This window comes from Serinus canaria, chromosome Z (genome assembly GCF_022539315.1).
Source record: "Serinus canaria isolate serCan28SL12 chromosome Z, serCan2020, whole genome shotgun sequence".
Lineage (NCBI taxonomy): Eukaryota > Metazoa > Chordata > Aves > Passeriformes > Fringillidae > Serinus > Serinus canaria.
In genome coordinates this window covers 29112549-29223875 of record NC_066343.1, presented here as the reverse complement: position 1 = coordinate 29223875, position 111327 = coordinate 29112549, and the positions used below count along the sequence as shown (strand labels likewise).

At 40.5% G+C, this 111327-nt stretch overlaps 1 protein-coding gene and 1 pseudogene across 1 annotated transcript; both read left to right on the top strand.

Annotated features, from left to right (window-relative positions):
- The first annotated feature begins 4230 nt into the window (after nt 1–4230).
- LOC103821208 (Golgi to ER traffic protein 4 homolog) lies at nt 4231–5857 on the top strand (annotated as a pseudogene).
- Nucleotides 5858–16634: 10777 nt separating this feature from the next.
- DGKQ (diacylglycerol kinase theta) lies at nt 16635–105704 on the top strand. Its single transcript, XM_030237475.2, is given in 25 exon segments — nt 16635–16908; nt 40859–40938; nt 50106–50205; nt 54817–54902; nt 55614–55739; nt 57211–57364; nt 61838–61906; nt 69348–69448; nt 70919–71142; nt 71966–72056; nt 74154–74208; nt 75366–75427; nt 75689–75716; nt 75719–75838; nt 76689–76727; nt 78413–78469; nt 78472–78527; nt 86131–86282; nt 87642–87790; nt 88365–88546; nt 90014–90114; nt 93617–93763; nt 94877–94988; nt 96882–97034; nt 98172–105704. Coding segments are annotated over 25 exon segments (2829 nt in total). The 5' UTR covers nt 16635–16694; the 3' UTR covers nt 98343–105704.
- The last annotated feature ends 5623 nt before the right edge of the window (nt 105705–111327 follow it).

The following is a 111327-nucleotide window of genomic DNA, read 5'->3' as shown; positions in this document are numbered from 1 at the left end:
ACCTGAAGAAAACTTAGGCTAAGAGCAAACTGGGCTACTTGCTGGCTTTGCTGCAGAGGAGCAAGTCTCAGGTAAGTGAAAATGGAAGCGCTTAGCTCAACTTGTAAAAAAGGATGAAACATAGAAAATGCCCATGATGTCTCACCTGGATGTTTGTGGGCTGGATTCTGCACACTGACCTGTGCTGACAGATCCTCCTGCCTACAAACACTGTCCAGCTGGAACTGTCAGACCAGAAGAAATCAATGGGAAGGACCCTAAGATCTAGCAAACAAGATACACTGAGTAGGATTTTTTTTTTCTTAACTTAATATGGAAACCCTGGCTGTGACATACCTGCTACCGATGTCACTGGAACAATTGAGACTTCTAGGGACCATCTGTAGTTAAATCTGCTATTCTCTGACCTAATACCTCTAAATAGCCTGTAATCTACAACATACAGTACTTTTAAGTTATTGCTCAAAATCACTTCCAGGTTGGCCTGCTTTCTTTTCAGCATAAATACCACATGGAATAATTTACTTGCACTAACTCCTTCTTTTAGAATTGTATTGGTTTTTAGAACATATGATTTGCTTTACTAGATGGTTAACATTGGACTGGACATTAATTCATAATATTGTTTTCAAACCTTTGACCAGAGTGGTTCCTAAGACTGAGTTTGGCAGAACACAGTTATGTTTGTAGTTTGGCTTTTGGCTCATGAAGGTGGAAGCCAGTGTTTCTACATAACACCACAAAACAGTAAAGGGTCTGAAAAGCCAGAGAATTTCTAAAAACTCTTAGAGCTTTAGATGTTTCATTATTTTATATAAGTTTTTATTTTTGTATATGTTTAATTAATAGTAATAAAGACATTTCAAATATGTTCCTCTTTGTGGGATTAAGTCCTGTAATGCTTCTCTGGGTCACTTCCTTTAAAAAGAAATTTGAAAATTTTAATTTGGTTGTTGTTGTTGCTGTTTCTAACAGAAGAGACTTCCAAGGCCCATGTATATCTCTAAGTTTTGAATCACGAATAAAATCCTCCATACCTAGATACCAAAGCAATTGCTGCAAAATCTGCTTGACCTAAAATCCCTTGGACAAAAAGCAAAGACTAGTGAAAACAGCAGGTCAGCAACAGAAATGGGAAATCCTTACAGCAGCTCTGACTTTTCCCAGTGAATATCTGCAAGGTTTGTACTTTCTGTTCTGTGGGGAGGGAAGGCCCCTGAGGTGGATAGTAGAAAGGAAAATTCTGCATCCCAGAAAGAGAGGCAGAACTGCTTCAGCCTCTACTGGTTCTTTGTAAGGACACAGAGACTATCATGGGATTGGAGCACAGGCTGTTCATTCAAGGGTTTATGGTAATGCTGTCTGAATGTTATTGCTGGTGTTTCCAGCATTTGAGTATTTTTCTCACTGGGGCTCAGTTTACAATAATGTGTCTTATTTAGCACATGCCTAAAAATTTGTGGGTTTACCTTTCTCCCAAGACTGCCAGGAGGTTAGAACTATATTAGATCTATTGTTTGTAGAAAGATGTTTACTGAAATGGGTTCTTTGGTTTAGGATCAGATTGCAAGGACATCCAACAGTTTTCTTGGGCAATCATGGATTGTGCTAAATCAGGATTAAAGCAAATTATTTTCTGTTCTTGCAGTGAAAATTGATGCCAATAGGAATAACAATGCCGTTCATGTTGCAGTCATGTACATCTTAGAGTGCTTTCAGGTTTTTCATGAAATTATTTCACAGTAGACAAGGAACTATGTGTCAGTCCTTTGTTCTTTCTGTGTTACTGAAATCCATTTCCAAGAACCTTGGTCTAATATCAGATTCCTTCTGGTGTGTTCTTTGAGGTTATTCACCAACATCCTGGAAGTCCAGGAAGCACATCATATCTGTTCAATTGCTGACTTCACTATTGTGTCTCTCTACATATTTCGCTCTTTCTTGTCCTATCAAGAAGTTAGAAATGATTTGAATTTGAAATGATTGCTTTCAGCTTGTTACAGTCAATAAAGCCTCAACATACAGCAGTAGACTTCAGTGTTGTAGCAATCTTCCATGCAAGCTCAGCTGATCACTGAGGCTGCAGCAATCACAGGATTGCTGCAATCACAGGATTGCTGCAATCAGTCTCAAACTGGGCTAGGATAGGTCTGACAGGGAGGCAATAAACTTGAGCTGGCAGCCTAGAGGACCCAGAGCTTTAGAGATGTCAGCAAAAAGAAGTGTCTGCATGTGTCCTGCTTTTACTGGCTCTCTGTGGCATAATGAAAAAGCTTGATGAGGTTTGCTCTGGAGTGCCATGTCCCCATAAGTAGCACCTTACAGTATATAATGTAACATATTATGTTCCACAAAACATATGAATTTATATATTCAAGTGAGTTCAACACTCAGTAAAAGTGTTCCTGACTCTGGGAAGCCATCTGTTAAGGAACTGAAGAGATAGTAGCTTGCAGGTTATGGCCTACAGCTTGTCTTGAGCACAGGAAAATGTTTGGTGGCTCATGAAGGAGTTCATAGTGAGATTTCATTGTTAGTCATGACTGTTCTAAGTTGCTCAAATTGCCAGTGTGCAACACGAGTACAAGTCTGAAAATAGAGATTTTTGACAGCTCCCAGAAGACCTCTCAGAAATACCACAGCAGATTCTAGTTATTGAATTAAGTGAGGGCCTACTGCATCTCCCTCTTTAATTAGATGATTGTATATCCTCCAAAGGAAATTCTGTGGTTGGCATATTTTAATAAATATGTTATAATTTGTTTCTGATCTTAGCCCTGGTTTACTTAACTGTCTTTCTTTAAATGAGTCTTCAGAAAATTGCAGTTACGTTTATTGAACTTAGTTTTCAGCAGCAAAACAAAGAATAAAGTTCTGCCATCTACTGGTTAAATGGGGTTTAGCGGAGGCTTGTTGTCACTCTGAGAGGGCATTGACTTGGGAGTTCAGATTCTCCTCTTAGTCCCAAGTAGAAACTCACTCAAGTGTATTGTCAAGGAATAATACTGTTTGCTTGCAGAATAAAAGCATTTATTCGACTGTGCCATAGGGACAGAAGAAAAGGCACTTGAGGATGGGACCATGTACCCAAAATTAAAGAATAAATTGTCTGAGACAAGTAAAATTTTTCACTGCCATCACTGCACCTTCAGCACCAGACTATGTAATGCTTTTGAGAATTTCTTCCAAAGCAGATAATCTATGATCAGCCTATAGTTACTGTATGGAACATGAGAGAGAAAAACTATTTGCACCATTGAAGTGGAAGGATTGTTCTTGTCCCTTTCAAGAGTAATGATATAACTTGCAGTAAATGCAGAAGTCTTTGCTGACCACCAGTGTCTTTCCCTGCATATCTGGAATGATGTAGAGGACTTTAACCCAGACTAGATTCCTGTGAATGTTCATTTGAAAACAACTCATATTCAAAATGTTATTTAAACCTTTGGTGTATAGGCAATGTACAACACCCTTGCACACACTAAGCCTGGACTTGTGCTATTCATAGTTTGTGTTGCAGTAGCATTAACACTACCTTACTGAGCTCAGGACTCTGACAGAATATGTTACTTATCTGATAGAGCAGGATGAAGTAGGACTAAACTAATGCACTTCAACACTCCAGCGCTTAGATTTCCATTATGTCAGTGGTCTGCGGTAGAAATCTGTTGCAGTAGACTTCTTGTTAGGGGTAGAAATGAGCCAAGACACAGACTCTCATTTAACAATGTGAAAAGGGTCCTAGTTTATTCTTTAGAGCTTAGCCATCCTGACTGACTACAGCAAGCTCCTACTTTTGATTTCTCTGGCAGACTCTGTCTGCTGGCCATTTCCTGCTGGAAAATGACTCCAAGTAATTCCTTGCTGCCTCTGACCGCAGGTTTTTACCTAGCTCAACTATGACTGCAGACCAGTCTCTAACTCCATCAGACCCAGACTGACCTCACAGCAGATCTTTTACAGCAGCAACTCTCTTCCTGGTTTTGTTCTCCTTTGTCCCTCTGGCTCAGTTCCCTCTTCCTCAGGGCTCCTCGACCTGCTCAAGGTCTTCTTCCTCAAGACTCTCCCTGACTAGCCAACCCAACCCTTTAATCACACTTATCTTTATTAGTCACAGCTGCAACCCATTAAGGGCAAGGCTGTTCTTCTTCTTTGGTAATTAGAACAAATGGGACTTTTCAGGGGCAAGGTCACCTATATTTCCCCCTTTTCTTTTAATTAAAAAAACATGTTTAAATAGACATATTTATATATTCTGTTTAGGATTAACAATTATACAAATATTTAAATACAATACATGTGTTTTGCTAGCATATAAAACTACTCCATTTCTAGTTCTTGGGTTGGTTTACCTCTCTTTAGTCAGCTTGGTATCTCAGCTCTCTGTGGGTCACCGTACTGATGATTCTGTCTTTCAGAGCTCTGCTGCTGCTTTAGCCACACCGCCCCCTCGGGTTGGAGCGGTGAAAGAGCCAGGGTGGCCAGGACTGGCAGGGTGCTCATCAGTGGGCCAGGCATCTGCGCACCCAGCAGCAGTCAGGGCAACATGGCACTGCCCCAGGATCCTGCTGGACTGCAGCTGTACCTCTTTTTACAGTAGAAATCTAGACTTCTGCAGCTCTTCTCCCAGCTGTGTTACTTCTTGCAGCTCTTTTTCAGCCGTGTCTCTCCGTGACTCCAGGCCATGTTCCTTCCCATGACTCAAAGGCCATGTTCTTCCACAGCTCCTGGCTGTCTTATCCTGGGCAATTCTCAGGCTGCCTTATCTCTGCCTTCCTTCTTATCATGTCTTCTCACTATCACGTCAGGCCATCACCAGATGTACTGGATGCTCTTCTTCAGGTATATGTCACAAGGAAAACATGCAGAAGCAAAATAACTAATGTATTCGGGGGTTTACTGTTCTTCAGTCATAACCAGCAAAACAGTGCTACTGATCAGTCCAAGCTGGTTTTGGAGTCTTTGGAGAAGTCAGATGCAAAAGTAGCAGAAGACCTTTTAGAAAATTTGGATAAATTGTTTAGTTTAATGGAACCGAATTCTCCTGAAAGGGTGGCTTTCATATCCAGAGCACTAAAATGGTCCAGTGCTGGATCAGGAACACTTGGACATCCAAAACTACACCCATTACTAGCTATTACCTTGTAGAAAGAGCAAAACTGTAGTGAATCTTGGTATCACTTGCACTCAATAGATGGTCAGGGCTGTGTTAATATGCTGGTGGAATACTCCTTGTCCTGCAGATACCGCAGTGAGATGGATATATTTGTAGCTCAGGCAATACTACAATTTCTCTGCTTAAAAAATGAGACCAGCGCATCAGTTGTTTCTACAACATACACACAGAAACAGCCTTCAATACAGAAGGGTCAACTCTTTCTGCATCCACTGCTAAACTTCATCTGGTTTCTGTTGTTGGCAGTTCATGGAGAAAAACTTACAGTACAAACAGTGTTGTGTGAACAGTAGCACCCTTCGCTGAAAAGAGACCCCCTGTATAATGAGTACCTAGATAGAATAGGACAGCTTTTCTTTGGAGTTCTGCCCAAGCAGACCTCATCCTATAGGGGATTGCTAGGAAATCTTTTAAACAGTCAGATGGGAACTGGGGAAGATAATGACACAGAAGATCAGGTCAGGAAGACAGCAGTCCTATTGAGCTCGACTGAATGTTGTTGTCATTGGGTGCTGTGTATCTGTATCTGTGAATCTGACGATTCGATGACACTGAAGACACTTTTGGAATTTGAATCTTGTTTCTTGGCTCCTAAAAGGGCTCTTCTGGTCATTTAGAAATGATTGCTGGAATGTTCATACTGTCAGTCTATATTATTTATGGGGGGGGGGGGGGGGAAGAAAGAAAGAAGCCAACAAAAAGTAGCCAAACAAACTAATCGGAGGGGTTGTAATGGATTTCTAATCCAGCGGCTGGGACTGATTAAACAGTCTGTAGTTTCTGATGCAGTATTTCCTTTTGCACAGTCTTTTAATAAAGAATAAACATCAGGTTCATCCTTCACAGCCTACCCAATACCACCTCTGTTCTGAGAAAGCCTCCTTGCCTTCTGCCCTCTTCCAAAGAAGATCTTGAAAGGCAGGGGGAGCAATTGAATAATTGATTTGCAATGCTGGTGCCAAAAGCTCTGTGAGACAAGCCAAGCAGCATAATTTGAGATGCACATCCAAGAGACATTGATACAAGAACTTACTTCCACTGCCATGAGTAACATACACACCCTTCACACTGCATGCTCCTCTACCTCCCCAAGGCTCTTCCAACCTACCCCTTTTATCACACTTACCTTTATTAGTCACAGAAACGACCCATTAAGGGCAAAGCTGTTTCATTTACAACTGTGACTTACACTAAGATTATAAGTGACAGAGGCGAGGTCACTTATAATCCCTTCTTCTACAGCTACAGCAATCTGCATGATTCATGGCTATTCTGTCTGTAACCAGCCTGTAGGTGGGTCCCTGGATTTGGGATGAGCTTTCAGCTTCTTTCCAGGCCCATCACAACTTTGGTGCTGGAGGTGCTGGTGCCTGTTCCCATATTGGAAAGCGCAGGTGCAGTGGTAGGCCCATTTTTAAGCTGGATGCTCATTGCTTTTGGCCCATGGGGAATTTAAAAACATTAATTCTGCAATAATAAGGGTCATTGCCACTTTTCCTTCCCTGGCTGACCCTTTGGAATGTCACACTGTTGCCCAAGCTATCAGCTGCCCTGCACACCTTGAAAATTTCTATCAATGACTCCCTGTTGGTCTTGTTTGGTTATGTCACAGAGAACACAAGCAAGTTTTAAATTGTTTTACTTGCAGCATGTATTGGAAAATTCACATTCTTTCTGAAATCTTGAACTAAGTCATACATTGTGAAGTTTCATCTGATAAAGCAAGTCAACAGTCCTCCTGGGAGAAAGTGGGGAACTGCTTTAATACCAAACTTGGATCTAACTGTAAGGTTGCCCCTGCTCTGAGCTACAGTCCTCTCCTATTCCACATTATTCAATGAAATAAACATCTACAAAACTAGTGCTTGCAGCAGCCTTCTCATGAATTATCTTTCCATTAATTAACCATGGACTGCACCCAACAGAATCCATTTTAGTTAGAAACTGTTAGAGAACAGAAGAAAGAAAAGTAGTGGTAACCAGGGATAGCAAATGGGGACTTGGCACGTAACACACCACTTTATTTTTTACAGATAGAGATATACTGCTGCCTCTCCTTCTGTTTTCCTTATTGTGGAACACAGCAGTTTCAAGCCAGTGCTTTCCTGATCAGGGGGCATTTACCCCTGTTCAGCTGTACCTGAGAAGAGCAGTGATGCACTGGTGAGGGGCAGCTGGCTTTAGCACAGCACTCCCATTACAGGGACACCAAAGGTGCACAGAAGAACTGATGAAGACTGTGCTGGAGCCAGCACGATAGCATGCCCCTTAGCACCAGTCCAGATGCTGCTCCAAGAGAACACAGAGGGCCCAGCAGGTGTAGGGTTATATGGAGTGCCAGGTGTCTCGTCCCAGGGTGATATTGAGGAGGTTGAGGTCTGGCTGAGGTGCCGGGCTGAGGTACAGAGCTGCCTGGTGCAGAAGCTATGGGAGAAGGCAGCAGACCACATAGCAAGCACCAGGGAGGATGAGCAGGAAGGCAACAGGATCCCTCCAAGGAGGTGCCTGTGCAGAAAAAAGTGCTGGAGCCCTCTGCAGCAATGATAGGTGCAGGACTCTGGCTGAGTGAACAGCACTTTGGTTCAAGCATCAGAGCCAGTCAGCCCTGCTGTGCACACCCAGAGAACTGTGCCAGGCCATTGACTTCTCAGGAACCAAGGAGTCTACACCGCAACTTATCAGGGCCTAACAGAACCATCCTGAGCAGGACTAGCCAAAACTAAAACTGCTGTGGCTGTACTCCTGCACCAAGGCAGGTTAACCAACATTACACTATACACATCTGTAGCCCCACCCTTGAGGCCATTGTGTTCTCCTGTACAGCAGTGGGCTGTATTTGTTTAACCACACTACTATTTAATTATCACTCAATAATTGTTTAATTATAATTTTATAATTATTTAAGCATCCACAAAACCCTTTAACTCCACAGTGATGTCTTATTCAAAGAATTTATCTTCAATAGCTGCTTAAGAGTTGAGAAAGCTAAAAGGTAATGCTGGACTCTATAGTAGATTTGGACTAGCAAGGTGGGAAAGTTGAGACTCCCTAGGTGGAAATGTTGGGAGCTTGTGACTCCTGGCAACAGGAGAATGACTCCTTTTGGTCATGTAGGTATGAACTGAAGGCACTCAGGTGCAATACTCTGACAAAAAATAAACAGAAACAAGCTTGGGAAAGACATCTGAGCCCCTCACAAGACAGAGCAAGTCATGGTGGCTGGAGACTTGACTTTTGCTGATCTCTCTGTCTCAGAAGGCTTGCTGCTTGTCAGGTCCTTTGATCTGGGGTGCTTTTGTCAAGTCCTCAGACCACAACCTTCTGTCATCCGTGTGGGCACCAGTGACACAGCCAAAAGAGAATCTCATGCGTGAGCACATCACTCTGGAGTCCAGCATACACAGTATTTCTTTACATTCTTGCTGCTGAGGGAGTAGATCTATCCTGTAGGCCAAATGGTACTGTCAGGCATAGAAATAAATAACGCTAAATATTTACACATATGCACATACATTAAAAAAGGGTGTTTTATATATGGGTTTCTGATACATTATTAGAGTGTAGAATTAGAAATTGCAATGTGGTTTTAACAACAAGACTTGGACATTTTATTTTCAGAGTGCACAACTCTTACTAAACTTTAACAGCAATCTATTATTCCATATGCGGGTGTTCTGCATATTTTGCATGTCAGAATGCAATAAGGTACTCTATTCAATAAGAGTTGCTTTCATGTTCCCTAGGTCCAGAGACAAAACATGACAAAAGAAGTTAAACTGGCAATCCTTTACAATAAAAAAATAAATCAAACCCTAGCTGGTTTTTTTGTTGATTGGTTGGTGTTTTTCTCCCAGAGAAGTGATTCATTAACTCTGAGCAAATCTTTTATGTACTCTGTCAGAAAGTTTTTTGTTCTAAAACTCAAGAGCTGGAAATAAGCTACTAAATATTAAAATTAGTGTATTTGAAGCACAGACAACTTGCCTGTCATATCATCACATTTGCTAGCTGGCTGGGCCTTAAATTTCAACCTTTTGACTTTGCTATGTTGTTACAGTTTTCTTTACTTTCAGCTCTGATATGGTTTATTATTTACTAAGTCTCAGTTTTGTTAGCAGAAGTAGGGAAACTCCTGAGATAAAAAGAAGTGTAAATGCTAAAATAATATATGAGTTCTACACTTATGTCTGCTTGTGATAAATGTATCTACCTTTTCATCAAATACTTACTACTGCTGACTATAATGATTTTAGTGAATAAAGACGTTTTTCTTGATGGGATCTCCATAGAGTTTTTTTTCCCCCAGGAGATGGATGAATTTGTATTGAAGGATTTCTTCTAAATCTCTGTACCTATGTGAAAGTATGCATATATTTGATATATAAACATTAATATGTAATTTTGTTTAGATTATGCAGTCTAATGTGATCCTTATTATAACCTTTATTTAAAAAGGTATGGTTAATCTGGCAATCAAAAAGTTGAAAGACATACCATATCTTACTGTGTAACTTGGAACTGATCCAGAACTTTGCTGGCTTTCCATAGCAGGGCTTTTGCTTTTCTTATTCAGGGACTGTTGGTGCTTTTAACTAAAGCACTTGATTTATTTCTAGTGTGATTAAAACAGGTTTTTTTTTAAGACTTTTTCTCAGGAAGGAAGTAACTGTAGAGCTATTATGAAGGAAAAAAAAAAAAACAAACCTAAATATGGGCTAGGTACTACCCCTTTTTTTCCCTTTTTTTTTCTTTTTTTTTTTTTTTTTTTTTTTTGTAGTGTAGGTATAAGAAATTGAATTTCTCTTTCATTTTCCATTGCAAGACTAAGAATGCATAAACCTGATCTAATAATTTTATTGTCTCTTCAGCTGGGAGATTTTGGGAAAAAAAGAAAGGTATCCTATATTTAAATGAACATCAGGAATTACCTTGATTCAGATAGTACCAAATTGGAGAGGTGAAAAAACTGCAAATCTGAAACCTCTCTTGCTTAGGAAGGTGATACTTCATGAGCAACTTCCTTTCATGAGCCAAAACAGCATTATCCCTCAATTTCCAAATATTGATGCGCTGGTTTAAACCAAATAAAACCAACCCCCCTGTAGCTCTTCTTCCCTGCTGGCTGCCAACAGGAGGGCACACTCAAAGCTTTAAATTCTTGGTTCTTAGAAGCCACAATTTATTTTAAACTTTCCTTTTCAACCTCCACATATGGTTTGTGTCATTCCTCTCTTCCAATTACTTCCAGTAATGAAGGGAATTCAGAAAACAAAAGTCAACAATATAGAAGATTTCAGTAATCTAGAAACACTTTTGCTTATGGCTCTGTAGGATAGGTACCATTGGATTTCACACTTACACAAATCACCAACAGATAAAGAACACATTTTATAGAAACAGAAACTTAGCAAGCTTCTCCAGCATTTGGGAAGCTAATGACTCCCACTCCTGTCATGTGAGTGACAAATGATGAAATTTGGATGGATGAAATTGTTTGTATCTCTCTGAGAAACCAGGAAATGGGAAGGTCAGGACAGACCACTAAAAAACAGCACAGCTCTATCTGTTTTTCATCCACTACTTCCATATTTACACAGTCTTATAAAATCCTCTGGCTCTCACCTGGACCTGTCATGATTATTTTCAGTTTTTTTTGAAGCTTGCTTACAAATAAATTGCTTCATGAAAGAATTGAGTAACTGAATTTCATCATACAGTGTCAAGAGAGGTCTGGTATAATGAACTGTGTTCCTTAAAGTATAAAAACATGATGTGATATTGACACTACATCAAACTTATTTAATCTTGTGCATAAATCTGGGATGATGTACCAGAACTTTCACTTCTCAGTTGTAGCAAAGGCTTTCTATCTGTAACAATATGTTTTCTCTCTAGATAGAAAGAGTACAAGAAGGTTACAAAAGGTTCAGAAGATCCAAGGTGCAATGTTTGCTCCATTTACTGAATACACCTCTACCAAGCCAAGAAACTTGTAAAAATGACAAGTTTTCTGTACTGCCTGCCCAGGAGTTACATAACTTGAGTTTAATGAAGTTATAGAATCCAAAGTGCTACAAAATATTTATCAGGATGTAAAAAGAAGTAAATTTTCTTTTTAGAGGCCTTACATTTTCTTTCTACATCTTGTCTTAATAATTCTTCTCAAAACAAAGATAATGGATGTTCAAATTATTTTATTTGTTTTTATCTGTGAGGCACTTTATTTAAAAAAATATGAAGGTATACCTAAGAAGTGTTAGTTTTATCCTGTTTGTTTCATCTTTCAGTTACCATCCTGTCAAGCAACAACTCCTGAATGAGGAGAAAAACACTTCTACTGAGTTATCACATTTGTGAATGTGACAGTTTCAGTAATAATTCTTTACCTCACTTTTCTACTGTCTAGGGCAGCAGGTGTGCTACACAAGTGAAATGCAAAGGATGGCTAGCCTTCCACTGCTGTCAAACTCCATGGCTGTTGGCAGCAAATGTTTTGGCAGACTTAGCTGAAGACAGCATTGGATGGCTTAGGCTGTTTTGACTAGTTACACGGATTGCTCAGAGATCAGATGAGAAGTTAAAGCCCAGAAAGTTTAGTCCTTGCCCCTGTGTTACAGCTTAAAAGTATTTATCTGGAAAGTCAGTTGTTAAAAAATAGCCAAAATCTCACACTTCCTTTATATCTAAACCATAAAAACTACCATTCTCCAGTCTTCTATCAAAGAAATCTTGTAATTACCTGCCCGGATAAGTGATTCAGTAGTGTATGTTAATTGAATTCCTTTTCACCTTTTTATAAAAAGATTAATTGATTACTTCCTCAGGCTTTTGAAACAGTTAAATTGTGGTATGATTATAAGGTAGTTTCCCAGATTGTGGGAAAGACTTGTTCACATAAGTTTCAGCTTTCCAAATCTTGTGCCTCTGACTCTTAAGAGGGGAAGAGCAATTAGATCAATACAGAAGAAACACATTAAAAGAGGACAGGGTAGGTTAAAAAGAAAGGCAGGACAGGTCAATGGAACTTCACTTAACCCGCTTCTCTGCTTGACTGCTTTTAGGGTAAAGAGGTATCTCCTCAAATCTAGCCTAAACTCCTAGTCTGAAGCACTCCCATTTGTCTCTTGTCCTTACAGTGTGCAGTCCTGTAAAGAATCTTGGTCCTTCCTAAATAAAACCTCTGTATCAGTACTACTGGGGTGTTATAAGATCTCCCAGTAACTGTCTGTTCTTCAGGCAGAGGCCTGCTCCCTCACCCTTCTCTGCACAGGCTAAGTGCACCAACCCCTAACCACCCTTGTGGTTCTCCACTAAACTTGCTCCAGCAGTTTGTCCTGCTCTTCCTCTGTGGAGGTCAAAACTGAATGCAATAGTCTAATATTGTAGTGCTGGGGAGACAGTAATAATCCCTTCTCTCAGCTGACTAGCTGTGCTCCTGGACAGCACAGGATGCTGTTGATCCTGGTTGTTGGCCAGTGTGCACAGCTGGCTCATTGACAACCGAGACACCCAGGGCCTTTTCTGCAGTGCTACCCTATTACAGCGGGTTTTCTGAGGTCTTAGGATGAGGGAAGAGACGACAACGTTGACTCCATGCATCAGAAGGCTTTGATTTATTATGATATGATATATAAGATATAGAAACTATACTAAAAGAGTAAAGAGAAAGGTTTCACTACGAAGGCTAAGCTAAGAATAGAAAAGAATGTGTAAACTGAAGTCTTCTCAGCCCGAGACAGGCCGAACAGGTGAATTGTGATAGGCTCTTAATTGGAAACAGTCCGACGGGGCCAATCACAGATTTTTCCGTGGCATTCCACAGCAGCAGAAAAGAATTGTTTAGTTTGTTCTGAGGCTTCTCAGCTCCCAGGAAAGGAAAAATCCTAAGTAAAGGATTTTTCATAAAATATGTTGGCAACACTACCCTGCAGCCTGTCTGCTCATTTGGAGGTCAAAGAAGATGTGTCCTCTGATATACAATGATGGTAACAATGATTGAGAGGAAAGCTGAGGTACTCAACAACTTCTGTCATTGCAGTCTTCAGTGGTAACCCCTCTTCCACTTCTCTTGAGTGGACAAACAGCAGGATGGGGACTGTAGGAGCAAAGTCTCTCCCACTCTAAGTAAAAATCAGGTACGTGGTCTGAAAAACTTAAAAGTCTATGGGAGCCAATGAGATGCATCCCAGAGTCCTGAGGCAACCAGCTGATGCAGTTGCCAAACCACTCTCCATGACATTTGAAAAGTTGTGGCTGTCAGGTGAAGTCCCAGGTGACTGGAAAAGGGAAAACATTGTACTCATCTTTAAAAATGGTAGAAAGGAGCACCCCTGGAACAACTGACCTGTGAGTGTCACCTCTGTGCCTGGGAAGATCATGGAGCAGATCCTGCTGGAAGCTGTGCTAAGGCACATGGAGGACAGGGAAGTAATTTGGGACAGCCAGGCCTTCTGTGATGGAGTGACTGCAGGCCTTCTGTGATGGAGTGACTCCACTTGTGGACAAGGGAAGGGCAGCAGATGTAATTTATCAGGACTTTGACATGGTCCTCCACAACATCCTTACCTCTAAAATGGAGAGAGATGGATTTGATTGGTAAACTGTTACATGGATAAGAAACCGGTGGCATCCAGAGAGTAGTGGTCAACAAATCTGAGTTTCAGTGGAGAGGTGGAGAGCAGCCCTGTGAGAAGGACTTGGGGATGCTGCTGGGTGAGAGGCTGGACATGACCCAGCCATGGGCACTCCCAGCCCAGAGAGCCAAACGTGTCCTGGGCTGCATCCAAAGCAGCGTGGGCAGCAGGGGAGGGAGGGGATTCTGCCCCTCTGCTCTGCTCTGGTCAGAGCCCACCTGGAACCCTGCATCCAGCTCTGGGGTCCCAGCGCAGGGAGGACATGGACCTGTCAGACTGAGTCCAGAGGAGGGACACCAAGATTAGAGGAAGGGAGCATCTCTCCCAGAAGGAAAGGCAGAGAGAATTGGGATTGTCCAGCTGGAGAAGAGAAGGCACCTAAATGTAAACTTCCAGTACCACAGAGGAGCTTACAAGAGAGCTCTAGGGACTTTAAGAATAAATAAAGGTGTGTTTTGGCAGAAAGAGGAAATGGCTTCAAACTGAAAGAGGGTAGGTTTAAATTGGATATTATGAAAAAATTATATTCTGTGAGAGTAATGAGGCACTGGAAAAAGTCACCCAGAGATGCTGGGGCTGCCCCAGCTCTGGTTGTGTTCAGGGTCAGGCTGAATGGGACTTTGAGCAAATTGGCCTAATGAAAGGTGTCCCTGCACACAGCAGAAGAGTTAGATGATCATTAAGGTTACTTCCAACCCAAACCAACCCTTTGATTTTATGGTAGGATTAATTTCTCCAGTCTGTTCAGGTCCCTGTAGATGGCAGTGTAATGACTGCTCCCTCAGCTTGGTGCCATGTGTGAACTTTACAACCCTTGACAATACTGCTCTCTGTCACCTTCTCATGATCTTGCTGAACATGGTCAACGCCCAGGGCGCAGGAGAGACCCCTGTAACACTCCTTCCATTATGGGCCTCCAGGCAGAGTTCAAGTATGACCCATTAATCCCTACCTTCTGAGTTCAACCATCCAACCAGATTTTTACCCATCTAGTTGTCCACCCATGTGGACCCATAACATTCCACTTTGGATACAAGAATATTGTGGGAGACAAGTCATAAACCTTGCTGAAGTTAAGGTTACACTAGTGTCCTCTCCTACACAGATCTACACATTTGTCATGGAAAGCAATCAAGTAGGTTGATTGCTTTTGGTTAGCAATCAAGCAATCAACGGGCACCACTGACCATTGTCAAATCCAATATTGGTTGTTCCTCTCTTTCCCCATGAGCCCAGAAATGTGTTCCAAGAGGCCTTGTGTTATGATTTTTAAGCAGATTGAGGCAAGGCTGAGTTTGTGGAAGACAGGAGCTATAATTATGTGCTTTGTCTGATTTGTTGCCTTCAGCAGGCACACGTCTTCAAACACAGGGGTTTCACACTCCTTCCCTCCTCCCTTTCCTCCTGTGTATCTGGGGCTTCATACAGCTCTGTGATTTAGATGTTTTCTAAATCATGTTTGTAGAAGTAATTAGAAGTATTTCAAAGCTTATGTATGCAACTACTCACTCTCCCACCATAAAAAGTCATATTATGCTTTCTTTGATCTCTTAATTATTTATACTGTTTCTCCTTGAGAAGGTCAAATCCTTCTGATCACAACTACTTTTATATTCACAACACAGAAAAGTAAGTAAGAGTAGTAGAAACTAGAAGATGCTAACAAATTTTAGAACTTCACTGTTGGTCTACAGGACAAAGATTTATTACAGAAGAGGTTTATTACATCAGCTTATTACACCCTTCACCAAAATACAGATAAATCAGAGCCAGGAACAAAAATTTTCATTACCCTTTGTTGTCTCTCATTGCTTAATGGAGGTACCTGGATGCTGTTTTGAACAACTCAGTGGAGATTCTCAGCACAAAGCTGAGATCAAGACAAGTTGAGATGCAGACAGCATACATCTGTATACGCAAAATCCAAAGTGATAGCCTCCTTTCCTTGTCCCAACCTACTCCATCCATAATAGGTTACCCAACCTATAATAAGTCAAAGAAACAGAGGCATTCCAGAGACTAGCATCATAGAAACATCCAGGTGTGTAAACATTTTCCAAACCTGCAACAAGAAGGTTAAGTGAACTAAGGACAGAAAAGCTCTTTGTTATCGAGGAGGGAGATTTGGCAGAACCCCTTATCTTTTCTCATGAAGTCAGAGATGTTGAGTGTAGAAGGCAAAACCTACGGCAAATCATTTTTTTCTGCCAATGCATCATCACAAATCTTCTTGAGGCAGAGCTTTGTGTGCTCTAAAATGGCGAAAAGGTGGCAAAACCTTCCAGATTAATGTCGTGGCAAAACACTGGAGGTCTTACCTCTGAGTCCAGAGAAGGGCCACGAAGATGGCAAAGGGGCTGGAGAACAAGTCTTCCAAGGAGCGGCCGAGGGAGCTGTGGCTGCTCGGCCGGAGAAAAGGAGGCTCGGGAGTGACATTATCAGTCTCTACAACTCCCTGAGAGGAGCTTGTAGCCAGGTGGGGGTCGGCCTCCTCCTAGGCAGCTAGAGACAGCAGAGAGAACCTATTCTCTAACTGCACCAGGGCACGTTTAGGACGGACGCTCGGCGGAGTTTATCCACAGGACGAGCGGTCAGGGCTGCCCAGGGAGGTGCTGGAGGACAGACCGGGCCGGGCCGGGCCGGGCCGGGCTGCCCGGGGAGGGGCTGGGGAACAGGCCGGGCCGGGCTGGGCTGCCCGGGAACGTGCTGGAGGACAGGCCGGACGCGGCGCGGGGGGCGCGGCCGGCAGGGGGCAGCGCGCACCGCCCGCCGGCTCTGCCGGGGCGCCGCCCCCGCCCGCCCCCGCCGCCGCCCCGGGGCGGAAGCGCGGGCGGGCGGGCGAGCGGCGGCCGGCGCGGAGCGCGCGGAGCGGGCGCCCGGCGGGAATGGCGGACGGGGCGCGCTCGCTGCGCGGCAGCGGCGGCGGCAGCGGCGGAGGCAGCCCGGCCTCCAGCCCGGTGCTGGGCGGGCGGGGCCGCGCCGCGGCGGGGGGCAGTAGCCCGCCGGGCCACGCGTTCCGCAGGGTGACCCTGACCAAGCCCACCTTCTGCCACTACTGCACCGACTTCATCTGGGGGCTGGCCGGCTACCAGTGCGAGGGTAAGGCGCTGCCGGGGCGGCCGGGACCTGCCGGGGACGCGTCCGAGGCGAGGCGGGGGGGAGGAAAAATTGCCTAAACCCGGTGCTGATAAAAACTCGATTCATAATTAGTATCAACAAGCTATAGTACTGGTATCTAATTTTAAAATCTAGTGCAAAACCACAGTACTAAAACGCAGTATTGAAATACAGTAATAAAAATAGTGCATTCCATCGCGAAAAGAAGTGTCTAATGGTAGTAATCAAAATTCTAGCAAAAGTCTAATAATAACAGTCGTGAATTGCAAAAATCAAGTCTGAAAGCTACAGTAGTAGCTGAAAATTCTGTTCTTGTTTTAAACTATATGAAATAATACTAATAATACTAATAATACTAATAATACTAATAATTCCTAACAAAAATATTGTAAAATCAGAGATGTTTCACTGCTCACTCCTGTGTGGTGACAGCGGTGATCCAGCAGTGCCCCATCCCGTCCTGGGGTAGACACACTGTGAGCCACCAAGCACCCCAGGAAGTTCACAGTGGATCCATCTCAGGGACACGCTTACCTGCTGAAATCCCATGACTGATCCCATGGAGAATCTGAGACCTGTGTGGAGTTTGAACCTTTTAAACCTTAGCTGACACCAGGAAGGGGAGAAGGAATTTCTAGGTTTCCTTGCTGGACTATGCGGCAGCCGAGGTTCTTGGAACGGATAAAAATTATAATTTGTTCTGATGCAGCAAAATCCAGTGGTGTCATAGCAAAAAGACTGGATCTCTGTGTCCCTCTTTAAAGGAAAACAAACACACCACTACCAAAACAAAAAACCCAAACAAAACAGCACAAAACATGATGTCTTCATAAGCATATGCAGTCCAGCTGGCTTGGGTTGCAGCTCCCAGGCCAGGTCCAAAGAGTCAGGTTGTACAAGAGCCTCATTGTTTGGGTGGGTGTCAAACAAGGCTATAGGTGTAGAACAAGAACCCTGCAGTTCTTGAAATAGTTCCTGCCTTTTGTCATTGCCAGGGGTAAAGAGAGTGCTGGATTAAGTTGGGTGGAAGTCATGTTCCTGTGTGGTGCAAAGCAAGTCTTGCAAGGATGGTTTTATATTTGCTTAAAAGTTTTCTGAGAGAAGTGTTGTTTTGTCTGTGTAGCATAAGATCATTGCTTATCCTAAGCAAAAAAGCTCCAAGCTCACATGGTAATTTCTTTCATTGTGAAAATGCACAAAGCCAGTCTTCTCTTCCATCACTGACTTTAAAAATGGCAATTTTTTTTGAGTCGTAAAACTGGGCATTCAGGTGCCAGTTTGTTAGAGCTGAATATCACCTATTAGCATTTTGGTAATGCTAATAGGTGATGCTAGCAAAATGTGAAAGGACCAGAATGTCTCACTTTTTTTTTTTAATCCATTCCCATATAACATACTTAAAGGTGGTGTATTCCTGCAAGTTGCATTTAGGATTTTTTCCTAGTTTTCCACTGCAGTTCGCGTTCTGGAACTTTTCTTCCCCTTTGGCTTTTCCAGCGGAATTCTGGATAAGCATCTTTAGCACCACTATCTAATGACCATGTGCTGATGGAACACTTCCAAGCTGCATGGTTAAAATATCTCTTCTAAAACTACATCTGAAAACTCCACCCAAACAAGTCACCTCTATGAGAGATAATAAAAGAAAGGGAAAATATTCTCTGTTTTCATTAGCTCTAACATTCTCTGCTCAGAGTGTGTAGGAAAACCCTGTAATGCCACCTGGCACATCAGTGTCTCCACTGGGTGAAGAATAAGAATTAGGGTGTTTTTGTTTACTTGGTTTTTTTTGTTTGTTTTTCATCCTTTCATCTGTTTTCAACCAGCTTTGCTTAGAGTCCTGTTTGTCTTTCCAGCAACTTGCTCTTAAACAACAAATCTCAAAACCACCTGATGGATTCTTTGCTCATGTGTCTGCTGTTGTCAGATTCCAAGTTATTTAATAAATGCTAGTGATTTCTTAAACTATTAAATGGAATTTTAAAAATTCCATTTAATTGTTACCTTCTTGTCACATTTACTTTAACTAAAGTAGTTTGATCACTGCACTTTAGAAAGTGATAGAAGGAGTGCCAGGCTGTTAAAACAAAAAAGTAACCCACCCAGCTATTAGTGAAGGAAATGTTTGCTGTAAACTTGAAAAACATGGTAGATGATTGCTACCTCCTTTTTCTTCTCTGAGGAGAGTCTAGGTTTGCAGGTGTAATTGCAGCTGTCTTTGGACTCAGTTTGATGAACCACCTACAGGCTTCAACATGAAGCCATTGAGCAGCCTTTTTCTAAGTGGATTTGCAGTGGTTGCTCTTCCAGATCTGTAGGTTCAGATGTTCAGTCTCCTGATGCTGTTTGTGTTGACATTCCCTGAAGCTGGTTGTTACCAAAACAGAAAGCTTCCAGTCTTTGAAGGGAACTAAGCATGGTGTGACTCCTCCAGTTATTGTAAAGAAAGAAAAATAAATAAAAAATAACCTCTTATCTGTCATTAGTTTGAGTAGCTGTTCGGCCTAAATCACCTGGATTTGTGTTTTAATTGTGATTAACTTTAAACCGTTGGAGAATGGCATCTTCTATGTGTGAATGATAAAGTTTGTGGGGTTTTTCTGGCACGTGCCCATGTGGCTTACATAGCTGTGTAACAAAAGTGCAAGAAAAGAGAATGAATTCTCAAAACATCCTCATAGTAGAGGCCAAGATAGTCTTTAGGTTTTCTTTGTGAATTCCAAAAAGTATATGGAAGAGATGCTCTGATGCTCTCCATAAAAGGCATAAAGTGTCCTGGATCTATTCTGATTGTTTAAAAGTAAGATACTGTTTCCTACTCCAGTATGGGGGCCAGACCACTGTCACCAGCACTTTGTATGGGATTGAAGGTACTCCAGGGGATAATTGTAGCTCTCTTGCTTAGATTGGCAAGATATTTTTACAAGTGGATTTTACAGGGAATGCAATACTCTTCCTATATGGAATAGGTGTCCAGTTGGGTCTGAAGATGTCACTGTATTAAGCTTCTGTGCACATATTTATGTAATATCAGTCAACCAGACTTGCATCTGTGGTTTATTCACATGTCCTCCCCACCTTGACAAATCTGTTTTCTGTAAATCTTTTGTAAAGAACTGTTTTTCTTACGACTTTGCTATTTGTAGCTGTGACTTCCTTTGATGTGAAGCTTGAGTTGTAGCATGGAAAACTGCTCTCTTATATTGCTCTTACTTTCCTAATCATGACCATTTCAAATTTGAGTGGATTTAAAGTTCGTCAGGCTTGCCAAAGAAGAGGCAGTGTAAATGACAGGTTTTGTACATGTGTGTACGCATCTTAAAAATGAAAGATACTAGATATATGAGGTCTGTGTAAGAATTGTAAAGAGAGCACTTACTGGTAGTTCACAGAAGGACCAATTTCATACACTGAAAGGTAGCTAGCAGATATTTTTTACTGGAGTTTGGGATTAGTTTCAGCTGCCAATAAATACATTTCTTTTCACAGTGCTTTTATTTTATGTAAAACACTTCAAGAAAAAAAATGAGTTGGATGAATTGTGTATCTGTACATTTTTGGGGGCTACAAATATTTCCAGTTCTATAAAACTTAATAATGTAAAGTCAGTTTGGTTTACTTTGGCCAAGGATAAATGTAGGGGATTTAAGTAATAAGCAAGTTTGATTGAAAATTTACAATTGTTGAACTTTTTTAGGTTTTTTATATCTATGTATTTCATTAGAATATTTATGGGAAGCTGCAGTCATGGACATCTGGATATGTATTTGAGCAAATAGGGCACCTGTCTCGATATGAAGGCTCTAAATCAAATAATATTTTGGGGAAACAACACCTTTATTTTCTGGTTTTGTTTTTGGGGGAGGAGTTGATGGTATTTGAGGGGTGGGGAGGGGTGGGTTATTTTTTTTAGGCTTCTAAGCAGCCTAACTTATTCCAAGATGTATAAAGCTTTGTTTCTCTTAATCTGATTTAGATGTTAGCTGACAACACCACAGTTTTTCCAGAATAAAATGTAAACGATGGATCTGAGTTATATTTATGACATAAATCTCAGATTTGGCAAGACAGCCAGAAAGCTGCTGTGATTTATATGGGCATGTCCCAGATAAAGACAAGTCATGTTGTTCCTTGTTGATTTAGGAGAGCTTGGAGATGTTCAGATAGCATTTGCAGCAGTCTTCGGATGCATATTTTGGACAAATTTTGGATGCAGTCTATTAAATTTAAAGGCTGTTCTAAGAAAATAGAGTCAGATAGGGAAGGTGTGTTAAAGCTGGGAGTTTGTTGAGATATGGAAGTAGTAGCAGGGAATAAGGGGACAAGGGGCAGTCTCCTTGGACTCTCATCCTTTTTGGCTCTGTTGTTGAGATAGGCACATGAAACATCCTTGACCCTGCAGTTTTTATTCAGATCTGTTTTGAAGGAAGTGAGTGATATATGAGATTCCCCCAAGAGTCTTAATGCTTGCAGTTCAAAAGGAAAAACATATTCTTCCTTCTTGTGATGAGCTTCACCTGCTTTTAGTGCATTACCACAATACAATTTCACTTCTATCCTCCAATCAGTTTGCATTTTCAAGACTTTGCTGCCTTTATTCTTCAGTGGTTTTCTTGCCAGTGGTGGGGCCGTTCTGTGCAACAACATGTTTGGTGCTGAGATATTTGAATCATTGTGATTTTGCTGCATTTGAAACTTAAACATAGCAAACAAAGACAGTCAAAAAAGGAAAAAAAAAACCCACACACCCCCAAAAAATTCCACAAAATAAAAGCTTACACAGAAACTTGGCTCAGTTCAGCTGATACACATGTTGAGAAAAATGTTTGGAGCATTGACTGACACATTGAAAAATGCAATTTACTGGTCTGTGTTTGAAGGATAATCCATTTTATACTGAAGAGAATTCATGCTTTTCCCTGCCTCCTTCTGAGGGTGCCTCAGAGGAAAATATCACTGTCACCATCAGTGATGCAGAGAAAAGGACAGGGTGCTTTGTGAGAATGCACACAGCTTTTGTAGCTGGAAGCTATAGTTTGTGTTGATAGCATTAGCTCAGATTTCAGTCCAGAAACTCAATTAGGTAGTAAATAACTTACTGCAGAAAGTGCTAAAGCCTGTAATCCAATACCAAGCCTTGCACAGCACTTTCATATATCATCTCTCTTACTGCTTCAGTCTGACTCGCTGAGCAGTGACAAAAGCACTAAGGAAGGTGCTCATCAGCCCATCACGGTGTGAAGTGGCTGTGGCTGGTGCTCTGCAGGTTCTCTTTCTAGATGACCATTTATCAAATATACCTTGGACATAGTATGTTCAGGTGTTTCTTTGAGGGTAGTACCTTGGGCTCCTTTAATCTTGCAGAAAAATTTTCAGTCTTTCTCTGGCAAGTTTCCCACAGACCATAGCTCTTGAAGTCCTGTGCTAAAGGTCTAAAAATTGCTTTTCATCACAGACGCTGCCATGTGCCATGGGCATTAATTACCTAGTTGTAATTGTAACTCAAGGTAGGGCTTCCTAAGTTTACTGCAGGGGGAATGGCATGCAAGGTGATTAGTTTTCATTCTCCTGTGGTCAGTTTGTAACAAATGTTTCTGTGGATTCCACCCACCAGCACCACACGCTCAGAGTTATAAATCCGAGAATAATACGTTTTGCTTTTTTTTTTTTTTTTTTTTGGCAGGGGGGTTTCCCCCTTGGCATGATGCCTTTGCTGCTCTGTTTTCTTTTTTTTTTTTATTACATGCTGTTTATAACCTGTCCATAATATTGCTTTGCTTCTTAATATCCGTAGAAAGGTGCATCTCTTCCTGATTTTGGAGCACCTTCTCAGGTGGCAGCTCTGAATTTTCATCGAACTACGCTGTCCCTGGATGACCTTTACTTTTTGGTTATGTCACTTGTTTGTTCCAGAGGTGTTTCTAACTCTGCATTTCATTAGCTCAAACTGACTTCCTTCTGGGCTACTTGTTGCTCAATTAAATCCATCCTGACCTGGCTCTTGAAAGTACCTTTGGTGAAACTGCTTTTGCAACACTTACAGAAAACAGGTGACTAAGTTACTTGAATGTGTTTTATTTGACTCCAGTGGGGAAAGAGCAGATTGTGTGTAGAGTATGTACGTGTTTCTGAAGGATTAAACAATGCTTGCTGATCAGTTCCTGTTCTTTTTGCATTTATTCCCCCCTCCAGCCTTATTATTTAATGGAAACTTTCAGTTTGTGAGAAGCCTGTTAGGAAACACTCCTCAGTGGAGAGCAAAACCTAACATGTGTATATCACAGTGTGATAAGGAACATGTTGGAAGCAAACGTCTTTTTTTTTTTTCCCCTAAGTGTGCCACAGTATTCTTCCTTATTGTTGCCTACTGTCATCTCACTTGTGGAAGTTTGTTATTCAGTAGAGTACAGTCAACCCCTCATTTCACTTCCTGTTCTTATTTAAGCATTTTTATTTGCTTGGCTCTAGAAGAATGGGGGTGGGGCTGTGTGTATATTCATGCATATATATTCACATATATTTATGTGACTTTGTTGCTTTCTTTCCTGTTTAAGATTGAACATCAGTGGTTTATTACCGGTGAATTATTACCAGTCAATATTACCATTATTTGGAAATATGTTTAGTATTATTAATGTGATGCACTGGTATCACTCACCTGCTTGGCTTCTTTTCAAATACCAGCTGTATGATATAATTGTCACGGCCCTTACTATTGTAAAAATATAATTATTTAAGATCTAAAACAACTAATGGAATGAACAGTGCTGTATTTGACGACAATTTAATTTGTGCCTGAATGTTTTCCATACACAGTACTGCTAGAGACATTCTGAATATTTAGCTAAACAGATTTTCTTGTAAGAAATTATTTAATAATTTGAACTTTAGGGGTTGAAATTGGGAGCATTGTGTTTTTCTGCAGGCTAGTATTAGGTTATGGTGGCTAGGAAATACGACATCCAGTTTAAGTGCAAGAATGCATTGAAAAAGAATCTCAGTTCCTCATTGCTTTTTTTTCTGCTTGGCAGCTTGTGTCACTTTTTAGTGTCTTGGTTTGTCATGCTATAATTCAGGAAATTAGTCTTTCCTTTTTATACAATACTTTCTCTGCAGAATGTGAAAATAATAACTGGTACACCTTGTTAACCAGTGAACATAAGAAATAATCCACTAACCAGGTCCTTAAGTGGTTCAAGCAAAAATACTTCCTCAGTCCTGAAACCATTATGTGGTTAGGATCTTTGCCTGGGACCATCATAAATACAAGGAAATTGGTAAGATTCCCCTAAGCATGAAAATGGCATGAAAGGAGGCTTTAAACATAAAATGAAAAAACTGTTTGCATTTGAGACTGTGAATGCTTTATTTTAGAATAAAAAAGTTTTTTTGTGAGATGACAGTTTTTCTTCAGAATCTAGTTAGGATGGCAAAGTGTAAATCATCACACATACAAATTTGCATGGGAAACTGATTAGGACTAACAATCCTGGAATGTATCTGCTAGAAAAAGAATCCCTTAGAATTAAAAAACAAATATGTGGGCTGAGCAACAACCTAGGAGAAACTGCTTTTTCACATTTGCCCTCTTCTCAAAACAGTATTGATAGAGAGTACTGGAAAAGCTGATTTAAAAATTTTTGGTTATTCACAAATATTCACATAATTTAAAACTCTCAAGACACTTTTGCAGGTTGTTGCCCAGATTTTGGGTGGATGCTGTTGGATATCCCAGTGCCATAGTACAGTGGAGCAGTTGTGCCTGGCAGGTGTGCATGTGAGCTGTGAGCAGAGTGTCTGCCCTCACTGCTGACAGTTGTCTGTGGCAGCAATAGCAGCCCTTCCAAAAAGCAGTCACGATCCCTTTGTCCTAGAAAATGGATTTCAATTGCAATTATGTTTGATGCTCCAGCTCTCTGCCCAGATGCTGGGCAGACTTAATTCTGTTAACAGAAGATGCCAAGTGAGAAAATGAACACGTGATCCAAGATGAGGTGTGAAAGAAGAGAAATAACCTTAAACAAGAAGAACTTAAAAGAGTCCTCTTTCAATTTCTGTGCAGAAATCAAGTAAAGACTTACAGGCTTGTATTTTCTCTTGTGAAGAAGTTAACTAACAGCAGCTGGGACTTTCAGGCCTTGGTTGCCAAACCCCTTTTTAAAAAATAGGCTGAAGTAGAAGGTAAAAATACTAGTGTGTTAAAAATGCTCTTCAAAACAGCCAAATATCATTGTGTCCATTTTAGTTTTGACCTCTGCTATTCTGTTCCTGTTATATTTCTTTCCAGAATAGCTCCTGTTTGGAAAATGCAGAAAGATTACTTGACAATTACAAATTATTGTATTTTTCATTCAAGCACTTTTTCTTCAGGTGAACCAAATAAATTATTTAAAATAAATCTATAAGATAATGGAGATATATTACATTTTTTTGGTTTTGCTTTCTTCCTTTTAATTTTGCTCAGTGTAACTGTTTCCTAAACATACTGTCCTGGGAAACTTTAAGAACCTTTCAATGTGTGTTGATAATTCATATGCATAAATTAATAGCTGATTATGCTACATCGTAAATTAAGATCGAGTACTACAAGAACTTTCTCTGTCTGATCAATTGAGAAGACCACACCAAACAACACTAAAATAAAATGAATATATGAGCCTCGATATAATTTGGTCCCTCTTTGGGAAAGATTTATGTCTTTTCAGGAAGAGACTTTGCGTTTTAGTGTTTATGAACAGAATTATTTTATTTTGGAAATTCTGGTGTATTCATCAGTGGTATGTATAATTTGTACTGCAGGCTTATGTTGTCCATATAGATGTAAACACTCATCTTCTATGAATTTTGTATGATCTTAGATACATGCTGTTGCTTTAATTCAGGAGAAATATAGTCCTTGATCTCATCAGTGACTCAGGCCTAAGTGCTAGAACTAAAATGCTCACACTTTCCTAAAAGGAATCTTTCTAAAATACTTGAGTGAATAAAATGAAGAATCAAGATTTTAAAAAAAATCATGAGGATCAGCACTTTCAGTTTGCCTTTTTGAAACACTGCCTTGTGAGCATTTTGTTTTCCTTATTCACCACTGTGTGAATCATTTGCCTTTAGTTTCCTGACCATGTCAACAGCTTTGTAGTAACCACACTGGACAAAATACCGAATGTACTTACCAGTTGGCACAGGATTTTGTTTCTTTGCTTTCTGCATTTCCCCCCTCTATTCCTTCCAGGTCTGAGTGTTTTTTACTCAAATCCTATTGTTTTATACACTTCTGAGTGTGATGCAACTTGGAAATGAAGCCCAATAGGAATGACAAGTAAAGGTTGCCATGGCAACTCTGGGGTATCTTGGTTTTTTCCCTTGTTTTGTGTTGCTGGGAAGTATTGAGATGCCTTAGATAATCCAGAGATTACCCAAATTAAGTGTGGAAGAACATCTATTATGGGTTTATGTAGAATAATAATAGGACCTACATTTTAAATGTACCAAACTTTCCTTGAAAAATTGTAACTGTGGAGGCTTGTGGGTGCTACTGCAACTAAGCTTAGCAGTGATTTTTCTTCTAGTATCTTCAGGATTTTTTAAATTATATTTTTATGTTCTGTGTTCAGTTTTAAGAGGCAGAAGAGGCATTGCAAACCTCCTGTCTGCTGGTTATACCACTGAGTGGAAAAGACTGTATTTATGTGAAATGCTGCCTGGCTCTCCTTGATCCAATCAACATCTTATGTGTGTTTTGGAGGGAATTCTCAGTTTCCCCCACTGCTAAGAGCGTAGAGCTAACTCACTGAGCTCCTGTGTGCATGGGATACACGTGGGGTTGACTCAGTGTGTCACTGGTGACATGCCCCCAGGTGCAGAACTGGTGTGTATTACAGCTGGCCTGTAGCCTGTAGTGTTGAGAATGTCTCCAAGTCTTTGGGTATTGTGAGAGTGTCCAGGCAACTGTGTCAATATCACATTGAAGCTTATGAAGTCCTACAACTTATGAAGTCCTGCTGTGCATTAAGTTCAGCTGAGATCCACCCTGTTTATTTCAGTGTAACTCAATTTCGTCTTTTTTGATGTTGGAGATGTGCTACTGTTATTTTCCTTTGTGTGTGAAGGCATTTTGGTGTAGCTATGTCTAGCGTAGCAGAAGTGTTAACAGGACTGTTTTTCATAGGAGATGTCTGTGTTGTTGTTGAGGAGGATGACACTGACGTGGGTGTGTGGATTTATTTGTGCTGTGCTGGGTAACGAGTGATAGTGGTGCAGGAGGCCACATATGTGAGGGCTGGAACCTTGCAATGTTCTTGCAGGCTGCCTAGGCATGATCACCTCATGAAGTCAGCAAGTCTAAGGGCAAGGTGCTGCAAATGGCTAGGGGCAATCTCAGACACAAGTACAGACCGGGAGAAAAAGTCATTTGACAGCAGCCCTGAGGTGAAGGACTTGAAGTTGTGATGGATGAAAAGCTGAACTTGAGCTGGCAATACCAGAATCAAGCACATCCTGGGCTTCATCCAAAGCAGTGTTGCCAGCAGGTCAAGGTAGGTGATTCTGTTCCTTTACTCTGCCCCTGTCAGACTCCACCTGGAACACCACATCCAGCTTGGGATCCTCAGCACAAGAAAGACATGGACCTCTTAAAATGTGTCCAGAGGAAGGTCATGAAGATGATTGGAAGGATGGAGTACCTCTGCAACAAAGACAGACTGAGAGCTGGGGTTGTTCAGCCTGGAGAACAGAAGGCTTTCAGTAGCTTCAGAGGAGGTTATAAAAAGGAGGAAGAGGGCCTTTATATGGGCAGATAGTGACAGGAAAAGAGATAATGATTTTAAACTGAAATAGAGCATCTTTACATTAGATATTAGGAAGAATTTCCTTGCCCATAGGCTGGAACATGTGGCCCAGAGAAACTGTGAATGCCTCATTCCTGAAGATATTCAAGGCCAGGTTCAATGGTCTGATGAGCAACCTGGTGTGGTGAAAGGCAAGATGAGTTGAAACTACATGATCTTCAAGGTCCCCTTCAGCAGTAACTATTCTGTGATTCTGTGATGAAGTTTTTGTTGCAAGGATGCTTGCAGTAAATGTCAAATTGTTTTAGGGCATTTTCCTTTAAATTGAGGGCTGGATCAGTCTTCCTTGTAATTTTTGTTGCGCTGTTCTGAAAGCTGTAGCTCTTTGTTTTGACCAGTAGCTGTAAGTCAGCTGGACAGTGCTGATAAACAATTGACAAAGTTTCTCTTTGTAAGGCATCACCCTGAAAACAGTGACTTGGCAAAGCTGTTGCCGACAGCAGCTGCAGGGAGGTAAGCATTTATGACACTGGTGTGCATGCCCTGCAGTAGGTGGTTCTGTGGTCCAGCTGGATCTTCCTTGTTCTTCTGGTTTTAACCATTTCATGTTTCTCTGCCCCTCCTGTCCGATGTCGTTTACACATGCTGCCAAGCTGGCCCATCTCTGCTCCAGCCACTGGGGTTCATTTGGTTGCATGGGCAATCTGCCCCAAAAGATATAAGAGGCACCAGCTTAGGACAGAACCAGGAGAAATTTCTGATTGCTGAATGGTCTTCAAGAGTCTTTTAGTGGTATCTGATACTTGATTTTCTTATTGCCATGGCATCTTGCTGAAACCATGAGTTGGTTGTTACTGGAGGACCTTCTTCTTTGAAGGTTGTTAGCCTTTCACTGCGTGTTCAGGGAGTGTGATGAGAGGTTTTTCTGTCAGCCTTCAAACCAGCTTGACTCTTTCTAGCTGTGTAAAGGCTGCAGTCTGGAAAACCTGGGGAAAAGCCACAACTGTGTTACATGGTCTTGCAGCTGGCTTGTGTGGGCAGCCTTCATCCTTCTGCCTGTACAAAATAGCTGCTTGAGTGCTTAAATGTTTGCCCTCAGACAGATTTCTGTGGTTCAGAGACAATTTCTTTTTGGGCTCCTGTCTTCAGCATCCCTGAAGACTGCTGATAGCCGTTGTGGTTGGGAGCCTGCTGGGAGAAGAGTCACAGCCAATGGTCTGTTGCTGTTACATTGCTGGTGGCAAAAACTGTGTCCCTCCAGGCTCCCTGTACAGCTTCACATTGTTAGTGGGAGGCCTCTTCCTCTGAAGGATCTCTTTTTTTTTTTTTTCTTTTTTTTTTTTTTCCTTTAGAATTGTCAGGAGATGAGTTGCTGAACTCTCTCCCCTGATGCTGTAGCCCTCTTGGAGATTTTTTGTTTTCCATCAGTGGACCAGCACCTTGTCCCATGGCACTGTCCTATCTTTGGCCTAATCTTCAAGAAAAGAGAAGGTCTTAGTGCTTTCTGAATGTGTATGCAAGTTTGAGACTAGCCATCTTTCATCTCCCTGAAGAAGACAACACTCTTGATATTGGGGACCTGTTCAGTAACTAAAACTGCATGTCTCTGAAATTCTGTGTTCACCCTCATTTCACTGGTGGTAAGTCTGATCCAGCTGTCTTTTAAGAGGAAAAAAAGTAAAGTCTATGCAGAGCTCACCTTTCTCATAAAATATCACAGAATAGCTTGGACTGGAAGTGCCCTTAAGGATTATCTAGCACAACACCCCGCTCCCACACATCCCACGCAATAAGCAGGGACATTCTCAACTAGATCAGGGACATTCTCAACTAGATTGCTGAAAGCCCTCTTCAACTTGACCTTGAATGTTCCCAGAGATGAGGTATCTACCAGCTCTCTGGACAAGCTGTGCCAGTGTTTTACCACCCCTATTGTCATGGTTTAAGAGGAAATGAAGTTTTTTGTGATGGTGTGGGCAAGCCAATCGGTGTTCAGATTTAATATTGGCACTGGTTTGTCCACTGAGGGCATGGATATGCCTCTGAGAACACAGGGGTTAAAAGCTGTGATCTCCCAGGGGAACTTCCTCTTGGAGTTCGGCTTGGGACTGAGCAGACCCTCAATCTTCCCTGCCCTGCCCGGCCCGAGCTGGGCGGAGGCGGGGGGGGAGAGGAGCCATGTGGCCAGAGGGAGGTAGGCCAGGCCTGGGCCGAAGGGTGGAGGAGAACATTGCAAGGGCTTTGGGCAGCCATCCTCCATTCCCCCCCCCCTGGAGAGAGGGAGAGAGAGACAGAGCCGGCACCTGTGATAGCGCGGCCGGCGTGAAGGAGAAGGGGGGGGTGCCCAGCAGGGCAGCCAGGCGTGGGAGTTCATGAAGCAAACCGGCAGAGCCTGGGACTTTTAACCCTTCTGGGGAGGATGGAAACCTTGCAAATGCTGATTCCTCCTGAAGTTGATGAGATTGAGAGGATGTTGAGAAGAATCCTAGGTGGGAGGAGATGATGGAGTGGCCTTTGGCTGGACTTTTCTTGTGTAGCCACAGCAGAACCACTGGTGTTTCTGTGACACAGAGACTGCATTCTAGGGGGAGGCGATGGCTCAGAGCCAGGAGAGTGCAGTGATGTGGAGGTGTATGAACAGAGACGACGGGTGAGGAGGGTGGTGGTGGTGCCCTCCGTCTTCGAAGAAGAGGAAGAGGAAGATGATCTCTGTTCAAGAGACCCCTCGGCCCCAGGGGGTGAAATTTGGGGGGGACAGGTGTCCCAAAAGGAGAGGGACTGTGCTCTTTTTGGAACTGGACAAAGTATCCTTAAAGGGAAAAACCCTAGAAGCAGCTCTGGTCCACATGCAGTGTGAGAGCACTGGACATGGAAGGAAGAAGTCACATGGAAGGAAGATGGCAAAATGTTCTCCGGGCAGTGCCACATGTGACATGAAAACACGAGAAGTTTTGACTGTTTCCTGGGGAAGTCTGTGGTGCAAGAGGGACTTCTCTCTTCTCGAGGAATTGATAACTGATTATCTAAAGGGTGGATTTGATGGTAATGGAATTGGAAATCTAGGTGGGGGAGGAGGAAGATATTTGGAAGGTTTTCATCTTGGGTTCTATGTGTTTTGTGTGTTTTTCTTAGTGTTTTCTTTTGTAGTTTTAGGTTAATAAAGTTTTTTTTTTCTTTCAACCTCAAGTTGGAGCCTGCTCTGCTCTGTCTCTGATCACATCTCACAGTGGGTGCCAGGGAAAGAGGTGATCTCGTGGGGGCACTGGCATTGCGCCAGGCTCAAACGATGACACCTATCATACCAAATTTCTTCCTTACACCCAGTTCAAATCTACCCTCTTCGAGTTTAAAAGTATTACGTCTTGTTCTATTGCGATGGGCCCTACTATCTTTCTTATATGCCCCATTTAAGTATTAAAAAGCAGCACTAAGGGTCTCCCTGGAGCCTTCACTTTCCAGGCTGAACAATCCCAAGCTTCTCAGCCTCTCACAGGAGAGGTGTTCCAGCCATTTGACATTTTCTGTGGCCCTTCTTTTAGACCTGTTCAAATGTAGCCATTCTTTCCTGTGCTCAGGCTCTCACAGAGCTGGATGCAGTGTTCCAGGCTGGGTCTCATGAGAGCAGAGTAGAAGTTAAGAATCACCTCCTTTCTCAGTTTCTTGTCCACCAACATTCCCAAGTTCTTCTCAGCAGCGCTGCTCTCTTTCTGTTCACAGCTCAGCCTGTATTCAGTTGGCCATACTGTACAGACTGGAAAGAGAGTGGACTGCAAGCATCCTACCTGGAGTGGATAGACCCCTCTTCTGTATATTGATATAGCTAGAAGGATGTCTTGATTTTCTGATGGCTGTGGACTTAGAAAAGCCTCTTGACCCAATGGAGATGGCTGCTTTTGATACTGTGGTATAACTTCTTTGTGCAGTTTTCTCCTTGAAATGCGAAGCCTTGGGGACTGAGCACACAGTGTAGGTGCCTTTGTCTCCAGCTGTTGGTGCTCTGGCTTTTCCTGCTTAGCAGGATCTGAGAAACCTGCTCTGGGTATTGTCAGGAGATGGGAGGATGGAGAGAGTTCTGTTTTGGCAGGTGAGGTTCCTTTAGTTCATTTGTCAGCACTCGTTTTACAGTACCAGGAGGACGGAGGAGCAAGATACCGTGTTGTAGGCTTCAGGGATGAGAGAGTGAGAAGTGCTTATGTAGCCCAGGTGCTTTGTGAGGTTACTACAATACAAGCAAACCTACTATAACCAAATGATTGACAGTTCAAGCGTATCATCATCTTATCTGTTTTCTTAATAAGTAGCTTGTCTTATTTTCACTTGTCTTGTAACTTTGTTATTTTCTACCAGCATATTTGAAATACAAATAAATAGGAATTCAGATGTGCTGCCTTGAAATTATAGAGGTCAGATGCTACAAAAACATTTCTTTGGAGTATCTGTACCTCTAAAGAAAAGGTTTTCTCATGCATATAATTCTGGGAATATAAAGTGCAAGGCAATTCACATTGTGTGGAGGCAAGCTACATTTTTATCAGACAGGGTATATACTGGCATCTCCATTTAAAGCAGAAGCATGTACGACTGGTTAGCTGACAAGACCAGAGAATCTCTGAGAGAGAGAAGAGCTGTCGAATGCAAGTGATCCATAATGATACTCAGCAGATCTCTGAAAAACCTTAACAAGGTTTTTATTTTTTTTGGATTTTCTGAAGAAGAGTATTTACAGTGTAGTGTCAAGCACACTGTAAGTAAAGCCTGAAGTTGCTCGCCACAGTGAGAAAGGAGGTTCTTTTTAATGCTTGACTTCTTAAAGATTTCAGAGATTTTTCTATTCCTCTCTCACCATTGTTTGAAATGTTTTGGGAAGACCAAAGTTTCTATGACAGCTTTCCTGGTGACATTTAGCAAGCATTGCACAACAGAATTCTAAGCTTAAACTAGGCTATGTTTTTGTCTGAGAGAGCACACCAATATTGCATACGGGTCTTTGCATGTTTCTGCTGAATTGGGAAATAAGCTGGTGAAGTCCATGTGCTGCATCCAGCATTCCTTTCAGTGAATAGTCACAGTATTCAGGCTGGCCTGTGGTCACAGTTCTAAATGAAAAGCTAAATGCGTCTATGTTGGCAAGCTGCTACAATGGAAAAGTAGCTCAAAGCTGTGTAACAAATGTAAAAGTTGAGTCCCACAAACTTCCAGTAAAATGAAATTGTTGCTTTTAAGTTACTCCTGAAAATAGTGACTGCTCCACCAGCTTGAGTGATCCTGTCTGGATAAGCAGTCTGGTGTTTTTGATATAATTTAAGAACACTGTGATAGAAAAAATAGAAGTATTTTTCTCCAGTCTGTGACTAATTACCCCGTGGGCATTTTCTGAAAGCTATTGTCTTTTAACTGTCAATGGATCTCTTCAGTGAACGCAAAGGCAGTCCTGATGAACAAAACAAGCCTGCTTGCACACCAAGGACAACTTCAGAAGGGAGTGATAAAACCCCTGGAGGAGAGAGGTGGATTAAACCTGTATTTTGGCTTCTGTTATGTCAGGCACATGCTATGGAAGAGCAGGCAGAGCAGAGGAAATAACCTACTTAGTTTTGACCAAAATAAAACTTTGTTTTGAAAGAGTTAGATTGACTTAGGCTGAATTGTCTTGGTGCTGATATGCCCTTCAAGTCCCACTGATTCATTGTTTGGAAAGTAGAGACTGTTATTGTTGCCTTGCATAACAGCTTTGAAGCTCTGGTTTACTCCCTGGCTTCACTAGATTTCTTGTTTGTTTTCCTCTGTCTGTCTGCAGGCAGTTGTCCTTCCTCCTTCCGTCCTCTAAGCATGCTGCAGTAGCTGTGCCTCCTGCAGTGGCCATCTTTGCCTTGGTGTGCATGGGACTCTTTTATTAACTAATTGGAGCAAGCTGATTCTTCCGTGTTCAGCACTACTGCACCCATCTTCCTTCCCCAAGCACTCGTCAACAGCTTCTTTGCATAAGCCAGTGCTGCAATTTCATGACCTACGCATCCTGGCAGAACCAAGGTGGAAGTTATGGCATCTCTGAGAATCATGACAAACAAATTGGGAATTTTGGGAGCCCTTTCAGGTTTTGGAGTTAAGCAGTTTGGTTTGCTGACCCACCAGAAAGCAGAGAACTCTACTGTGTTTCAGAGCAACCCTGGGGATATTGGCTGGACTGAACAACTATTTACATCTCCTTCCTTAATAAGAGGGACAGAAAAAGAACATCTTGTTTTCTCATATTCTAGCAGTGATTGACAGTGCTCTTAAAAAAAGCTTTTTCAGTTGCTGAGCACTATCTTGTTTTGTTTGAGGTTTTGTTTTTTCAGTGAGGGGAGGGGTGAGAATAACTACTGTAAAGGCTCTAGTGAATTCAAATACTTTCTCTTATTCTGGATTGTTGAATGCCTTATATGAGTTGGTGACTTATGGAACAAAGATTTGAAATAATTGCATCTGTTTAAGAGAAATATTTATATGGCTAGAAGTACTGATGACTGTCTGTTCAAAGCAGACAGTCATCAGTAATGTATGAACATTACCAGAAAACCTGGTAATGTTTTACCCTTAATTCATTATTTCATTTTGATAAAAACAAGATATATGCTACATGGTCAAATTTATAATCTGGTGTATTGAGGTGAAGTTAAAAATCTTTGACTTTGATAAATTGTTATGCTTTAGCAAACTGAAAGTATGGTGCTGATTTACAGCATGTGTGAATCTGACCCTAACTCTACAGACTGTGTAGTCAGATGTAGCTGTAGTGCACTCTTAACAGTAATGCCCTCTTTACTGGAGCTACTGAAAATGAAAATTACTGGAAGTATTGAAAAGAAATTTAGTGGTCTCTGCTGGAATGAATTACCCCTCTGGAGTAAATGGTAAGAGCCATTATTCTCTCTGTAGGTACCTGTTGCATTTAAAACATAGCCATGCTTACTGTGAAAGCACAAGGCTTGAAACTTCACTGCACATCCTTCTGCCCTCAGGAAACTGCTGCCAAACATCATTTGTTGCAGAGGTTGCTGCTCTGTTGCACCAGGCGAGTGGTAAGGTAAAAAATGCCTATGCTGTCACCTTTCCAAGAGGTCCATTGAATCCAAACAGTTTTCTGGGAAACAAAAACTAAATCCTGCTCTTGGTGCTTGTCACCCTGGAGTTTGCAGCCATGACACTGTTGGATTTTGGAGCCATCTGCTATCAGTGCAGGCTCTGGCCAAAGCTGCTACTACAAGGCACATGTCCTTTTGCCACCTGTGGGAAGCTAGACTTCTCGTGTACACCTTCTGGACTTCTTGTGTACCCTTTTGTGGCAATCAGAGCTTGGGCCAGTTGTGGCTTGCTGCAGTCTCATGACAGTTAAGTCTGGAAATGTGTCGTGGGGAGTGTTAAGAGGCATGGACCTGTCTTTTCAGAGAATTATCATTCTTTGATTGGTAGAAAACGTTGCTTCCTACAGCTGCTGGGGCTTGTTCAGATGAAAAAAGAAGGATGTGACTACAGATGAGTTTCATTTGATGTGTGAAATACAATAAAGGGCTGAAGGTTGTCATATGGAAAAGGAGAACAGAGATTCTTGGGATGTGGAATTTTACTTGTGAGTACAGAGACACACTTCAGAGTAGGAGTGAAGTTACACTTTAGATATGTGATGAGGACTTTGTCCATGTTTCTCCATCTGTTGCTTCAACTGTTTTTGTTTAAAATAACATTTTTAAGATTGTTTATTTAGATAGAGATAATCTATAACTCTTTTAGACACCTGTTGTTGAAAAAACCCAAATTGTTCAACATTTCATCTGATAGAAACTTCATTTTATTTAATCCTATAAAATTTTCGTATGCTTAGGAAGATATAAACAATATTCCCCTGGCCACCCAAGTCTAGTGCCAGAGCCAGCTGGTAACCATAACCACAGCCTTTTCTTAGCCTTGCTTTTCTGAGCATCTTAGTAGAAGACAGATATAAACAAAGATATTGTGCATGGAAGGCTCCCACTGGAACTGAAAGTTGGCATTCACAGTGTGTGAAATGCTAAAATAAAAACACGCTGACTGCGTGCGTGGGTCTGGGTGTCAGGTAAAAGCGATAGAGGGAAGCAATGAGCTCAGTCAAGGCTGCACATGGATTTGTGGCAGTGTGGGGGATTGTGCTACACAACTCTTCCATTAGCAGTCCACAACCTCCTCTACAAAGGCCAGTAGTGAGATGAGTGCTCGCGCTGACACCAGCTGCTGAGGATTACAGAAGTATATTTCAGTCTAATTTTATTGCTTGGGGTAGTTGAATGCAAAGTGGTGGGAGGAAAAGTTCTCTTACAAGCTGCTGAGTCTTAAGTCAGCTTTTACAGATAGGCAGGAAAGGATCTTCGAGTTGTAATGGTGCATCCAGGGAAATATGTGCCCCTTGTGTAATTGTCAAAGAAAGGCAACTTGAATGCTAGACGTTATTAGGAAAGTACTGGGCAGGAGTGGCAGAAAAGCCACCTCTGTGCCACAGCATAAAGTCAGCTTGCTGGTTCTGTCTGTGCAATGGCTGGGCTGCTGCTGAGTCTGTAGGTGTCTGATGCAGCATTAGATCTTGAACATGACGTTTTCCTTTCTCTATTTTATTTTAGTCCCCTTGTAATTCTTTCGTGTAATCTATGTACATTTATAGGACTTTTTGTAGAGGACTGTAGAGATTTTCCATTTATGTAATACTCCTACATATATCAAGCCATTCGTTCTAGTAAACTGTCCAAGGCAGGGACTTCTTCCAAGTCTTACATTTAACAAGATGCCTTAGAGAATTAGTGCACTTAATTTAGTTGTATTTATATTCACATTAATAAGCTGTGTATGTTCTTTAATGCATTGCACTTAAATTTTTCCAGAAATGAAAAATTTATTGTCAAAAAAAATTGAAAAAAATTATCATCCCTGTAGAACAATTTGATAATTCTACTTATAAAAATGTTTAGCAAATGCAAAGTTTGATTTCAGTGTTAAAAATAAAAGAAAAAATTAAATAAAAACCTAATATGCTAAAATACAAATAAATTTGTTTGAAAAACATGAGAACTGAATTATGGTGAGTATTTTCCCAAAGAGGGAACAAAACTAGTTTTTAACACCTTCTAGACTTTTCCTCAGGACTGAGTGGTCTTTTCAAAAGGGGGAGAAGTTTATGTGTTATATCTGATATTTCATGAGCAGTTCTCACCCAGAATTCTCACCATATTCATAGGACACCAATACATAGCTGGAGTCCATACAGGGCATCATTCACTGTTTGCTTTTTCCTAGCTTTGGATACTGCTTTGAAGTCTGTCTTGAGAAGAGAGAGAAAAATGCTTATGTGGAAAAAGTGTGACATACTGGAGGGTATAAATAGCCATCCTTCTAAGAAGTCTTACACAGCTCATGAGTTACAGTGATTCCCAGCTTTTATGTCCTGCCTTGCTGAGGAGGACTGGAGAGAGATGTTTTCTGTTTCTTTTCAAGTGTATGTTGGAAAGGTGCTGGCTGTATGTTCCGTGAGTTGCAGTATATACACATGGCCTTTATCTTTATTGAAACACCAAGTCAAACAGAATGTGGTAGGAAAAGTGGCCCAGGAGGTGATGGCTTATGGGCAGACCCTGCTGTAAAACCAGATCTTGCGCTCCATGTGATTCCCAATGGCCAGATGGCTTCCTTGCTGAGCATTGGTGAAACCTGATTTTTCACAAGAAGGAAGTAATTTATAATTGAATAGCAGAAAGGCCTCAAGGTAAACTTGTCAAATATGGCTGGTGCAGCATGCCTGATTAGATGCTCATAAAGCCCCCTAAACATTTAAGTAAATGTTTATACAGTGTTTGAAAGCTGCAATTGAATGGCTTTCTTTTGACTTGGCCCATGGATGTGTCTGCTTGTAGCTCATCACTGAGTTTGTGTGGATTAAGAAATCTTCATCCATTAAAAAGATCCACCTGTTCTCTTCCTTTAAGTGCTTTTTCCTCAAAATTTTGCATTTTATCTACTGAAACTTCACATACAGTGTCTTCTGGCTTGTTTTTCCTAATGAAAGGTCACCCTTTAAAACCCACAAAACCTCTCCTCGCTGTCAGAACTTAAGACTTAATTAAGCCTCTCTGGGACTATTGATATCAATGTAGAATTCTGCCAACTCCCCTCCCCACCTCACCCTCCCACCCAGTATTGTTAATGCTTCAGTTTGCTGCCATTTCGGGTTTATTTCTTTCTGTGTGGAATGTGCAAAATTAAAACAAATTGGTGACTTGTAGGAGTAATTTCACCCTCTGAAGAATGTGACAAATTGAGGAGGAGTTGTATGTGTAGCTCCTGAAAAGCGTGTGAAAATCTTTCACTGAGAATGTTACCTTCTATGTTTGGGCACTGCTTATCTCCTGCTGTTTGTCTCCTGATATTCCTTACTTTGATTATTTGCAAATGCTTCAATTTTCTGGCTGACATTTTAGGAAACTAATTATTTTCTGTGTTGTTTTCTTCTGTATGCAATTTAAACCTTTATACACCTACCTATTTTGCTCCTTGTCTGAAGCATTCATTCACTGTTTGGTTTTACTGAATCTCTGAAGTTGCTGACTTAGTATGCTTTTCTGTGTCATGAGATGTTTCCTTATCTGAACCATATATTACTGTCTTTATGCAGGACCATGGTTTGCTGGATTTGTCAGTGCAAAGAGAAAATTGTGGTACTGTGTACTGACTTGGGTTGTCTAAATAAGTAGAGAACACCTCAAGGTCCGTGGGAGGACCATCTCTTCCAGGAGCTGGTTGCCTGAATTCCCTGAGGTGTTTGGATAGGGCTCAGTTGACTTGTGCATTGAATTTGTGTGCACGTAAATCTAATAGCCACTTAAAGGGGGTGGTCTTGCAGATTTCAGATGCCTGCTGCATCTTGGAGATCAGAAAATTCCTGTGATCCATCTGCACCACCATGCTCTCTGCTTTCCTTTCTAGCCAATCTGCTTCTGATCTAGAAAAATGAGGGGAAACAATGTCATTTCACTGAATTTCATTAGTCACTGCTGATTCCTCTTTGACTAGCTCTTAAATCTTTATTAAATTCTTGACATCTGCCTGTTTATATTTGAAGCTTCATATACTGCTTTTCATGGGTCAGAGCCATGAGAACCTTTGTCATGACGCTTCTGCCTTCAGAGGGCATTTCCTCTCACCTAACCAGGTCAGATAAACTTTGGGCACCACTCTGAGACAGTGACATGGTCACCTGAACAAATAGCTAAGTGAGGCAGATGTCTTCAGGGTATGAGTGACAAATTTCAGACTGTAGGTGGTAATGGGCAGGTCATCTTTGACCCTTTTCTCCTGTAGCTTCTACAGACCTGCTCTCACCACAAGCCAGGTGACCTTCCTAAGAGCATCAGTAAAAATACTGCTGACACCTAAGGAAGGAGCAAGTTAATTATGTTTTCATTATATTACCACTATGTCCATGTTGAGAAAACATATGTCAGTGATGAGGATTCACCAGTTCTCTGTATGGACTCATACTTGTTTTCTGGAGCAGGAGATGCATCTTTCCTCTGCCTGGATAATGACTTTGTTTCCTTTGGTTTCCTCTGCACTTGTGGGCTGTTTGCTCCTCCCCACCATAGAGATCACCTCCAAATCTGTTAAGCAACTGCATTTGCAGCTGCAATAATCCACTTCATCATCCTTTCTTGGACTGTTTCCTTCTCTGATCTGCTGCCCTATTTGATTGGAAACAGCCATAAACCTTAGAGATGCGCATAACACTTCATGGCAACCAGGAGAAGATTTGGTTCTGCTCCTTCCCACTTTGTTTCATCAGTGCAGTAATCATTCCAGGTTCAACCATGGATGATGAATAACACATTTGAACACAGTAGTGACTTGCAGTGCTTCTTTTTCTGATTTGTAGATTAACGGAAAAAAAAAAAGTGCTTACTGCTCTTATTAAGATGGGTGCCAAGAGGAAAGGTGTCATCCTTTTTGTGCCACCAGAAGGAAAATTTACTTAGTGTAGGCTGGCAATAAGCTGTTTAGAAAAGTGGACCTGGATTTTAATGCTTCATTTGGCCTGGAAGGAGAAATATGCCATCATAAGTCAATGAGCTGGAGAAAGAGGAGGAGAGGAAATTGACTGCTTTTAGTGGCACTAGTGCATACCGCCAGTGGCAATGGTGGACTGCAGATGGGAGGTTTGAAGCTTTTGGGGTGTTGTCAGATACTTGGGAAACTTAGGAAGCAGTACACAGTGCTTAGGAAAAAAAGCAGGGAGGGGAAAACCCCCTGTGTACAGCATCAGTTGCTGCTGGCAAGTGATCTTCTGCCCTGGCACTGGGAGAGGTCTGAGCTTCCACTCAAGAGCGTGTCTGCACAAGGCTTCACGCTTGAACTGGTGCAAAGTAATTCTGAAAGAAAGAGGACTCTAAATCCATAGCTGCATGGCCTATTAGTTCCTAATTAATCAGAGGTGGTGGGGATGAAATAAAGAATCCCTTGTTTTCTTCACACAGCTTAATGTAACGCAAATTCATGGTAAGAAGCTGTGAAAAATATCCCCTCCATGAGAAATAATATTTTAAAACATTGTCATACTTGAAAGCATGCTTTGTGGAGCTTGGATGGAATTGTAAACCTTCATTACTCTTGACTTTCAAAGCTGCCTATAATTGGCAACCTTCATCTATACTCAGTTTGTAACAATACTTTGTTTTCTCACATTTATGTCACATATTAGCTTGTAGAATAATTCACTTGCAAACCTGTCCTTCTGCTTTGCCTACATCAAAGAGCTGTTTTGGACTGTTTAAACTTTTTTTGAAATTTAAGAACTCATTTTGATGCTCATGAAGAGAGAGAGTGTGGAGGGCATGACTTGCATTAGGCTTGTACTGTTCTGGGATAAGCTGTCCTTCCTTTTCCATTGCCAGCATCTTAGTAGCAAAACAACTTGGAGCTCATGCACTGCTCAGGATGTAACAGTTGTGTTTGTTCTCAAACCAAGGGGATAGCAAATGTGTTTAAAAAGATGTATTCCTAATTGTATTTGATCCATTTTTGGTTTTGTTTGATTGTGTTTCTTAAAGTCTTTTGGTAAAGGGTTGCTCATGGTTCTTATTTTATTTCCACAGTTTGCAATTTCATGTCTCATGAAAAGTGCCTCAAGAATGTCAAGATACCATGCTCATGTATTGCTCCCAGCCTTGTAAGGGTGAGTAAAGAGACACTGGCTTGTCTCCTTCTTAGGATAATACCACACATTTATCACTAATGAACATGGTGCTGTATTAGCAGTGGTTCTTTTCATATCATAATGCAAAAATTGTATTAGTCATCACTGAAGCTTTTATAGCTGCTCACAGGCAAAGCTACACTTCCTTTGAGAAGTCTACTATGAGCAACTGTAGATACTCTGTCTTTGAAGACCAGTTATTTGCATTCTTTAAATGTTACTAGATGTTCTTACTGTGTGTCATTACCTGGAAGTTTCACAATAAAGCACTTGCTTTCAGATGGCTTGTGACCTTCTCCCACAATACATCATGTGTAAGAGATTGATTCAAAGGGTGGGGAACATGAATTAACTTTACAGAATATAAGAGGATGCGACTAAGGTACTAAGAAGCTAAACTTAAGAAAAAACAAAGTGTGTTATCCACTTGGGAAAGGATGACAGAAGAGGAACAGAAGGGGAGAAGAACATGAAAAATTTTCTAGAGAAGTAGTAAAACGCTACAAATACCTTAAGGAAGCCACAGGCAAAAGTCAATTGAGACATGGCTGTAAAATCAGTCATATTATTACAGACCTTGCTGACTCAAAGCACATTTATGGGAGTCCATTGCGTAGACCTGTGAAGGGGAGCCGATTCCCTTCTTTGTGTTATAAAACATTTTTCCAGTTCCTTTTTGTTGTGGAGGCCTGTGTAGGGGCTGTGGAAGTTTGAAAACAATATGCAATTTGAGTTACAGGGATTGGATAAAGAGAAATTATCCATTTGTTTTTCTTCAATATGCTTTGTCTAGGTGATAAAGCTGCTAGGCTGTGCTAATGCAAAGCTTTGCTTTTTCTCTTTTTTGCTTTTCCTCTTTCCTTACATACCTTTCATCTTGAGAGGTGTCAAAAAGGTGTCTGATACATAGAAATTTGCCAGTGAAACAGCAAAAAATACTGCTGTAAGTCTTAGAACCCATGGTAAAGGGGCATGTAGGTAGTGAGAAGTGCTTTTACTAAGAATCAACATCTTCTGCTGTTTCAGTATGTTGGCAATCAGTCATTATAGCCAAAAGAACAGTGAATCAGATGATACAGGTAGCTACAAGGGCCTTTAGGGGGATGGCAAAAATACAACTGGAAAATAATAATTTAATTCAGAGTGTGGGCGTTGTAAACATTTATGACTGCTTCTTTTGTGGACTTACTCTAAATTTAATTCATTGTTCAAAATAGTGTGTGTTCCTTTGCTTTTATATGGTAAAAGTCCTCAATTTAAACTTACTAATGTTGCCATTTGCATCAGTTGTAGACGTCAGTGTAATTTTTTCTCTCTTGTCAGTCCCTGTAATCTCTCTGCCCCAGAATTTTTATCTTGTGATTTATCTGTAAACAATAAACACAAATTGTACTGCACAGCGAGGATAGTTATTTGAAACTGTTTGCAGTTCAGCATTGCTGTGTTTAGCTCAAAGAGTCTTCTGTGTTTTCTGTGTGAGCTGTAATGATTTTATTTTGAAAACTCTGGATTGTACTGTTCATTCTGGACAGTCATGTCCTCCTTGACGTGGTCATCCAAGTTGCATTAATCCTGATCAGCTGTAGAAGTGAAGGCTGCCATATGGAAGACGTCGTTTTGCATGCAGGCTCTGTCAAAGCAAATACCAGACTTGGCATTTGCGTAAAAAATATAACAGAGCGAAAAACAAATGACAGCCATTTATACAATTTGTGGAAAGTTTATTTTCTTAGTCTCTCCTTTCAGATTATTTATTTATTAAAAGATCTGACGTAGCAGGGAACACTGGTGGGATTTTTTTCTGATAATTCTTTCAGCTATGTCAATATTCAGTGTATTACAGAAACGAGGCTATTTTTCACTTGCCTGGATTTCATCTAGAGAAGATGGCAATTGTTAAAGCTCATCAGAATGTGTGTCATTTGATACTAAGTCAACCCATCAGAGAATAATTTTTCAGCAGATGTTTGATGGAAACTTTTATTCCTGACAGTAGGGTTTCCTTCCCAGGGTCAAGTAAAGGCCCACAGAGTCACGAGCATGCCACAACTGCATCCAGCCAGATCATTCTTAAGGCTGACCTATGATTTTTTTTCTCTATTGTAAATCATTATCACCTGTATTTAGTATTCCAGAGTGGATCCAGGTCATGATGTTTCTAAACAAGCCTTCATGGGTTAGTCTTCTGAAAAGTTTGCTGGGCATATGATTTGTTCCAATGGCGAGGTCTCAGCAACTTTTTCAAATTCAAACTCTCTCTTTCCTATATTCCCATAAGTATTTACCTACTTTGCAGTATACGATAAAAAAAAAAGGGGGGGGGGGAAGAAAGAGAGGACGAAAAATAATCCACACTGAAACACCAACACAAAACAAAATAACAGTAAAAACAAAACATTTTTGGGGGTGAAATGTGAAGTTTTGTTTTCCCCTGCCAGGTTGGAATTGAAGCTGTATTACAGCTTCTTAGAAGTGTGTGTGTATTTTCTATGTAACTGTTCTTGGAAAACAAATTGAAACGAAACCACATGAAGAATGGTTTAGTCATGTTCAGCATTTGCTATGCTTATTTTTCCTTGTTGGTGTGTTGTTGTGTTGCTGTAATGGTTTCTCAACATTTCCATTTTAAGAAGGTTTTGAAGTCTGCTCACGAGACTTTGTTGTGTGCTGTTATTCTTAAAGCCAGGTTGTCTAGGATGGAAAAACGCTAGTCTAGGTTATCAGCTTCTGAATCTTTGTGTGCTAAAAATAAAACTTTCCTTTGTAAGGAAAGCTGCTGCATTCATGGGCTGGGGTGAGGAATGGGAAGGCTGTGGTGCTTGCAGGGGTCTCTGCTCTTGTAATTGTGTGCTGACCTGAGTTTCTCCCTCTGGATGCTGGGTTCAGCTGTGTGCAGCATGGTTATTCAGGTCAGCAACAATGGCCTGAAAGTAGAAGATTTTTCTGGGGGGCCCATAGCAATGGGGTGAGGGGTAATGGTAAACTAAAAGGGAATGCATTCTGACTAGATTTAAGGAAAACATTTTTACAGTAAGGATGGTGAAATACTGTCACATGTTGCTCAGAGAGGTGGTAGATGCCCCATCCCTGGATGTCTTCAAGACCAGGTTGGACAGGGCTCTGAGCAACCTGATCTAGTTGAAGGTGTCCCTGCTGACTGCATGGAAATTTGGACTAGGTGACCTTTAAAGGTTTCCTTCCAACTCAAGCTGTTCTGTGACTGTGGTTTTACCTGGGCCCTTGATGGGTAGCCGCCTTCTGTCAAGAGGGTCTCTCTCCAGCACTTGACCCCTGCTTGTGTTGCTTCAGCAAGGCAGTTGCTTGGAGACAGTCACATGGCATGATTTAGAATCCAAATGAGGGTTAAAACTGCTTGCTGGCAATCTTAGCACTGCACCAAGGTTTTTTCCCTTTTCTCCCTGAAGGGGAGCCTCAGAGCTTAAGGGAAGGAAGGGCTAGCTTCTCCTAGTTTGTAAACTCAGGAGAGTTTATTATGCACTCTTGAAACTTGATTTGAACTCCCAGATGAGCTCTGCAGCTGTATCAGTGACTCTTCAGTTTCAGAAGCATTATGGGATGGCGCTGAGTTTGTTTTAATTCTTAATCTTTGTCTTGATAAGAGGACATGGACATTGATTTCCTCTGTAGCAGTAAAAGCAAGGAGTGACTTTTGCATGTTATTTTTCCTTTACAGTGCAAAAAATACTAGGCCAAGCAACTCTTAAGTGCAATGGAAAGCTTTTACACAAGTCTTGCTTTTGAGTAGAAGTATCATATCATTCTGGTTTGAAATAGCATGGGATTCATTCTCCATTGCAAAGGGTCCTTGAGACCTTGGAGTGTATAAGGCCAAATGTCCTGTCACAGACATCTGCAGGATGAAGAAAAATAATCCTGGATATAGTGAGATAGCATATAGATGTGTGCATCATTCCCTTGCATTAGCCTCAATTTAAATTTTGATAATTAAGTATTTGATTTTGTCTCTCTGTCCTATTATGTGTTGAGACACCATTTAACTTTGTATTCTTACCTCATTTCAGAGCTAACATATGGAATGCATGCTTACATTGCCTTTAAACACCAACCAATAAATCAAGTGCTCAGAGCAAGAATGTCAGTATGAGCACAAGTGAAGCATAGTTGATAGGCATTGTCCCTGAAATGCCAAAGCAATAGAGGACATTCCAGAGCACAGAGTGTATTCAAGATGCAGAAATATTTTGCTACTAAATAAGAGGTTTCAAACAAATCCAAGTGCTATTTTTGATTACTGAGTAATAAGGAAGTAATTGAAAAGATGTCAATAAGGGCAAAAGCTGAATCACAAAGTTGTTCTCTTCTCTCAGAGAGGGTATAGTCTAGGCCTGGACAGAACAGTCATGGGGTGGAGTGAGGTGTGTTCACCATATCTGCCTTCCTAGAGCAAAGGTTTACAGTGTTGGAGTGAACCTTAGAAACTTTAGATAAGGAAGTGCTTCTACACTTAAACATCAGTACATGTTTTTGTTTCAGAAACACCATTTTAATTTTTATCAGGAAATTTTTTTTGGCCTTTGTTGAGAGCAGTGGATGAGAATGACTCCGTGTGACTGCCCTCATGAGTGTCTGATGAAGATGATTGCTTCCAAGCTGCTTGTGCTTTTCCTTAAAATGCAACAGTGTTTTTGGACTGCAAGCTGGTGATCTTAAGTTAAATTCCTTTTACTCAACCCTTGGAGGCTGTTGTTGAGAGTTTTAGAATCCTTCTTTCTGTTTACCCTTTCCTTCTTGGAAGCTGTTCAGCCCCACACTACCTTAGGTCCTGCCACCCTGGTTTCTTAATCTCTCTGGTATTTTTTACAAAGTCATGCCAAGTGCAAGTCACCGTGATGTGATGGAGAATAAGATGTATTGGCAAAATAATATCTAGACATAGGCCTACAAAAAGTTTTTAGTAGGTAGTTCCTTTTTAAGACTGCCTAAGACAGCAGCTGCCACACTGGCATTTGATATATCTGTATTTCTCTCATTGCCCTTTGTGCCTGGAAGTCTTTGCCTCATGGTTCAAGATGAAGCTTTCTTCTGCCTGAGCTGGGAGAAAAGAAGCTGCTGCAGGGGGGAAAACGGACTTTCCTGGAGCTGTATTTTCTCCCCAGCTGCTGAGGCATCCTGAAGCCTGGCCTGGCTTTATACAGAAATCAGAGGGTCTGGAGGGTAGCTGGGCCACTCTGTACGAAGTGACCCCACCTTAGTGGAAGAGTACTTGAATTCATGACATGCTGTTGGTCACATGCTTGATGTCCTGTGACATTTCAGGATGAGGAACAATTTTAAAAGGCGCTATCAAAAGAAAGCAATTTTATCCTTTGTTTTTTTTTTCCAAAGTGTGTATTTTAAAAGCAGTTTTTTCCTGTTTTTTTTTTGTTAATGCAGAACTGCTGTGCACATGCACAGATTGCACTGAAGGGGTTAGAATCTTAGGTTTCTGTAGGATCAAATTTTATTACAGGCTGATAGGAACATTTGCAGATATGTATTACATTCTCTAATGCTTTGCATTCCTTAACAGATGGCAGGAAATAGAACAGGAACTAGGAGTATCTTGTCCCTGAGTGCAGAGTCAATCTGGAGATCATACTGGAGTGTTACCATTATACTTTCTGTTGATATGCGTCTGATAAATATTGTAAGGGCACTTAGATGTCATTTAATGTTATTACTAGAAGAAATTTTCTGTGTTTTTCTGTGGAAATCGATTTTTGTGGTTTTCATAAGGTAATTTAAGTAGATGGAATGGAAAAGCAGTTTTAAACTCTCATGAATTATTAACATTTTCTCTGTAGGCCACCTTATGCGTCTGTACTTGCTGTACTTATGGAGGTGGATTATAACTAGGTAACAACATGTAATGTTCTGTATTCTTTCATGGTGTCTTACTGGCTTTTCTAGTCTGAGTTTCAAATATTTTATATATATTAAGTACTTGGAAATTGTTCAGCAACCAAAATGCATTGGGAGGTTGGGAGAAACATTATGTAATTGATGCATTTGTTATGTTGTACTGACTCTTTTACCTTTTCTTTGTTTCCATCTTACTCCCATCCCATTTTCCATCAAGCTCTACATTGCTTTTATACCTGTCATCTTCCAAAGCATGTTGGAAAGCTACTCATGATAAACAAAGTTTCTTTGGCATGACTTGTAAGAAAGAAATTAAAGAAACTTTTTTCCACTTTCTTTTCCCCTTCTTCACCCTGCCTTAACATTTCAATCAGCAAGTTGTTCCCTTTTGTGTGACAGTGACTTGAGTCTTCAGACAATTGTCACCATGGTCTGAATGGCTGAAGAATTTAGGCTTGGTCTCCTTACCTTGAATGTTCTAGATAGGTACAGTCAGACCCTGAATAAGTTTGCCTTCTGCCAAAGTTCCTTTCTCACAATTTTTCCCAAAATAAACACTGTTTTTCACCTGTTCTTTATTTTAGTAAGACCTCTCTGTGACAATACTGAACAGCCTGAATTTCTAAGCTAAGCTTAAGATAAAATAGCCAGACTCATGGCCAGAAAAAGAGTCCCCTGTGTTTCAAACCTGCATTGTTGAGGGGCTTGGATGCTCATGCTGGGTGTCCAGAGCAGTTTGTTCACACTTCAGAGCTAAGGGAGATCTCCCCTGTGTCTGATTTCAGGGGGAATTCTTCTCCCTTGGGTGGCTGCATGGTGCTTGAGGCTGTGGCAGGGGCAGGGCACTTAAAGATGACAGCTGGAACCTGAAGACAGGTTGGGATGTGCAGAAAAGCCTGCCTGAAGAAAACCCACCAAGGCTTTTCTGTACTCCTCGCAGTTGCAGTGTCTGGGTCAGGTTGTGCTCGCATAGCCATTCCTTACCAACTTCCTGCACATGAATGCATTGTGTAGGATGACATTTGTGCAAGTGGCCTTCTCCCAGCAAGCTTTTTTTCCTTTGGAGCAGCTAGAGTGAGCTGCAGCTCTGTCAATTTACCTCCACAATTACTGAGCTCAGGTAACTTGCATGTCACTGTCCAGAGAGATTCGTTTATTCCTTCTCTTGAAGAAGTAGCAGGGTGGGCAGGGATTATGGACCTTAAACTTAATCTGGGATAGTTTGATTAAAGCTTCTTAGGCTTTCTAGGATAATTTACCCCACCAAGGATACATATTCTTTTTGTAAACATACATTGTGTGGCTTGAATATTCTGATTTAAAAAAAAATATGTAAGCCAGCTATGAACTTTATGTCAGAGATGGAGGGCTGCAGAGAATGAAATTTCAGTTTGGGATGGAAGGAGTAGGGTATGGACCCAAAAAGAATGGTTTGTTTGTATTTTTTAACTCCCAACTTGTACATCAAGTTAAAACTTGGTGCTTTCAGAGGCAATGCTGTTGTATATCCTATTGGAGATACGGATATGGAGTCTTTTTTGTAGGCTGGCTGTCTGCCCAGTTTGGTGGGGAGCATGAGATCTGAATGGGCAGTTTCCTTGTCAGTCAGGGACCAAGGATTCCTCATGGTCTGCTAGGGCAATGAGCTGGTGACTCTGTTCCACTGGTCAGCTGCTGTGCACTATTCTGTTAATGTTTAGTAATGCAAATTTCATTCCTGTCTTTGTCCTCTTTTATCTCCCAAAGCTTAATTCTGAGGAGCACTGAAGAGCCACATGCTTTGCAGTTTGGGGGTTACTGATTTTTCTTGATTAAACTTCCGGCATTGTTCTTTTCTCCTCGTGTTGCATCTGGCAAAACTTTATCTCACTTCTTTCATTGTTCATGCTTGAATTACAGGATTGTTTGATGTAACTGTTCCCATACTTTCTGGGACAGAAAATTCTTGTGGTAATTCGATGCTTATAACTGGAAGCAACTCCTTGGGTCATCAAATTCTGTATTCACAGTAGGTGTCAGATTTGCTGCTAGCAGTTCTCAGGAAAACCTCAATATAGAAGGAGAAAATTTCAAATCCTGATGAATAATTGAAGGATGTTTTAGCAGTATATCTGAGAGGAAAAGCTGCTATCTGTGACTACATGTATCTGAAGTCTTTCTTTCCAAAGTTTTACTGCGAATGATTAATTTCATTTGAGACCTAAATAATAATTTGTCAGCTTTTACCAGAAATACAACCACAAGGTAAACTTGATGTGTAAAACTTCATTGTAGCAAGAAGGGCATGTGAAATGCATAATAGTAAATACCTAAATCACAGCAAAATTTTGTGGAACTCATTTGGATCCCAGGACTTTAAAAATGCAGTTTTGTTCTTTCCTTCTAATGTGAATGTCACTTTAGCAGAGCTGTGCATCTTGTAGGAAGAGTAGTCTCCAGAAAAGGTATGAAGCTTAAGTTTCTTCTTCTTTACTTTGCTTCATCTGTTGTTCCTTTGGTACTATCACTTCCCATCTTCATTATTAATCAAGAATTAATAATTAATAAAATCAATTAAGCAAGAAAAAAACAATTTAAGGTAAGTGAATAATAAGAAACACATTTGCCGAAACTGTTGGTAGAGCCATTTTCTCTTGCAAGGGAAAATCGTAGTCTATAATTTTCAACCTACAGTCAAGAGGAAATTCAGTCTGGATGTACTTCAGAAGCTGGATACGTTCAGGCTTTGAAGCTTTGGATAAGGCAGGGGGAGACCAGCCAATCCCTTTGGTCAACCAGTGGCTGGGCTGTATTCGGAGAGGGAGTGAAAGGCCTATGGAGAGCCCTGAACTGTGGCAGCACTGAGATATTAAAAGTTGTCTTGTGCATGTCTTTAGGGTATTTTGTTCACCTGTGTGGTAATTACTCTTTAATGGTCCTTGATTCAATTAAGAATGCTTAGAAGAACAGCTGCGATTACAGGTATATCCCAAAGGAAGCCTTTGGATTCATGTTGTTGTGAATCATCAAAAAGCCAATCAGCTTAAAAATGTAGACAAAACATATTAATTCCCAAGAATTAAAAAATTACTTTTAAGTATTTAACATGTATTTCTAAGTATGATTATTTTTTAAAGGAAGTTTCTGTCTCTTTATTTTTGTGCTTAGTGAAGTTGCCGTTGTATATACTGCCCTGTTGTTGCAAGATAAAGCAGCTTCTGTGAATTTTAACTGACACTTTGGAAGTTGAAATTGATGATGTCTTATGCATTCTTTGCTGGCAGGTTCCAGTTGCGCACTGTTTTGGACCTCCAGGACTTTACAAAAGAAAGTTTTGCGCTGTGTGCAGGAAGTCCCTGGAGTCACCTGCCTTTCGATGTGAAGGTAACTCAAACCCTACTTGTACAGCCATCTGTGTGCCACCCAGTAAACTACAGTCTCCTTACACTGCATACCTCGAGTGCTTGAGAAATTTTTTGTTTGTTTACTATCCATTCATTGGTCGTGGGAAGGTGTGCTCCAAACTAAGGAATAATAAATCAACCACCTTCCATAAACTGCAAATTTTGTCAAACCTGTACGCTTTTTTCATCTTTCCGCCAATTTGAACAAGCCTGTGGAGGTGTGCAATGAATCTCTGCCTGAGATGGGCAAAGAATGAGGAGCTAATATGGTGAAAGACTTGTCCTGTTGCAGTAATTTATTTCTGTTTCCACTGGAAACTTTTGATACTGAGAATCATCGCGTATTCGTATTTCTAGAAAAGAATGTAGAATTTCCTGTGTTACTAGTCTCAGATATCTGTTACTTGTAATGAGGATGAGGTACCTTCAATGGAAAGATATTTGAAAATATTATTTGTCAAAATAGTACTGCTCTGAACGTTCTGACATGGATTCCCTGAAAAAACAGTAATTAAAGAAATCACCCAAATACCAGATTTTTTATTCTAAATACATGTTGGCATGAGTACATGACTGATGATTTTGATGTAGGACAGCTCTTCAATTCTCCCTTGTCTTAAATGTCTGTTAGTTGTTCAGCTGAGTTGTGAGGTTAAATAGAATTTACTGTTTAATAGGAATATTACCTCTGAACTGTTTAAAAAAAGCTTAATGAATGAAAAATCAATTCTTCAGGGAGTTGAGTTGCTTCCAAAATCACTGTTTTGCTAAAGATCATGTCTTATTTAATATGATTTTTCTATGTGTATATGTAGGGGAAGCAATCCTCTTTGATCACGGCATTTAGACTTAGAATGGCACAGTATTTCTGTTTCTGCTTTTGTCTGTTGAGTTGCATAATGGAGCCAAACTGTTCTTCTGACTACTGGGAATATGTCACATAGTATAGTCACCATGTGACCAGGGTGGTTTGGTAGGATGTTCTGTGAGCTACAGATAGCACAGGGAATTTTCTAGTGATCTTAGTAAGACTCAGAACTTGTGTGCCATAAGATAAACATAGAAATTTGAAAAGAAAGTAGTTGTCACTAGTTATACCCTCTTAACTATTGCAAATAGCTTTAGTTTAGTGATCCAATTTAGTTAAAGCTTTCTAAACTTTGCTTTCACGTTCTTACTCTATTAATTCTACTGCATTCTCATTGTATCCATTTGTTGTGGTTTGCCCCAAACAGCTGCCAAGCACCACACACAGCCACTCACTGCCTGCCCCACCAGTGGGATCATGGAGAGAATTGGAAGACAGTATGATATGGAAAGCAAAACCCACACACACAAGCTGAGAAAAATCAAGAAGTCATTCCCAGCTTCCCATGGGCGGGCAGGTGTTTTGCATCTCCAGGACAGCAGGGCCCCCTCACATCTCACAGTGACAAATGCCATCACTCAAAATGTTCCCTCATTCCTCCTTCTTGTGCCCAGCTTTAAATACTGAGCAGGATGTCAGATGGTCTGGAATGTCCTTGGGCGAGTTTAGGTCACCTGCCCTGGCTGTGTCTCCTCTCCTCCCATCTTCTTCTCCAGCATGGCAGTACAAAAAGCAGAAAAGGCCTTGGCTCTGTGTAAGCCCTGCTCAAGAATAACTAAAACATCTCTATATTATCAACCCTGTGTCAGCACAAACCCAAAACACAGCCCCATTCTAGCCTCTGTGAAGAAAATTAACTCTACCCCAGCCAAATCCAGCACACAAGTGCAAAGGAATATTTTTTTCAGATGTTTCTCTTTAAGTGCTTGTAAACATGAAGCTCATGAAATCACATGTTGTAGTTAGATATTACAGATGCACAGAATTTTTTTAATGGTGCATTTAAAGTTCTGAATTGTTTTCCTCATGGAAAACAAAATGGATTTTACAGTTTTACTTTTCTGTGTGGTGGCTTGTTCGGTGCCCTTTTTCTGAATACCAGTGAGTCTACAATTTGTTTCTCTACTAATTTTTTAAAATATATCTTAAAAAGGGAAGCTGAAGTTCAAAAAATGCACAAGATTCTTCCTTTATTCTTTTAAAATGCTTGTGGAATCTGTTTTAGAACTCTACAGTTTTAAGCTATTGAACTTTTAAATTCAATGGAGATATTGAACTTTCTTCCTTTTTTTTTTTTTGTTTGTCTCTAATGACTTAGCTTAATACTGCAAATCTAGTCTTGTTTATGATGTTAATGTCTAATACTAAAACTAAGAACTTTTCCTGGACTGTTTACCATAATTAAGATAAAAACGAGGGTTAAGATAGAGTTACCTTCTCTAAACAAATGATTGACATCATTAAATGTAATGATGTACTTGTAATGATGTACTTGTAAAATAATCACTTTTTTCAAGTGATTTTAATCACTTGATTTGCACTGTTTATATATTAAAATGGAATAAACTTTCTTGAAAGGAAATAAAAGATTTCACCCACATAAATCTTATGGGTGCACAGCAGGGGACCTGTTCTCAGAAATGAGCATGCATGTGTATTAATCCACAGTGAAATAAATATGTACATGTCATTGGTAAAAATGACAGTAGATTGACTCCAGATTCTGGTGACAGTTACTGATTGCTTTGGATACTATTTTTGCTACCAGATTTCACTGGTGTCAGTTGAACCCCAACTCATGATGGTGAGAGTTGTTGTTCCTTTTATTTCCAGGAAGAAGGGATGGAGTAATCCAAAATTTTTTTTTTTTTGGTGCTGAATTCTTTACAAAAGTTCTTTAATAATAATTAAGCAGGAGCAGCAGATTTACTGGAGAAAGATGCAGTTAACATTTTAAAGTCTCTTCTCTCAAGTTTATCTATCTGAAAATAATCAGGATGGGTTTTTTGGCAGTCATAAAGAACTTTCATAGCTAGCTTGAATAGAACATTGTAATTCTGTTGTGTGTTAAAGAATAATGCAGATTAAGGAATGGCTGAAAAAGATGAAATTTTTTTTTGTAGGACCTCTGATTTAGTCTTTACATTCAAAAACATCCTCTTTCCTACACCAGGATAGTCACCTTAAGGGATTAACTCCCTGGGACACTCCCACCATTTATGTGAACGTATTTCTTACCAATCCTGGGCTACAGTTGGTGCTAGAAGCAGCAGATGTGAATTAAACAAAGAGTAAAACCCCCTCTGTGTTCTTACAAAGTATAGCAAAGGGCAGTGCATGCCTGTATTGGCAGAATTAACAATAAAACCCCCAATGCTTTTCTAAGTTCCTTGAAGCTGCAGCGTTGTCTATGGACACTTTGAACATTAGCAAGAGTATGTCTCCAAGCATCTAGTTTGCCTGGTTAGTTGAACTGGCAAAAATGGAAAATATTCCTGTTACATCTGTGAACAGCGTGAAATGTGAGTTGAGGAGGGACTGTGGCACAGCTCACAGAGAAGTTCTTGAGTGCAGTGAAGACACTGAGCATGGGGAGCTGTGTGTGTTTGTGGTTGACTTAGTCATGAGTCTGCTTCAGCATGATGGGATATTATGTCTTCTCTGGTGTTAGAATAAACAATGCTAATTCTGCTCTGAACGGCCTAAAGAGATTTGAAATTGGGTCTTATTCCTAATGTAAATGAATAGCACTGTTTTTAAGATACTTTCAGATAGTGTGCTAATGTGTGCAGTTGTTACCTTCCAATCTGCAGGTTACAGTTCTCATATTTTTGTGATATGCTTGGAGAAATAACGTGTTTGACTGGAACCGAAAGGTATTTGAAAAATTTGACGCTTGTCTCTTGCTTTCATTTACTTGATGAAAAGTCAGATGCCTTCCCAGAGTATTTACAAAGCAGCTGCAGGAGGATCTTTTTTATCCATCTCTGTCTCTGAGGCCCACAGAGAACCCTGCTAACTCCTGCAATGATGAAGCTAGGTATTGAGATCTGTTAGTTATTGTTTTGGGAATTTTTTTTTTGTAAATCATAACTTTGTAGCATAACTGCAGATTCTTTTCTTTCACATCTGGTATTTCAAGTCAGCTTTAAATAATGAAGGCGTTTTAAAACCAAAACTTGCCTAAACATTTGCAGGGTTCACTCAAACTTACTCCACCTACAAGTACCTACAGTATTTTGGAAGGCAATGTTAACCTTACTTAGGAGGGTGCTCTGAAAAAATTATTTTCTTTTTTTGACACTGAAATAGTGATTTACCTTATATATGATGATTGAATCAAAGCAGCCTTCAGGCACAGGTATGTTGGAGTAGGTAGCAGTTCCTGTGAAGCTACAAGAGAAAGCCAAGCAGTTGTACACATTGAACTTCCTGTAATTGGAGGAAATATGTCAAGTGCTGCTTATGAGGAAAATTAGCCCAGCCTTTCTTTTATATTTGCTGCATCTTTTTAACATGAATGAGGTGGAGGAACACACAAAACAATGCTGGTGAACTTCTTCATTGTCTGCTGTCTATTGCTGAATGTAAAGAGCATGGAGGAGGAAAAGTAACGTGAGAAAAGGGTAGTGGAGGAGTATTGAAGGGAGGGTATAAGGAGATGCAGGAAAACTCTGGGGGTTCCAGCCTAAAGAAGTTTTTGTTTTGTTTTTGTGCTTTTAGTTTGTGAGCTACACGTGCACACAGACTGTATCCTATTTGCTTGCAGTGACTGCCGGCAGTGTCACCAGGATGGGCACCTGGACCATGTAAGTGCAGATGCCTCTGCAGAGGAACGTGGTTGTGCATTCTGTGGGCTAGAGAAGCAGTCTTGGTTTTTAATTTCACATGCTGCCAACATGTTTTAGTTGCTTATTGGCAGGCAAAGGACATATGTGACTTCAGAATATACTACAAAGAGTGAGATGAACTTAAATGCTGATATATTCACCATGCTTTTGAACTCTTACTGAAAAATCTATGGAATGTGTACAACCTCCAAATTTAAAAAAAAAAAATCAAGTATCTTATATAAAAGTTTCTTTGCAAAAGCTGGCGTGGAACTCTTTTTTTTTTTTTTTCCCTCTGTATGTTGAGCTGTTGGCTGCATTGCAACCCTGGCAAATGTTCTCTTATCCTCATGCTTCCTGCAGTCTGATTGAGGCAAAACTGCCTATTTTCTTATCTTCTCACAGCACAGTAGATACAGAATATTGACATTGTAGGATGTTTTTTTAAAAGAATTATTTTTAGTGGACTGTGAAGGAAAAACACAGTGATAATTTTTTTGACAGTTTGATAAAACTTTTTTTTGTGAGATGTTAGATTGTTAAAGATTTGTATTTATCTAGAGAAAAACTTAATGCCCTAGTATCTGTTGCTATTTCCTCAGAACTATTTGAATTTCTGATTTTAAAGTTGTATTGAAAATGCATGTGTATCTGATTCATGTAATGCTAAGTTGTGATGTATTCCCTCAGGATACTTACCACCACCACTGGAGGGAGGGAAACCTTTCTTCAAGTGCTCGTTGCGAATTTTGCAAAAAAACCTGTGGGTCTTCTGAGGTGCTCTCTGGCATGAGATGTGAATGGTGTGGCATCCTGGTATGTTGTGCTTCTGCATGTATTTGTGGTGACCACGTATATATGGGCACGTGCTTTTTTGAACACTTGATATAAACAAAATTTATTTGCACACTGTGTAAGTATGTTTTGTATGCACTTTGTAAATATGCTTAATCTATACAGTTATTTATTTGAATATATATTTTTTTTATATGTTAGATGGGAAATCTGATTTTTTAAATCCTCACCATAGTAATTTTAATGAACAAGTCTCAAAGTCATAGTGAAACTTTGTGTAAATCCATTGGAATTTATCCAGGCCTAATCATTATAGATCTGTAGTTAGAAGCCTGCAGGCACTTTCTGTTTTAAATCAGAATTTCTTTCAAATCATGAATTCTGCAAGGTTAAAGACTTACCATTCTATAAGACTTACAATTCTAATATGTTAACTGTTATTTCAGTATAGAATAAGTCTTAGACTGTGTGGTTGGGGTTTTTTTAAGCTGTCAATACTGGTTTCTGTGGTTTTCTATTTACATGACACATGTTTATTTCCCGTGCAAGCTGATGGTACCCGTCAATAATAATTCTGGAAACCTCAGCTTTTCACACACTGATAAACAGTGTGTAGTGCAGATAACAATTAGTCCATCCACTTAATGCCACCTCATATTAAAATATTGTGGAAGTGAAAGTAGCACCAGATGAGGTGGGAACTGAAAGTATATGTAAGAAATTGTTACTTTACTATTTAAGGCTAGATGAGGTACTCCATGTAGTAATGGCTTAAAATAAAACTCTAGAGGTTATTCAATATTTCAGTTATGATTTCAGTTATTTTTTTTTAATATTGTGGGGTTTGTATTTTAATCTGAGGCATAATTTCTGAGGGGGAGTGGACTGTATTTGAGAACAGTCAAATACAGTTCTCAAATGTTCTACAGTTTCTCTAGGAAATGTAACATGCTGTGGCCATACATACAAAGGTGTGTGTATTCAATAAAGGCAGAAGATTTGCAATAGTATAAAGGCAAAAACTATCCAGTCACCTTTTGGAATAAAACTGAAAACAGTTTTAGCTCAGAATCTGTAAGTGGGTACGGCTATATAACAGGATACTGTTTTTTTCAAGCTGTTCAATATAACCTGTGCACCTTTTCCATTTCCCCCAGTAAGTATCCACATAGAATGGAATATCAGAGTTTGAGACCAAAACTATAAACTTCTCCATGTAGCTGTATAAAAACCTTTCTCTTTTAACAGAACAGGTTCACGATCCTTGAAAGTTTCTTGACATATTAAGATTCCCCATTACTGGTAACACAAAACCTAAATTAAACAAATAAAAATCTAGAGCAGCAGATGGGCCATTCATTAAAAGAAAGTGATTTACAAAAGGTCTATATAATCAATAATCTGAATTATACAATTTCATTCATAGTTTGTTTATGAATAAATTTACTTCCAATGTGTATCACGAGTTCTTAACTAATGCTGTTGTTTATAGGCTCATGCTGCTTGCTGTGTAATTGTCCCACCAGAATGTACCTTTGGAAGATTAAGGAATATGATTCTTCCTCCAAGTTGCGTTCAGTTGTTTTCTCGCAACTTCAGCAAATTGCATTGTTTTCGGATATCAGAAAATTTGCAAACAGAATCAGGTAAAAATTTCAAAGTTGAATGCAACTAATTGATGAGTATGTTTGACCTAGAGTCATCATTCAATTATGTATATTACTGCTAATTTTTATTGGCTTTTGTGGCAATACGGTAACTTCTTGCTATTTCTGGGAGAGGTTAGAGTTTTTTTAATGGATGCTGTGCAAAATGCAGAAACTTCTGTTTACTGGTGCAGGGCAATTTGTGCACTATCCTTGAAACAAAGAAAGTGAAAACTTAAAATCAAAAAAAATTGTGGTGTTAGTGTAATCATTGCTGGAAATACTAATTTCTTATGTCATGTGTACAGATGCTTTTATGTGTCTCTTGGATTAAGCATCTGTCATTTTTAAGGTTTCTGTGCTGAAATAATACCGTATGTCTAGGCAGGGTAATGTTCTGCTGCCATCTAGAGTGAATGTTTGTTTAACAGCTCTTTAGGAACAAGAACTTTTTTTAGGCTTGAAGTACATGGAAGTATTTTTTCATTTGTATTTTTAATATTATTCACCTGTAAAACCTTTCTTTTGGCGCTTGAATGGAATAGGAAAGGAAATAAAAGGTAGGCAAAATACAGCTCATGAAAGTTAAATATTTGCAACTGCTCTTTTCTCAACCTGGTTGATTGCTCTTGAACTTTCTGCTCTGAGCTCAGGTTTGGTTTTTGTGAGGAGAGCTGATGATGAGCAGGACCCCTGTGCTCTGTGTGCAGAAGCTGCAGCAGAAGTCCTGCTAGCGCGCAAACTGCACCACCCAAGGTCTACGCAGCCCAGACATACTCCAGTGACCTATCAAAGGCCCAGAGGAGGAGTTAGGTTGCTTTTGTGGATTGGTTTTTTTTCAGTGAGTGTTTTTTCTTTTTAATGAACTTGCTTGCTAGTGGTAAAAGATGTAGTATAGCACCCACTTGAAAATCACGGAGTTCCTAATGCTTCCAACATAAGAAGTAACCAAAACACAGAGTCTGGATGAGCTTAATTTTGCAGCAGGACTCACTATGAACTTTGATTCAGTTCTATTGTTAGGTATTTCACAAGTGTCCCAAAGGTTTAAGTGGTGATAAAGTTGATTATTATAACTAAGAGAAGTTAATCACAAACCTTTAAAATAGAGTATTTGGTTTGACTTTTCTGATGTTAACTAAGTTTCTTCCTTCAACAGAGATGTGTTCTTTTAATATGTCAGACTTACCTTTCCCATTTTTTAATTTTTAAATCACCTCTTAATAAAATTGAACATGGAGCACCTTAAATGAAAAAGTCCAAGCTACACAATTTTAGCTACACCTTCTAGTCCTTCAATATTTTAACAGTTGGAAGGAAAGGTATTCTATGTCAGGACTTATGCTACATGCTAAGTATGTTATTTCATATTATGCATAGTTAAGGGGTTTTTAAGCAAGAATGTTTTTTTTGCATTGCTTTAATAGAAAAGTTTGTCTGATCTTTTGAATTGAGAGAATGCAGCCACTAGCTTGTGGTCAGAAGCAGATACATAGGGATGGAGTAATATTCACTAACTTAATTTGGACCATTTGCAGTACTTTATTGTGACATGAAGGGGAAGAAAATCAAATTGAATAAAACTCACCTTGTTTGGAAAGCCAGAATACATTTTTATAGTCCTTTAGCCTGCGTGTCACAGAGGTATAGTATAGCAACACCCTGGAAAATCTCATTTCTAACACAGGTTCTCTTTCCTGTGGCCTATGAGAATTTCTGCCCCTTGGGCTTAGCTCCCCATCATCCAATGGGCAGCAGCCTCTCAGGATGGAGGGGCTGCTGATACCCAGGGGAGCAGTGCCCAAGCCATGGGGATGCTCCCCTTTCCTCCTGCTGCAGATCTGTTGCATACCTGTGACCTTGACAGCTGCCTCAGCAATTAACATCTTCCTTTTTTTTTCATGGTCAGTGAGCCACAGCTGTGGCTCAGCACAAGGAGTGGTGAGTAATATTTGTGGTTCAGCACCTTCCTTGCACTCTGCTGTACCTAAAGTGTTTTGTTCTGTGTTTCCGTAGTTGACGGTGCTTTTTTTGCATCTTGGTTTAGCACTTACATGCTGAATGTTCAGGTATTAGTCTGGTGCCTCCACATGACTCCTTTTATACTATCCACATCCTGTTGAGCCTTGCTTCAAGACCTGTTGCTGGATGTTTGCCACTCTCAGTCATCTGCTGAAGATCTGGCGTCTTCAGATCACTGCCAAAAGTACTGGATACCATTGCTATATGCTCTTTTTCTTTGCCCAAATTCTTCTTTAAAGGCAGAGCCAATAATTGTCTTGAACGAGTTCTCACATCATCAGTGCTCTAGCCTTTTAGTCCTTCTTGTTACCTATGTTCACAGAGGTTTTCTTATGAAACCTCACTAGCTCCTGGTATGTGCTGAAAGTTACCAAGATGTGTCATGAATCCAGCAGCTCCCTGATGCTCTCTTAGGATGTATTTGATGCTCCTCTGATAATGAAGCAGCTCGGGACATCTGCCTCAGGAGTTGCTGCTGCTTTTCCAGGAGAAAAGCATTGTCTCTGGGTGCCAGGTCTTGCTAAAGATTGTGTGCATGCTAGGGATGTTTCAGGGCAGCAAGGAACTCCTTTGTTGAAGGATAATTAGCACGTCTTTGTGATGGTAGACTCATTAAGAAGTTCTCCTGACATGGCATGCACAGAGGGTGCTCCTCTGTTGCCACCACAGCTGACAAAAGACATCACGCGTACAATTGTGAAAAGACCAGTCTGAGGTACAAAGAAGTGTTGGCAGTTGCCTGGATGAGTTGCCTGCTGCAGGCATAGCTTGTCCCAAGCTGGTGGCTGGGAAGTGCCAGATGACTTGTCCCATGCAGTGATGAGCACAGCCATCATCGCTGACCTACTGGGGACCATTTGTCTGAAGGAGCTTTTGCCCTGCTGTAAATGCTAAGCTTCATCACCAACTTTGAGCAGATATCTCTGTGTTGGAAGAGACTTTTTTAAACCCTTGAGCTACTGGGAGATGCAATGGTAGAGCAATGTGGAGCCCCTTCCTCCAAATGACTCCTATCAAAACAAATTTCAGAGAAGTCATTGAACTTCACTGGAACAGTTTCAAGATGCTGTTGGTGTAGATTTTCCTACTATTCAGACTGAAGGAGAAAGTCAGCTTCTTTTCATCTGAGAAAGAAAAGGGTTGGGAGCAATCAGGAGCAGTAATTTCCTACTGTTGTATTTACTGCTTCTTTTTTTTTTTTTTAACTTAATTATCTGGACTGAAATTCAAGAAGGTGGTCATCTTTCTCTTATTTTGAGGTGTTTCAAGACCTTACTGTCTAAATTTCTCTCCAGTTTGAAACTTGATCTGTTTGTCTGTCAGCTATAACAGGGAAACTCAACACTCTTTTTTATATTTTAAAAGCCTCAACTCAACAGCATTATTGTTGGTCTTGTAGATGCTTGAAGCATTACCGAAATATTCAGTGAGTTACCTGTTGTCAAGTTTAGGACTATTGCCTAGTACCTTCTTGACATGCTATGATTCTGCTTCTTGGAAGTTATCATGCTTTAGGATTTTGACTTCTCTGGTACCTCTTTTGCTCTGAAGATCTGCCTTTCCTTGTTTTATTTTATACTTTCTTTCTTGTTTTGTGCTTTGTTTTCTTGCTTTCTCCTTCAGCTGCAAGGGACAGTTTTTACATAGGTGTTGCCTGGCTTATATCTTTTGGGAGCTTTGCCTGCATCCCAGTCAGGACTGACTGGGATTTTCAGTGCGTGTGAGTGTGAATACCCTTATTTGATGAGCGCTTGCATTGCACTCTACTGCTACCCTCAGAGAAGGAAAATTGATCATGTTTGGATTTGCACTCGTCTTGTATGGCCCTGAGCGTCAGGAATAAGAACGCAGTGAGGATGTTCTGCACAGAAGCAAATGCAAAATGTTCACAGCATTTATTTCAATCTTTTAAAAATATTTTATGTATGGTTTTACAGGGGTGCTTTATTTTCTGACATGTTAGCTCAGCTTTAGTGAGAGTGATGACCCTACTGTCAAAGTCCTCTTCTGGAGAGCAGCAGTTTCATTCTCTTTAGGTGTCAATAACTTTGTTTTTCAGTTCTGGAAATTACTTCTATAAAACCATTATTTCTGATGGAAGGCTGGATTGGTTTGGTAATTTAAAACTTAATGGAAATATCCATACTTCGGTGACAGTCAAATATCATGACTTGAGAAAAGAATGAAATGCAGTAGCTGCAATATTAAAGCCAATAATATAAGGATCTCATGTATGCCTTCACTGTAGCTACATGACAATGCAGATTTGTTTATGTAATGCTGTTTTAATGCTATGAATTATTATCATAAAATAGGTACAAAAAGTGTGCTTTTCTGACTGGTTCCTTTTGTGTTAGCTTGTTTGATGGAAAGTGTTCTTACATGGCAAACACCTTCTCCCTTCCCTGCAAATTAACAAAAATCCTTTCTTAAATTGTCTCTCTTTTACAGATGAAGATGATGATGTTGATGGGTCAACACAAGGATCAACAAAAGATATCCAAATTTCAACTGATTCAAGTAAGCGAAATTTTAGTAAGGGATGAATAATCACCCATTTCTGTATTCGTATAATGATCTTTATTCATATAATCTTAAAGTAGTTATTTTTCTAACATTAGGTTTCAATTTCAGGTCCAAAGATTTGGTCCAACACATTTATCCAGGGCCTTACAAATATCTCCTTGTTATTTTCCATTGGTAGGCTGACATAAGTGGCAATCTGTTCATTACCTTGACAAACAGATCATTTCTCTCAGCTTGATAATTGAAGAAAGGAAACTTGGTAATCAATAGATAAACTACAAATTTAAAGGGCAGACAGCAATGTCTTTCAGAGCCTTTTGCTTCTATGTTTGCTGGATCCAAATGTTGCTGAGGACATCAGGTGAATTGGGGGTTTTTTTGGCTTGGGTGTGTTGCAGTAAATGAGACTGAGTTGAACTGGCTGCTTTTTATGCAGTTAAATTTTTAAGCATGTGTCGTTTCCTGGGGTTGGTAACAACCAAATAACTGCTTTTTAGAAGATGAGGCAAAACTGCAATTTAAGAGCTTCCCACCCCTATATCCAAATTAGTAATTAGACCAACATGGTACATGCTACCTAATGGAGCTGCATGGATTGTTGTAAAAAAGGACATTTCAAATCAATAAATACCATTTTTTTTAAATCCTGAAGTTCTTGCAGGATTAAGGGGCTGATTGTGCAAGTGCTATTTGGAATTTTAAAAAAATCAGCTCAATAAGTAATTAAATCAGTTATAGAAGAGATCTCAAGCATCTTCTTGTTTCACTTTCTTAGTTCCTGAGTGACTTTATGATCCTCTGCCATGCTTCTGTGTTATGGGAAAACGCTCTAACCGCTGTTTGTCTAAACAACTTTGATTTTTCCAGTGTTTTAACTGACTTAAGTGGTTGAGTGTGAGGATTTCTACATTTCAACAATTAAGTGTATTTCCCTTATGACTGTCAAAAAGAGCAAGATATTTCAGCTGGATTCATTGGAAGCACTATTAGATGCCAGTTCAGCTTTAGTTTAGCCTTCCCAAAAGAAGAAAAAAGATATGAAAATTCAGGGCAGGATACAAACCTTAATGTGTCATTTGTTCGGGCCATCTCTGGACTGGAGAAAGCAGCAATAGATGGTATATTTTCAAGGGTCATGTAAAATACCATTAGCTGTGTTTTAAAAAGAACAGTGGCATAAAATATTGCTTTCTCATAATGCATTTTCACAAAACTTTGGAGTGTAGAGTCCAGTACCTTTGCTGTAATTTAGAAAGCTCAGCTAAAACCACACTCACAAAAAGAGTCAGAAATAGCATTTACTGTTAAGCCAGGACAGACTGTCGTGATATGGTCCAGGTCACAGCCATGCAGTACCAACCAGCAACTTCTTTATACATGACCAGCTTTCTCTGTCTCCTTATCCTTCTATTTTCCCACACTACTTCTTCCCCAAATGGCTTTGATCTCTTGCTTTGCTTCCTTTCCCTAAAGTTCTCCTAACAACCCTTGTACCATCCCAGAATGCTTTTCACATTATCTCATTTATCCTTGCAAGCTGAGTGACCTCCTTGGTCAATGAGGTGTCCTACACAACTTCCCGTGTGGACTCCTCTGGTGTGTGCCACCCCCAGATGATGGGATTGATGGCCTTGGGTCAGCTCAGGACATGGCTTCTCTGATAACCTACCTGGTAAAGTTATTGAGTTTCACCTGCCAGCTGTTGTGTTGTTGTGCCTCTGTGTGTGGGGAGTCATAAGCTGCTGAACATGACATGACAGTGGCATGGTTGTAGGGGGCTGTACCACTCACCTGTCTCGGGATAACACCGTTTATATAACATGGGTCAAGAAGGAGCTGCTCACTGCTTCTGTGTGTTGACTCAGTACATCTGCCATGTCTTTTGGGATGCTGCCATGCTTTCCCTCAGGAGTGCTGAACTCAATTACGTTCCAGAATATTTAGCTTTTCTTAATTCCAGCTCTTTATGTTTTAGGGGTACGTATTTCTAAACACAGTGAAAACAAGTTAGAACAAATTTAATAATATTGATGTGGAAAGACACACTTTTTCCACAGGAGAGATGCCATAGAAAAACATACCAAGTCTGTAGCTTAGTATTGGAAGAAGATTTGAATTGGAAGTCTGTATTCATTTTTGTTACCTTGCTATTGTAATGGGCTTGTTGAGTGAAATGTAAAGTTAGAAGATCTAAGTCTTAATGTTGGTAGTTTAAATGTGTTAAATCAGCACTATAGGCTATATTTAGCCTACCAAGATAGTGAAACCAAAAGCATAAAATTAACATAAAAACACTCGCTCAGTTTCTGAGTTGATAGATTTAACAGACATACAAGTGGGTTTGGCAAATGACTCTCTCTGCCCTGTGGGAGTCTCTCAGCACTCCCTGGCTGCAAGTGAACTGTCTGATTCAGCATGCATCCATCTTCTGCAGGACAAAATTCAGCCATCGATGAAAACCCGTTCTGGAGGAGGTGTTAGAGGAATCTGTCTGCCAGAGAAATGGGAGCTGCAGTGCTGTCAGCAAACTGATGTTTCACAGCATGTCCTTCCACAGTCTCTGTTTTGCCTTGCTCAGGTTGCTGTTTGTCTGCTGAGTAAGAGATGAAGTGGTTTTGTATCAGATAGACCCAAGTCGTTGGCTTAGAGTTTGCTTATGTCTTGTCCCAAACCAGCTGACAGTGCAGAGATCTCCACTGTAATTCTGCAAGCAGGAACAAACTGTTTTCCAGAAGAAGCAAGGACATCATATGGGGAGGGATTTTTCCCGTAAAGATACTTCAAAAACTTTAAGCTTTCATAAAAAGCACCATTGTGTTCTTCTCTAACTGCTTACAGATAACTAAACATGTCACCTGTTCCTCAGCAGGTGCTTGGAAAGGCTCTAAAAACTCAGAGAAGAAGGGTTAAGAGGTGGCTTCCAGAATGGGAGGACAGGTGTAAACACAGATTTGTGCTTCAAAATTGTCTGGAAACTAGGGGAGTTTCAGCTGCTCAAGGAAACAAGTTCAGAGAAGGCAAACACCTACAAATGGCTCTCTTGGAAGAGAAATAGCTAGGGAAAGAAAGAAGGAAGGGAAGGAAGGGTGGGAGGAAGGAATTTGGGATTCTGAAAGGCTCTCTTCAAGGGCAGTAAAAGGAAAAAATACATCATTCTTACATACATAAATGCCATTGTGTAAGTTATAAATCCTAATACTGAAATAAACCAAAATTGGATAGTCCCCACTCTATGAAGGAGCAGTAGAGAAGAAGAGCACAAAGCATGTAAATAACATACGTTATTTTGGGAAGAGTGGTTTTTGGTAAGCTATATTCTAGAATTTAGTCTTTTAAGAGTAATTTTCAGAAATACACTCAGTATGGGCCTTTAGCTTTCTTAAGTGACAAAACGATTCAGGACTGCGTAATTTTCCCGTCTCAGTCACAAGCTACATGTAAGTCTTTTCAGAAGCCATGTCCTGTCTGTGGGGATTTGGAAGTCAAAGGGAACATGAATTTTTGACTTATTCAATGCTGTGTTATCCTTTTCCCAGGAAAACTTGGTATCTTAGCCTCTGAAATAAAATTCCACACTTTGGTAACTTATGCCTAGAGTTAACATTTTGTAGTTTCTTTCCCCTTGGAAAGGGTAAGCATGTATAACAGGTTATTTTCAGCTCAGTATCCCACTGTAAGAAAAAAATTATGTATTTTTCAGGAGAAAGCCCTGATACTATGTACTCTGATCCAACAGGAAAAGATAAAAGACATTTAGCAGTGAGGTGCCAGTATTACAAACTCCAAAGGCAGTAACTCCTTTAAATACCACAGTTCAATAAGCGCATCTGTTTCATATTAGCAAGGGGTTATATATATATATTTTTTTTTAATAAACATACATACACTAAGTAGGGGTATGTAGGCTTCACTTCGGTAGCTGGATCATTTTCTAATATTTAAAAATTGGAACAGGTGGAAGGAAGAGCTTTACCTAATTTCAGAAGTGGTTATAGTTGAGCTTCTTGCCAAGGCTAGTTAGAAAAATCAGACTGGCATAAAAACACCCCTTAACTTACATTTGTTGGATGTGCTCTTGACTCAGTGGAGAAATGTATTTCTGGATGACTAATTGCAGTAGGTAGCTGTTTTTTCTTTTGTTAATGTGCTTCCAGAAGCTCATGTGCAAGCAAGTCATTTTTTTCGCTGGGTTGCAGTAAAATTGTCCCCTTTGAGGAGGACAGTGACAAAATTAAATGTAATTTTTCAGTGATAAAGTTGAGGAGGTTTTTGTGTGATGGATACCAGATTAGCAGCATTATGTTTATTTCTCTAAGAAATAGGCTTGAGCTTAGGACATTACTACTGGTCCATAGATCTAAACTTGTTCTTGTAAACCAGTTTATATTGAGAGTCAAACCAACTATTCTTTGACTGTTCTTGACATGGAGACGTCATAAAATATTCCCCAGTTACAATTGCTAGGGATTCTCTTCGGCCAGCTAGTATCTCATAAGAGCAGACTACAAAGGCACAGCAAATGAAAACAAGTACTAGAACTTGGATGAATGTTTTTATTCTCAGATGGTTGTCTGCTTTCTGGATTGCTAGAGAAAACAGCAGAGATTTTGATAGTGTTATGAAAGTTCATACTCAGAAATCAGCTGTGCTGTCAGAAACCAGTGTTCACTTGTTTTCTCAAGTTGTGTTAGCTCTAAAGAAGGTCACCCAGGACACAGTGTGTCTTTTGGTTAACATTTGTCTATGCTGTAGTTACCATGGAGATCACTCTGACAGAAATCTGTGTCTTAAAGAATTCCACTGATTCTGGCACAGATCCCGCAGAATTTAAAGGAGTGGGTCACTTTCTGGTGTGTGTTATGGCCCCAATGCAATGGTTGCTGGGTTTCAAGGATAGTTCCGAAGTAAGAGTTGATAATATTTATATCTTCCTTATATTGTGACTAGAAAGAAATTGACAATAGACATGACCACTATGATAACTGGAAAACTGAAAATCCACAGTGATACTACTTTTCATATCAACAAAAAGAATTGAAAAGTCACAATGTATCATACCAGGTGGGGTGTGGCTGCACAACCCGTTCTACTGAAAGATGTCCCTGTCAGGATTCTTGTACTCCATGATCCTTGAAGGCCACTTGCAACCCAAACTATTTTATAATTCTGTGATTTTATTTACTCTCTTTCTGTCTGTTTTTCCTTTGTACATCATCTGTTATACAGGCTTCTCTCCAAAGAGTCTCATCATGGCTGAGGTTGGAGGCAGTATGGAGGTTATCTAGGACAGCCTCCTGCTCAAGCAAGGTCACTCAGAGCAGTTTGTCGTGTTCAGTAAGAATATCACAATAAAAATCATAGAATGGTTTGAGTTAGGAAGGACCTCAAAGATCTTTTAACCCAAATCTCTCTGACAGGGGTAGGGACACCTGACACTAGACCGGTCAACATAGCCAGTTTTGTCCCAGGAGAGGCTAGGATGACTTTGCAGTAGGATGGGAGGCCTGTACTGGGGATTGCTTTCCTGTGCAATGAGGTCTGTGTGTTATATAAGAGAATGTCCTTGCACACACATTCTGCCATTACCAGTGGAATTGATAATGAAGAAATATTCTTAAGGAGTGCACAAGTCTACACTGAAAAAGAAGTCCAAGCGTAGCTGTCACATTTCAGAATAAGGAGAAATGAAGATCATGAGAATTAAGGTATCTTGATTTTTCTTTGAGGGTCAGAATCTAATTTTTAAAAGACTGCTTTCACACATAAGTGATAATCCTTTAGTTAATCCTTTAGATAATCCTTTAGTTCTATGGTTCCTGCTTTTGATTGAAGTTGAAGAGCATACACTGAAGCAGAAGTAGGTGGATTAGTTTCAGGTGGTTCAAGAAAGCTAGCACTGAAGTGTCCTTGCTAAGTAGTTATACCCTGCAACCTTTCCTCATCATCTGCCCCTACAGCATTAAGACAGCCAGTGATACCCAGTGATTCTTGCTTTTTTTCAGTCATCAGTTAGAGGTGGTTTGGTGGTTTTCTTCCTCCAGTTCCAGTTCTCCTTTTTAATCTTTCTATGGTAAATGGCAATTTGCTAGTGTGCTTCATTGAGCCTAAAAGCTGATATTATTTGAAAGCAAAAGGCTCTTTCTATTTTATTCTATACTGTGAAGTACTTCCAGGCTGTAAGGGAAGCATGGAAGTAGGCTCCAGCATGTAACATATCTCCTTTACAATGTGTGTTAGCAGGCTGCATGATTAACCAGTCATGTGAGCATTACAGCTGGTATATGTGGCTTTCACTTAATATTTCTAACATTCCAAGAATTGCGAGTGATAGCTTCTGGTGATTGTACTACAGGTGTACAGATTTATTGTGAGATCAGACTGTTATACTGTGCTGTACAATGGGTAACTTCTGTTAATCATGCAATAAAAAGGCCAAATTCTGTCAGTGATAAATAGTTATGTCTACTGTAAAGCATCAGCTCTGAGGAGTACCTGCAATAACCTGCAAAACTTAGCAGATCATCAAGTTTCTTCATAAAGATGTGATCAGGAGAGGACACAAGGTCTGTCCTAATGGGATCTCCTTTTTGGTCTGGATTGATTACCTTGGTTTCCTTTCCAGAAGCAGTAAGGACGCATGTAATGCACTGGTAATATTAACTTGTTCCTAAAACCTCTCAAAACCTGCCTGTTCTATGAGAATTTATTTGCACTTTGCTGTTACTCTTAATAATGTTGCTTAAGAGAGAGACTTTGTCATACAGCAGCCTGTACCTGAGTCATAACCCATCTTTGTGAAAGGTGAACCTGACATCCTTCACTCTTCACCCTTTCACAGATGTCTGTGTAACAATCTGCACTCAACAGTTTGAGCATGGACTTAATAAGGCTTTAGTGAAGTGAAACACAGCAGAAGGCTGAAGGTCTTCATTTGCTGTACCTTCTTTCTTCCAGTTTTTCTGTTGTCCCTGTATTTTCCTCCCCTTGCCTGTATACTTGAACAGCTATTTTAAGCACTTTCTTTGGAAGCCCTAGCTCAGAACTAGCAGTGCTCTGGGAGATTTTCTGAAGGTAGTGGCGGTTTGTCTTGGTCTTCAAGTTGTTCAACTTGTTAATAATAAATGCAGTCTTGAATGCTGAGGATGAAGAAGTGATAACATACACAGTCTGGTTGTAACAGTTATATCAAAAGCCAGGATAGAACTGTGATTACTCATCCCTCTTTTCTCTCTGAATGTACCCCTATTTTAAATGAACAGTAACAAAACAAAATTTAAAATGTTCAGTCTCAAAGCTTGAACTATGACAGGTTCCCATGAAGGTGAAGGTTCCCATGAAGTGAAGGTTCCCATGAAGAAACATTTCCATGGGTTAAAAGCATGGGTTTTTTTCTGATTCAAGGTTGTGTTAATGAAATACAATTTCTTCCCTTCAGGTAAACAAACACTCAAGATATTTGATGGGAATGACGCAGTGAAACGCAATCAATTTCGACTAATTTCAGTTCCAAGGATTGCAAAAAATGAAGAAGTTGTGGTAAGGTACCCAGTGAGGGTCAATTTTCCAGTGTGATACATGTGATTTCACATTACAATAGTAAAAAGCTAAGTTTTAGATATGTAACTCAACAACAACAACAAAAATCTGTGAATGGGCTATAATGCTGCAATGTGATTTGATAACTTCAGGTAGTGCTCCTATTTTAGAGCATCTGAGGAAACACTGGTTTGCATATCTGTAGCACAATGTCAACCAGAGCATCACATGTTAAGAAGTCATTCTGGTGTTACTCTGAAGGCTGATTTTACTGATATAGGCAATACAGGATAACCAGCTCCTTAGACCTTGCTCCTTTTCTGTAGTTTGGTATTTATCCTGGACAGCCACCAATATCGCACTTGAGTTAATCAGCTTTGAACACTAAAGCTTGTTCTAGTTATCTCCATCCCTTGGCTGTGAAAATAATCAATTATTGATCACTTACTGGCCCCTCTCTAGCTTTTCCAGTGTTCCATCTGGGATGGAAAAATTACTTCATACTAAGTCAAGTGTGCGGTACAGATCTTTATTTACTGGGCTAGGCAGAGATGGCATGCTGTGAGAGATAAATCCCAGCGGGGGGAATAGGGTAGTTCACAATAAAATTGTGCATGGTGAGGTCTCAGAGTCATACAGACTTGGCAAAGAAGTCTGAAGAATGTATTATATCAGAATTTTGACAATATAAAGCTAAAGATCATTAGGATTTTTATCTGGATACTGTGCTCAAAATCAACAGGAGTTTTGCAAAAGCTTTGTAGTGTTCTGCATGTCAAAGATCTTTAGGAAAAACTATGTACAAGACTGAAAACACTTTTATTTAGGATTGCTACTTGCCTTTCAAGCACATTTTACCAGGCTGGCACTTTTAATACCAAAGAAGGGGAATACAAGTTCTTACAAGTATTGACCACAGCATCTGTGTTAGCAGAGGTGCTGCAGACACGGGCCCATTATGGATGTAAAATTTCTGTGTGCACCTTGCAAAGACAGCTCTTCCCTTGCCTCTTCACTGGTGTGTGGGTTCAGGGCAGCTTTGTGGCTGAGAAGCTCACTAATTTTTGGCATCCCTTAGTGCAGGAAGACTGAGTAGGCAGAGCTGTGTTCAATCAAGTGTAATTTAACATTTTCCTTGTGGACTAAATTTTACATGCATGAATGTAGATTTATGGGGCCTGGATTTTTGCATTTGGTCTTAAAATTAGTATTACTTGCGAAAAATACTGTGGATTGTGTTCAAATACATAGATGTCTCAAGCTTTCTATTTTCATGTTCACTGGAATTTGTTTTAAAACTTCACTCTTGTTTTGATTTTTTTTTTTGCCATTGCTATATATACACTTTTGTGAGGTTACAACATGCATTGAATGTTCATTTCATAAATCAGGTATTTATAATGTCTATGGCTGTAGAGGTATTAATGGTGTCTTTTCAAGTAAATGTTAATTTATTTTGCTGTGTTTTAGGAGGCTGCTTTGAGGGCGTACTACATAAATGATGACCAGCAGGAGTATGAGCTTCAGACCTTCACACAGCAGGTGCTGCTCTCTGATGATGTTATCAACAGGAATGATGCTGCAGAAGACAGCAATTTGGGCTCAGTATTCCGAGAATCTGTTCCTGAAGCTTGGATCATCAGAGCCAAACCAAAGGATGAGGAAGTGATCAGAATTTATCCTGCCTGGCTAAAGTAAGTTATTTTCCTTCTTAATCATAAGGTTATTCTGCTTGGCTACATTTGTCCTCGGTAGTCTAACCCTGTTTGCTGTAGTTTTGAAGCTGCAGAACTCTAACAGAGAGTACAGTTTCTTTCTCTGTATTTCAGGATTCTTCTGTTCATTTTTCTGAATGGGTAGTGTGCATAACATTCATTTCCATGCCTGGAAACCCTTGGGTATCTTTACATGCGGGGAACATACAGAGCAACTTGTGCAGTTCAATTATTGTGTGTTTGGTTAGAAAGATGCAACTTTACATTTACTACATCTGTAAACAAATTATATACATATCACTTGAAAAATTGGTAGTTTTTTTTAAGAAATGTGAAGTAAGAAGAACTACAGTGCAATTCCCCATGTGAGATGAGGAAGAAAAAAATTATTAAAAAAAAAAAAAAAAAAAACAACAAAACCCAATTGCTATACAATTTACCACTGAGACAGTATGAATTTTAAGCATATTTAGTAGTGGAAACAAAATGGTCTTAATTGCTAAAGACTTGTAGGATAAAATTTAACCATGTGTTCATTTTGCTGTTGCAACTGCATTGACAAGTTTTATGAAAGACTTGCAGGTTATCTTTGTGATTAGGAAGAAGCTAATCTTTAGTGCTACAATTGTAATTAGCAGTTCCTTGAGATGAAAGTGTTTTCTTGTCTGTGGTGCTGATACCACATCTGCCATGAGCCTCAGTGAACAACTTTCTTCAATGCAAATATGTTTGAGAAAATGCTATACTTAGTTTTAAAAGGTACACACAGGATTGATCCTAAAATAAGTATTTTTCTCCTTAGGGTGGGAATGGCATATGTTTCTCTACGAGTAAATAAGGATAGCACTGTGCAGACTGTGATCAAAGAAGTGCTCCCTTTACTTGGAAGGCAGGTAAGTGAAAGATCTTAAGCACATCCATATACTGCCTGAGTGACTCTGAAAGTATATATTTTTCTCTTCAGAAAAATTACAGTGCCTTAATTCACAGTTATTGTAAATGTTGATAGCATTTGTTAGATGATCTTTTGTGACCAGCATACTGCTAAAAGCTGTACACAGTCTTCAGGGTAGGTAGGCTCTGCTGACTCATATTCAACTTGCCATTGACCCAGTCTATGAGATCTTATTCCACAGAGCTGCTCTCCAGCTCTCATCCCCCAGCTTGTATTTTTACCCCATCCCAGGTTGAGAATTTGGCAGTAGCTCTTGTTGAAAATTTCATATGGTTGGTGATTGCCCAGCTCTCTAGCACATCCACATCTCCCCATAAGAGCCCCCTAATTTTGAGGGTGTCCGCAGTTCCTCCTAGCTTAGTATCGTCAGGAAACTGCAGTGCATTTGATTTCTTCATCCAGACAATTTATAAAAGCATTAAAGAGCACTGCATACATTTTCTTCCTACAGTGGCAAGCAGCATCTCTGTAGCCCCCAAGGTATGCAAGGAAGGACTCAAGGTTGAAATGGCACCCACATTCTTTACTGTCTGGTTTGCTTCCCATATCTCTGGAAAATTCTAGATGCGTCTTGTAATCTTGTAGATGCACAGGCTTTCATTGGAAGATAATCTCTTTTCAATCTGCCTGTCCTTCTTAGGGTTGGTGCCAAAACAGCGTGACTTTCAGGAAACATGTTGGTAGGCTTTGCTAGCATGCCAAGCCATTGGCAGGCCCAGCCTCCCCAGTGTGGAGACACAGAGCTGTAGTGTGCACATTTTAGTCAGCACGTGGGGCTTGCGAGCACGACAGCAAATCAGCACAGTTCCACTGCTCCAGGGCACAGCCATGCTCACAGAGGGTGGCTGCTGCCCTTTGTGGTTATTTACGGGGTACATAAGAAAATGCTTGTGACTAGCTCACTGTGGTTAGTGATAATCATAGATCTGTCTAGGTGTATCCAGCTGTGTAAAGCATGCAGCTTGTTTTGGCTACAGGATACTTCCAGGATTTGTTGTCAGTCCATTTCCTCAAGTGCCGTGGACTTTTTAACAAAAATAGGAACAACCACGTCCAAAGTTTTGTCTCATCTGAAAATAGCAACTGTCAAACAGTATAGTTAGAAATTCCATTAGGGAAAGATCTTCACACCTCTGTATTTGGGCAGCTAGATATATGCTGTAAGAGACTTAATTATTTGCCTCAATTTCTCCAGTAGTGGTAATTTTTAAATGCTCTACTTGTTTCTCTGTATAAACATTCACATACAGGATATCTCTTTTTAATATCCAGAATTTGCCTGTGCTCCAAGCTGCTTTCATCAAGTATTAGGCAAAGCACATGTAGGGAGCTGAGGCTCTTAACCCCCCCCATTCATGACATATAAAGCAAGATCATTTCTCTCGTGAGTCTCAAGGCCAAAATCTAAAACCCTTCCTCCCGAACGTCCTTTAATCCTGAATATCCTGTTTGCAGAGTTTCGGTCATTGTCATAAATTGTACAGCTCTTGGCTGTGCCAGCTCTTCTGGTCCAGCTGCAAGAGACTTAAGTGGTCCCTGGCAATAGCTTGGAGAAGAGCTTTTGTTCCATGAGTGCCTGGAGTATCCCAGGAGGTGGGGAATGATCAGCCTGCTTTTGCCAAGCTGGCTCTGGGCAATCTTCTCCAAGAGCAGGCTCATTCCCAGTCCTGCATTCTTCCTCTGGAAGGACACACAAGAAATACTCCAGATGAGCTAGCTGCTCATCACTGAAGCAGGAATGGGATTAACTGGCTCTACAGGGGTCCCTTCACAATATGGCTTTGAGAATGCCCATATTTTTAGGAGTGTGGGAGCATGATGCCATGAGTGTGTAAAATAAAGATTATTCCTGTCTTGGAAGGAGTTGATTGGAGGAAGAACATCATGGTTGACTTGAAAAGATTTAATTTTTTTAAAATGTTTCATTTTCTCTGCTATATTATACACTATGTACAGGATATAACACATAATAATGTAACATTTGTTAAAATTATGTTGGTCAGAAGCTGCATTTACATGCTGTGTCTTTTGGCAGACGGAGTGCCTCCAGGATTTCAAATTGGTGGAAGTGCTTATGGGCAGTAAGCAAGGTAAGTAAAGAAGCATTGGCCAAAGACACATCTGATCTCTCTGGGTTTTTTCACCCATTCTAATAGTCACAGTTCATTTTCTACAATAAAAAACACAAATAAGAATAAACTTCAGGGTGATGTTGAAATATTTAATCAGAAGTGATGCTGATTCTCTTCAGTCCTGTGGGAATAAGGTTCTCCTTAATTATTACATGAAAACTCATTTGTGGTTTCTGGTGGGTATTGACACTTTGGCCCTGTTTGGGGAGCTATTTTTAACTGACATAATTTTCCTAATTGCAGTTATTTATGAAAGATTAATTCTAAAGTTCAAATTACTTCTTTCCTCCATATTCTTTCCTCCTGACAGAGCTCCTGAAGAAGAGTAAGTTTGAGTCCCAAGACAGTCCAAGAAATATGTTTGTGTGTTAGGAAGAACAAAAATCTGCCGTTCTAGCATTGTTTAAGTGTTTTGTGGTCCTGCAGAAGCTGGGCTGGTGTTCTCCAAGCTGACATTCCTTTGTGCTTCAGTATTTGTAAGGTTGCATGGAGAAATAAAGACCTTGAAGTAGTCTAATGCTCTGACCACAGCTGAATAAATATCTTGGTAGTTCAAATACTGTCTCGATGCTTTGCTTTATTTGCAAGCATTATTGGGAAGTTGTTTCATAAGGTTATTGTAGCTTTGTGAATGTCATAACCTTGATTGGTTTCTGTTGCTCTGTTTCAAAGCATCATTTGCAACCTTACATTCACTGGAAGTTGTTAGAGTTGTTTTAATTGTTAATTAAAACAATTGTTTTCATATTTTGATAAAACACAGAAGTTTGGGGGTTTTTGTACTTGTTAGGAAATATAGTTTGAAAGTCCTCTGTCAAACTGTTAGATTATTACCAAAGTACTGCTTGTCTTTTGAAGGGTTCAGGCTGTTTCTGCCCTTTCTTAAAGGAGGGTGGTATTTTTGAACTGTGGAAAGAGTTAGACTGTTCCAAGCGCCTATGTGTTTTTATTGTTGGATAAGACATAGCTCACATCTGCGTGGTCCTTTATGAGAAAATTAGTTGTGTGCAGAGCTGTACTTTTCCCCTAATTTTTCTTCTTTTTGTTTTGTGTAATTGAGCCTGATAATAATTTACATGCTTTCTAACATGATTAATGTTCTTGCCCGCCTCCAGTTCAGCGCATGGTCTTGGACAATCAGGAACTGATTCTTAACAGACTCAAGGACATAAGAAAGGTAAATCTGAAAAAGAAACATGATTTTTTTGTTTCTTAGTGAGTGTGAAGTTCTCTTTCTTACAGAAAAAGTGAGTCATTGGTTACCCCCTCAGCAGGCTCAGGAGTAGAGAAGTTAAGTGCTTGAACTGAAGTTTATTTCTGTTTCTGATATTCTCTAGGCATTGAGGACATGATTGCTAAGTGCAGAACTATTTTGGATTTTGCCTCACAATACCTTTTTGCCAAATATCTTATCATTTATTTTCCTTTATTTTGGTAGACTTCGATACGTCAGATGAATCAAACAAGATTTACATTGTGGAAAACAGTAAATCCATTGTACAAGTAAATTTATTTGTTGGTGGCCTTCCACCTCAGCTTTCCCCTGAAGAATACACAAATATTCTCAAGGAAGAATTAGCTATCAAAAGTAAGTAAACAAGCACATCTTCAGACACATTAAGTTGTACAGAACAAAATTTAGTAGCATCAGTATTATTCTAACATTTTCTGACCTGATTTTAAAAAGTCATTCTGCCTTTTACTCTGATGTGACCTTTTTTAATAATCTTCACATGCGCACAGAATGTTAAAAATTTTAATAATTTTAACATGCAGGAGAGATATGACAGCTTATTGTTTACAGAATAATTATTACACTACTCTACTTATAAGTGACTACACCTTTTTTTCTTTTTTCTGCTATGTTTGTGTGAAAAGGCATCATTTTTTAGAGGAATTATACATACCTTAAACTATGTACAGAATATCTCTTGCCTTTTTTAACCTCTGACTTTTTGTCTGGGCTGTTCTCCATGTCAGTCATGAGCTCTGTGCCCCATCATGGAGAAGTATGAGGGGTGTGTACACACATATGGACAAACACTCAGGGCAAATTTGTTTTTCTTTTTCAAAGAAGTGTAATTGAATTTTCATAATAATAGTCCTTCAACCAATGCTTTCTATAAACAGTGTCAGGAATGTGTTGTCCTTTTAGTTGCAGGAAACAAAGCATTTTCCCCAATCTTTTATGTCACTCCAAGAGGAATTAAACTTGAAATGCCAGAAAGAATTCTAAGTCACCTTTTATGAAAATCAGTTTAGCTGTTCCTACTTGCAAAGTAAACATGAGAGGAAAAGTGTTAGCTGGAGGTTCTCCCTGTATTTGTATAACTTTTAATATTTATTTATATTATATTTATGTAACTTTTAAAAATACTTTAAATATTTACTCTAAATGTACCCAAGGTTTTATGTGTTTATATTTTTACCCTTTGCAGCAAATGTAGTATCTGTGAGTCATGTTTATCAAGCACAAGGTAAGCATTATAATTTTTAGTCTTGCAAACAATGTCTATGTTCAAACTAATACTAGAGGCTGGAAGCTCAGATTGTGTTAGTCTTACTGCATAAGCAAAAAGCCCTTCAGGTAAAATGCAACACATTGTATTTATGAAGAGCAGTGGATTAGTGTTACCTTATTAAAAAAAGTTAAAAGGTTGGCTGCATGCCAACCTGCTGTGTACCAGAAGGCAGTAATATTTCATAATAAAAATGAGTTTTGAAGTTGCACTTCAACTGAATAATCTAACTGAACCACAGAACTGTTAAAAATCATTCAAGTGAAGGATCTTTAGTCTTTTTGACTTCAAGAATACTAAAATTTGGTGCTGCTTTTGGACTCAATGGGACTGTTTCATAGTCACTGTTTCCTAGCAGTGTTAAGAGCTAGAGTTCAATGGCTGAAAGTTTAAGAAAATAAATGCATTCATCCTTTGAGCTGTTTCTTTGCTTTTGCTGTATGAATTTTATTTCAGCAAGGTCAGAGAAGCCATGAGGCTTCTGACAGCTGGAGCAGCAGTGGCTCTGGGCAGCTTTAGTGCAGTGGTCAGGTGAATATCTGCGTTCGGTAAAAATTTAAAGTGTGGAATTTTCTCTCCTGTATGTTTAGGAGTCTATAGTTGAGACATTTCACATCCTTTGGCAGGCTTAACTTCCCCATGTCTGCTAAAAGGGTCTTTCTATAGCATGGTTTTGAAGACTGATGTGTGCTTCCTTTGGATTATTTGCTGTCTCCACATGACTAATTGATACTGATTGATTTTGATCTTTGCATAGGAAAAGCTGTAAGGCTTTCAGATGTGCCTTCTCCTTTCCTTATTTGTCAGTGGCCAGTACTTGGTTTTGTGATACTCGTCCCATGTCACGGCATCATTAAACCAAATTTACATGCATGTACTTTTTAGATGTTTCTGCTTGTATGTGATTTTTATTGCCACTTTCTTCTTATGTTTGTATTTTTGTGGTTCTCATATGTTTGTATTTTTGTGGTTCTTCCTAACTCTCCCATTTTGTCACAGCCAGGTTATGTTACCAGCCTACATCTCATTTTTGTCTTATCCTGCCCTGTTTTCCTCCTCACCGAATATCTTGCTTTACACTAGCTTGTCAGTATTTATTTTGTCATTTCTCTTTTGTCTTCCCTTCTTCCCCAACTTCTCCATTCAGAACCTAAGCCAACATAAAGATGTAAACTTGATTAGCAGCTCAAATATTTGCTTGCAGTAATTCTTGTTGAGATATTGTTAATGAACAGAACTAATGGATTTTTAATAATTGGATACAAAATGAAACCTGATACCTCTGTAACTTGTACATGATGAGAACAGAATGTTAGTAATGATAAAGAGTATGCAAATAGGGCCTATCCCTGAAGCTCAAAGAAATCTTTAAATATGCATTAGTTCTGTGCTGCAGTTCTGGTCTTCAAGTTGCTTTGCTTTTACAAAAATCTGAGGGCAAGGAGGAAGTGTTATGTTAAAAACATAAGACAATGTGTTATGTTAAAAACATAACACAATTCAACTGATAACAAATGACTGCAGAATAAGTTTTGCTGAATAATGTCCTCAGTAAACTGAGTAAACTTTTGCTGTAGCATGAGACCTATTTTCTAATAGTAATAATAGAAAATATAAAAAGTAGTTCTGATGCCTCTTTACAGGTGCTGTTGTACTCCAAATTTCATGTTTTTCTGAAGCTGAAAGAATATATATGCTAGTTAAGATACTGTTGTCAATGACAAGCCTCTGAATGCTGTGGTGATTCCTGCAGTTATGGTAAGAGACAGGTTTGAATTTAAAAAATGTCTTTAAAAGAAAAATTACTGCCTTAAAACTCTTTCTGCTAGAACTAAATGAAAATACGTTTTATTCAAATAGGCCATACTATAAGTAGTGTTACAAAAAATACCAACTTCAGAGCCTGTACTTTATGTATATGATATATTCAGTGAGTTAAGTAGCTTGTCCTGTTATTGTTCAATTGTCAATCTACAGCTGCCTAACAGTACAACTATAAAGAGGAGGAAAATTATTTTTTTTCTCTTTGTTTCTTTCAATTTTCAAAACTTTCAGTTTCAGCTGGTATGTCTTAAAATACTTACAAAACTTAGGTATGGAAGCTAAATGTGTTTCCTCATTAACCGTGAGGTAAAACACGTCTGATTATTTTCACAGTGATATTATCTTCATTTCCCCCATGCTGTAGCCGAGGCAGTTTGACCTTGTTTACTCCTTGAGGATCTCAGAAGAACATAGTCTTCTGAAAGACTTAGTGCAAAAGTCCTTTCACAAATTCAAGCCTGATTCTGATTTATTCTTGTTGATACAATCACTTTTGTGTGAATCAGTTTGTTTAATAATAGGTTTCATGTTAATAAAGTGAGTCAATGTGAGAAGAGGAAAATGATTAACTGAGTGAAGTGATATTTTTAACCAGGATTGTGTAGGTTCTGTTCAAAAAAGAGTGTTGCCGTAGTTACACAACACCTCAGCAGAAAGTATCTTGCAATTACTATCTTTCTGGAACTGCACTATGGCAAGCAATGTGTGAGTCCTGGTTTGACTTCTTGGAAGGTCACAGAAGGCCAAAAAAGTTACATTTTTAGTGGGAATTATGAAACAACTTTATAAAGGAGGGTTTCAAGTTCAGTGGCCATAGTTGCTTACTCGCATACCTGCTTTCACTGTTCAGAAATGAGTCTTATACTTGTCAAGACTTTCTGACGGCAAAGTTGTGGTTTTTATATGAGTAAATACTAGTGGTAGTGCTCACATGCAATTGGCAAAATCAAAAGTTACACCCCCTCCTAAAAAACTGAAAGCCTTGTTCTTATATGCATATAGGAATTAGATTTTGTGAAATCCTCAGAAATCAAGGCCCTCTTGTCCAAATTAGGTTTCAGAGTGCCTGTTGGGAGAAATAGAAAGCTGAATGAATTTTTGGATAGTTGTTTAAGGTGTATTTTAGGCAAATGCATTATGAGCCTATATTTGTTGTCTGCGGTGTGAAGTTGAACTCCATTCTGTTGATTATATATGTTTGTTTTTCTGACACTGGATATGTTTGAAGAGAACTTCTTGATGCCAGGAAAATGTGGACATTGCTATCTCTTATCTGATGAAAGATGTTTTTTGGAAACTCCAGTTCAGGGGACTGCTATGGATTAATTTCTAATACGTAAGCAGGAGAGAGGGGCTGGACACCAGCACAAGCATTGTGTTTCCATTTCAGCATGTGTTGTTTATATTTGGTCATCTCGCTGAAAGGAGCCAAGAGTTAGTTTAAATGATACTTCAAGTGTTGTTTTCTGTATGATCATCCACCCAGCTCATATCATTCACTAATTACCCAGGGCAGACTAATGGCTGATCACCACCTTTTCTTTGGGTAGCAGTTGAACTGGATGATCTTCTGCTGTACTTTCCAGCCCAGACTATCTTTTTAGCCTATGATAAAATTAGTCTTTGTTTATATGTGTGTTGATTTAAATACAGTACCAGGAAATACACAGGAACTGACACAATACTAAATTTACACCATGTTTGACATTTCTTTTTTGAGTGAAATACAAAGAAATTGGGAATGAAGGGCTAATGATTTTTCCAAATTACCAGTGAAATTAAAGAAAAACCCAACCAACAAAAAAACAACAAACCAAAATATCCCTTCTTAAAAGGCACAGAAGTATTGGTGGTTAGCAGGTTGCTGGTCTTATTTTTCTGAGGTGAAATTTGATTACTCAGTGTCTGACATCCTGTCTAAGGAGGAGACATGGTTCTAGTCTGGCATGCTCAGGTCTACCCAAAGCAATTCACCCTCTTATTCCCATTACTGAGGAGTCTGAGTGCAGAATCAGTTTGCATAAGCTGCTGATTAGAAAGTTAAGCAGTTAGTGTTATCAGACATGTTGATCTGTTATGCTCTTTCAGGCCTTTAGGAATTTAATCAAACACTTTTTCATCTCACAATATACAAATAAATGAAAATACTCTCTTCACTGGAGTGTGAAAAAAAAAGTGCAGTATATTATAGAGCTGCTGTGTGTAAGGAACTGCGGGGACAGTTTGGTTTCACTCTTTGGTATCAATTCAAGGTGAAAGACATTGCAGGACTAAATCTTTCAATTCAGAACTAATTTAACAGAACTTGTTTTGTGGAACAGGCAAGCAAGGAAGTCAGCAGACAGTTGTATGAGGCCAAAGTCACCACAGGTTTTTGTGGCTTTATCACGAATGCCTTTTACTAGTAGAGTGCCCGCTGATACACTGTGTTTAGATTTGTTAAGAGTAGCAGGAAAATATGTAAAAGGTTTCCAAAGAGATGAAGTTTTCCATTTCATTCATTCTACCAAATCCTTACACAAATATTTACATCTTAAAAGCATTGTAGTTAAATGAGCATTTTAGCCAAAACATGAGTGGTTGCTTTTCACCCTTCTGAAAGGGTTGTCAACTTTTTCACCCTTTGCTGGAAGGGTTTTTGAGGAGTGGAATGGACTGCCCTGGGAAGCAGCGGGGTCACCAATCCCTGGAGGTGTTCAAGAAGTGACTGGACATGGCACTTAGTGCTGTGGTCTAGTCAACAGGTGGTATTCAGTCAAAGGTTGGAATTGATGATGTTACAGCTCTTTTTCCAACTTTTATGATTCTGTGATTCTTCCATTTCTGCAATATAGAGGCTTGGGGGTTGACCAAGCTACTGCTCCAGTAGTGTTGTGACACCTTGCACATAATTTCTCACCAGATAATGAGTCCTTTCTGGCCAGGGTGGAGAAAATTTTGTGCTTGGGGCATTGTGAGTCCTTGCACATGGAAGATGCTGCTGGCAGCCATTTGCAAATGTTGAATTCTATTTGTCAGAGATAAGTAGAAGGAAGATGTGCCCAGGAAGATGTGCTGTGGCTGTCGCACTAGTAGGGCTGGTGGCACAGAATGCCTTGTTCTGCTTTGTTGTGAGATGTGATTACACAGTAGAGTCAATGGAAAGGGGATTAGCATGGGTAATAAACATCTAGCCCCAGTTTAAAGCCGTGTTGTGCTACTCCTGACAAATTAAGCAATTCACAGTGACTGTCAGAGTGTCTAAGTCACACAGCCTCCTTCAGCTGTCTGTAAGAAAGGAGCAATAAATTCCTTCCTGAATGCCAGCCAACACAAAACCCTTCTGCAGATTTCACTTCTCGAGCACAGCACTGAAGCCAGGGCTAAGGGGGAAGGGAGTCCTCGGGCTGTGAGTCACATACTCTCTTCTGCCCAGTAACAAACTCACTCCTCTGTCCCCAGCGGGGTTTTTTTAACAACTGTGCAGCATTAGAGTGCTACCCTTGTGGCTCTGTAATGTAACAAAGACAGTGCTCTTGAGAAAGCACAGCACCCTGCTCTACTGTACAAACTGTCAAGATTTTTTACTTCTTACCAAAAAATAATTGTTTTCTGGTATTGCTCAGAAAATTGAAATGGCTGGAAATAAATTTATGTATTTAAAAAGCCGGCCTTTATCTGGGGATTTAGCAGTGTTTCTTACTCCTTTAAAGTTAATGAAGAGTTGTGATGGGAAGCAAGTTCACTGTAAGGACAAGCACTTTCTGAAATCTTTTTATTCTAAATAGCTGTATCTAAATGGGTTTACTTAGGAATTCACATTGGAAGTTACCTTAACAAAGGTGGGTTTGAGTAGTAGGACTATTCACTTTACACTAGATTTTTTTAATTAGCTCCAGGCATTCGCTGTAGCTGCTTGTGAATCTTAGGAGCATTCAGGGTATATATTTAACCGGTTTGGGGGATTTTAAGTGCAGTATTGACACTTGATAAGAAATACAGTTTGGCAGTTTACAATAGAAACTGTAAATATGTATTTGCAAGAATTTATGTTACTTGGGTAAGATCTCAGACAACTTCACAAAACACAGCTGTGCTTTTGAACGCCTTAGAGTGTACCATGTCTCAGAAATAGTTGTGATTCCCTTATGTTGCTTTTGAATTATTTCAGTTACTTGGTTTTAAACCCAGTGCATTAGAACGTGCCTCTAAAAGCAAGTAATGTAAAACATGTGTTTAGCATGTCACTTCTAAATGTCCCAAACCAGTAATTTTAGAAACTGATTTCCTGAAGAAGAGAAGATAATGAAATGTTCTTGTTACATTCAAGTAGGGTATTTGTTAGACTCCAGAGCTGGGCTGGTTTCTTTGCTCTTTTTCAAAAAAGTTTTTGTTACTTCGAGCTGCAGAACTTTGAATCTTTTTCTTTTTATTATCCTGTTAACCGCCTTTTTTAAACCCCACAAGTCTCCAGGCATTATACCAAGCCTGAGGTTTCAGGTTGCTGGCATTATTCAGAAAACTGAAATGGCTGGAGATAAATTTATGTATTTAAAAAGCTCTGAAGAGGAAGAAATGGGAAGTGGACAGGAGAGAGGGTAGGGCAGAGTCTGTTACTTGTGGGATTTAACCCCATACAGCACTACAGGCTGGGCAGAGTGGCTGGAAAGCATCCCAGCACAAAAGGGCATGCTGGTCAACATCTGGCTGAACATGAGTCAGGAGTGTGCCCAGGTGGCCTTCTGGGCATCCTGGCCTGTAACAGCAATAGTGTGGCCAGCAGGAGCAGGGCAGTGATTGTCCCCCTGCACTTGGCACTGGTGAGGCCACACCCTGTGTTCTGTGTCCAGTTCTGGGCCCCTCACTTCAAAAAGGGCATTGAGGTGCTGGGGTGTGTCCAGAGAAGGGAACAAGGCTCACAAAAGGACCCGAAAACAACCCCAGCTAGTCTTATGAGAACTAGTCTTATGAGAACTAGCTGGGGTTGTTTAGTCTCCAGAAGAGGAGGCTCAGGGCTGACTCCATTGCTCTCTAAAACTCCCTGAGAGTGTAGTGAGGTGGGGATCAGTCTCCCCGGCTGTGCCTGCAGTGAGAGGACAAGAGGAAATGGCCTTAATCTGAAAAATTCAGATGGGAGATTCAGATTAGATATTAGGGAAAAAAATTATCACTGTTGGGGTGATCAGGCATTGGAAAAGGTTGCCCAGGGAGGTCACCATTCCTGCAGGTGTTTAAGAGGCATTTGGATCTGGGGCTGGTGATGTGGTTGAGTGTTTTAGGTGTTATGATGGCAGTGCTGGGTGTGTGGTTGGACTCGATGATCCGAAAGTTTTCTTCCAAGCTTGATGATTCTGTGATTATCAAAGGGCTATTCTAAGTGGGGTGTGGCAGATGATGGTGCAGGAACTGATAGAGTAACAAGATGGCCTTTGCTTCTGAAAACACCACATCTTTGCTTACTCTTCCATTAATGCTTGAATGGCTCAAGGGGACGAAATCCACTTGTCTCTTTGGGATGTGTGGATTCTTGTGTTGTTGACTTAATACCCAAAGAATTCCTTTTGTGATAGTGACATGCATTATGTTCCATAGACTTCCTTTGTTGCCTTCAAATATCCTTTCCATGTGCTTAACATAAATGAATAAATTACCCTTGTTATGTGTTGGGCATGCTTTGAGTAAATGCTTCCCCATTTCCAATAAGCCCTGAATGCAGAGGCCAAAGGTGTTTTGATTTCAGTTGTCAGTTTAGCAGGTGAAGGTGGTTCCTTTGGCCAGAGCTGTGTGCGCAGCTTTCAGCGTTTTTATCATCAACCTACTTGTTTTCTCTGCAGTGGAACCTTTCCAGTAAAATAAAATATTGATGTTCTTTTGGCTGTTTGTCTCCCAAAACATCCCTTGTTTGGCTCATTTATTTTTCAAGAAAACAGATATATTTTCAAACTGAATGTCTTGTAGAATCTGAAGGATGAGTAAAGAAGGGGTCAGTGTGTGCCTGCTTCACCAGCTTTTATATCTGCTTAGTGTTCCTCTTCTCAATGTGTTTTCTCTTTATCAAGAGACAGGTCACACTGGATGGCAGAGCGCATTTCTAATGCAGACAGTGTTAGAGGAGAAGGATTTTTATATGTTTGTCAGCATCTTGACACATCTGGCAGGGTGTGACTTGCAGAGGATTAGCACCCAGCTCTTCTAAGAACGGAAAATTAGAAGAAATCTCCCAAGTACTGTGAAGACCCAAACAATTATTTGTTTGTAAAGTGCCTAAATCAGGTCACAGGTGTGGGGTGTCTCAATGTCTGACTCCATTTTTCTTCCCCACAAACATAACTCATAAATTTGACCCGATTTCTCTGTTGTTCACCTCAGATCGTGGTCTCTGGTGGTTGCTCACAGGCAGCAGCTGAAGGCTCTCTGGGTGCCGCCTCCTCCCGTCTGGAGCTGTTGGTATCTCTCCACATGCTTGCACGCTGCAGTCATGCTGCTGCCTCACTGACCCCTGAATCATTCTTGTCTAAATTGACTTATATTTAGCACTGCTGTTCTGTTCCCTGAATCCATCCGGTCAGCTGCGTGACAAATTGCTGTTCCCTGAATGCTGTCCAGTTTGTAAATAACAATTATCACAATTTAGGGACCATGGCAAACATTGCTGTTTAGAGGTGCAGTTGTTGAAATGTCCAATGGACTTTTCTGGCATGTACCTCCACCCCAGCCTTGTGGCAGGATGGATGAAGGTGTGCTGGTGATTTCTAATCTTTCTAGAAGTACTTAGAAATCATTTTACAGAACTATTTATGGGCAGACAGGCTAGGTGAACACTAGTCCCAAGGTGCATCTGTTGGCTGGAAGTTTTGATCTCCAGTAAGGCTGCGGATATTGTTCCTATGCCATCCATGGAATGCCCTAGGAAATCACACCTCTGCCATGTCCAGTGGCTTCCTTTGCAGTTTCTGGAGGCTTTGAGAGTTCTTCCAGCAGCAGTTTCAATAAGTTGTAAGATACTGGCGTAAGTAAATCCTCACGATGAAAAAGCTTCGCTTACGTATTTTTAAAAGAAGCTTTCAGCTTCTAATTTCATGGGGAGAAGTACACCACCATCTGCCCCAGACATCTTCATTTTTAAATGCTTTGTCCTTGTAAATTGACATGCAGTCTAAGTCAACCACGAAACTAAAGAAAGATTTTTTCAGTTGGTTTGGGGAGAAGTTCTCGCTTTTCAAGGAAACTGTTTTAATTGTACAGAACTCTTATCCCTCATGCTGTTCTTTGGCCAGACTGTTTACTGAAAATGCATAGGAAGGGCTACTTAAAATGCCCTTTTTTTCTAATGTTGGACTCAATTGTGTACTTGGAGTCGGTTAAGGAGCCTTAAATTCCTAGGGAAGCAAGATCAGCAGCTAACCTGTCCATTGGCTGGACATTGAATCTTTTTATTTATAGAATCTGGATTTTTTAGTAGGCATCAATGAAACATCAGCTAATATTTCTGAGACGCAGTAGTAATTTTCCTGCCTTTTCGTGGCATTGACTTATCCTTTTTCTTGACTTCTTTCAGGCTTCCAAGATACCACAGAATTGTTGCCCACTTCTTGTATTTGTGAATCCAAAAAGTGGTGGTCTAAAAGGTCGGGATCTTCTGTACAGTTTTAGAAAGTTGTTGAACCCACATCAAGTCTTTGAACTTACCAATGGGGGCCCACTTCCTGGGTAAGTCATCATGTTTTTTTGTTTTTTTTTTAATTTACATTGTTTTGTTGTTTTTAAAAAGGGTAGATTCACTTAATTTGAAGCTCTGAATTTCTTCTGTTCTGTGCCTGAAGATCAGGGCAGTGGAGCACTTCCTTCTGACTGTTTTTCCTGTGAGAACATATTTAAACTTTAGAATTATCTGACGAAAAGAGAATAGAGTAGTTCCTAATGTATATGCTTCGGTCAAATCTCGCAGAGTCTGGCCCTGGGAAAGCCATATGCACTTTACAGTAGCACATGTTTAATAATTATTGAAAATAAATAGATTTTATAATTGAATGGAGATGGAAAGAGAAATGCAACATTTCCTGATGAGGGTGGATTTTTGCTTTTATTTCTGCTGATGTTTCATGGGAACTACCAGGAAAGTATAATAAAATTTTCTATTTTGACTCTTGAAACTTGGCCACAGTTGCAGAATTAACAGGGTTTTCCTGATCACAGCTGCAACATTTCTACAAGGAACAGAACATAATGTGCTTGTAGGAAGACAGGAACTGATGACTTGATTTAATGAACTCCACTTTGTTACAACTTCATAAAACCGAAAGTGATGGCTGTAGCCTATTCCTCATTCCTTCACTACTACTTTAATAAAAAACTTGCCATTACAAGACCTCCAGAACAAAAGCTTTGTGGGAAAAATGCAGCTTATGTAGGAGACAAGATAAACAAGCTACACAAACTAATTTTTCTGTCAGAACTGTATAATTCTGTTTTCTTTTTAATACACTTCGAGCTGCAACTTCAGTAACCAGCTCATTTTGTTTTGGCTCTGGAATCTTTCTGTAGCTTTATGGCAAAATGCTCCCACTTGTTCATTGCTTCTTGTGCAATGGGAAATAACAATTCTTTTCCATGGTATGTTGTTTTGTAGGATGAAAAGCCACAAAAGGTAAGCATCACCAGGAAAACAGTACTATTAAGAAGAAAATGTACTGTAATACCTATGACTAAGTACAAAAACGCCACCCATAATCAACATCTCCTCTAGGATTTAGAGAGTTACAGATGTTCACATTGATATTATGACTAGCTAGGTCTCTGTGCCCTTGAAAAAGGAAGTGATTAACCATTTAGTTCTGTTTGTAAAGAATCTTAGAGGAATATGGTTTTTCACCCTTTTTAAAATCATCTTTATCTACAACCTCATATTTTTCTATTCACTTTGTTGAATTTGATCCAGAAACTGATGGTAAAGGGGCATGGGCAAAAATGCAATAATACTGTGTTATTTTAAATAGCATATTGGGACTTTGCATTTCCTATGTTCCCTTGTAACTTTTCTTTTTCCCTGTGCTTCGCTTCACAATGGAGGTTTCACACGTTCTCCAAAGTCCCCTCCTTCCGAGTACTGGTGTGCGGAGGGGACGGCACGGTTGGCTGGGTCCTTGGTGCCCTCGAGGAGATCAGGCACAAGCTGGTGTGCTCAGAGCCCTCAGTTGCCATCTTACCTTTAGGAACAGGTGAGAATCACAGCAAGAACAGAAGCTGAGCACAGAAGCCCTCTGGAAAGTTTTATCTTTATCAGTCTGACACAACTCAGTTTTACAGCTGAAATGCCACAAGATTCAGTTCTAGCTGATGCTGGGAAGTAATTACAGTATCAGCTTTTTAATGAAATGTCAGTCATGCTTTCAGAAAAACAGCATCAGGAGAAACAAGCAGCAGGAATGTTGACATGTGCGTGGGTGAGTGGGCAGTAGCTGGGAGGGCAAAATACCCTCCTCCTGACAACCACAGGTGCATCAGCCGTTGCTGTAAGACAGCAAACTCAGTTGCTTCCTGAGTTGTGTCTCAACTCCACAACAGGTTTTTCTACCACTTTTTGTGGAAATGCTCCGGTGTGTCTGTATGCAATGGTAAGCACAACACAGCTTAGATTTTTTTTTGGGGGGGGGGGCTAGTTAAGTCTTCCTTCCAAACAAATGAATTCTATTACTTGATTGGAGCACCTTAGGGCAGTGTGATTTGTAAAACAGGGCTGATGCACTGATTATGAAACACAGTCACATTTTGGTGTTCTTCACTGTTGCCCAGGTAATGACCTGGGGAGAGTCTTGCGCTGGGGAGCTGGCTACAGTGGGGAGGACCCGTACTCCATTTTGGTTTCTGTGGATGAGGCAGATGATGTTCTTATGGATCGCTGGACTATCCTTTTGGATGCAGAAGAGCCAGCTGAAGGTGCAGAAAATGGCATTGCGGAACCTGAGCCTCCCAAGGTGAGCTGGGCACCATTTGGGTGTGATTCTTAGGAGCTGTTGCTCTAGTGAAAATCACAAGGAGGATGGGTATTAACACAGTTTAATTTTTACTGCTCACTTTCTTTGTGCTTGGGCCTTACTGAGCTGTTTGCTAGTGAATACAGCACACATCTGGACATAGTCTTTGGGTCCTGGCAGGGCTGGTTGACTGCACACCATCTTTTCTGGGTGTTTAGCAAAAAGCATCTGATAGAGGATTAATGAAAAGATTCATATGGTGATGGCATTCTTATTTGCTTCAGCTGGAAAAAAAATTATTTCTCAAATAAGAAAAGGCTTTTGAAGAAATGCCAAAACACTTGTAAAACTGGAGTGTCGACCAAAAAACACTCCCTTCCCCAAGAGGCACTCTCATCTTTTCTTTCACAGTTATAGAAATTACTAGGAATTGCTAGCATATACAGGAAGTAATTCCTTCCATCATCTTACTGCTATTGTGTGTCTGTATATGTGCCATCTCTTATTTGCTCTTTTTTTTTTTTTTTTTTTGAGTGAAAGTCCTCTCACTTGGTTCATAAGAACTTGTTTCTGTTTAGGAAAATAAAAACGTTGATTGTAGATGGTGCTTTTGGTGCTCTATGTGAATCCTGGTTCTGTCTCTTTTCAAATGAAAGGAAGAAATTGGACAAGGGGCTTGCAAAAAAAAAAAAAAAAAAAAAAGGAAGGAAATTATAACAATGGTAGCAATTGTCCAAGATTTTTTACTGGTCACTGGAAAATCCTAGGCATTATGAGTCAGTTGGAGGATTTAAGATGCTCAGGTTCCAGCTATTTTTCACTTGGTGGAGACAGGGGCTTTTTTTTCCCATCTGCTTTTTAAAGGTGAAGGATGGGAGAGTAAGGCCTAGGATAAAAAGGTTATGGAATGAACTGGCATGCAAAGAAAGATTTAATGGAAGAAGTGGTTGAAATCTGTAGAAACTTGAGGTTGGCATATAGGGAGCTAATTAAAATGCAGCTGAGTAGGTTCATTCATCTGGTGTAAGCTGGTCACCTTCCAAAGTAAGTAAGAGTGTCTTCCCAATGATGTAGTATAAATCCATGGCTGATGCCAAAAATAATTGTGGCATTAGTGTTCAGCATCTTGTGAAGTTATTGTGTAGAATTGCATTGAGAGGTTGAGTTGGTTTTATTTCTGCATTTGTTTTTATTTCTGCCTTATTGTGCTTGTTATTTTAATTAAAATATCAATTTTTGAAGTTTTTGATACTTTGGAAATAATGACTAAAATGTCAACAGTTGTTCATGCAGCTTTATTTTTAGTGCAGTGTTTCTGGAAAATGTTTTCCAGAATCTGTCAAGATGCAAGTGACTTGGAAGAATCATCTGCAAAGCTTGCTTTTGTTGAAAAACTTTGGAAGATCTTCATTTTTCATTTATAAATGTAAGCAGGAAATTATACCTTTTTTTTTTCCTTTTGGTCAGATTGTACAGATGAACAATTACTGTGGTCTTGGCATTGATGCAGAGTTGAGCTTGGACTTTCATCATGCCAGAGAAGAAGAACCAGGGAAATTTAATAGCAGGTAATCTTGGGGAAACTAGGTATGAAGGTGAATTCTGTGGAATTGCATTACTTCTAATTTGCAAATGATAATCTTAAATGCTACAGGTATGCACTAATATTGCTTGTGGCAGAGCTGGGACCAGGAGGAGTTAAGCTAGCCAGGAAGTGATAGAGACAAAATTCCTTTGTTTTGTTTGTTTGGGGTTTTTTTCCTCTACCAAGAGAGCACCAAAGCAGTTTTTGGAAGCCATGTCATTGTTATTCAGTATTCTTAGTTGCCAATAACTGCATTGTTGAGTTTAGTGAAAATTTGAGATAGTGGAAATATCTCTTGCTCAAAGCCTTTAGCAAGAGTGAGGGCAGTGCATGAGCAATAAGCACTGTTCAGAAGTGTTCAGAACTTCCACTGTACCTTTTCTTGTTTTGCCTGGTGCTGTTGCAGCACCTGCATGCTGGTATTAAGGATAAAAAAACGCTCTGTATCTCAAGTGAGAATGTATAGGTGGCTCCTGGTACATAAGTTGCTGTTAGCCACTGGTTTGCATTTTCAATACACTTGACTGAAAGCATCATAGGCAGTAAAATCAGGTAATAAGTTTGTGTGCAGCAGTGTCCGTTCTAGTAGGTGAAACTTTTCTAGATGGACTTGGGCAGTTAATATAATGTACAAGATATGTTCATTTTTTCTTCAAAATATACTACTCCATATTTGCAAAGCTGCAGCATGTCAAAATATGCATCCTCTTCTTACTGCATTTAAGGGATAAACTCTGATTGCTATTGCCCTGTGTGCTTTTCATCCCTGTTATCTTCATCTCGGTCATTTCCACAGTGCAGTGGACAATCTCTTGGTATCATTCTTGCAGAGTGACTTGAAGGACTTGTGGGAAAGAAGAGAATTAATTTTTTTCCCAAATCTAAAGGGCTATATACTTCTGAAAAGAAAACATGAAATAAGGAATTGAGGTACATTTTTGCAGAAGCCAAAAGCTTGTGCATGCTAACAGTGCTGACACATGATATTTGCCTTTGAATGCCTGTGAGAATTGGGGTTGAGTGCTGTTCTGAAGCAAGACCTTAAACTGATAAATGTCCCAAAAGCTGTGTGCTCTCTGGCCTCACTCAGTAGAGTCTCTTTTTATGCTCTGGACTGTTTACTTTTAGCTAGCAGCTCAAAGTGCAGTGATAACACCCCTGCAGGAATCAACACTGATCTTGCATTGAGGGGCAGATAAAAGTAGTGTATATTGTGACAGTGATGGTCTTTGCATTGGTGAGTGCTAAACTATATGAGGATTTTTCACGGTGTAAAATTTAATCACAGGGCACCTGCCTTCATTCACGGAATCACAGAGTGGGTCAGGTTGGAGGAGATTACAGTGGTCATCTTCTCCAGCCTCCCTGCTCAAGCAGGGTCATCCCAGAGTACTTGGTACAGAATTGCATTCCAGATGCTTCTTGAATATCTCCAGTGAGGGAGACTCCACACCCTCTCTGGACAATCTGCTCCAGTGCTCAGTTACCCACACAGTAAAGAAATTGTTCCTCACGTTCAGGTTGAACTTCTGTGCATCAGTTTCTGCTCATTGCCTCTTGTCCTTGCTTGCTGCCTGGCTCTGTCTTCTCGACACTGTCCCTTCAGATACTTATAGACATTGAAAGGTTCCCTCTCTTCTTGAGGCCGAACAGGCCCAACTCCCTCAGCCTTTCCTGGTTTAAGAGATGCTCCAGTCCCTTAATCATCTTTGTTGCCCTCCGCTGGACCCACTCCATGTCTCTCTTGTACTGAGGAGCCCAAAACTGGACACAGACTGAAGATGTACCTCACCAGGGCTGAGCAGAGGGGTAGGATCACCTCCCTCGACCTGCAGGTGATGCGCTTCCTAGTGCACCCAGGATCCAGTTGGCCTCTTGGCCCCCAGGACACATGGACGTGGAAAGCTTGTGGTTCACCAGGATCCCCCAGGTCCTTCTCCTCAGAGCTGCCTTCCAGCAGATTGCCCGGAGCCTGTGCTGGTTCATGGGATTATTTCTTCTAGGTGCAGGACTCTCCCTTTGCTCTTTGTTGAATTTCAGATTGTTTCTCATTTGCCCATCTCTCCAGCCTGCCAAGGTCTCTCTGAACAGCTGCAGAGCTGTCTGGGGTATCAAGCAGTCCTCACAGATTTGTGTTGTCAGTGAACTTGTTGAGGAGGCATCTGGCTCTCCATCCAAGTCATTCCCAGGGGATCCTGGAGCAATCTTTAGGATTGCATACTACAGAAGAGATCACATCTTACTTGTACCATCCAAAATGTCAGGAGATTGCTGTGGCAAGCAGTTTCCTAAATGCAAGGTTTGGGAGAATATTTTGTGTAATTTAATGCAAATTTGTATTTCTTTTACAACTGTTTCTGCAGTTAGGGCACTATGAAGTGTTCTTTCAGTTTCTGAAGGCTTCCTTCTTCATGCAACAAAAATTAATACTTCTTGGGGATATTGCAAGTGTTGTGTTACCTACTGATATTCCAGTATTTTCCAGTTGTATCCAAATTAGACAAAAGCTGTCTTAGCACAGAAATATCTTGCATGGAGCAGAAGTGTATGTTAAATGGTGTGTTACTTGAAGTACCTTTAATTTGGTGCTATTTTAAACTGTTAGGACATAGGACTTATCATTCCCAATGTAATAATTTAAGATGACTGAAAAGTCTGAAAAGTCTCTGAAGATTTGGCTGTAACCTGCATTGGCTGTCTTCCCCACTTTAATGTCTGCCGTATTTAGACGTAGTGCTAGAGGGTTTTTGCAGAGTTGAATTCCAATGACACCCATGTACTTGTAGGGTAAAATAATGGAAATTTATGCTTTTTATTTTAGGGTTGCCCTGAAGGCTATGTATCCAAAGGTTTCCATTATAGAAGATATTCTGTGTGTTTAACTATCTTTTGTTTATGTTATTCTTAAAATATTTTGCCATTTCTAGGGATGCCATAAAAATCTTCCTCATCTTTTTTATTCTAAAATTAGAGATGTTAGAGCTCTGTCACAAGTTGAGATTCCTAAGGCTGTTTTAAGTTTCTACAGCTAAATATATTTCAAATTAATTAGGAATGTGTAAAGCAAAGATTTTCAAACTTTTTTTGCCATAAGTATTGTAGCATTGCTTGAGAAAACAATTTAAAATTGGTCATGATGACCTCTAAGTCTTAATCAAAAATGTAATCTTCCAGCCCAGGAGTTTACATTTCAAAGAGGCATTGTATTCAGGCAATGCTTCAAGAAGGGACAATTTTTCTGTAATAAAATTTCACAATCTGCACATGCCTCAACAGCAGAATCATCCCTTAAGTAAAGGTATGTAAAGTAGCAGTTCATGGTTTATGCTTTGTTCTTATGCTAGTAAAGCTAGAAAAAATTTAAATATACCTGTTTGAAATATACCTTTAAATATACCTGCTAGAGGACAATAGTGGTATACGTACAGGGAAGAGTGCTATGCTTGGCCTTACCTTTTAGTTAGAAGATCCTTGTCGACTCCTAGGTTTCACAACAAGGGAGTTTACGTGAAAGTTGGGCTGCAGAAGATAAGTCACACTAGAAACCTGCACAAGGACATAAAGCTGCAAGTGGACCAGCATGAGGTGGAGCTACCAAGTATAGAAGGACTCATCTTTATTAATATTCCCAGGTAAAAAGAGGAGGAAGGATCCCTTGTGGGTGCATGCTGGACTGTGTGTGTAGAACTGCTGCTCAGTATTTGAGCACCGAATGCCAAATGGTTAGGTAACAGGATCAATGACAATCCACCTGCACACACTTTCTGACATGCTGGGGACGGGGTACCTAAGCAGTTCCTCCAGTAAAGGCCAGATGGATTTCAGCTGTCAAACACTACCCAGGTCCTACAGGCAACTGGAGCTGTGATGCTACCTGGGTAGCCATGGAAGACCACAGTTCAGATACCTTTACAGGTCTGTGAGTGCTTTGTTGGCCCCTGCAGGGAGCTGCAGTAACTGTTGTGTAATTCCACAGGAGATCCGGTTTCCTTAGATGTGATGTTGATAGAGGTGGGTTTTTTTGTTTGCACAAAACCAGCAGGTCCTGCCATACTATTATTTTTTCAAGTACCATCTTGTCTTAAACAGCCTCTTTGCATTTCAGTCTGAAAATGTTTTATTCGAATACTCCTTTTTACATGTACACAAATGTACATTACACATGAGACCTGTGGAGAAGAAAAGATCCCTATTAAGTGATGAGTAGTTCATGTGCCAAAACAATAAGCAAGTGATTTGAGTGGGAAGGGTCAGTACTGCACAAAAAACAGCATGGTTTAAATTGGCAGAAGCATTTCAGAGGACTGAAGTGTATGAATATCTGCCTAACTACAGGTGCTTTTGGCCAGGTACAAGAATGAAATCTTGTAGTTGTTTTAGCTTTAGTTTTTCTTCAGTAACTTCAAGACCATTAAGAGCTATTTTAAGTTCTTTACTCTTGAAAATTAATGGCTAGTTTAGCTGTAACCTGTATTTCCCAGCAAACTAAAACTCTACAGAGTTACCTTCGTCCTATTTACACCTTTGCTTTCTAACTGAAACTATTTACTTCGCTCCTTTTACTATTAAAAGATCTGATAAAAATTCTTCCAGATTTTATAAGAAGAGCTCCTGCTTTGACAGTGCAGGAAAACTGCTCCCTCCAGCTGGTGGGGGAGCAGAGTGTGTGGCTTTTGAAGCCGGAGAAACCAGCCACCCTTAGCAGGGCAGCAGCACAGGTGGTCACTGGTGTGCTCTCCACACAGCTGGGGCTCTGGGGCCGACCTCTGGGGGTCTGAAAGTGACAACCGCTTTGAGAAGCCACGCATCGATGACGGCCTGCTGGAGGTGGTTGGTGTGACGGGCGTCGTGCACATGGTGAGTTGGCATCCCAGTAAGCACAGAAGGAACATGCACTTTATGGGACAGGCTTATTTCAGTGACAAACGGTGCATTGCAGGTGCAATTCCGCCTCTTTGTTATGGCTGGGTAAGAAGAAGTAATAGGAATTGAGAACTGAGAATCCATGGGAATTTTTATGCTTCATGCTTCATGACTTAACTAGACATTGAACCAAGTAGAGTAACATAAATATATGTGCATATATATAATGCAATATATATGTGCATATAAAATACAAATATATGTATTTATTATGGAATACACTAGTTTTCTCATAACAGGTATGGTGTCCATGGGATGAAAACAAGATTTATTCTAATATTACAAAAACATGCACCCTTCACCTAGGGAATTTGCAAAAAGTCTTGTTGTACCTCATCACAATCACAGTGGAGATGCCATCAAGACAGGTTGCTTTATAATTATCTGCCACAGGCTTTCCAATACATGTCACTGAGAATATGATACTTGCTGCTCTTGACTGGAATGCTACATCAAGCAGGTGGTATGCTGTTCCTGCAAAGAATATTATTTTTACCATGGTTTGCTATTAGTAACACACTCCTGTGGGATGGTAGGTTATTTTTGTCTTCATATCTTACTACTGTTTAAAGAAATCTGCTGCTGAAAACGTATACGTGATCAGGTAACTAGAGATAACTAATCCATAAAATTGCCAAAAAATAGAAATGTGGTGGTTAAATTTTGTGGAGCTCAATCTTTAGTGTTGCTCAGCTTTATTTTGTAATTTAGATCTTCTAAAATACACTAAAGTGTTGTTTTGGCAGAGATCCTTAAATCTTTTGTGAAAGTAGAAGGAGCTTTGGAGTGTAAAATGAATGGAGCCACAGGGGCTAGCTTCTCAGTCGGATAGCTGGTTCCCCGCAGGGTAAGCGTCCCAGGCAAGCGGCCCAAGGCTGAACACCTCAGCCCACTGGAGGCTGGGGTGCCCTAGGCCAGACTGCCGCACAGCAGCCCCCTAGCAAGCTCAGTGATTGTCAGCTCTTAGTGAAAGTCAGCTCTTTTGTGATTTCAGCTTGCTGTAGGGGCTGCGGCTGGCCGTGGCTCCTGGAAGGCAGACGAAATGAGAGAGGAGAAGGCGGCCAAGACCGTTCCACGATGGTTTATTCTGAGGGTCTCGCGAAGGGTCTTGAAGCTGCTCTTCTGGGGAAAATGGTCCCAGACAGCCTCTTTTATAGGGTTAGGGAGGATTGAAAACTGACCAATTGTAAGGGTTAGGGAAACTAGCATATGGGGTCACAGAGAGATAAGGAGGACCAGAGTGAGGACTCCTGGTACAATTCCTATGACTCAGCAAATACCTATCTCTAAACATCCCTCCACGGAGCCGTAGCAGGCCCTGCGTCTGCTACATTGGAGTATAAATGTTAACAAACCTGTGCTTTGGATTTGTGATATTAAGGTTTTTATTCCCACATTTGGAGTCGAGTTTGGATAAACTCTCTCTGATTAATAAACTGCTTTTAGACTTTGGAATTTCATATGTGCCAAAGTCTATGTGTATAATTAGGTGTTTTTAGAAGTATTTACTGTGTTATGGAGGGAGAAGCCAAAGCAAACAAGACCTTTGTGAGTGTATATTCCTTGGCCAGCCTTTGTGTACAAACAGCTTTGCTTTAGGAGTTGTTTTGCCTCCTGCAGCCTGCAGGGGAGTTCTCCTTCTTGGACTAGCTGAAATAATTAATGCTGGGGCAGTAAAGGTATCCTAGTTTTGCCTAGGCAGTTTTTTAGCTGAAACGTAAAATGTGAGGTGAGAATAAAATAATATCTACCCAGCTTAATTGCAGCTAGTATTTGTACTTCTTGTTAGTTGGGGTGATTGATATCCTGGCTTTTATTCCCTAACAGGGTCAAGTCCAAGGTGGCTTTCGATCAGGAATACGCATAGCTCAAGGCTCGTATTTCCGTGTAACGCTCCTAAAGCCAATTCCAGTTCAAGTTGATGGAGAGCCCTGGATTCAGGCCCCTGGCCAGATAATAATATCTGCTGCAGGACCAAAGGTACTGCGTGTGGGTTTCTCTTAGCAATTTGACTTGGTTCCTTTGAGCACTGGATGTTACCGTATTATCTTGCTTGTCTGTGTTCTCATGCTTAACTCTAAAGGAGTTGCTTAGCACTACGTGGTAACTGACACGGCAATTTCTAAAGAGGACAGTTTGAGGACTCTCTCCAGTGGCTCAGATGAGACTCATGTTAAAAAAAATAGTCCCTGAGCTTTGGCCTCGTGATCCAGTTTTTCCTCTGTATTGAGATCTGCAGGCAGTGTTGCTTTTCTTGAAGCAGGGCAGTTATAAAGGCCATGTTGGTAGTGCAGTGTGCGAAGTAGGAATCAGTCTCCTGGAGAAGGGAAGGTCTGTCAGACCTTCCCTTCTCCAGGAGACTGGAGAATATTTTTCCAGGCATATAGTAGCAAAAGAGAAAAATTAATAAGAGAAGAGCAAGGCCTGTGAAAAAGACTTGGGTAATCAGTGTCTGTTTTTTCTTGATTACCTCAATGTGTACATAAAAGACAGCATCAGCTCCCTAAGAATTTAACGTCTCTATTGACTTTGAAATGGTGAAATAAACAGACTGGTGGTACACACCAGTCTACACATTTGCCTGCTACCTTGGGGTTGCCTTTTTAACTCACAGGCATATGCTGATGTAGGCAAGCTCAAAGGATATGTAGCTGTACTGGGAGGGGTACCAGAACAATTGCCCTTGCTGAGGAGAAGTGAGTGAAAGAGAGGGAACATACCTCAAAGTTTCAGAATATGTAAAAACTTTGTTCTTTTCATGAGAAGAAGTGACAGGGTAATGGACGAAGAGAGAGAGAGAGCAAACCTAACTTGTCCTTCAGTAAGAAACATCTTTTCTTCTTCTACTAGGTTACCAACTAGTTATCTCTACATATGGGTATATATACATATGTGTGTACAGGAATATATATGTACACATATGCATTTATATAATGTGCATATGTTTATGTAAAAAAAGCAGTAAATCCTAAAGCTTTACAAGGATAGGTGCACCAAATAGTTGTGTATTTATACGTTTTTCTGTTGCAGTTCAGCTTTTTACTTGGGTAATAGATCAGTTAATTGATGACTACAGATATTTTAATATTCACCTTCTTTTAAATCTTTCAATTTTAGGTCCATATGTTGAAAAAATCCAAGCAGAAGCAGAAAAAAACTGGAAGCCTGAAAGAGATGAAAGTGGATAGCACGTCAGTCTCTGAAGGAGGACGCAAAGGGGAAACCTGTGTTCATGCCTATGGTAGATACCATCCTGGTCCAGTAAAACCGAGTGCAGACAAGTCATGAAGAGTGTTGCCTATGAGCGTGCCTTTCATTACATTTTGATAGTACTGGGTTCTTCTTTGTCTTTCAAAGATAGTACCTCATTGTCACAAGTAACAATTATGTACCACTTGTCTCATCTGAAATGTTTACTTGGATTTGTTTTTCTGTTGGCAGTTTCCCAGCCAGAGATTCCAAGATGCTGAGATTTCCGCATTTGCCTTCACAAAAAATCCTTCCCTCCTCCCAGTTCATTCTAAAAGAAAATCATTGCATAGATATTTTTTTAATTGTTCTATAACTGAAAATGTGTTCCTTTAAATTAATGCTCACAATAGCATCCTAACCAAAAAAAGGCAAAACCATGAGCTGCTGAGAGCTCCTTAGATCAGTCCAAAGAGCACAGCTGAAACAGTACAAGTGTAAAGAGAAAAACACAACACAAAACACAGGAGAGATTATTTCTGTAAAAGGATCTCAGTGCACTGGGAAGAGAGAATGTGCTAGAACAGTTGAGTCAAAATATTTCAGAGCATTTACTTCAACAGTATTTGGACAGCATGAATGAAGGGGAAACAGGCTGTAGAGCAATTTTTCATCTGTAGCTTAGTTTCTCGTTATTCAGCCAAAGCCGGTTTTAAAAGGCTTTTGAATTTCATCAGCTACAACTCTCAAAATAGAAAAGGAACAAAAATACCCAAGGCAATAGTATGTTATACAAATTCTATTTTATCACTGAAACCATTAACTTTGACACCAGACTCTTGTCTTGACTTTACTTGTGTTCTTTCATTTTCATGAACTTGGACTGTTATATAGCAGCAAGCTCAAGAATCTTCATTAATTAGGTTAAAAGAAGTACCACTTAGTGTTCAATTGAGTACATTAGCACAGTCATATGTTAGAGCTGAACTGATGTACAGCCTAGCTTTACTGAGGAGCCTTAGCATCTAGGCTCCAAATAACTGGGAATGCGAGAGTCATCATGAAAATTCTCTTACCTCGCTAGGTTCTCAAGTCTTTGTGGGCGTTACTAGGTGTGGGCCCAGGGACACAGTGACAGTCTTTTCTCACCTGGACGAGTGTGTGCTCTTCAGAGGCTGTTTCTTCATCAGTTCCTATGAGGCCAAGACCACTTTTCTGTGTTCACCCATCTGCTGAAGCGGTGGCGATCCAGTACTTTTACAGCTTTGTGCTGGAGACTGGCGCTGGAGCAGACATGCACCTGCCATACACCATCCAGATCTGCTGTCCATGGCTATAGTCATGTTGTTCTTCCCTCACATCTCTGCTGTCTCATCTCACCGTGGTTCCCCAGGAACTGAACCTTTCACTTTTGGTCAACATCATACTCAAAGGGCTCTGTGAGCCACTTGTGGGTGGGGGGGCCTGCAAGATTTTGCCAGTTCTATGCATCAGCTGCTTGGAGCTGCTTAAGCTATGTTGGCTAGAGCCTGCTTAGCCACATGGTGGGGTTACTTGTCCTCTGTTGCACAGTAATAGCTATTTCAGCTGTGGGTGGCATGAATTCATCACTTGAGTGTTAGCCTTTGGAGCATTCCTCTTGCCAGTGTGTCTAGAAAAACATCTGCTTCGGGGGACTTATGTGTAACTTTGAAATACACAAAAGCTGTTTTGTGATGGAGCTGGTTACATGCTGAGGCAGTTCTTGCTGGGTCTCGTTGATGAGTCTGTACTCCTAGCACTGACAGCTTCAGCAACAGCTGACCATTACATGTGCTTTCTACTTTCTGGTTGTGGTGCAACAAGGGTGTGAATGTCATCTACAGCAACAGAATGATGTAGCTAAAGCTAGAAAGAGAGACAAAACAGCTATGGAAAAATGGCAGATGCCTGCAGCCTCTCCTTTCAATCTAGTGATTCCTTCTCAGTTTTCTGGTAGAGATGCAGTTGGAGGAATGACTTCTATTTTCAGTGAAACCTTTTCTTAATTGTTTAAATTCTTAATTAATACTTGGGGATGTTCTTCAGGTCTAGAACTTCACTTTCATTCAACCTGAAAACTGGACTGATGCTATGAAGGAAATAGTTTGGATAGTGCAGACCTAAAAGCCTTGTCTTCCTGATCATTAAACACAGGGTTGTCTTCTTTAGAACCTGGGCATGAGGGGTCAGCTGGACCTCTTCTGGCATCCTGGTACCAGCATTACAAGTAGGGAGGATCAAGTATTGTATTTCAGGATGTGCACTCTCTGAATGAAGCTCACAAATTAGAGAGGAAATCTGGAACAGGCTGCTGCTTCATAATTGTCCAGAAAGAGAGAGAAACTGCTTGGTATCCTTAGGAGAGCAGAAAGAATGCATGATCTGCTTTCCAGTTGTTGACTCAGTAATGGAAGCTGGGCTTTTTGTTACAGAAAACATGCATAAGTTTTAAGATTTCTGGTACTGACTGTCTTCTGCAGCCCAAATAAATAAGGCTGTCTTACTATTTTTCCAGGCATATATAATCCTGCGCCATGTATCTGACAGTGTTCAAGTTCTTGGGTTTTTAAGGACCTGTCTGTCTCTCCTTTTGCTCTGTATCTGATATCGGAAATAACATGAAACTCACAGGTCACAATATCTTACACCCTGTAAACTCCTGTTTTGGGATAGCATCATGGTAACAAGGTGACTCTGAAGTATGAGTGTAATCTCTTCCCAACTTCCAGAGGGCGTACTGGTAGAGGACAAGAAGGCTTTGAGTTTTGTTCCCTTTTCTTTTTTCCCCAGAAACCAACTGCCATGTATTTCAGCAGATGAGTGCCACACTGGAATTAAAAAATAGCTTAAGAAAAACATTTAGTATATAAGACCTCTGTGCCTCAAAAGATGATGCTTAATGTGTTTTAATCACAAAACAGATTCAGTTGAGATGGAAAACTCGCTGTAAAACTTTTAAAAGGAGAAACTCACTCATTAACCCCTCTATTAAGATGTTCTAGTTTCAAGTTCTGTAAAGGCCATTGTATCAAGAATATATGTATGTGTGTGTTTTTTCTCACATTTTCATTGCATGTGGTGTCTGAGAAGGCCTAGTATTTTCTTCCATGATATGCAAGGCCTGCATGAAGGGAGGGGGTAACTCTTTGCAGTTAATTTGAAACATTCAGACTTAGCCTTTCCACTGAACATAACAATGCAGTATAATTTATGTGACAGTGGGCAGATAGATGATTCTCCATACTGACTGGTTAGTATTGTGTGACAGCCTAATGGTCACATGGCCAAATAATTCAAATAATGCAGCAACAAAAGCATTGGGGAACAGGCTCAGTTCTGTCAAGACAGGTGTTAAGTAACATCAGGGACACAGAACCAGGAGCTGTAACCGTGGACAGTGAAGAGATGCAGGTTCTTTGCTATCCTGAGCACATTCCTTCACCCTCTCTCCACTGCCTTTTTACCTTGCCTATAAACCATGGCAGGCACAAACAGCACAACTACCATCTCTCCTGCTGAGGTACACTCTCCTGACCTTCTACTAGTGTCCTACTTAGGCATTGCCAGAATTGGGAAGAGAAGGGTCCTGAAAGCCCTGGTTCCTTTCAAATACCACAGTGTTGCAGACTAGTGCAGGTGGTCAGTTGGTTAAAATCTTTTTTGATGGATAAACATATTACCTCTGCCTTGAATTAGTAGAACTAAAATTGAAAAGCTCATCCCAGAGATACGGGTGCCTCTTCAGAAAATTTGCTGCTTTTTCCCCCCATGGCTTTTACCCTTGATTTGTACAGTTTAAATTGCTGGTGTTTTTGCTGCATTGAGTTTTAGATGAAAGGGTTATTTTGCCAAAAACCTTTTGTTTATATATGTGTACGTACATGTGTGAACATACATGTGTGTACATACATGTGCACACACGTTTAAGAACACGCCTTATTGTATTAGTATTATTCCACAGTGCCTAATTATACAGCTTTTGCCCTGTTACAGCATTCTGATAGCACTCACTTCTGGATCTTCCTTCCAAGGGTTTTGGACATGAGGCAGGACTTGTACTTTCCAACAAGACATAATGGCAATATAGTGAAAGCACAACCATGTTTAGAGTACAGTTTCTGCATGTCTGCAGTTTGAGCTCTGCTTGCTGTTTCTAGATTTTAGTCAAGTATCTGTGTGTCTAAAACCAGTGGCAATGGCTATTGTAGCATTTTAAAAACTAGGAAGAAGCTGTCACTGCAAAACTTCCCTAAGGAACAAATGAACTGTTATAGACAATTGTTGTTAATCTTCATGATTATCCTCTTACAAATATTGTATTGATTTAATGTCTTTAGAGCAAATATTGTACTTGATCTGAATGTCAGCTATTTCAAATTGCTCAGCATTTATGTGTGCACGTGATTCTGTAGCAGTCTGTTGACATATAAATGTTATTATCAAATGAAACCTCTTTTTGTGGGAGGAGATGGTAAGAGGAGCTGTTGTGACACTTAAAAAGGGCTTATGTTGAAGACACAACAGATTTGTTGCATATGTATTTAATAATGTACTGACTGTAGGTATGCTCTGTCTTGCATAATCTCCAGTCCATATTCCAGCACCATTACTGGGGGCTCATTGGAGTTGTGCACTGGCACAAAGTAGATACTTCTTCATTTTGCACCCCATAAATCTTCCTTACTACCTTCCAAGTGACTGTACATTTTCCTGTTTCTGCCAGGCTGCCCTCCTGCCCTTTGGGCCTAGTTCTGTACCAAAACTGGTAATGAAGGTATGAGCATGTGCTGGTGAATGTGTGTGGAGAGTGGGGGAATGGAGTTCCTGCTGTGAATGCTGCTCTGTCAGTTTGGCTTAGACTATTCTCTAATTTCTACTTCAGCTTCTACTTTAGCCATCTAACAGCTGCGCAGCAAAGATTTGGCAACTACTGAATTGCCTTGGATTCACCAGTGACAACATTGCCTCATTTTCAGGCTTCGATCTTATATGCATCAGAATATGTATAACTTCATTATATTTTTTGCACTTAACAGAAAATACAGGTTAGATAGGCTTAGAGTGTGGCAAAATTGCAATGTTTGTACTTTTTTTTGTAAATATGGGGATGATTCTACAGATAAAAAGATGCACTTTCAGATAACAATGAGAACAAGTTTGTAGAATACAATTGTTTAGGAGTTTCTCTGGTTGCAGTGTTCCTGATCCCCATCCATGTCTAACACTGTGTTCTCCTTGAAAGCCTGCTTGGGGATAGAGATGGCTTTGGAAATCGCAGAATGTATTTATAGCTGACTGACTGAACCTTTATGTACATTTTTGAGCAAATTTGCTGCTATTCTAAGTTTTAGGTTTTACTACACTGCTTCTATAATGCATAAAGTAAATGTTCAAGTTTTATTTATAACGTCAACACTTACTGATTTGACACTTAGTTTCAGGAGACATCCAGCCCAAAGCCTTCATTTCTTTTGCTATTTAATAGTTTTGTTGTGGTTTCTTTTTTAGCAGTGTAGGCATTGTATGTGTGGAGTACAGTGAAATGAATGCAAATTACTAACCTTAACCTGCAGTTAGAGTGGCAGTTTTCATGTTTACAGGACAGAGACTATTGATTGTAAACCCATCCATGTCCACTGAAACGGTGCACTCTGTGTGTTTTGGAAGCACTGTTTCTGCTTACCATGGTAATTAATGGAATACTTGCCTTCTGGTTTTAGAGTCCTGGTAATCTTGCTTTGGAGAGATTTCAGTGTGGGTTATGGCTTCTCTGCCAGGGACTCACAGGACAGATTTGTCCTGATACAAGTATGTTATATTGAACATGTTTTCTGAAAGAGTGACTTTATTTTTTGTGAAGATAATTTATGAGAAGGTTTTATAGCAGATCAGTGCTGAAAAAGTTGAAGTCTTGAAATAAATGTTTGTAGATATTAAAGATCTATCACAAAGCAAAGTATTTTTTAATAGGGTTACTGGTGTAGTTATCCCTCTGAGCTCTCCTGGCAGCCATACCCATTTAGCATGTCACTCTGCACTGGTCAAGTGTGTTATTTAGGGGACAACCTGATTTCAGAAGATATGGCTTCATTTATATTGTGCATATCCCCTGTTACACCTCTGGCAGCAACTCCCCATACAAACATCAGCCATACAAGGCAGAGCTTCTCCCCATACAGATCACTGCAGCTTGAAGAGCAGAGAGCCTGCCCTTGTGCTTGACTGCAGAAAGTTGTAAGTCTGGTGACTGTCTGGCACTTACAGTCCTCTCTCTCAGCATCATAGAGTGTGCCACGCAAGCTCTTTTGCTTTCTGAATGCAGGCAGGCACAAATCAAGAGTGCCCGAGTCAAACTGCTAATACCTTGTCTCACCATGGCATCCATTTCTTAGTGCTGCTTATCATGCCAAATTGGGTAGCAAGAGGTGCTTGAAGTATTACTGAGTATTTATTGTGTAATTTTTGGGTGCTTATAAAGCCTTTACTGCTATTTTAAAGCAAAATTTGGGGATCTGTAGCATAGCAATAGCTGTATAACTCTAGCATTCCAAACATGCCCAAAGCAAGTTATCCTTGTGATAGTTTAGTTAGCAATGGTGTAGCTAGCAGCAATCTTGTATCTTGAAGCTGCAAGTTCTGAATATTGGAAGACAACATCTCTGCTTTGAATGCAAAGCATTAGAGTTTGTAATTCACTATAGATTTCAGCATCTTTCCTACTTAAAAATGACTGATGACATCTTAATTCTTCTCAAACTATAACTTAACTATTGCTTAAATAACTGTTTTTTCACCTCTGGTTATTTAAATCATCCAATTTACACAGTTGTATGAATGCTGTTTTATTATCAAGATACTCTTAAGGTGTTTCATAGCATTTCTTGTGAATGTTCTAATACATCAGTAATAAATAATCCTGACCTAATAAACTAATGTAAGCTGACAAGTTATTGTCTAATGCTTATTCTTTGTGCATCTGCCTAATTCTCAGAAAAAAAAAAAAGCAGCCTAAGTATAAGCATTAAAGTGGTTGAAAACAGTTTCCCCACACTGTGCCTCAAACCAGTAATGTGTTATCACACATTTACTTGTGGATTGGTCTCAAAAACTAGCTTTTAATGATGTAATTTGTTTCTCACTGTCTGCCTTGCAATGAGACGTATCACTATATTGTGATAACTTGTCTTCAAAAAAACATACCTAGTGTACTAATAGATTTTTAAAGAAGTAATTTATAAAACATGGACTTTTCTCTTATATTTAAACATCTGTTCATCCTTGGGTTCTGTTCTTAGAACAATTCTGTGTATATTTTGCAATACATGTTTTGTGTTTTACTGTACATTTTGCACCAATAATGTATTCTAAGTATTATTTACAAGTTCCAGAGATCTGTAACTAGAATTTGCTGTGAACAAATACAACATCTCTTCTACCCTGGATGCTTGTGGAGTAGTTATGCTTTAAAAGTAGGGGAATACACTTCTGCAGAAACAAACATACTTTATCTCAGCTGGGCACTGCTTTTATAGGAATTTTGTAGCCTTGCTGTTTGAGACTGGGTCATGCCCTGTGAAGGGATGGCTGTGTTCTAACAGTGTGATTTCAAATGTTTCCATTTGTGAGACAACATATATGTTTGATCCCTGCAACATTCAAGCACCTCTAGAACCCTCATTTCTGTGGTTAGCACTGTGATTGGCAAAGTCTTTCTGTGATAGCACCAGTTTACTTTAATGCACACAGACTCACTTTAATCATGATCCAGATTTTCAAAGGTATTTTTGTACAATTCCTTGCCCTGTTTGCCCTTCTCTAGAAACACATGACCAGGTTTGCAGGCTGTGGGTAACAGGCCCACACGTAGCCTTGTGCTTGGCTCAGGTGGACAGTGGCCACAACTCAAGGGCCAGACCTCATGGACCTCAACTCACTGGGACAAGTGGAAGGGCTGTCCAAGGAGCCAGGCCCAGATGGAAACTCTGCCCCACTGTGGGCGGACAGCTCACCCCTCCTCGGAGGTTAGGGTCTGCCTTTCATGGCTGGGGATGGGGGCGGGGGTCGCTCAGCTGGACACCTTCACTTGGGGTGTCCTTGCTGCAGTAACCTTATCTCTGGCAAGGAGCAATTGGTTCTCCCTGCTCTGTTCAACAGTTGACTGCAGAATTGAGGAAGCCTTGGTTATGTCCAAACACCTCTGGAAAAATCTTACTGTTCCTTGCTGGACTGCAAATCAACGAGCTCTGAAGCAGCTACAATTACATTTAAATCCATACATGGAAAAACTCAGTTTGAGGCTACAGTTCTGGGAAAAGAGGGGAAGCAAACAAAACACTGATCTTCTTACAGAGAAAAGAAAAGAACAAACCACAAAACATCCAAACCTGAAATTATTTTTACCCCTGCCCTCCTCCTGAGAGAACTGCAAGAGGAACAGACAGCTGCCAGCAGTCCCTCCCTGCCCATACAGGGTTGTGCCTTGCAATCTGGCTATACTGCTTTCTCATCAAGGGGAACTGGTGTGTGAGAATGGGAAAGATGGGTTGGACCATGTTTAACTAAATCCTGTGTTTAACTTCAGTGTGGATTTAGCCACCAGTTAGACAATACTCTTTGAAGCACAGCTAAAAAAAAACCAAAACTTTTTAGGTAAATAAAGTCATAAGGAAATTTAATTTAAGGGCTAATGAAATCATTTTGGACATCAAATTGATAATCAGATGACAGCTTTGAGCCCTAAACCAGATGCTTTCTTGTTGTGAACAACTGTAGCACCTGTGATCCCTCCTGCTGGGCTGAATAACCAAATGCTGGAACACGCAGCGGTGGTGGTGTCAGCAGCTTGAAAACAAATCCATGCAGACAGCAGTGCCTGTGCAGGTGCCTACCTACAGGCAAGCAGCCTTGACATGAGTAACACAAATGGGTCAAACCTTGCCTCCTCATCAATTAATAAGGCTCAACATTCACTCTTGAACAAATCTCTGTCCTTCACAATTTGCCCAGATTTCTCTTGTAGCTAGCACCATACTACATTGGTCTATCCAGGATGTGGCTTTCAGGTTCTGGAAATCCAGCCTAAGAGTCTACTAGGGAATCACAGAAAGAGAGAGGGATGGGAAAACCAAGAGCAACACAATGGTTATAGACAGGTTAGAGAGGTAGAACAGCCAGCACAGATGAGGCACAGAGTCTGCAGAGACAAGTGCTCTGACCAGAAGCCTGGTGACTTAATGCAGGGGCAGAGACGGGGGCCAGGTAGGCATCAGAAAATGCACACGGTGAAATTGCACATAGACAACGCCTCACTCTACACCAGAAAATGAGGAAGGGACAAGCTCTGTCAATTTTAGGGCTGCCCTCAGCCAACCTGTGCTGTTAATCAGTGATCATTTACCACAATTAGCCACTCCAATAGACCAGCACTGGCACCTCTGCTGGACCAGTGCCTTCAAGTCTGTGCCAGATAACTAGGAGGCTGCTGTCAGTCCAGGATTTTTGGGGATGTTGCTCATAACCCCACTCATTTGCACACTGTTTTGAGGTCAGTACCTCCTGGCTCAAAGCTTTCCCTCCTGAAAAGGAGGGAAAGCACAAGCAGCTCAGAAGGCACAAAACATTCCCAGCAGCAAGGACATGTTGATCTTGCCAGCCCCGCTTCAAACTGCCTAAGTGGAAACAAATTAATCCAGTCACATGGTCACTACACAGCCTTGCATTGAAGGCCCTGCTCCCATATTTTTCTATCACACAGGAATGGCTTAGTGTCCTCTGATGCAGCAGCCTCCCCAGCAAAACATGGAGCAGAGCTGATAGCAAGTCTTCTATGATTGACTCTTAATCTCATAAGCCACAGTCCCCACAGGCAACCCCCAACATCTCCAGTCCAGAAAGAAACTCGGGGCAGCTGAGATTGCCATCTGACAGAGTCTCAGCATGTCTGCAAAAAGATGTGGAAATGATACTCATCTAGGACATGCCAGAATTGAAGACACTCCATCAGAACTGCTGCAGAAAAGGAGACTGCTTCAGCTGACTGGGTGGCACATTTTTTTCTGCACTCTCCCACTTCAGCTTCCCAGTCTTTGGCCCCTGCCAGCACCTCCTCTTCCTAACTCCTCATCAGCCATTCCCACCACAGGACCTGTTGTCACTCCTGTATTACTGCTGTCTACAATGGCTTGTCATATTTGTTCTCCTCTAGAAACATTTAACAACTTTTTCAGGCTTCTTTGGGTTACAAGTGAAAATTTTGAGGACTTTTTCAGTCTTTTAAAGTTTGTAACTGTGGTGTGTCAGCAGTTCTGCTCATAAACTTTAACCTGCATCCTGCTAAAACCTGTCCAAGATTTCAGTTTTATCCACCTGTTAGAGGGAACTGCTTGAATTTCTGTTAATTATAAATATCCTTCTAGGTGCCTGAAAGTTTTATGAGTGTTGGCACAAAATGAAGCAGTGTCGAATACCAAGCTACTAAAACAGAGACTTTAGTTCTGGCAATTCCTTTTTAACACAAACACGGACATTTGCTGCTGGGCAAGGACCACTTCATGATTTTCCTGGCTAGTTAACTCACTGTTAAACTGGAGGTTGCTGCCCTCTTGCTTTCTGACTGAAGATAGCAGAACCCGCTCCTGACTTTGGAAAGGCTTTCAGGAATGGCCCAGACACTGGATGTGCTATTGCTGTGGTTTAAAAATTATTTTAAGAAAAACAGTGTGCTGTAGTTATGCAAAGATGTTTATGCTTTAACTATTGGGTTCATGGATTTTAAAAGCTTGTTCCATCTTTCTCTAAGTAATCCTCCTCTGAAATTATAATCAGTTTGGCGAAGAAAACAAATGGCAGTATGGTGCAATACTGAGGTTTCTAAGACTGCTCTCCCAATGTTGCTGAGGACTGTATTGCCAGCAGGTCTTGCTGGGTCTCGCAGGGCAGTGAGGTGGTCCAGAGCCCATGGAGCAGCAGGCAGCATTGCTGGGAGGAGTGGCAGAAAGGTGTGGGGTGCTGCTCCGCAGGTGCCATTCCCCTCCGGAAGGGAGCACATGCTGGGGAAGCAATGGCAGGCTGTGCCCTGGGGGTGGCCACCACAGGAAGGGTGAAAGGCACCCAGGCCCCTGTCGGGGGAAAGCTGGAAGGGAGAGTTTAGCTCTCTGAAATTTGCCTGCAAAAGGACACAGGGCAGCCCAAAGCATGGCCCAGCAGCCAGTCTCAGTGGTGCTTGGCTTGAGATGAGCTAGGATGTGCAGGTTTCTGCTGGGATAGAGGGATATTTTTTCACAGAGGCTAGAATGGGGCTGTGTTTTAGGTTTGTGCTAACACAGGGTTGATAATATAGAGATGTTTTAGTTATTCTTGAGCAGACCTTACATAGAGTCAAGGTCTTTTGTGCTTTTTGTACTACCATGCTGGGGAGAAAGTTGGAGGTACATGGGAGGTTGGTTGAACTGGCCAAAGGGATATTCCAGACCATTTGACATCAGGCTCAGTATTTGAATCTGGGCGCAAGAAGGAGGAAAAAAGAGATGCTTGGAAGTGATGGCATTTGTGTCTCCAAGTCACTGTGAGGTGGGAGGGGGCCCCTGGAGATGGCTGAAGGAGATGGCCTGCCCATGGGAAGTGGTGAATGAATTCTTTGGGGAATTTTGCTTATGTGGTTTTAAAAATTGCTTTTGTTTTCCATATTATACTGTCTTTATCTCAAACCAGTAGTCTTCTAGGTTTTGCTCTTCTGGTTCTCTCCCCAGTCCCACTGTGGGGCAGTGAGTGAGCGGCTGTGTGTGGTACTTGGTGGCCAGATGGGGATGAACCTAGATGTGGAGGAACAATGTTTCACACAGCCGGGGGTGGGCAGGCCATGGCATTTGACAGCACGGGGTCCAAGCCACAGCATTCAGCGGTGGAGAACAAAGCCAAGCACTGCTCCAGAGCCATCTCCAGGGGTACTGAGAGTAGGGCAGCCTTGATGGCAAAGTTCTGCCTGCCCTGCGGAAACAGTGTGACAACTGTCCTGTCAAGTAAGAGCCTGATATTCATGGCCCAGTATGGCTAAAGGCCAGGCCCCACAGTACTCTGCATGGGGGCACGGTGATGCACCACCCCAGACAGACAGATACCAGCTGTCTTGTCTTGGATGCAGGTGGGGAGCAAACCCCTCAAGAGTCCAAGGGCCAGGCCCTGCATGCATGAGCACAGAGAATTTGATGGGGCAGAGTCTGCACGGACTGAAGACTAGGTCCCAGACTGGACGGCTTAAGGGGGACCTGAGGTGGAAGGAATTGCAAAACAAATCTCTCCTGCGCAGAGAGATGGCTTAGTCCTTCTGTCCTCTATACAATAGTACCTTTAACAAAATAAAGCACAGAGCTGGTGACAGGCTTCTCCACTGCAGCTCCGCCCTGCTTGCTCAGGACCACAGCAGGGGTTAGGTCAGTCCACTCTCATGACATTCAGAGCTGCGGTGCCCATCTTGAGTCTCCCTGCTCCTGCTGGGTCACTGGCCTCACTCCCTCACCTGCTGCACTCAGCACATCTTTCTTCCCTAGCCCCTACCTCCAAGTTTCCACTCCTCACACAGCTGCCGCCAGTTCCTCTGGCTTCCTCCCTATTCCTGACACCTATCTGCCACCTCATGCCCACCTCGGCTTCACAACCTCTGGATCTGCTGCCATCACCACCCACCTCCCAACTGCTCCAAGTTGCTGTCTGGGCAAGTCCAAAGAGCTGCTGCTACAGCCACAGTCCACACACAAGGAGTGTCTCCTGCCCCTGGGAAGAGTCCTGGCCCTGAGCAAAGCCCCAGCAGATCCACACTTCAGCCCCAAGGCTGCCCCTTTCACCAGCCCACGCCATCAGCACTGTCGGGGGAACTGTCCAAAAAGCATACCCAGGAAAGCACACGCACAGCAAAGGGCCCTTTGGTGAGAAGCAGCAGGAAGGTTATCAGCTGTTGACAGAACATTGTGCTCTCAGTGGGCACAAAATCTGGGGCTGGCTGCTGCTCTCATGAGTGCTCCAAGCACATCTTCCTCTCTCCCTCTGACACCCAGACCACAAGGCACAT